This window comes from Larus michahellis, chromosome 7 (genome assembly GCF_964199755.1).
Source record: "Larus michahellis chromosome 7, bLarMic1.1, whole genome shotgun sequence".
Lineage (NCBI taxonomy): Eukaryota > Metazoa > Chordata > Aves > Charadriiformes > Laridae > Larus > Larus michahellis.
In genome coordinates this window covers 1,262,413-1,384,671 of record NC_133902.1, presented here as the reverse complement: position 1 = coordinate 1,384,671, position 122,259 = coordinate 1,262,413, and the positions used below count along the sequence as shown (strand labels likewise).

The window sequence follows — 122,259 nt, the reverse complement described above, 5'->3', positions numbered from 1 at the left end:
AATAGGTAAATATTATAATAAGTAAATTTGATATTAAGCACCCAGCCCTCCGGGTGCAGGCATCCAACGGGAATCAGGGAGCGCCGGGCTCAGCAGGGACACCCCCGCACCGGCCCTGCGCCCTCCTGCTCCCCAAAATGTCGTCCTGCTGCGCGTGCGCCCATCATTCGAGTCACCACAAACAAATATTTTAAAATAAATTATTTCCTGATGCCCCGGAGAACGGGGTGGGAGATGCCTTTGGTCGGCCCCCGCCACCCTTGGGACACCGGCCTGGGAGGTGCCACCCGGCTTTGTCACCCCGCTTTGCCAAAGCTCGTTAGGCAAGGCTCGTTAGCCTGCAGCCGCCCCGCTCTGCCCACATCCCTAATTCCCAGGGAAGCTCCCAAGCCCGGGCAACCCCCCCGAGGAACCTCAGGATGCCGTGACGGCCCCCAGCGAAGGGTTTCCCTCCCACCTTCACCTGCTGCTGGTTCCGACGGTGCCAGAGGGACATTCCCGGCCCCTCGGGGTCCAGGCACCAGTGAGCAGCTCGAGGTACCCCGGCTCCATCCTCAGCGGCCTCTGCCCACCCTCATCCCGCCCCCCAGGGGCTCCTGTCCCTCGTCCCCCTCCCCAGGGGCTCCCGTCCCTCGTGGAGGCTGGTGCCAGGGCCCTGGAGCAGCGATGGCCACGGCCACGTGTCCCGTCGGGGACAGCGGGACAGGTACAGGATGGCACCGAGCTGCTGCGGGAGAGGGACCTGGGACTGGCTTTTCAAGAGAAGGGAGAAATTCCACGTGGTTGCTTCTAATTCTCATTGTCTCTAAATGATTGTGCGGAGCTGAAAGATTGGAAGAGCCCCGGGCTGGGAGCGAGGTGCTTTATAAGACCCAACATACATAAAAAAATATAACCAGCTGGTGTAAAATGTCACCAAAACCCTTTTTTAGGGGGAAAACAGCCTTGCTGTAGTGCGCTTGGCCAAATAACCGCCCCAGCAGCAGAGCTGAGGTCGAAGGGGAGTGAAGCCGCTGGTTTTCTTACCGGGATAACACGGACCCCTGGTCTGGAGAGAGGCGGGAGCCCCGAGGCTCATCCCAGCAGCCCGAAACGCCGTTGGGACAGGGAATCTCTTCAAGCCCTGCTGCGACTACCCAAAATAACAAGTTTTCAGCAAAACTCACCCCAGGGAATAAAAAGCGCTTGGCAGCCACGGGGAGGACGTGCCGCCGGATTTGGGATGGAGTCGGGTGCAGGGGAAGGATCCGGGACCGCGTCCCAAGGGTAGTGGTGTCCCCGGAGCGCCCTGCAAACGCACGGGGGTGCAGCCCCCGATGCCAGGGGAAAAAAAGATAAATCAAATGAAGAATATCTTTTTTTTTTTTTTTGGCAGCAGTCGCAGTCACTTTGAACACCCGGGGGCCAGGCGATGCAGCCCTCCTCCACGCATACGCTGATGATGGTGTAAGTAGCAGCCGTTTAACAAACCCCCCCCCAACACCTGGCAAAATGCCAGCCTTGGGCCGGAGGGTTACCATATGCCTCCTCATTAAAAGCTTTAATTACAGGCAGGAAACGCCGGTGGCAGCCAGAGGCTTTAATTGCTTCACCTCAAGCTGGCGGCGGGTCAGCTCCCTCCCTCGCCATCAATCCCACGGTGGCTGGGGGCTCCCGTCCCTGCAGGGACCAGCAGGGCAGGCAGGAGATGCTCGTGCGACACCATCCCATTAGAATGATGGAAAAAAACCCACCCTGTTATGCCAAAAAAATTTTCTTTCACAGGGATTTTGTCTGGCTCAGACTAAGCAAGAGCATCCCCCTTCCCGAAACAGCCCTGAGGAACCTCCTCTGCCCAAAAATATAGAGCTCGATGGGCAGCGAGGGGGGAAAGTTGTCCTGCCAGGAGCGTGCGGCCGCTCTCCCCAAGGGCTTTGCTCATCACACCCCATAAAATCGGAGAGGGGTGAAAGCCCTCGGTGGGATTTACGGAGAGCTGCCCTGGTGCTGCCCCCGCTGCACCCCAGCCCCGGCATTAAAATAAATGGGGCGCAGAAAATAGGCGTTCAGATCCCGTTAGTGGCAAAACACTGATTTACTCAAGCGGAGAAACTCGGTCGGGGCTCGGTGCTGGCGGCTCCGGGCCGTGTTTGCTGGACTTCCCCGGCAATCGCTTCATCAAAGAACACAGTAAACAGGTTTTTCCTACTCGAGGAGAAGAAAAGAATAAAAAAATCTTTGAAACATTTGGCAGCAAAGGGTTCACTTTCATGTGTAAGATGACATTTCCCCCCCCGCCCCCCCCAGTTAAACCACAGGAAAGGGGAGCGGGATCAAACAGCCTCTGCTGGAGGGAAGCCTGGTGGCGGCGGCGCAGCGTGGTGGGGAGCAGCACGGATAACGATAACGGTGAAGTTCATAACGGGGATGCTCCCGGTTGGGGCTGTGTCACCTGAGGGCTGATCGCTGCCCCTTTGCTGGGGACAGGGAAAGCCCCGTCCCCCGCACAGCCCGGCACGGCTTTGGCTGCTTCCCCCGTCCGTCCGGCCCCACACCCCCCCTACCAACACCGCAGCGAGATTTTGGTGCCAGCCAGGGCTCCCAGGGCCAAACTTGGAACAACAAAATGCGATCCAGAGGTTGGTTTGGCTCCACCTTGGCTGTAAGGATGGGCTCAGGCTTTTGCTTTAAAACCACCGCCCACATGTAGCCGGACCGTGCCCAAAGTCCGGGCAGCGACTGCTCACCAGCACCCAAACCTGCAGCTCCCAAGGATGCGCTCCGGCATCTAATGTCAGACCCAGCAGAAGTGTCTTCCCATCTTTTGTTGGAAATCATTGTAGGAAAGTTAATTTCAGCCTGAAGAGGAAAAAGAATTAAAAAATAAACTAAGCAAACAAACTAGAGAAATAGTGTTGAGACCAGATTGAGCCTTTGGAGCTTGTTTCCCTGCGTGGATCCCGCCGGGCAGCGATGCCCCAAAACCAGACGCTTCGAATCCGATGCTCCCACGCCTGGGCCGCGTCTGCTCAGAACCATAGGACCGTCCGGGTTGGAAGGGACCCCCAAGGTCTTTGAGTCCAACCATCAACCCAACTGCCAAAGCCACCGCTGGACCGCGTCCCTCGGCACCACGTCTGCCCGTCTGTTAAACACCCCCGGGGATGGCGACTCCACCACTGCCCTGGGCAGCCTCTTCCAAGGCTTGACAACCCGCTCGGTGAAGAAATTTTTCCTAATATCCATCCGAAACGTCCCCACCCTGGTTCATACACCCACCAGCCACTCTGATTATTTTTGTCCCCTGTCCCCCAGCAGCGCCCCGACCCGGCACCTCCCTGCAAACCCTCTGCCGGGGCAGCCGGGCCTCCCGTACGCCGCTTCTGGGGATTTTATCACCTCTCGTTCCACTGCAGAAAGGAAATTCTCCCACTGCTTTGCCTCACTTATCCCTCCCGGGCTGTTATTACTCCTACTTACACAATTCAGAATATTATTCCCTCCTGTCACCTTAATTTCTAATAATTAGTATTTGGTGTAATGCTACAGCAGAAGTCAGCTCTTAATGAATATTATAATAAGCACTAAATTATAATTTACTGCTGAAGAAATCCATTTTGAAACGCGGACCATTTATAAGAAAATGAGGGGGAGCGCATTTTAAGCCATTTACTCAAATCGAGATCCTAAAATGACCATAAACCCTGGGGACGTTTGCTGGCCTGGGACACGTCCCCGACCATGATCGGGGCTGGATGCGCGGTGGTGGCAGTGACGTGACCCACCGCGGTGGGACGGGGACAGCACATCCCCGGGGAACAAGCAGTTACGCGACTTCAATATTTTATTTACTCCCTGACAAAAGGCCGGGGTCTTAATCCACCCCGCGTGAGTGTTTGTGCACAACACGTGTTTGAGCATCAACGAGTCCTCGATGTCCCCGTTCACGCACCCGAGCCCCCCCGGTCCCGCTTACCGAGCGGTTTTCCGTCCTTTCCTTCCCGGTTGCAGCGGGTTCGGCCCCGTTGCTATGGCACTGGGGCACATCTGGGCATGTTTTTCTGAACTTACCGCACAAATCGCTTCTCCCATGGCACGAAGCAACGCGGCACCGTCCGTCCCCGCTCAGGCTCGGCCGGTGGGGATGGAACCCAAAGCAGGGTTCGTCTCTTTGGTCACTAATGTGGTGTTGGAGCACCAGAAACAAGTCAGGAAACTCAACTAGGGGGGGAAAAAAAAAGAGGAGGAAAAAAAGTTTCAAGTCATCTTCAGCAGCTGCCTTGAGCTGGTGATGGGGGTCGTCCCCCCGCGCCCCTCGCAGTGCCAAGCCCTGGCCATTTCTGCCCTGCTTTTGGGAGAGCTGCAGCCCTCCATCCTCATCGCCACCCCGGAGGGGGTCCTTCCCGTCACGAAAACGCGGAGACTGGGCTTTTTAGGGATAAACACCCCCAGGTGAGACAAAGCTGCGTGGCTTATAACATTCAAGCAAAACCCCGCTCTGTTTTAAACGGGGCTGCACCTAGAAGACGGTGACCACTATCTCCTTCCTTACAAGGAACGGGGCCACAAAGTGCTTTTTGCTCAGTGCTTGCAAAATAAACAGCAGGTTTTTTTGTCTTGGTGTGGTTTGCTGGGAAACACTCGTCATCACCTCGGTGCGCGGTGGGCTGCTGCTGCTTCAAGCAGGACGGGAAGATGAAGCCATAATGTGCCAGCGTGGAGCACGGCCACGCCACGTTATCATCCAGCAGCTGTTGGGGGAGAGGCGAGGATGGGCTCAGACGGGACATTTTTGTGCTGGGATGAAGTTTCCCATCAGACGACAACAACCGGCTCACGACGCGACGGGGGCTCCTGCTCTCTTCGGGGCGGGAGCAACGGGAGGCCAGGGATTTCCCAAGCTACGCCCGCGCTTGGAGACTCCGCCAAAGCAGATAAAATGGCAAAGCCCACCTAGAAACAACATGGGTCATCCGGCAAAACTGAGTGTTCACTCCTCAGCGCCTCCCCTCCCGACAACACAACAGCAAACAGCCCCGCTCCACTGGAAAAACACGCCTCAGGATACAAAAACATCCAAGTTTCTCCTTTTTCCATTTCCTTCTGCTCTCTGGGCACAGCTGAGGACCTGGACCCACCTGGGAGACCTGGGCAGGTTTTGGTGTCCCCATTTCTGTCCCCCGCCTGCAAAGCCAAACGAACCGGCTCATGGGAAGGCGAAGCTGCGCCCGGTTTGTTTAACCAAAGGGAACCCGTACTGAACCCCCCCGCGATGGGCTGTTTGAGGGGACACCAGCATTCGGGGGGGACTCGGTTCCTCCCGGGCAGCCCATCGGGGTGCTCAGGAATGGGCTGTGAAGGCGTCGGGAGAACAAAGCCCAGGGCACCTTTGTGAACAGACAGGGCCCCGGAGCCAGTTCACGGCTCGTACCTCGGGTCCTTTTGCATTCGGGCTCGGAGGGCGCGAGCCATTTCTATACCCCCGAACTAAGGCGTGTGTTCAGCGTTAGCGGTTATTGGGCCCATTATGTGTCTGTTTGGGCAGAACATTAATGACAGGTGATGAGATATCACCTTCACCTTTCCCCCCCCCATTTTTTTGGTATTATAAGAAGAAGAAGAGCGTGGTGCCTCCGTGTGCCTTGCCTGGAGGAAGGTCCTCGGAGCCCCGCGGGACCAGCCCTGCCCAGCGGCACCAGACGAGCCCGGGCTTTGCTGTGGTTTCGGCAGCCGCGCAGAGCTGGCTCTAGCCCAGCCCAACCCCTCCTTTTCAAAGGAAATTGCACGTTTCTTCGGAAGCAAATGCAATTAAGGCAAGTCACCGTCACAGGTCACGTTACAGCCGGAGGCTGCGACGGCTGGTGACGTGGTGCCGCAGCACGACGGGTCCCGAGCCTCCTCGCCCAGGGCCAAGCCCGGCAGGCAAGGACAGGGAGGAGGGGAGGTGGAAGCCCCATAAGCCCCTCTCTGCTGCCGTAAAGGCACGGCGAGGGCTGGAACAGCAGAGCGCAGGCGAGAGCCAGCAGCAAGCGCCACGTCAGGAACCGCACTTACGCCACGTGTCATTTCTGTGGACTTTATTGTCATTTTCTCTTCAGTTCTAGAGTACAAAAGCATGCAAAAAAATAGCATCTCTATTCATGGTACATATTTACAGTGTAACGGCCACGTGCCGTTACAGAACTGAGTGCATATACATCATGCTTGAGTTATAGCAGAGTACATATATTTAACATCAAGTGTAACAAGAGACTTCAATAACAACAGAACAGGCCTATAAACCAGAAACAGCAGCAGAATTACGGCACAGAGGATCCAAATTATATCCCCCAAAGTTGCGATTTATTTTTGTCTTGAATTTACACTATTTTTTTTTTTTATTTTTTTTTTTTTGGGAACACTTTGACTGATGGCTTGTGGTTACTGACCGAGGGCCTGGCCATCCGCTGGCAGCGACTGCGCGCGGCCATGGCTTCCCTCCAGGGAAGGGAAGGTGCCCGGCAGTGACCAGCTCTCGAGCTCCTTTCCTTCCCTGGTCCCACGGGAGGCTGCATTCAGAGCAACAGGGTCACGGGATAATCCAGGATAATCCAGGTTGGGAGGGCCAGAAAAGAAACCCCCTTCGCTGCTTTGCTCAGCAAACACCACTGTCACTGTGCCCCGGTAAAGCGGAGAAGTTTGGTACCCAAATGAAGTTAGAGATACACAAAACCTCACCATCTGCCTGCCGATCGGCAGTATTCCTGCCGGACAGCCGGCTTTCTCACGCTCGCAGCAGGACCCCCAGCACTCAGCACGCTCCTCCTTCCTCTGGAAAAGTTTTCACATTTATCGAGATCCCTGCAGGCAAAAGGAGCCTTTCCTGCCATCCCCGTCCGACACGGGTGAGATCGCCCGTCCTGAAGAAGGACCATCTTTTATTGTAGCAGAACAACCACCTGAGCGGCCAGCTGAGCACTGAAGGCGTGGGCTCCGCGCCTGGATGTCACCCATGAAGGCATCCAAGACCGTAAATGAGCTTTTTGCCAGGCACAGCCAGGCTGCCCAGAGACACCAACCCTCGCTGCCTTTGCTGTGAGCCTCTCGCGTGAGCTGCGCCGTCAAAGGATAACTTGTGATCCCACAACAGCCGCTCACACCCCCGACCCTGCTGTTCGGGGTACGAAAGCCCAAAGCAGCAGCTACGGGACGTCGCTCGCTGCAGCCGGGGGGGATGAGGGGCTCAGCACGAGCGAGGGCAGCCGGGAGCCTTAGAGAGAGCCGGGGCCTGTGGCTGGTGGGATGAAGCTCCTGGTTTTCTTGGGCAAGATGCAAGAGGAAAAGCACCAAGAGGAGAGAGCAAACAAGCTCTCCCAGCCACACACCGCGGAAACAGAGAAGAAACCCCCTTCAGCGCTGCTGACGGCTTCAGGAGAAGGAGCTGTGCTGGAGGAACATGAAATTCCTCCCACCAGCCTCCCCCTGCGAGTCTGGCAATAAATAAGGGAATTAAAGCCCATCCTGGGAGTTGTTTCACTGGGCTGCAAGTCATTTTGTGAGGAGCAGCTATGCCGTCCCCCGGCCAGGCTCCCTTCGGCTGCGTCCGTACACGGAATCGGGTTCCCCAGGACCAACCCCGACGCTGCCTGGCCACCGGCTGCCTCCACCTTCCCCCTTTTATTCCCCGGGAATATTTTCCAGGGCAGCATTTGTCAACCCACGCTCCCTAGGACCCCCAAACAAGGCAGCTGGGGTTAGCAACGCCACGCTGCGAGGAGCTGGGGGCGTATTTAGCCTCAGCAGGTTTTGCACCATTTTCCTGGCTTTGGGAGCCCGATTCCGGCACGGAGCAGGGGAGGTGAAGCCCTGCCGAAGGGGACAGGCACGCACAGAACCGGGCACGGCGGCAGGAGCGTGCTGGGCTGGCCAGAGACCCCGTACTCATCGGGTGTCCCCCATGGCGTATGGCAGGGGATGCGCAAGGAGAAGATAGCTAGAACTGCCCCATTTTCCATCCCAGCCCCACGGCCTCTCTCTGCAGTGGGGCAGGGCAGCAGCCTGAGCTGGGGCCCAAAGCGGGCTCCAGCCCCTGGCCCTGCAAACCCACAACCCAACCGCGCCGCTCCCTCGGCACAAATCGCCAGGGACACTTTCCGCTCCGAAACGCAAAGATTTCTCTAACCTGCAAGATGCAAAAAGGGAAGCGCCATCCGGACAGGAGGTGTTGTCCCCAGACAGGACACGAACAAGATATGTGACTGCTGCCATCATGACAGACCTGACTTATCCACCCTCAAAATGATGATAAAGAAAACATGTCAGAGACATTTGTGGCACTTGATCTTTCCGAAAGCCCAGTCTTTTGCTGTGCAGCTTGTTTCTTGTCTCTCAAGGCACTGAAAAAACAATAACAAAAAAAATAATCCCAGCCCAGTCACACTTAGTGCTGCAGGAGATTTAGCTTCTCTTGGGGGCGGGGGCTCCCGGTGATGGCCACACCACGGCTGCCCACGCTCCCGTTCCTCACCCAGACCTCGCTGGGAACCACCACCCGAAGCAGAGCCCCTGCACCGGCACAGCTGGGGAAGGGCTTTGTAAGTGCCGGGGGTGGCTCTCCACGCATCCATTCGCGGGCTTTGATCCATCATTAAAGGTTGAAAACCTCATTATTTATTTGCAAGTGTGCCATTCCTAGTGACGCCTTCCCGCCCAAAGGGTTAAACACATCCCCTGCAGTACTCCTTTGTGCTGGTCAGGAGAGACCGAACCAGGATTTCTACTTAGCATCACTTAGGTATTAATTGAGCAAGACAGAGCGAAATTTACCTCCTGGAGATCAAAAAGATGTGTGATTTCCCCAGAAGAGAAGTTTCCTTCAAGGTCTCTCAATCTGAGCCCGTTCCCAAGCTGGAAAAGCCAAGCAAAGCTGACCAGAGCCCACCACGGATCAGGCGGTGGGGAAAGAGGAGCCCTCCCGGGATGCAGAGCCCCGCGAGCGCAGTTCAGAGCATCCCAGTATCTCTCTTCAGAGGATGCTGGTGCCCCAGGAATAGCACAGGCAAGCGAGGATTCGGAGAGGAAGAATACAAAGCAATAGAAAAGCATCGGAGCACAGCGACGCCAGCTCTTCTCGCTGCTCGGAGGAGCCCTGCCGTGCCAAACCCCATCCCCGCGTTCAGAGAGAGAAGCGAGACAAGTGTTTACCCATCCAGCTAAAGAGAGAGACTTTCTTGAAGGGATAAAAGGGCTGCCTTGCCAAAGATGTTCATTTTGAAATAAATACTATCTCCTTCATCTCTTCCTTTCTTCAGAGCAGAACCAGCGTTGCTCCGAGCTGCCCTAACGTGCACATAAAGACAAGCAAGGATTTCGTTTCAGCTACATGAGAAGTAGAGCATATTTTTGCAGGAGTCCTACCAAGCCTTCGCATAAATCTGAGTGTTTCTCTTGCTGTGAGTGCACCTTTTTCATTTCATTTCATGCACGTTTTCAGGCTGCTGTCTGCAACGCAACACAGATGGTTTCTGGAGGTGTAAAGGAGAGACCCACAAGGCTGGCAGATTTGCTGGGGAAACAGGGTACCCCCAAAGCTCAGCTGTGCAACGCTGGTTGCTCCCTGGACCTATGGAAACATCTCCAGAAGGTTTTCTTTCAGCAGAAAGGGCGATTTTTTCAAAGTAGATTTTGGGATAATTATAACACACACCCATTTCTCCCATTCCCTTCCAAAACTGAAGCGACACTCCAGCTATCACTAAAGGAACATGACATAGAGCTAATTTGGAAATGATCATTTGTTTGGTCGCATTAATTGAGGCTGAGAGCAGCTTCCCTGCAGCCTTGCCCCACTAGCTCCCAAGCCCTTGGGCATTACCAGAATAACCCCAACAACCGGCTGGATTAGCAAAGCATCTCTCCATCCCTGAATTACTCTTACCACATGTGAAAAATACAATAAATAACCCCACGTCTGAAGCCTTAAAGCTCTTTGAGCACCACCCAAGTATTGCTTAGAGCTCAGAAGCGCCATGGGGATAGGGATTACCAGTACTCCTTTTGCTCCCCATGGGTAAGGTGGCTTTCCGAGATGCGTCCTTGTCCCGAGACCATCCCTCTGTGCAGGCCAGGGGCTCACCTGGCACCAGAGCCGTCCTGCCCGCTGCCAGCAGCCCGGCCCTGCCGCAGCAGAGCTCCACTACGGCCAGCCCCAGGGACACCAGAGCCCATTTTTCCACAAACCAGCGGGCAGTTAGTTTGCTCCGTTTCCCTGGGGCTGCTCAGCTTGGCCCCCGGTGCGCCGCAGGACCCGGTGGCACCCCAGCGCTTTGTCCCCAGCCCAGACCTGTTTGCATCCAGAGACCGTCCCCTCCACGGGCAGAAGTTGCTCCTGGCCGGTCCCTCCTCCCGTGTTCGCAGAGCCCCCTCCGCGCTCTCAGCCTCGCCAAGTCCCCAACTCCATTTCACTCCCTTTCACCGGGGCTTCAGTCTTCATTACAAGGCAGCAGGGTCTGAGCACATGCTGGAGCACATCGGCCCACGGGATGTATGGTGGTGGGCGGCCGAAGCAGCAGCACGGGCCCTCGGAGGGTGCTGAGCACACAGCTGGTGCAGGCAGACGTGCGGAGGCGGGCAGCATTCACCACCTGGATGCGAGTGATGCAGAGCGCAGGCCCAGAGCAGTAACCTTTACAGGGTACAATCCCTTTGCCCGCTTTAAAAATTAAAAAATACATCAGCTGCAATACTACTTCCCATTTTGCCAATATTTACAGGCGAGATACGGGGCAGAGCCCAAGCTGGCAACTGCTTCTGGGCGTCACACCAAGGTGGCTGAAGACCAACATGGGAAGCGGCAGACTGGAGATGGGGAGCAGAAGGCACGGGCAGCAAAGCCCAGTCAAGGAAAACGTTGGGAACCACCAAACCAGAGTGCAGCAAACAGAACGGGAACACCAGTCGCTACCAACAATCCTCATACACATATCCCCTCGCACTACAAATTAGGGAACAAAGTCCCAAGCCCTCAAGATTAACCTAAAAAAAGACAGCAAGATGATTATGTAGGAACCAAATTTAATCGTGTCCTTTATTTAAGGACTATAAAATAAGAATCCAATCCCATTGGCTTCCCAGGGGCGTGTTCAGACCCCATAAAGCTCAAGAGAAAATATTGACACGTATTTTGACAGATTGATATCACTGGTCTTTACTCTCTGAATGCAAGAGTAAAATTCCTGATTAAACACAGTCCATATAGTCAACAGCTACTGAAATAGCTGCATTTGCCCTTTTAAGTGCAATCCCTCACCTGTTGTCAAACGGCAGAGATGAAGCTTCTAATACCGAGTTTAGAAGCAATCTATGGATAAAATAGCAGCATCAGCACATGCATAAGAATTACAGTCTTAAAATAAAATGAAAAATGAAAGCCTTAAAAAAACCTAACAGATCAAGTTTTGATCTCATTTGTGTTCTGTAGCTTTCCTTGGTCTAGAAACACTCCACCAACAACTTCCATCTTGAGGAGTTCTCCCAGTTTGGGTCATTTATCAGGAAATTAAAGTTTAAAAGCATCAGGTACGTAGTTTTAAAGGAACTAAGAAATGAGTGAGAAAGGAAATGACACTTAAATAAAATAAACCCCAAACCTGCCACTTCTTTTCACCTTTGAGAGGCAGGTCCGTGCGCACGGGACGGGCTGCAGTCCCAGCGCTTCGGGAAGAGCAGACTTGGTGCACTAAAGCCTTTCCATGTAACACCAGATCCCAGCGCTCCAGATCTCCACGACGTTCAAAGGCTCATCGCACCTCACAGAGAATATCGCGTAGTTCTATTTTACAACGCTGCCCTGACTAAAGCCATCGACGCTGGCAGGATTTACGCTGTGCGAAACTGGGGGATAAGAAGAGAAGGGAAAAAGAAAGGCAGGCATAGAGAGTGACAGCGCTCACGCCAAAAGGAAGGTCTCACCCTCATTTAACCGATTTCCATAGAAATTTTGATGCCGACTCCAATGGGAGCAGGATGTGTCCTGGTAGACAGAAGTGCTTTACCTGTGCATTAAATAAAACAGGTCCCCTCTGACAAAAGACCTGGCTCTGATGTAAATTCTGCCCCCCCCGGCCCCCGATGCTTGAAATAGAGAATGCAAAAAAGCAAGGAAAAGGTCTCCGGGGCGAACGACCCATGAGACAACGTTCGGTTTGCTGCGTTACAAATAAAACCACATTCATCGGCCAAGACACCCAACTACAAAGCCCACACGTGAAGCACAAGTGGAGAGCAAGGCACACACGGAGGAGCGCACGGACACCTCGCACGAGGAACGCAGCCGCCCACGAGGCCGAGCCAGCCCCCTGCCAGCCGCGCTGCCCCAGGACTCGCTCTTCTCTTATTGCTGCTCTGTTCCTCCTTTCTCATTTTCTGGGTTGGTCTGTTTTGGGGTTCTGGTGTTTGGGGTTTGTTTTTTTTTTTTTTTCCTTCACTTTGCGGGCCCCAGACTTGGCGATGAGGGCAGATGTGTGCTAGACAACACCACGATGGGTACAACAGCAGCGGCATGTGAGCGACCAGCCTGAGACAGCCAGGCAGCTTCAGGACGTAGCTTCGTCTTCACACACGTCGGGCAGCTCCGGGTCCCTGCCTCCTTCTCTGCTCCCTTGTTTTCTACGGGAATGGCAAGGAAATAAAGAGATTATAGGCACATAGCAATGCAACAAATGAAGCAGGGGGTGTTTCTTTCCAATGGGCGGCACAGGTCACAACAACATCAATATTAAGGGAGCATAGCAAAGAACCAGCCTGTTGTGCTGGTACCACATACACAGCTCAGCCGCAGCCCAGCCCGATGCGCTGCAGTGCTGCGCAGCTTGTGCCTGTACACTTGCTTGGTCCCCGTGCCCCGAGGACTGAGCTTTGCGCTTCCCCAGGGCCCTTCTCCCGGCTGCAGCACCACGAGGAGGTATCTGGTTCTTGGAGGAAGTCTTGCAGACCGTCAGCAGTGTTTCCAAATTATCTGGTTTCTATCTGGGGAGTTCTGGTTTGCTTTTCTTTAATCTGATTTTTTTTTTTTTTAAAAGATCAGAGTGACGGCTTGATACCATAACTGCTTCTCCAAAGCTCTGCCATAAATTTGAATGCTTCTACCAGAACCCAGTTTTCCCTACGCTGCAGCTGTCTGATTTCAGTTTCTGTGAGTTTGGTCCCCAAAAATCACTCAGCACAGGAGAGCAGCAGTCCCTAAAACACAGCCAAAGTAATTTACTTGCACTGTACGTACACCACGATAACTTCGAGCCTGTTCCCCCACTTTTAATTTTCAGTGCCTCCCTACGTAGAAGGCTTGAGCTTTGCTGTGGTGGGATGGGACAGGACATCTACCTCTGCCAGCAGGGAGCCAGCATGCGCTTGGGCGTTGGGAAAGACACTGGAAGTACACATAGGATTGTGCCAATTTTTGAAAGAAACCAGAAAAGATCAAAATCATGTTCCCTTTTCTCTCTGCTTCAGCAAAGCCCTCAATAAACCTGACCTTGAACCCGGAGCATGGACCATTTCCTTGGGGGGGGAAGCTGAGGAACAGCCCCATCTTCAGTGCCTGTCATCGCCCTCTCCAAATGATTTATCACGCCATGCAGGAGCAGAGGCTCCTCTCCCCGGCACAGCGCAGCTCCCTGGCGTGTCCCGCCGAGCCTGCTCCATGCCCTGGCTGCGCTCAATGCTCCCCGAGCAGCCTCTGCCTCTCCGAACGGGAGAGGTGCAACGCAGCGCAGGCTGACCTGCCAGCCGGGCACGGTGGTATCAGCTACACCCGGGTTACACGTACGGCAGCTGAGATCAAGGCACCAGCACTCTGCACGGGAGCCAGGGCTCGTGCTGCGAGGCCTGAGGCTGGACGTGAATCTCCATTAAATAACTCTTTTGAAGAAATAAGACTGTGTTTCTGCTACGTTTTTTAAACCCCAGGCAAGCGAAGCCTGACCTGCACAGTTACCCAAGAGACCATGTCGCTGTTAACAGCGGCGTCTGCAGGAAGCTCACAGCCATTGAGTATTTACACCGTGTTCCATGCCCAGCAAGGAGCAAACCTCACAGCACTTCCCTCCGACACACAGGCAGCACGGGACAGGGATGGAGCGGGACAACCTACAAAGAGCTGAGTGACAGCACATACACACACTCACTCCTGGGAAGTGCTTAATTCCTTCACTGAGCCCCCATTTAATACCAATAACCTGCCCTTGTCTAGTCTGGTGGCGTCCCCTTCCTCTGCTGCGGACACAGGCAAACCAGCCGTGTCCAGGCTGTGCACTTGCTCCTGAAATACATCCTGAAAGTCAAAGGGCCGTTCCTCACGAGGAAGTTCTCTATGAAAAATGTAGCAGCAGGCAGCGGCACCAGCTGCCACTGACAGCACCACGTCAGTCCCCATCCTCCTCCGCCTGCCTTCTCCTGACTGTTTTTGGAGAATCTCTGCAAGTCCTTCCTCACTGGGAGCATGGGCTCTGGCTCATCCGTTCGTCTTGGAGCAGTAAACCAGGCCAGCCAGAGTCTCCAGAGCCGTGGTGCTGCTCCCAAAGGGATTTAGAGGCGTGTGGTTATTCCCCAGCCTCTCACCCCAGACCAGATCTCCCAGGCGGGGGTGGAGGCTGTGTCCTGCCCAAGCACGAGCTCCTGGGACTTCACAGCGAGAGGTCTGTAAGCAGTTTGTCACGGTTTGCATTGAATGTTATTTTGTAATTTAACAGAATTAATTGGACCGTTTCCTAGAAGGGTCTGTGCAACTGGTCAGACAAACCACAGTTTTAATGAAGTCCTGGCTGAACTGGGGTGGTCGGTCACACAGAGGAGATGATTTTGGTCATCCCAGAGCCCTCCCAGCATGGCATCAGAGGCAGAGGCGCAGAGGAACGGTGGAGCAGCCGGACCAGAGAAGGCTCTGGCTCTATTTCCTTTGCATAACCACTAAGTATTAAACCTGAGCCCAAATTCCAAAGCCCAGCCTCAGCCTTTCCCAAATTCTGTTGTTCTTCCTCTGCAAACGTAGGGCTAAGCAGCAGTTCCTGCTAAAACCCAACTGGCTTTTTTCAACCCTTTCCCTCCCCCCAAAAAAGGCTGAAATGCCAAAGAACCACAGATAATAATTTTAAAAGTATAAACAAACATTAGTGTCACACACACAGAATTACTACAGCAAAACTGCTCCTACAGGAGGAAGGATGGAGCCAAATGCTCTCACTACCACACAAATCACGCAGGCTGAGGAGAGGACACGCATTTACACAGCGCCCAGGGGAAACACAAACACTGAATTACCTTAAAGACGGATGCAAGTACACAGATGTGTTTAAGAGGAGCCTGTCCCTGAGAGCAAAACAATGAGACAAAGGAAGAAAGTGATCATGACGATGATGGCAGCAGGCGAAGGAGCTTGTATTTCTGTACCTAACAAGCAGAGTGAAATGGAGGATGGAACAGCAGTCACGTTCACTTGCAGCTGGAAGGGCAGACGACGCCGGGCACTGGTAGCACTGGTACAAACCCACTCCAGCCCCCGCTCCTGCTGATGTGCAGCTGGGCTTTCCTGGGCCATGTCACTTGGCACCTCTGGGGGTTGTGTGTCCCATCAGGGTCATGGCATCACCACCGCGAGCAATGGGGCGTGCAGCAGCTGTGCGAGCACGGGCAGAGCCACACAAGCACGGGGCCATCAACGGAGGGTCCAGCTGAGGGTGGGTCTTTGCCAGGGGAAAATCCTGCGCCAGCCAGTGCCTGGGTCCTTAGGCGGACTGTGAGGATACCTACCTGCACCGTGGGACACGGCTCTTCCCACGAGACACACAGTTCTCTCTTTGCAGTGAAAACTGGTGTGGCTTTTGGCAGAGGCCAAGGGGGCAACTTCATTGTAAACGCCCGGCAAATTAAAACCCAGTCCGCAGGCATTCGCTTGTCAAAGATGATGCTGTAAACCCAGCTGCCCCACGGGGATCCCTGCAGCCTGATTTTGAGCAGCCCTACTGCACTGGGCCCTGGGACTTTCTCAGCACAAAGCCCCTAGAGGCTCTGCTGCTTTGGGAGAAGCTGTTTCTGCTTGGAGACCTGGGTCAGCCACTTTTTCACCTCCCTCTCCCTCGCTCGTGCCTAGCTGACATGGACAGTATGGTCCTAAGGGCAGTGACGGCTCTTTCGCTCTCTTTTTGGGAAGGCTGGGAGCAGGGCAGGCTTCCTATCTACAGGCTGATCCCCCATACAGGAGCTGACAACCGCATCTCATCGATAGTAATAGCAGCCATAATGGGAAAGTAAATTGGGTCTGTCAAAACACAGCAATTAATTTGATAGGTAGTAGTTGCAATAAATGAGAGTAATAAAACGCGGTGAAACCAGTGCTGACTCAATTAGGAGAAATCTGGAGCAGGCAGAAATAATGTAGCAAACTCTGCTAACAAACCCAGAACTTATCTGGGAACGCTAAACAGCTAGATTTAAAAATTACTCTGCAACTGGAAAAATTAGAAACGATCAGTTGCGTCTGCAGCCACGAACCTGGCCGTGGTCTGCAGGATCTGCAAGGCTCCGTGAATCCCGGCATCTTCTGGGAGCTCCTGCATGAAAGGCAGGATCCGGTGCTGCCCGGACACGGGGTGACGTGACAGCCAGCAGTGCTCGCACGGCTTCTAGGTGTGCAGACCGTTGCAAAACAAGAACTGCTAAATGGGGGAATCTTCATTTTAGTTCCCTTTATCTGGTGAATGCTCCTGCCATTTTAATAGCTGCCTTTTAAACTTTTCAATGTTACTAAATAAAGCAATAACTAATGCCCAGGAGAGGATTTGCATCTTCCTGGTCTAAGGAGTGCTAAAGAAGCCCTTTCTCCTCCCAGTACTAATTTAAGAACTATTTCAAATCACTGGTGTCTTAATGGTGTCCTCCAAAGGAACAAAGGCTGCGGCAAACACGAAAGACCTCCTGCTGTCGCAAAGACTTCTGCATGAAGCATTTCCAAGAACAGAGCCCAGCACACTGTGTACAGGTAATGCAGGCAGACAGTAAAAAAAAAAAAACAAACAAACCACACTACATGATTTATACTTTCCCCCTCTCCCAGTCCCAAAGAGTGAGCTGTTAAACTGGCTCCTTTCTCATCCTGTTTTTCAGATCCATTTTAAGGACCATCAATTAGGCATCAGAGGATTTCCTGCAAAATGTATTCTCAGTATGGGCACAGATGTAAGGTGCGTGAAGCAGCAGTGAGCGGAGCTCTGGCAATTCCACACGCAGCCTAATTAGCCAAATTGAATGTGAAACTGGAGTTTTCCAATTGCCTTTTTTTTTCCACTTATGTAGAAACACAACAAGTTATTTTCTACCTATAACTGGGAGGAGATGCAATATTACAAGAGCAATATTCCCTCTCTCTAAAGACACTCCTTCCACTGGGAAGGAGAAGCTCTGCGGTGGAGAGCTTGGGAACATGGCCAGTGGCTCGTTTTTCTCTCTGTTCCTTGTGGGCAACCACACAGCAGTGCGGCCAGAACGCGGCGATGGCTGCGGGCACTGCCTTTCTGGCAAGTCCCATTTCTGGGGTGCTCCGTCCAGCTGCGGGGGTGGAAGCGATGCCTGACATGCAGGAACTCTGCAGAGCCTTTTGCTACAACAATGTTATCTGTTCCTGCTAGGCCCTAGAAATTTATAGTCATCCAGACCCACTCAAAACTTATTTTAACTAACACAGCACTATTCATAATATTTGCACTGATGTTATATTTTATGTGTGTATTAAGGCTGGTTTTACTACAGAACAACCCGCTATGAATTAAGAACTGGATGGGCTTAGCGCCTAGCTCTGTTTGCGCCTGTGGAAATAACACTGTAATCAAGAGATAACTCACTGAGCAATGAACATTCCCATTTAGGCCCGGCTCACTTGAAATCAATGCATTAGATTCAACAAATCTATTTAAATTTAAAGCAAGTTTCAGTAGATTCAACCAGTATAGCATTTTTCAGTCTGAAATAACAACCCAGACTCCTTAAAACCACCCCATACCTGCTGTAGTGTTTAATTAAGAGACCTAGGCAATGTCTTTCTTTTAAAGAGAAGTGTTTTGAGATGGGTTCTCAAAGCTCCAGTTGTGCATGAATTAATTTAAGATAAAAGTCAACTGTTACTGTCAAGAATTGGCACTGATGGCATGAGACTGAGAAATTAAGTGCAGGGGTTTGTGCAGTGGAGAACTGGCACACTCAAAGACCATTCATGTTCTTTTTGGACATTTCTAAGTGCTTATTCAGAGGCCAGCCCAGCGTGGCCGCAGCTCCATCCCTGGCCTAACACGTTTTTGTAAACCAAGGGCACTGGACACAGCAGCACAACAGTGGAAGTTATACAGAGTTTTCAAAAATCTTTTAGTTGTGTTCGAGAGGCCTGAATGCAGACATGGGACTGAAGTGAGTAGAGACGGGGAAAGATGCTGGGTTTTTGTATAAGCTGAGAAGAATTTGACTAGCAACTTGAGAAAGGAGACAAATAAAAGTGGAGCCTTACAGCTCATCTTGAAGGCCTACAGAGATTTTAAAAAAGATTAGACATCGATAATGGGGCTAATCAGAAACTTCAAAATGAACTTGACTTATTCCTAGGAGATAATAAAGCACCTTGCTCCAGGCAGGAACCAGCCACAGCGTCTGGGTCAAGAAGTTTTCCCACCAGTTGGTTAGTTAGTGGCATGGGCTTTCAAGCATCTCAAATGAAGGCAGAAGGCAACAAGGTCCCTCTTGACAACAAGCTGAAGGTTCTAGAACAGCACACCACCTTGAAATATCAATTCAGGCAGATCTTGAAAACAAGAAATCTCGCCTTGCTCCGAATTAGCTGTCCTGGACAGCAGGAAGCTTACAATACACTTTTCTTCAAATTTAGTAAAAGTTCTCCCATCTCAGAGCAATGCAATGCAGCGGCCAGGAACGATAGCGAAGATATGGGCACGGACGTGTGTCAAATTAGCAATAACCAATTTGGAAGGCAATGAGCCAAGGGAAACAAAGGAGGACAAATCCCTTGCGCTAAGCTGGCAAAGGAGCTCTTCAGACATGTCCCTACAGCAGCACTCAGTCGTGGGCTGTGTAGCTGTTGAACTGCTGTCTAACATTATCTGGTTCTCGACTCAAAGGCTAAGCCTTTACTGAAGTCTCTGATACAGTTGGGCCCTAAAGCATCATCATCCTTAATTGAGCTGAGCCCTTAAATCCCCACACATCCGTGAGACAGGCTCCTCTATGTGCAGTGAGACTCTTAGCACCCCCTCATGGGAGTCTGCTAGGCGTGCTACTGGGATTTGGGGTGGAAAACGAGCATTTTGGGACAACGCAGCATTGTTGTGAGCCATAGCCATACAAGATCCTGTGGGGTAAGAACATGAAAATAACTGTCCCAGGTCAGGCTAACTGTTCAGCTGTTACCTACCGGAGTGATGGCCCAGAATCCTGACTCTGAAAGGGATCAGTAACAAAAATGAGGCAGAAAGAGTAAGAATCAAGTGAAGGACAGAGGAATCTTGCCCCCACCTCTGTACATCCAGACCGTTGTGTTTAAAAGTTGTTGATGAATCCAATAGTCATTAATTTATCTATTCCCGTTTTAATCCTGACATAGCCATTTAAATTCAGCCTCCGAAATATCCTGTTGCAGTGTGTTCTGCTATTTCATAACTGGCAGTGTGAAAAAATACTCAACGAAAAAGCAAAGTCAAAGCGTTCTCCACTGTCTGCCCACGTGTCTCTGCCCAGCCCTGGGCCCCAGACCACAAACCAACCACATCATCTGATTTTGAGTTTATAAAACATGCAAAACTGCTCATCTGGCACCTTTTCTGTTGTCCATACAAAGGAAAGAAGAATTAAACCCTCCAATACTTATCTAGACTACACTCTAATTAAACTTATTTTAGATCACCAATCTCTAATGAGTCTTTGATCACAGCATAGTATAAACTAACAGGTTAAAGACGAGCCCCAAGTTCAGCACCTTACATGTGTTTAGGCCAAACCCCTCTTACAGAGAGAACTGCATCTACAAAAAGAGTTTTTAGGCTGCTTTAATGCATTGTATTTTAATCCTAGAGGACCTGAGGTAGATTTTATCTTCAGTGTTTGATTTAAGAGGGAGTTCTGTCCTTAAATGCTACAGAAAAGATTTGCAAACTGCTTCCTCCATCCTCCCCACATACCTTTACTCTGCACGCACAGCAGAGCCAGGCAAGGCTGGAAATACGTACATCAGCAAGTTCCCCGGAGCAGACATGGACCTCTCCTCCCTCCTCGTCTGAGCCTCGAACGGATTTCCAAAGGAGCGTTTTCTTAGCATGGCCTTCACTAGGATCTTTGAGGAAGAAAAACAGACCAGTGAAACAGCAGGACTGACTGACTCCTTGAAGCTAGTTCAAAGGAGTCTAACAGCAGCTTCTTTAATAATTCAACAGACATTTAACAGCCTTACAGCTAGAGCACGAACTAAAGGAACCCACAGCACGCCTATCTGACTTCCAGGCAGTGACAATGCCATTCCCTCAGGCAGTGAGCTCAGATCCCTGGATGCACATCACTGTTAGCAAGAGGCGAAGCAGAAGCTGCTGACCGCTGCCTGCCACTTATGGTGGTCCAAGGCAGTGAGAAAGGGGCACCAGAGCTCTCCTGGGCCACCCTCACAGGTAGGCACTGTGCAGAAAGTGCCGCCAGCTCCTGCGGGTGCAAAGGCAACGGCCCTGCTGTCAGGGGAAAGGATGGTTTTCACTCCCCTGGCTGTCTGTTGGGGCAAGCGTCTATATTAACATCACACCACAAAGAGCTTTGAAAATGGTTCCTTGCTGTGCTCAGCACCCCTCTCGCCAGCACGAGGAAGCCCCAAAGGCATCTGCATCATAGTTACTGCCTAGAGCAGACCTCCATCTGCCTACACACAAACTGCCGAGAGTGCCCTGAACACCCGCTCATGGTCCCCCAAGGCTGGCAGGCAAGTGCCAGCTACAGACACCACTGGCACATGTCTCTACTTCTCTGGCCAGGTCACCTCCAGAGTGTGGTGTCTAATACTGGGACATTCTGAGGATCCAAACGAGGTGTCTTGCAACCTCTAGATTACTGAAACAAACCACACTTTGGATGTTTCTGGTGTTCTGGGATGTCTGACACCAGACACTCTGAGGGTGCGAGCCTGCAGCTCTTATGGGAGCAGCCAGATACGAAGAGGACTGCTCACACAGCCCGGCCCTGCAGAGCCCGGCTGCTGCAGTGCTCAGAGACACAGGGAGCTCACACTGGGTTGAAAGGCCAAGTTTCTCATGCCAGGAGCACACGTGTACCCTCTCCAAGCCTCCTTCACCAGCTGAAAGCTTCAGCAAAGCACCACGCTCTTGACCCATGCAGAGGATGCGGTTGTGGTTTATACATACCACAGCTGGCAAACTTGGAATCGTCTTCACTGAGTTCTTCACCTCCTCCTCTGTCACCTCCACCACAGTACAGTGCTCTTCCTCCAGCGGCAGGGACTCCTCGCCACCCTTCGTTAGCCACGGATGCACCTGCGTGGGGAGGCACACCGACAGCTGTAGCTCTCCCTTCTACAGCAGGGCGCTACGACATCAGCAGTGAGGGGGAAATGGGGGCACGGGACTGATGACGGGGGTAAGCTGTCAGGGCTGATCCACTTTCCATTTCGAGCCAATGCATCTTAACCCTTGGAAATCACTGCAATCTGGTGGCTGGCCAAATGGCAACCCCTAATGCCCAGTGCTGTCACACCCACTGCCACCAACCAGCATCTTGGAGGAACCCAGCATCCTCTGAATCAAGTTTGAAATGCTTTGAAAATCTGGGTTATCCAGCCTTTTCATCTTTTTCTCTAATATGTACACATTTAATCTAGGGTTACCCGTGCTCGCTGCCTGGGAGAATCAAGAGCACTTATACATCTGCACAAACAAGGGTTTCGGTGCTTAATACTCAGACCTGAATATTGAGGCCTCGTGCTACTTGAACGGCCTCCTGCCTACATAAATAGTGAAATAACACACACTGCCACCTGGACACCAGGTAAACATCTCCACACCCACACAGAGGAAAGAGGAGGCAGTTTCCCACCATCCCTCCCTGTTGCTGCTGTGGAGCGGAGCTGACGGCAGGATGGGGTGAGGGTCTCTGCTACCCACACCCAGGGCTGGACATCTTGCCTGTCAGAGAGAGCATCCTCCAGCGGTGGTGCTAGAAAGGCCTGCCTCACCCTCCAGGATGAGGGGTTTAATTGGGATGGATGCTCACTGCCTCCCACCATTCCAATGAGCTGGACGCAGGTGTCCAGAGTGTTTTCCAAGGGCTTAGCAATGCGCTGCTCTACGGCACTTCAGTTGCGTTTTCCAGAGATCATTGCTTGTGCCTACAGTAACTCTTTTCAAAGGCTGATCGCCACGTCCAGCCTTAAGTGAAGCTGGTGCACTAAACTCTACAGTCTACCTGGAAACTGCAAACATTTCAGCTAGGGAGAGGACTACCTCGACATATGTTCAGTGTTCCTTACACAAAGTGATTTGCTTGATTTATTTTGATGGCAAACAGCAATTCCAAACCCAGCTGGTCAGAGCAGTTAAGATATTTGTCCAGCCTAAGCCCCTTATATAATTTTACCCCCTCTTTGCAGCTTTTGCCATGTTTATCTTCAATGTTGACATCAAAGATTTATCAACTATAAATGATCACATACAAGAAGCAGCATGAAGCTCACCAACAGAAGAATGTTTGCAGCCACATCAGTATTTTATCTTGCAAGTAAGGAATGTGAAAGAGGAAGGAGGGGAGCGTGAAAACAGGGGAAAACAAAAAGGGAAGGAATCCAGGGAGGAGGCGGCGGTGGCCTGGAACAGCCTAGAAACGTCCTGCTATGCCAGGAGCCAAGGCTGGAGCTCTGATGGAAGCTGTGGCATCAGAACAAAGAAGCTCCTTGGGATTAATCTGCGAATACAAATACGGAGGGAGCCTGCCATCTCCTTGTCTGGATTGCATCAGCTGCACATGTCAGGCTCTCCTGTACTTCCTGGGTTGGATTCCTCTGGCCAGTGCCTTCAGTCACTCCACAGCTGCCTCTCCCAAGAAGCTGCTTGGCCATCGTCTTACTTGGGGGAACAACAGAAGAAAGCTGCCCTCTTTCTATTGCCTCTCAAGGCCCTGGGCTGAGCCCAGCATGGTGCAAGAGACACATGCTCTTTCACCTTCAAACACAAGTCCTGAAGCACACCAAGCATTTCAGTGCGCGGCCAGGGATAAGTTCCAGCACCCTGTTTTGCTCTTCTCCCCGAGGTTCTTACAGGGCTCAGGTTTCCACATGAAGTACCTGCAGGAGCTGCCAAGTGGAATCACTTAATACAGCTCCAAAGCTCTTTCCACCATCACCAGCTGTGGCCTCCTGGGCATGCAGTGAGGTGACATCACGTTTCTTCTCAAAGTTCAACCTTCCTACTGTAAGCTTTGGCGGCAAATGTGCTGGTGTTGGCCTGAGACAAACCCTGTGCCTCCCACAGGGTGCTGACGGATCTCCGTGGAAATCTTGAGAGCCTCCAGCAGGTCCGAGGCCTTGGTGAGGGGTGACAGGAGGACAGAAAGCCCGTGCAAAACCAGAATGAAGCCAAACCCTGTGAAGTGTTACACTTTACCGGTCCCAGTTGTTCTCTGTGTTAATAAGCTGCCTTGAGGCCATTGGCCACGCGCACCCCAGAGGAAGAACACGCTTCCAGCCCCTGTAACGCAGGTCCAACGCTGACAGCACAGGCTCTGCAGCCAGCAGTCCCCGTGACAATGTCTCAGTTCTCCCAGGGATTTGCCGAGGATCAGCCAGCTTTTGAGTAATTTTAATTTAAATAAGTAAACAAGAAAGCTTTTGTCAATATTCCCCAAGCAAGCAGCAGCGGCAGAGCTGTTACACACTGCAAAATGAGCACTCTCCCTTTCCGAGGCGATGTGCCAGAGAAAGTTCCCAAAACAAACACCAGGAGCAGCTCTGCCTCATTAGAAGATACCAAAGGACCAACAAAATCATTTGAGAGAAAAGACTACAATATCAATGTCCAATTTACCTTAATTTCAGGGACTGTTATCCTTGTTTCTGGATTTTTATCGAGCATGCGTAGGATCAGTTCCTTGAGCTCTTCACTTATCTGTGCTCTGAGTAAAGAAAATAGCAAGTATATGGTTAACAGGGGAATTGTAAGTGCTCTGGGCACGCATAGTCCTTACCGTGGTTACTTGGTAGACAGCCTGCTCTGCTGAGAAGGTATTTTCTCTGCAAACCTAGCTTGTGAAAGGAAGCTCTAGTTGGCTTGGCTCCTCCTCAGGCATCTCTGTCACTGCCACGGGGTTTGGCCATCCTGTTCTGCCCGCTAACACAGCTACATGCTCTCAAAAGGCAGCAGAAGGGACCAGGCAAATGGATCTCAGGACATTTTTAAAGACAACATATTACAGGGGAATTTCAGAGGACAGCTTTTGGGACAACAATACGTTATTGAGGGCAGAACTGGAGCCGGGCTCTATGATAGAAGAAAGGCACAACTTGATATGCAGAACCTTGCACCATAAGCAAACAGACGCTGGGAGAAACATCCCCATTTGACATTCAAGTTCCCAGTTAAGCTTACAGGTTGTGTTCAATTGCTTCCATGAACACTGATGGCAGCCAGTTTGGTAACTCGGTATTTCCTACCTGTATAGCTCAGCCTTGGGGTAACAAAAGGAAGGAATGAACAGACAAGACTAAGAGAGAAATGCATCTGCCTGAACCCAGAAGCCACCCTTGGTCCATTCACAAGGGTGAATTCACACCAAGCCCTTGGTCCTGCAGTCTGTCCCTCTACTCCAAAGGCTTTGATGACTTCTGTTGCTAATGATGCAGGCAGCGTCTTTAAAACACACTTGGTCTGTATGATCAAAGCGATACTGAAATAAAATGCCAGCGCGTGACAGAATAGCATTAGGCAGCTGAAAGTCTGTATCACAAATGACTATTGAGGAGCTGCGTTTCTGCACGGAGATGGGACTTGGCAGCATAAAGTGTCACTCCCCAGCAGGGCTGGATTTCAGACTGAAAACACGCATGAGGACCAGGTGCTGTGCCCACATCCTCGGCACCCCTGACAAGTAGAGGAGGGAATAAACTATCATAAACCTAACTGAAGACCACATCACGGTGAGGGATACTAGTCTGATGAAAGCAGAGCTGCCATTTAATAATTTATGAATACTTTATGTAGAGTTTGGTTATGGGATCTCAAACAACCACAAGGAAACACTGCTCGATCGGTGGGAAGGGGCAGAAGGTGGGTTTGGTTTAAAGTCTGAACACTTCCAGAGTTGCATCCAGGGTCTGTAGAACACGGGCAATATGGCCTGGACAAGGGGAAGGGCAGGATGAGTCCCTCAGACTTCCCACTTCCTAGGCTGCACTGCAGGTGACAATTTAGGTGGGAATGAGAACTGTGCTGCTCTTGTGATGAGCTCCAGGCCCAGAGCAACAGCTATGGGGAGCGACAGGGCATTTAGCAGGTCAGAATAAACAGACTCCTGCGGGAGGACCACACTGAGATGCAGGTGAGATGGTGTTTTTAAAACACTTAACATCAGATCTGCGACAAACTGGCAATGGCTTCACATTTAAAACACAAGAAATACAATATATAATCACCAAAAATTTCTGGGCACCAGACTGATTTCTATACAACATAAGATTAACGTCATAAGGAAAAGTCCTGTAAACAGAATCATAAGATTTCAGGTGGGTTATAGCCAGGTGACCGACCACATCACCCTGTCTCTGCATGTCCTTCTCTCTGTTCTGCCATGGCGCACATTGTACCCGATGGCATTTTTCATCTGAAAAGCCTGTGCTATCTGGAATTTCTCACAGTGATAGTCCTGTAACGGCTCTCGGGAAAAGGCCAAGCATCCCAGAGCTCAGCACCCATCTGGGAGGGCTGCCAGCACCATAGATCATTTTACAGGGTGCCTGCAGGTCAGAGAACATTGTCCTGGACTTCAGCTCTTCACCAGGAGGGACCACGCAGAGTTTCTGTCTCTCTTAATACATGTTTGGACAAAAACTTCTCCAGTTTGCTTTTTAGTCAAGCCAGGATCATCAGGGTGTGAGCTAACCCCATTTACCTTGTGTCAAGCCAAGGACTCATTGACATGAGTAAGAACACCAGAGCGATAAATATTTACCCCAGCATCTCTAAGGGAAGGGAAGGGACAACGACGCCGGAACAGTCAGCTCCATCTCTGTCCTAAAGGTTGTCAGGAAACAGGCAATGAGTTTCCATGGACTGTCTGCAGAGAGGAATGTGTCTTTTGTAGCCATGGTGAAATAAATTGAAACCAAAATACTCCTAACTGTAGCGAGGTGCTAATTCTGTGGGAGGTCAGGGTGGATCCAGTCCAGTGAATTCCAGCTTTATGTACGTCTCTAACCGCCTTTATCTAACAAATAGATGTAGCTTAGACAGCCATCGACACCCAGTAACACTCTGCTCCTCCTATAGCCTAACGAGGGGGGCAGCTTATTTTAGACAGGAGAGCAGGTCACCGAGAAATCCAAATAAATCATGCAGCCCAATTATCACTGAAGGAAGTGTCTGAATGAAGAAAGGGTTCTTAGCACAACCCAGTTAGCCCATTAAATGTTAATAACTTACTGCAGAGACAGATGGGAACAGTCACTCGTAAGCTGACTGCTAACCCAAATATATGATGGCTGAGAGAGGATGGGCATTTTGCCAGGACCCAAGCAAGCGGAGAGAAGACTGCCAAGGAAACATAAACAATTTTTTTTTTTTTTTGGCTGCAGCACTGTCAAGACAAAGTCCTGCCCCAACCACAGAGCAACCAGTGGGAACATGGCAGTGTGGCATGACCACAGCCTTCCTGCTCTTACTGCCTGAAGCCAGGTTAGCTGTAAAACCTCACCAAGGGCACAGGGCTGGCTCGCCAGAATTGCTCTACACCCACGACTGGGGCCTGTGTTTGCCATCTAACAAGTGGCCTGACCTTGTGGCCGCAGGTCCTTGGGAGGTGAGCTCCACACAGTCCTCGGTGTGGGCAGAGGTGGCTCCATCTGAGCTATCTGCAGTGGCTGTGCTTCATAGTCCATGGAGAGGTAATTAATACAGCCCGTGGAGCCTGGGGCATGAGTCATCCCATCTAAAGCAGATGTCTAAAATAGGACAGCCTGAGTACCCACTGCCTTCTGCAGACTCAGAAGGAAGCCTGGGGCGGCCAAGGCACAGGCCCAGCCCTTCGCTGTAGGTGTCTAAAAATTCAGTGAGCATCTCAAGAAATTCATGTAATAGATGGTGGATACATGCACGAATCACGGGCCGCCTGACAACATCCCTCCCTTCCTCTCTAATACCAGATGTGCCTTTCATTAGAGTTTTAATTTCTTCATGCTCGTTTTAAATCAAGTCATTTTATCTCTATGTTTTTATTAGAATGAGCAATTGGGTCAAGAAGGTTAGAAATTCTTTGCCTGACTACTGTGCTGGGTTTGTAAGAAAGATAAAGAGTCCAACTTCAGCTACTTCATCTGATAGCAACCAGGAGAAACTAATTAATCACCAACAAAAAGTCACTATAGGCCCGAAGACAGAGGAAATGCTGAGGAGTGGCCAATACGCGAAGGGAAAGACATGGCGGCTCGGTGGCAGAGGCCGAGGACGCATTGAGTGTAATCATCCCCTGCCAGCCTCATCTGATCAGACCACAAACACTCATCACTCAGTGCCTCAACGCTGAACTTCCCACTGCTCAAGTGGCACGTGAGTGGCCTTGCCTTGTCGCCCCACACCACCGAGTGCTCTGGTGTGGGCTAGAGGACACACCGTGACCGTGCAGCCGGCCATCCCACCTAACCCAGCCCAGCAGTCTCCACCACACAGCTCTGACTGCGGCCAACACGGGTTTCCTTCACTGACCAAAGCGGGAGGACGACCTCCCAATATCAAACGGGGAAATTAGTTTCTGTTTTTTTCATAAGTAGCCCCAGTCTGCCAGCACACAAGAAAAACCCGTATTTTCTTGGAACGTTCTGAAGGAGGCAGAGAAGTGGGGATGCACCAAGCTGTGGTTGTGTACCTCAGGACAAGCCTCCTTTCACCAGACACTTCCCCATGGAAGCGGCATGTGTTTACTTAGCCTGAGCTCTAGAAACCACATGGCTTTGGAAAACTAATACGTTGAATCATTCTGGTGGCTACCACACTAGAGAAAAACAAAACCACAACCAAACCATGCTTCCAGCATCTCCAGGGTCAAGCAGCTGGGGCAGAACTCCCTAGAACCATACTGAAACCCTTCCACTTCCAAAGATTTCGGGAGGCGTTTCCTTCAGCCCCTGTCTGCACAACACAACCGCAGGAGCAGCAGAGGCAGCTGCAATGCTTGGACAACTTCTGTACATGTGAAGGACCTCACCTGCCCTCGTCTGTCCCTCTGTGGTGACCTACCAGCATTTATGCTGCACAGTGAATAACGCTGAAAACTGAACTTTATTTTACAGTAGTTGAGTAAAGTTTACTTACTCTTCTGGGAACTCTACAGGCTTGTTCTTGATCCTGTTATGAAGACCCAGAATATATTCATCTATAAAAGGGCACTGTAAAACAAACAAAAGATTTTCCAGTTGTCAGATCCTGGCACCGCTTGGGTGTTTGTCATTCATGTAACAGAAGTTTACTCTCTGAAAAATGGAGATCCTGACCTGGCTAGCTTCTGTCACTGCTTTGAGGTCTCTGTGACAAACATTGTTTGGAGCTAGGAATTACTACTGAAATACCTGTTTTTCCATTGTGAATTCAGATATATGGATCCAACGCATATTCAAAGCATGACTTTTTACCCTGGATTCATTTACACCTAGATTCTGGCTCTTCTTATGCGGCAGGGCCGGCAGGACTGACAGGCGGTTAACCGAGCTGCGGTGAATGCTGCAGAGGGTGCAGGAGCAGCGTATTCACAGGCCCTATCACAGCTGCAGCAACACCGAAGGAGCTGGCAGACTTGTTCCAGTGGGTCACGGGCTGCTAGCGGCCCTGTCCCAGCCTCTATGGCCAGATTAAATTATGAAATATAAAATAGGTACAAAGTGTACAATATTAACTGTACAGGGACATGTGGAACAGACAAACGTATCCTTGGGCCTGGCTTTACATTCCCTGCTTTCTTTCCCTCCAGTGCTTGCCAGAGGGAAGTAATGTCACTGTGAGGTTATACCAGGACATAAAAATCAAGGTTATACCCTTTCACTTGAGGATTTGGCCCAAATAGGACATCATTATAGACACAGGTCAGAATATTTTCCATCCTGACTTCGGTCAGCAATATCACACCAGCAATGGAGGTAGTTCTGCCTCTGCCATCTCCTCCAGCCACTTCTTACCCCTGAGCTGGATGCCTTATGCCTGTGGGGTGGGATCTGCAGTGGTCCGTGCTTGGACAGGAGGTTAAAGGTAACATCCCGCACACACGGACCGCATGTACCTGCTGTACTGCTCGCCCTGGGAGAACATGGGTGGGACAAGGGGTTTCTGGCCACAGGAGAGAGAAAAGCCACGACCGGTCATGGAGCTTGCAGTGTGGCTCTGCCAAAGCGGTCTCCATCTGGCCCAGCTCAGCTCTGGCAGACGAGAGCTTTCTGTAATCTGGTTTGCTAAAGCGCTGCAGTGGCTTGGGATCAAACCTGTGCCTCTCTCCAGGCTCTGCCTGGCTTGTTTCTAAATACAGGCAATATGGACAACCCCCTGACAAACCGCTGTTGGTGCTACTGACGGTGCTCCGGGTTTGTAGCACAGACAAAAGCTCTGAGTACAGAGGCCGACTCTAAAAACCCCCCCTTCCACAGATCACAATGTCAGCCCCTTCTCACCCACAGGGTCATCTGGGAAAACAGGAGCTTGCAGAAGGTAGGTCTTTGTTTCTATATATTTGCCTTTATTTGGAAAGGAATGAGTCAAAAGCCATGCGGGCAGACACTCCCACGCAGGGCTCCAGCATCTGAAAGCCAGCTTACCTTCCCGTAAACAAAGCAGTACAGGGTAATTCCCATGGCCCACACATCAAGTGCCTGAAAAAAAGCATGTGCAGGCAGTAAATGAGATGCACCACAGATGATCTGAATGAGCTGGATTTTCCCACTGATTCACAGGACATTATTTGTATGCATTTAACATTTTCTGTTTCACTGTGCAGAGCCTCTCTGAAGTTGGGCTCCTAAAGGCGCTGGTACCATGCCTGGGGAATGAGGCCTGCGCTGGGCCAGACGTTGCGTCCTTTGTCCTTGCTGTGGAGTGCAGTGACCAAGGGGCAAGCAGCCCCTTTTCCTGACAGGAGATGACACCACTCAAGGCTGAGCCTCAAAAGTCCTCTTTCAGGCATAAAGCCCCCATTAGACCCTATCCCCATGTCTGCATCTCAGCGCTCGGCACTGCCTCTCACTTTCAGAGGATCAAGATATGACCTTGGTGCCCAGCAGCCCCCGGTGCCTCTTGATTATTTTGGAAGGGAATCAAGAATTTCCTCCTTTCCCTTTGGGCAGGAAAAGGGCTTTAACATGGCTCCTGTCTGGGCATGGATCCACTGCAAAGTCTGTCTGTCTGCTGCAGAGAACACCCAATGTGAGTTTTGCTTGGCCTGAACACAGAATCAGAGCTTTGGTTTTACTTAATAACCTCCCCAATCTCTGGGCGGGCAACACGCAAAAACATACAAGTGTGGTTCTGCCCTTTGCGCCACGCCTGGGGGTCCCAGAAGACTGTGAGCAAAGACCTACCTTTCCACTGAAACTTTTGCCAGTGTCTGAAATGGCCTCTGGTGCCATGAATGCTGGCGTCCCCGCCGTGCTGGAAAGCTGGGCATCGTTCCCTTCAAATTGATTGCTGACTCCAAAATCAGCGATTTTGACGTGTCCATCATCTCCTAAGAGCAAGTTGGAAGGCTTGATGTCCCGGTGAATGATCTTCTGGTAGTGCACTGAAGAAACCAAACAAAACCAAGAACACGATCTGCCACGGCAGCCAATGCATCCAGGGGAAACCCTTCCAGGAGGATGAAAATAAAGGCGCAAGCTCAGGCACCCCACTCAAAGCTGCTGCTGGATATGCAATATAATGTAGTAGAAGTACTGTTTCGTATAGCCATTCCTTTTCGGTGCCCCACTGGGACGTTCACCAGAGTACACCATGCAAAAATCTGTCACCAGTAATTATGCAAAGAACGGACACGAACCCAGAGCCAGCCCAACCAGCGGGACCAAGCAGAGCTGTTAGAGAAACAAATCACTCCAATCCTGCAGATTTGCTTGGCTTCAGCGGACCAGTTGATGGACTGGGCAACATGCTGTATTAAAGGTTTATGGGATCCAAATAAAAAAGCTAATTTTAAATTTGTTTATTTTGAAACTGCAGTGCCATAAAGCCATTCAAAAGGGGCAGAGCCACAGGCAGAATGAAGCAGGCCCAGAGGAGACGTTTAGGCAACTAGCAGCCAAGCGCCAAGGCCAGCCAACAGCTCAGAAATCGGTGGGTATTTCCAGCTCGAAAGATGCCCCTGACCATGGAGCAGCCGACAGCTGGTTGGTGCCAGCACCCCCAGAAAGGTGCTTCACAACGGAGCCCACAAATAGAGAAGCGACCTCAACTTGTTTTGCATCATTTCAAATCCCCACCACCGCACAAAGGTGCCAGCCACACGGCCACTCTCGCACCCAGAGCCGTAGCCAAACCCCTGCCACACAGCCTTTTGGAGTGAAGGCTGCTCCTACACGTGCGGAGCCTTCACTCCGCGAGGCTGCAGAGACTCCAGCTCTGTCCTGGCTCCACGAGGTCAATGGTGGGCACCAGCTGAATCGTTTGTACATCCAAAACGAAAGAAACCCTTGGAAAGAGCTTGGAGGCTGAGATGCACTGAAAACAACAAAATCCCTCTTGTTACAAGCTACGTGGGAAAAAAATATCGCAGCTTCAAGAAAGCCGTTTTTCTGGGTCACTGAGTAAAGCGGCAGCAGGGAGTTGTAGGAAAGTGGCTGACTTCTCAGGAACTCGGAGAACAAATTTAAAAATAAAGAACCCCCACCAACTTTCAGAATACAATATGACCCCAAAAGCAGAACTGTAGAAAAACCAAGAGGCTTTACTGACCAGGAGAGGAAATCCTCTAAGTCTTTACTGCCCCTTCCAGACCCCTTGGCCTCCCTCCTCCCCTGGGCCAAACCACCATTTTCATGTTTCCTTCTTACAAACGGAGCTTGTTTGTTTTTATACCTCCCCATGAGCGCTTTCCACATGTCCTAGGAAATACGCAACTGGGTGGGGGAAAGTGCTGCTCTAACCCTTTCCCGCTTTACAAACCTGGTCAACACATTGCCACAGGAGCAGCCTGCCCTATGGAGCATCCCAGCTTGTGTTTTAGGACCAAGGAAGAACAAACTTCACATAACTGTTCTGCTCTTTTCAAGCCAGCTTTCCAGCAGGCCGTGTTTGGGGAGGGGAAGTCACCCTCGCAGACACTTTTTCTGCGAGGACCTCTCCTTAGCTGAAAGCACTGCTGGAGGATGCTGTCCTTAGGATGTTAAATTGCTGGTGTGGAGACCCAGCAGACACAAGCTCGCTGGAGAGCACTGGCGCTTACATCCTCTCCCAGATGTGCAGCAACCGCATGGCCACGCTGTGATGTGAGCCAGTTAACGCTGTAACAGCCCGGCTAGACAGTCACGATAAACACTGAGAACCCTGCAACAGCAGTAATTATGAGAAGACATCGGCTCCGCAGCAAAGCTGGTGGCAAGCTGACATTTCATTATGGTAATATCATGAGAGCAAAAACAAGTGAGGCGGGGATGAAGTTTCCCTTCAGGAGATGAGCTGCCTTTCAGGCAGGCGTCTGGTATCACGCCTGATACCGCAGGGCTAAGATTCCCAATGCCTCAAAAAAATACAGGCCGCAAATATACGTGGGCCATACGAGTACATCCCTGGAGCCCAGCTGGTGAAAACTGAGGGAGTTACACTAGACAAGCAGGTACACTACACTTTGTTATTTCTTCTGTACAGGAAAGAAAACATAAACCCCCCAAAACCCAAAAACCAATTCCCGCATCTGATAACTATTAATCTTGTAAAACACATTCCCTGCCTTTGTGCAATCTAATAAAAGCGTAGGAAAAACACGGGCCATTTGCCAGATGCTCTGTGTTTGTTCAGTGCCCATCTCAGCCTGGTACCCAGCAGGTCTGGCCACTGCTGGCTGTTAGGCACAGAAGCGATATGAACATTAAACAAAAAAATAAGAAACACATCCTTTGCAAAAATTAAAGCCTAACACTAGGGTCAATGAACATTTGCGTGTCCCAGACCAGAACATCCACGTGCTTGACGTGAGCCTTACGGACAGTGACAGTCTCTGACCTCAACTGCTCAGAGGAGAAAATTAGCACAAGCGTCCGTGGGGCAGAGGAGCACAGGCTGAGCTATCAGAAGTGAGCCTGACACATCCCAGGGCTTTGCAGCACAGTGTCCGCCAGGCACGTCTGCAAACCTGGCCCACGATTTAAATAATAACAAACTGGGATGGGAAGGAGATGGGCACAGAGGGGAAGCGGCTGGCCGGATCAGGAGCAGTGGTGCTGAGAGCCCATACTGCGTGCTGCTGTACCACGCTGTTTGGGTGACAGTAACGGAAGTCTCGTGCCAACTGGTTTGAAAGACATGCTATCTGCAAATCCTCTGCCCTGTGCAGAGGCCATAGCCATGAGGGAAGAAGGACAGGAGACAGAAATTGTGCACTAAGCACCAGCTGGTGCAAGTGAATGAGGCTCCATCACAGCTGTAAAAGTTAAAAGAACAAGAGCTCATTTCTTGGCAGATGTGATTTGCTGTGGAGCCGCTAACCCGATGAAGGCAACCTAAAATCCCTTTTCTGCTCTAGAGAAATAAGATTCCTAAAGTCCCAGTCTGCCAGCTGATGTGGGCATCCTCCCCTGCACAGCTATCCAAAATGGGCTTCAGCCTTCAAAATGCGCAGTTTTATCCTCTTCTGCGCTGTGCCTTGCCGCTGCTACAGTTCAGTACAATGCAGGGCTGCAGAAAGAAAAGTAAAAGGTTCTCCCAAACATCATTCCCAAGTCCACTCGTAGGCAATAGAAAAAACTGGCTCGTTTCAGAGCTGCAGAGTAGGCAGGACCGCTCATCTGCAGGACATCAACACCACTAAGTGCAGAAAACCTTTCCAACCCACCAACTTCTGCTGCAAGTCCAGATCTCTGGCAGATAACGCATTGCGGGGAGAATGGCAAGAAACAATTAATTCAGCAGGGCTGGCCAAGGGCTGACTGGCCAAGCGTCACGATGTGCCTGCAGCGACACAAGCGTCACTGCCACACACTGCAAAAGGAGCCCAGGGACAGAGCTGTCTTGCAGGGAAGGTACTCGTTAAACCAGCGTGATCTGCATTTCCAGCACAATATGCCGAGGAAGAGATGGTGTTATCTGTGCAGAACTCCAGAGGGAGAGCTAAGCATCTCGGAAATAGAAGCCTACCACTAATGATACCCTCCAGACTGCTAATGACTGTACCGAAGGGACAACCACACAACCCATGGAGTCACCCAAGGGGAGCAGGTGACAGCCAGAGTCAGTTAAACACAGTCACAAATTAACCCTCTAATTTTACCAGCCTGAAGCACCTAGGAGTTAGTTCCTTCCCTCTGCAGACAGAAGAGCAGCAGGTAGGAAAGGCAGCTATTGTTAGGATTGCTATTCAGTGGCACTGGAAGCCAGGTCCCAGAAACAAAACACTCGTCCTGTACTTGGGACTAAGGACATGTTGTGACTCAGCTGCTAGCAAACAGGAGCAGGGCTCTGTCGGGGACAACAGAGAAGGAAAAGTACTTTCAACGTAAGTGAAACCCCAAACATACACTCAAAAACCACAACAAAATACCTGTATCACCACACCTAAACTTGCCCCATGAGGGTGTGGGGATTTTCTTTCAAACCAACCCGTGACCTTCCCTTAGTTCTCTCCGTGGGGAACTGGGAACCCCTAAGCTAAGTCCATGCCTTCCAGCTACTCTGTGTCCTGCTCAAAGAGACTGGCCACAATGAGGCACTGGGGATTTTGCTTCCAAATTACAGAAACAGTCACAAAGCAGGCAGATGTCAGCCCCGGCGAGACTGCCCTGAGATCCAGCCATGGGGACATGGGTGCTGGATGCACGTGGCCTTGGGAAGGACAATCCCATCAGCGCGCTCCTTCCCGGACCCATGTGCCACACACAAGGTGGACATCAACAACCAAAAAACACTGACTCCCATGCAAATGTACCTGTCTGCATCCCTCCCACGGTTAAAAAAAACACAACAAACCAAGCCAATGCTGAGCTGGCCAAAGCAGAGCGCTTCACTGAAGCTCCTTTGGCAAACTGACAGAAGGGTCCCACGAGTTGCTGTTACCCAGCAAGGGTTTTGCTCTTAAAGCAGAGGTCAGCAGCTCTCTGGAACAACTTCCCTGGGCTCCAAGATGCTCTGCACTTTCCATGCAGACAGACCAAATTCAGAGGATACATCAATACCTCTTCGTAATGAAAATGAAACAATATAAGATATTGCAGAGCCCTTAGGAGAAAGTCTGATTCTGCAGCGCTCCGTCAAATTTGGGTTTATTAGACCCATCCTTCACTTCAGTGGAAAGGTAACAGTATTTCAAGCCTATTTGCATCTGAGTGACAATCCCATGGATTTCTAGAGCATCACCTAGGCAAAGATCCCAAAGCACGTTGGAAATACTTGGTTGCTAAACCTCACGGCCACCCTATAAATACAGCAGGCAGGACAGCCAAGAGCCCACGTACATTTTCATCACAACTTGTGTGAGAAAGCCTGACCAGGCGCATCTGAAGTTGGATTTAGTCAACCTAGAGCCCCAGGGTGCTCTGAAACAAGGGAAATCACGCCTAAAAGTCTAGGCTGTCTCCTGACTTTGGGCATGGAGCGCAGGCAGCTAAGAAAAGCCTGCTGAAGGCTGATGCTATGTGGTGGAGAGATACAACCTCAGAAGAGGTTTTGGAGCACTCAGGGTGTGAGCGGCAGTTGGGAAAGGACCATCTTCCTCTGTCCTAGATTTCAGACAGAGCCCCTAGCAGGTACGCTGCACCTACTGCCTAGAGCAGCTGGGGTGAACCTGTACTCGGGTGCTCAAATTTGAGCCCATATGAAACAACTGCCCAAAATAAAAGGTCTCCTTGAAAATTTTGCTTTTCAGGGCTTTGTTTTGTTTCTCCATAATGATGTATTTTAACTCAGTTGGTATTAGCAGCAGGGACACAACAGTTCGGGTGTTGAAGTACAAAACAGAGTAAGCCAGAGCTCTCCGAGCAGTGGGGATGTGGGGTGTGCCACGCTGGGGCTGCCACTTCTCTTGCTTTCACCCCTTCCCAACAGGGGCAGAAAAAAAGCACCCGCAGCTTCATTAGAAGCTGCCCATGACCTTGCAGCTGGTCCTTAGGGCAGACCGTGTCCCAGGACGGACTCTGAAAGCCTCTCCAGTGGCACACATGGATTACTCGCATCTTTTCAACAGTTTCAGGCAGTCTGCACACACTTCTCCCATAATTTCATCAGCACCACAAACATGGTTGCTCACCCTTGGCCCTAGACAACAAGGCAGAGTGTCTTTAACACCAGGAGACTGTCACAGCCGCCTGGTGGTACTCTGCCATCCAGACGCCTCCAAACACTCCGGGTGCTGACTGCCCAGGGAACAAGCAGCTACCTTGTACTTCCAGGTCACAAGACGTGCCCGTTTAAGACACCGCCTTGGCACACACCGAACAACACCGCTATGAAAAGACAGCAGGTGATGTGGGAATGGTATTCAAAGAGAGCACAGGCGTACGTGTCTCTGAACTGGGGTCAGCGTCCCTGCAGAACCAAGCTTGCAATAGTCAGAGCCAAACTACTTCAATAACTACAAAAATGAAACTCCCGCAGAAAGCCAATACTTGAAGTACCATCGCTGCTGTTAGCACACACATTGCCCCCCATGAGGATCTCACTGCTCAGGAAGGTACAGGGCAGGGCCGAGGGCCAGGAGCACCGCGGCTGTAAACTGTGCTGTGGCTTAGAGATATGCAGCACTCATCGCACAAAGCAGGTTTCAGGCAGGGGTGCATCCTCAGTGGCTGTGGTACAGTAGCTGGGGCTGGAGAAAGGGGCAGATTTTGGGGAGGATCTCTGCGGCTGGGCCAGCTGGGTCCTGTCTGAGCACGGCACGCAGCCCTGCCTGGGCTCTCCGGAGTCTCCTGCCTCTCAGCCTCCCTGCTCCATCACCGCTCCTTAGCAAAGCGCCGCTGAGCACATCATTTCTTTCTGTTCAGTCCCTTGGCTGCCTTCGATGGGACAAGCCAGCTTTTTTCACAACATTCAACTCATTTCACAAGTGCTCCTCATTTCTAGATACCGCAGGCTATTTGGAGGATAAATAGGCTTTCCTTTTCATTCAGAAGCAAACGCCTGGGAACTGTCTGCCTAGATTAACAGCAAGTGAAGACCAAGAGGGAGCAGAGAGAGGAGCATTAGAAAGAGATTGCTCCTTGGTCCTCTTAAAAAAGGTGCTTTTTACTGTATTCCCTTCTGGAAACCCTGGAGCACCAGCAGGTTAAACACCAACTTGCTAAAAGCCCATTTAAAAATTATACATGTAAAACTTTACAATGCACTGACACATCCTGATATTTACTGAGGCTGATGCTGAATTGTACTTGATTAAAACCAGAATCCCATTCCAATTCAAGGGCAAAAGCAATCCATATGGTGCTACTGCAGAGTCTGCTTAGTATTACTCACATCACCCCTGTAGCAAAGAAGTGATTTAACGCTCTCACAAGGAAAATGCTGCACCACCAGCCAGAGCTTAGAACAGAAGGCTGCTCTTTGAGGCAAGCCTCTGTAGCCATCTGCAATGCTCCACCGATAAAGAGCTGGAGGACTTGGATGACGGAGGCTGCGCAAGGGGAACACCTTCCCTCCCATGCTCAGCTCATTGCAGGGGTTTCACGTAGCAGCTGGGCTGAGGATTCCAGCTCCAATTTTTCCCATCTCTATTCACTACTTTGCCACTCTCTTGCTGCATCCACCAAAACTCTGCCACTTGAACAAGTTGCTTAAGCCCAGGTTTTACAAAGAGGGATCCCAGCACTGCCCAGCCCTTTGGAAGAGTTCAGCTTCCACTTGTGCTTCATCTTCAGTACCCTGTTGCCCACCGTGCCCCTGGCAGAAGGGATAAAGTATGGGATACTGCTGGTAGGAAGCAGTGGGGAAAAGGGAGGCGACGTAGCCTTGCCAAAGGCTGCCCTTCTACAACTGTCCTCCAGCCCACATGAGTGTGCCACATATCACCAGTCACAGAGGACACGCAGAGCTTCCTGCCACGGCTACACACGTGCCAGTGCTCTGTGGACCATTGGGAAAGCGGGGAGCAGGGTACCTGCAGCAAGCACTGCACCGTCTGTGCCCTGGGATGCATCTAACCCCAGGCACAATCACGTAACTGCATCAAACAACGATGAAAATCAAACTGCCTGATCTTCCTTAAGAGGCTCTAACACATCTCTCCGATCTGCTCCACCAGCTAATTACTCTCACTGTTATACAAAGTCCTCATCGATCAGTATCAGCAACGCTTGCAGCTACATGAGAGGTTGGGGTTTTTTTATCATTTAACTAGAGCTCTGCAAGTGATAAAACACAAGCCAGCCTCTCCTCTCCTGATGGTGTCATTTATAGCACCCAGCACCTTGCAGCTGTAATTGCAGTCGAGAGCCCCCACCTTGGACATGCTCCATTTTGAGGGGCTCTGAACTTGCACAGGCAAGAGGCGGGAGCAGGGAAGGAGCAGGTCTCCATCCACACATGGGAGCGGAGGCACAGATGGATCAAGTAGCTCGCTGGGAGTCACAGGAGAGCATGCAGCAGCTCCATCACGGACTGGTGCCCCAACTCTGCTGGCCCACACCGACATGAGGTCTGAGGAACTTGCCTTTGCCAAGAGCCAAACCACATCAGACCCATCTACACCACTGATGCTTGAGCGCGCTTACCCTGGGCTTACGTCGCAGTAGATATTCTTCAGAATAGACAAGCCTGTGTTGACTCAGCTGTTGATTTGTTTGCTTAGATTTCCTTTTAAGATAATGGAAATTATACTCGCATATTGATGATCAAGTAGATTAAGTCTTATCTCAGAAAAGCCGGCTTTGATCTGCACATCAGGCACTTCGTTATTGCTCCAGAGCATCACAGGCATTCATACAGGTGCCCTGCAGCGAACTGTTGGTGGAAAGGTAACTTCCCAACAACTTTAGCTTCAACCCAATAGCTCACACAGATGAGAAGCATTCCTCTGAGGGGACCAGAATTGCTACCCTTAGTTTCCCTAGACACAGTTGCAGTAGGGAAATTGTGCATTTTCTACAGAGAATGCAGGAAATAACGTTTTTTCTTCCTTTCAGCCACACTGACAGCAATTATTTCAGCTTCTCATGAGCCAGATGATAAAACACTGAGCTCGCAGCTAACCAGCAGAAGGGACAGCTGCTGTGCTTCATCTGAACCGTGTAAGTCGGCAGGGTTTTCCCCTGGGTCAAGCTTGCGTGCAAGTTCTGTGCTAAGTGCCTGCTCCTGGCTAGTGTCACAGCCAGGCTACCTGCTCAGACAGACCTTTCGTTTGCTTACTCTTGTTCCTTACTTTGGCTCCTACTAAACGAAGTTACTTGTGTCCCAATTCTAAAACCAAACTGGGATACCTGCCTGGCATGTCCCTCATGTCTTTTGATGGAGTACGCTTCTCTCTCACAACCTCTCCTGCGGCTCCCACATATGTCTCCCAACACTGGAGAAGAGTTTAAGGTATCTGCTTCTTGTGTTGAACCAAACATGCTCACAATAAGGAAAACATTTCTGGCCAGCAGACAGCAGCCTGACACTGAAGAAAATCCTCCTGTTACACACTTCACCTGTTACTGGTTTCCACTGCTCATCTGCCAAAGCAAACTGGCACGGCACCAAATTCACCTTCACTCAGCAAACCCATTCGCTGTGCAGTTATTAAATATAAGTCACCACCGAGTCCATCCAGAAGGAAGCTTTATTGCCTTCAAGAAGTCAAACCTGTATTCAGGTACCACCATATCCAGGATATCAGGAGTAAACCAGCAGAATATCTATCTTCGTCCAGCAAACCTGTAAGCTTTGTTGGGGGAAGGGATACATCAACTTCTGTAGCAGGTATTTTCAGCCACATTGCTGCAGAAGACAACTGTGAAATACTGTTGTGCCCTCAATTAGTAAGGCTTGGGGGGGCTCCCGGACTGCTAGCTTTTTCTAACGGATGGTCAAAGGAGTGGAAGGACACCTGGCACAGACACGCTGCAGCCTTGAAGAGCCACCCCTGAAGTAAGATGTCAATGAGGTCTATAAACGTGGTGTGGCATGGAGAGGGCGCGACTGTTCTTACGTCACTCCTGGCATCAGCTGAAACCTGCATGATCAGACTCGACCCCAAATGGGAACTGCTCCCCACAATATGTAAGTGGGAGGTGGCAGGCAAAGATTTACACAAGTTTAAAAAGGGACTGGACAAAGGAATAGCAGAATATCGGAGGCCGTTAGACAAAGATACAACCTTTGGCTGAGGAAATACCTGAGCCACTGACGTTGGGGTGCTGGAAGACGTGCTGCGGGGTGCCCAGCCAGACACCCGCTGTGCCGGCACTGCTGGTGGGTCCCCGCTGGGAGGGACCCTGGCCTGACCTGCAGCTACCTGCTCTGTCAGGGAGCACCGTGCTCACCTCCCGGCTTTCAGGATTGTCTCCTGCCGCAGCCGCTAGCTCCTTCGGCGACTGTTAGCTATACAGTGCATCTATTTCTGCTGAGTGTCGTTGGGAAAGCAACATTTATCTTCCTAGAAGGGAGACTGAAGCTTAAATAACCCCAGATAAGCACTACTAGAGGGAAGTTACAAGCGGAAAGGGAGGTAATTGCACACACCCCCAATTCACAGAGACGCTTAAGCACATGCTTTAGTTAATGACACAAATAATCCAGCAAAACTTTTCCATCCAAAGCACTTAAGTACATTCTGAAATTACCACTCCAGTGGTACTTACAACACGCAGACAACAGCCTGCCTCCCCGATGCACGAGGGGGTGTGTGTAATGCTGTCAGTGCTGGGGAAGTCGTGCCAGCAGGAGAAGTACTTTCCTTCGTAGGGCTCATTTCACAAGGACGGGAATTAAAGTTTGCATGTGCTTAAATAACTCCTGAAGTCTAGGTTTAAGCCCAGGTTTAAGATAGGCCCATGAAAACAGAGCAGGTGAACTGTTAATATCGCCACACTTAAGCTTAAAATATTTTCCCAGCAGTTCAGGGACCAGAGGGGAGATCTACTGTGGGCAGATCTCCCTGGCTCTCACACCTTGAACCTGCCTCTGTTTCTTCATTGCTCAACGAACAAGGCTGGGACCGTGCACGTGTCAGAGCGCACTTCCCAGTATTACGTGTACAAAACCCAGAGACCCAGCCAAAAGCCGTCAATGAAGCAAGGTGGCACTGTGCCACTGCCCGCATGGGGAACCTCTCGTCGCTCTCCAGGGAATCTGTCCCGGCCTCCTGCTGTGCCAGACTTCCCATCTGGGACAGGGACTTTCTGCTCTCATCACACAGACCACTGCCTCCCTCCAAACGCTTCTCCCCGGAGCCAGGCCCCGACCCCAGGCAAGCATCATGAATGACCAGTGCAGTCCAGTCCCCACGGACACGCAGCAGCCATGGACCACATGCCATCGCCAGTAGTTTAAAAGGTGAGCCCACGCCTCCCATCAGCTTGGCTCCTGCATCCCCTTCCCATTCACCACGTACCGTCGGCGCCGAGGGCAGCACACTGGCCTGGATTAACGCCTTGCCGGCTCCCACAGGAATCCAGTTCACAGCTTCCAATGTAATAAAAGCCAAGCAGCGATGATGCATTTGCTGCTGTGAGGACTGCGAGCTTCAGGCAGCTGCATGGTTATTGAGTCTCACAAATTACATAACAATTATGTATGCTTACATTAAAATTACCTTGCAATCTCTAGATTGCCTGGCAACACTTTTCCTTCAGCGCGCACAAACGGTGCACTTTTCCCCTGTAATTACATACTAATTGCCATGCATTTGCCCAGCAGTTCTGAGAGAACACCATTTTTAACTTTCATGCGCTAATAAAATAAGTGGTTACTCAATAGCCCAAAATAAAGCATCCCATTGTTCCTGTTGTTGGGAGCGCTTGGGCATCCTATAATTTATTGCCATGTTTCACTCCCTCTGCCTAGGACTACCCACTCTTTACTTTTTTTTTTTCCCCCCCCTTTTCTTTTTGACTGTCTTCTGAACTTAAAGCTTCCTCTGAGCAGGAGCTGTTACACCAGCAGCATCCAGCACAGCAGAGCTTGGATCTCCCAGCTGAGCCATACAGGTTCTGCTATAACATGAATGCTAATGAGAATATAAAAAGCTGCAGTCTTCATCCTTCAAACTCTACTGAAAAACAGACTTGTGCTTCCCATACAACTCCACTGACTTCCCGGGGTGACCCGACTGATTCTGGCAGCACCTGGAAAGCTTCTGGACCATCACAGACTTGCAAAAGTTGCTTTCATTCCCACTCACTGGTTTTAGACAAATGAAATGAGGTGGTGTTGCATTTCAGTGCGGAGACGGACCTTGGCAAGGTCCATCACAATCAGACTTGTTCTCTGCAGGTGTTTCTTCAACAAAAGCCTTGTAGAAGTGAGGGGATTGCTCTGAGGAGCTGCTGAGCTCCCAGGGGCCACCAGAGATGGGTGAAATAAAGGCAGGTTGGCTCAAAGCACTATGGCAATATGAAACATTCCTTTTGATTTTGACACAGCTACACGTTGGTTTTCCAAAAGCACATTTGAAACAATTCCTTCTGGTTTGTGAAAGAAGCAGGTATTTATTTCCTAAGGTTGAAACAGCTGGAAAAATCTCACCTTGGACTAAGCAGGGAGGGTGACCTGGCTCTGTCTCACACGTCTGCCCCTTCACAGTTTGTGCTGCTCATTGACTGGGGATGACGATCACTTGCTCAAGCGTCCTTGTCCCTCCCTGCTGGCTGCTCTGCCTTCACGTGTGCCACAAAACCTGTGTGCTTGCACTGTCAAAGTAAGCCAGGTTTATAAAAGGTTGCCGTGCCTAAGTGACACCAAGCTAGCCTAGATCAGTCTCCAGGAACCCGGCACAGCACAGCTACCTCTGCTGTCAGGTCGGCACAGCAGTAACCTCAAGGATGCTATGGATAAGCTGCTGGATGGAAGAGGAGCCAAACCAAAGGCCACCTGCGCCAGCACCCTGTCTCCTGTGGGGCCAGCAGCTTGGGGAGAAGCATCAGGCAGAGAGATGTAACCCCGTAGCCACACTCCCTGCTTGAGGCAGCCTGATGGCCAGCTCTGCCTCGTGTCCTCACATTTCACTGTCCTTGATGTCCTTTTCTACAGACTTGTCTAATCACTGAGCCCATTTAGTTCTGGCACCTGCTATATCCTCTAGCTATGAATGTCACAGTTTAATTACATGCTACATGAAAGAGTAATTCCTTCTGGTTTAAACTTGCTACCTGATTATTTTGTTTGCTACTCCTCACCTTTTTTTTTTTTTGGGAGATAATTCATTCCCACTTTCCTGACACTTGGGATTTTATAAGCCTCTATCATATCACCCCTTCCCATGATAATTTCAAACCTTAAGAACTCTGGTCTTATCTCCATACAGAAGATGCTCCATCTCTATATAGAAGATGTTCTAGGACTTTTTTCAGGCTTTTTTCAGTTCTAGAGAGCCATTTTTAAGACAGGCTGAGCTGAGTTGCACAAAATACTCCTTGCCTGTATCTAAGAGCTCTTACAGATCCAGATAACTGTATAACGACATTTTCAGTTTTCTTCTCATTTTCATTCCCAGTAATTCCCCAAATCTTGTTAGCTTTGTTGACTGTCACTAAGTAAAGGGCTGGCATTTTCAAGAGAACTATCCAGAACAAAGTCTGAGTGAGAACAGCTAATTTAGAGCCCGTCACGATGTACATATTTTTAGTGTTGTTTCTCCCCCTCATGCATTACCCTGCAGTCAGCAACATGAATTTTTATCTGCCATTTTACCATGCTGTCACTTGCTATGATGGCATCTTCCTGCCAGTCTTTGCAGTCAGTCCTAACAATGACTATCCTGAATAATTAGATGTCATCACCAATCTCTCTTACTGTACTCTACCCTTTTTCTGGTCATTCAGGAATATATTGAACAACGCAGACCACGTGACGGATTCCTGTTTAACTGCACTAGTGACTTTTCTCCATTGTGAGACCTGTATTCCTACTTTCCTGATTGTCTGGTTATCAATCCACAAGAGGCCATCTGAAGAGATTTATGAGCTCTTTATGAGCTACTGTTACGGGATCTAATCAAAAGCTATTTGGCAATCGAAACACAGTGTAGTAACAGGACCACCTTATCTATGTGTTTGTTGTCTCCTCTGGAAAACTAAGAGATCTGTGAGGCATGAATTGCCTCTGCAAAAGCTTCCTCCTCACACTTAGCCATCCAACCACGGTCAATTCTTTAGTGCATCAATGCGCACAGAAAGCGGACAAAGATGAGATCACTGAACTTTATGGAGGGTTGTCTACTAGGAGGACAGCAGAGTCAAACAGGCAGAGACAAACACAGCTCACCAGCAGTTTGTCCGCCAACACGTCCAGCTGGTACACAAGCAGTGACTGCAGACCAGCCGACTCATGGGTACCTCCATGCTACGTGGGTGCATGGACCGCTCCTGTGCGAGGAGCAGCGCTGGGAATAAAGGCAGGGACCTTCTGCTGGAAAAGGAAGAGAAGAGACTCAGGCTAATGTGGGCGAGCAGGGATCTCAGGGGATCTCAGTTGTGCCTTCTGACTCGGTGGCAATGCTGGTAGGAGGCTCAGGAGGAGTGGGAACATGCAGTGTAATATGTTTAGACACAGCATGGGAGTAACGCCAGCTATCAGCGCCACGCCACATCAAAGCATCAGGCTCTCCGGCCCACACCCTCCTGCACGGTACGGATGCGTCCTGCACCCGTAAATGCCCAGCTCTACTGTGCTCACTACTTCCAGAGGTCTGTCTTACATAAAAGAAAGCAACCAGCAATTTTACAGGTATCCTCACATTGCAGGCACAGGTCAGAAGAGAAGCCCAGGCACGAAGCCTGCCGCACAAGGTCTGCAGATCAGCAGCGCACAAAGTGCACCACCCAAGAGCCTCCCATACCCCACTGTGGAGAGCAAGAGGTTACATGGACATGCCAGCTCTGCTCAGAGACCATGAGGGGAAACACCAGCCAGCCCTCGCCACTCCTCAGGGCCCAGGCTCACAAGATGCCAGCACACAGACCGCTCCACCTTATGTCCTCAATTCGGGACTCCTCTTCTCCCACTCTGGTCAGGTTCACACCAGCCAGGACATGTCAGCTACGATGGGGCCAGAAAAATCCCTGCTGTCATTCACAGACCTGTTGTGTCCTTGTTCTCTTCAGGGACAGGCGCTCAGCAAAGAATCTGACCTCAGCCGCACTGGGAGAAGACTTACTAAAAACCAGCGACAATAATCAAGTGAGATACAAACAGGAACCCTGCTGCTGGAGTCTCCGAATGGAGCCTGGGAACACTCTCGAGCCACCACCTCCCTGGGAGAGCACAGCAGCACGTGTCATGCCACAGCCCTGAGTGACGAGGGGTCAGAGACTGATGCTGTGGAGGGAGCTGGCAAGGGCAGAGGCCCTCCCAGTGCTGTCACCAGCTATCCCCATGGCCAGCACTTGCCCTGCTAAGCTGGACACAGCAATTTATTCCAGCTGAAGCTAACTGACTCAATCCACACAAACACCCATTTTCTGGCTCTGCTATCACCTTCAAAGATGCTCTCCAAAAAGAGACAAATAGGACACAAAAGCAAGCCACTGTTTTCCTAATGTCCTTTTCTAAGGAACACCTGCTCCTGGCATCTGTGATACTGCCCAGGTAAACCTGAGCTGAGCGGGGCCACCACCAACTGCAAACCCTGTCACATGCAGTTACAGGGGACTTCACTTGCTCGACTCATAGCCCACCAGAGTCGAGAGGCTTCTCCCCAGCTGAGCAGGAGGCCAACGCACACACTCTGCAAAGCTGCTGTCAGTGCTGGTGGTACTCACAGTACTCGATGCCCAAGACGATGTCTCGGAAGTAGAGCCGAGCCTGCTCCTCGCTGAAGGGATGGTCACTTGGTACCTCCATGACAGGCCTGTTGGGATGAGGAAGAGTAACTAAGTACTTTGCAGAATGGAGGTAACACTCCTGGCTGGAGGAGTTTCATGTTCTCCATCACCATGTCCCCAGCATTGTGGGCCAGGCTCCCAAAAGGTTCTGGGTACTGTGATGCAGGGGAGGCACAGCCATCCTTTCTGGATGTGGTGATGCCTACATTAGTGAGCTCGGCTGGAAGTGACGGGTGGCTTCGCACAGTCCCTGAGCCAACGTGAGCCATAGAGCCCTCACCAACACCAGGATTAACTGCTGATGTCTGCACAAAATAGGACAAATGCTTCATTCACTGACAGCCTTAATGGGAAAAGCATAGTGAAAGGAACAAAACTGCATCTGGCCTTTGGTTTCATGCTAAAGCTGCTCACGGACGCGAGCACCAGCAGCAGCAGGAGGTACCAGGCAGCAGTGGGACAGAGTGCCCATTGCTGTTCACTGGATGTCATGCCTGCTGGGGCTCAGTCCTGAAACAACATCAGCCAGGCTAAACCAAAGCGGAATCTATACATGAAACACTGGCTCAAAGGTTAAGTGGGAGTATTTCCAGTGCATTGTGCTAAACTGCTTCGAAAACCTATTTTGCTGTTCAGGGTTCAGCCACGACCAGAACCCAGCCATTCGGCCCTAAACAGCCAAGGTTACCTGGTCAGCTCCTCCTCCCCTTCCCTTTGTATGCCACCACTGCTGGGAGATGCACAGTATCCTCCAAAAGCCCCTCCTCTGCCTGTCCTGTGAAAGCTGAGGGCAAAGCGGCTGCAAGAGCTAGCCAGCGTCTTCTGTTCCCAGTGGACGAATGGCAGGAGCTAAGGACTTCACTGCACTGGGGGTTAATCCTGCTTGTGCTCGGCCGCTTGACCTTGCATTTGGACATACACCCACTGACTTGAGCTGGATTTAAGGCAGTGCTCCTGACGCACTGTCCTTGCAAGCCAAGCCCAATGGCCGAGAACAGCCCATTGCCAACACCAGGCTCTGCACCTCTTCCCCTCAGCCCCCAGCAGCAAATCCTTCTTGCAGCATCTCTCTTCTTCCTCACTGCCATTTGATCGACGACCTTCATCTCCAATTTGCATTTTTCTGCCACTGCCTTCCCTCCCTCTTCATGCACATTTTTCTGCTGCTGAAGCCAGGGAGAAATAATGTGAGCGGCAGGACTGGCAGAGCCACTAATGGAGTCTAATTGCCTTCTGCTAGAGGCAGACAGGCTGCGCTCGGCCGAGCTGCACGTTCCCTGGACACAGCTGATTACAGGAGCTTTTTTTTTCCCTCCCCCTCTCCTACAGGATAGTCATCAGCCTGGTCACCAGGGAGACTGGGGAGCCTCTCACCAGCAACCTGCTGGAGCTGGCAGCCTGCAAGAGACTTGTTCATGGGGCCAGAGAGAAAAAAAATAAGCCCTTTGGGAATCTCCTCCACCCTGGGCACAGCTCTCCTGACCTCGCTGTGACTCTGCAGAGCTCCAGAATCAGCACAGGTGTAGCAAAAAGCAGTGAGGAGACTCCCACCACTTTATCACTTCTGCTATGGAAAAATGTGCCAACAAAACAGGCTCCCACAATACGTTAGTGCTAGGAGCAAAATAGGGCAGCGGGTGGCAGCTAAGTGTCGATGCAGCCACACACCCCTTGTGCCAGAGGAAGCCACAATGCGGCTGTTACCCCAGCAGAGTATTCCTATTCAAAATCTTTTCTTCTAGGCACCTGATGGGGAATTGGCATCAGATTTGTTTTCCAGACCAAAGCCTGACACCAGACATGTCCTCCCAGCCCATTGCTATTCACCACATCATTCCAGGCTGTAACAGCGCAAAGGCAACTACAGTTGGGTTTTGCCTCCCCTGTGCTTGCCTGCAGACAGCGGTTTGACCCGCTGCACATATCAGACCTCCACTTCACCTAGGAAGCTAGTGATGGACACCAAAAATCGCAACACAAGGGATCCCAGGAGGGCTACTTACCCTTTTCTCAGGAGGTCAAACACTGCAAGAAAAGGAAATTAACACATGAATGAATCAGAAGAGGGGGCAGGGCTTATTTGTTTTTTAGCACCTACAAAAACACATCCCTTCCCATACCTGCAAAATCAATTTACCTCCACTCTCTTCTCTTCCCTCACCCACGACAAGGGCACCAGAGGATGCAAAATGAAAACACTCATCTCTTCAGCAGAGACAAATATCCCCACCTCCCGCCAGCTCCACACAGGGAGACAGCAGGCAATAACTTATCAACCACATTTCTGCTGCTCCCGGTGTCAGCCCTCGCTGATTTGAGCCCCATTTTATTCAGTACCTTCGGGGAGGGTGTTTGGTGTGATATTTCTGCTAAATTGCTGATACCGAATGAGGTGCTGTAAGAAGATGTTGCTCCATTTGTGCTGTGTCAATCAGCAGCGCAGCTACATGGCTGTCCAAAAGGTCAGTGCTCCCCGGCAGGAGCCACTGGAAAGGATTGGTTGGGGCGTGTTGAGGTTTGTGGAGCACATGAGGTTTTTGTGTCTGATTAGGGGGTTAAATGGAGGTTTGCCCCAGCATGGGTTAGTGGCAATGTGTTTTTCTGATCCTGCCTTTGACCTGTTCTGCAAACAGAAGGATCTGCCTTTATCCAGTAGGAGAGCTCGTTCCTCATGAATTACTATGGCACTTCTTGCACCTCGCAAGAAATCTGTGGGGATTGCCCTCCCCAAAGCACCAGGCAGCCCTGCTTACAGCTGCGATGTTAGACCAGCTGGAGGTACAAAGCCAGCCCACATCAGCTCGTCTTGCTCTCCAGGTTGAAGAAGCTGCAGCTTGTGGCAGCATTTCATTATTCAACCATCTTGTGCTATTGCAGGTTGCTCCAATTTCCGTCAGCACCCTCCATCCCCTGCTTTCTTCCCAATGAGCGCATGGCAGAGCACGCTCACAGCAGCACTTAGTGGCAGCAGTAATTAGCAAAGACCAAACTCCACTTTCTCTAGTTTTGCTTTGCTATGGGGGGGACTTTCAGGAAGAAGAACGGTGCAGTTATCGTTGCTGGGTCAGCAGCAGGTGGGAGGAAACCTACTCTGAGGGTTTCAATCCTGAGCAGTGCTGAGCACCTACAGCTTCCCCCTGCTGTCGAGGGGACTGCAGAGGCAGGAACTTGATTTTGCCTGCATGGCTCGATCAGAACCGCTCAGCGATCAGAACCGCTCAGCGATCAGAACCGCTCAGCGATCAGAACCGCTCGCCAGCTATTGCTGCCATTTCTGGTTGTGTTATCTTGCTCCACAGGCCGAACTTGCTTTTGGTTTGGATTTTTTTGTTTTCTTTCCTTTTCAGCAGCTTTGTCTCCTTCCTCATGCATTTATTTTCATTCCACAAAAGAAATCTTGCTACTTCATCCCTCCCCTTCTCTCCATCCCCAGGAGTTCAGGCCTTTGAACAGTGGCCTCAGTTGCCCTCCCCACCACACGTGCATCTGCCTTGGCTGCCGCTTCGCGATGCTCCCAGAGTGCCACTGGGGCTTCAGCCGAAAGGGAAAAGTGGCCTTTCAAAGTCAAATAGCTTCATTTGCTAGGCAGAGCCCCCTTTCACCGGCAGCTTCAAAAGCATCCCATAATTATTTCATGAGAGGCAGCCTTTGAGCCTGTCTCATCAGGAAACGTCAAGGGGAAGCAGAGATCTAATAGGGTCAGACGTCACCCTTCTCTGGCCCGTCTCAGAGGGCACCTCAGTGCCTCCCAGGCCTGTCCCTCCAGGCTTTGCCTAAATGGGGGTTAGGCTGTGGCTGGCACTTCCAAGGCTTGGGGGAGAGGAAGACAAAAATGGGTGGAAATTTACCCTCTGCATAAACAGTCATCTCTGGCCGCCCATCCGAGCACCCCATGGCAGGGTCTGGGCTCAGAGGCCAAAGGCAGGAGCCCTGCTGTCCGTGGAGGTCCTGAGGCTCAGCAGGGTGGCCACTGTGTCTGCAGGGGTCACCCTGAGACAAGACTGCTTTCGAGTCACTACCACTATCCACAGCCTACAGGAGAAGTCTGGAAAGACCAACCTCATACCAGGAAGACAAGAAACCATCCTGCCCCCTTCCCTTCTCTCCTGTCTCTAGGACTGGAACTGACATATACATAGGGGAGGGCAGAGCTGCTGTCACATCTTCCTAGTGTCCCCATGGCAAGGGGATGTGCACAGCTGTACACCAAGCTGCCTAGCCCTACTACAAGGGGTCCCTTCCATTCCAGCTGCCTTTACAGGCATTTAACTTTTCAGAAAAAAATAAGTCTGCTGAAGTTGGTACAAGTTTCCTCCTGGTATTGACCCCAAGCCCTGGTACATGTTACTCGAATCACCAGGTCTAAGCCCAGGCGTTCTGTTAGCATATAGTGACTCACATACCCATGTACAAGTTGTCCTCTGCAGGATCATCAAGGACCTGTAATTGATAACAGAGAGGTAAGGGGAAAAGGGAAAAGAGAAGCAGCAGGAAAAACAAAAACATATTTTTGAAAATAACATTTTACTGTTCCCTGTACACTGTGCTGAGCTGTAGAGCACTGAGAACGATTTAGGCTAATATTTGGAGATTCCTGCAGACAGAGGGGCTTTGAAAGACACAGATTTTCCTGTTTCCAGAAAAATCTGGGCTCCTGCCTGTATTTGGAGAAAGAGCCTACCAATAAAGGTACTGCTTGTCCTAATCTGGCCTCAGACAATATTGAAAATGGCACCAGAGCCTTGCACTTGTGCACCTTCCCAGGCTTGTCTACACACAGGTTTCACTGGTCAAAGCTTGCTGCCGTTCCTACCAGCACAGCCAGCTGTCTTCCCTTGGGCACCAGCCCAAAGCCCAGGATAAGTACGTCAGTTTGTCATACATAATTGGCATGATCTTGCTTGGAATCACCAGCCTACATTTCTGAACAACTATTTTAAACCAATTTTGACTGAAGTAGGAACAGCTGAAGAAAGATCCTTTTACTGCAATACAAGCCGGACTTGCTTCAGTATAGCTTAGGGTGGAGAAGCAGCTCACCTCTATCAGCTTAACGATGTTGACATGGTCCAGTTTCTTTAAGATGGCTATTTCCTGATAGACTCTGTCCAGTGGTGCCATGGGTTTTGGCTGCTCTCCGGAGGATGTTTTCGACCCTCTGGGAGGAGGCCGACCTGCAATTGTGATAACATGGTCAGGAAAAACTCATTTTTCAGCAGCACCCAGCACGCAGGAGTCAGAAGCCACTGGCCCCCTCTGCAGGATTCCTCCAGCTATTCTGGAAGATCTCATCCCAAAGCATTACAGTCTCCATCTGAAACTGATATTTCCAAGCCCCGTTCAGACCAGCTCCTGCTGGATTCCCAGCCTGGTCTGTTTGCCAGGTCCCATGGCCCTGCCACTAGAGCCAGGTGCTATCCGAGGGGGTAGAAGAGCCCCTGGGAGATAGGGGTCTACCCTGCCTAACTTCCAGCACTTAATTAGGCTTCATAGGTGGTGAACAGGGAAGAGTTAGCACTTCAAAGAGACTCAGAAAATCAAAGCCAGGAACCTAATTACCAAGCGCATTGAACTTCCCAGTGGTTGTGCCTGCCCTTTCACTACCAACTGCATTTTAACCAGCCCCAAACTGCTTGGGCAGCTTTCAAATGAGGCCAAGTTCTGCAGTCCTCGCAGACAACGTTCCTACAGAGAGGACAACACGTAACCATGTGAGATACTCACGTGGAAACCCATACTGCTTCAAGAGCTTCTTTTTGGAGAGGACTTTCATAGCCTGAAGGAAGAAGAAAAAGCAGTGTTAAAATTTAACAAGAGCCAAAGTGCTCGTTGCTGTGACCTGGGAATATGCTGGGCATCAGGGACTGGCTCAGCTCTGTTCCTCAACCTAGAGAAGTAGTCTCCTGGTTAAAGGTGACCACAACAGATACACACACGCTGACCCAGGCATTCCTAAAGGCACTGCTAACCATGTTTCATTCATCTTTTTTCCTCACGAAAAAATAAATGGTTTTGGTTTACCTTAAATTGGACAAAGAAAAAGGAGCCCAATTTCTGTATTCGGCAGGAGCTTGAGGGAAGAGGTGGGTTCCTCTAGCTGACCTTTATGTACCTGCTGTTTTAGATGATGCTGTGGCCATGCCGCAAGTCAGAGCCACTTTGAGGATGCTCCACCTTATGTTTTGCTTTGCCAGAGGGTCTAGGAAGCAAAAGAGCTGGAGTGTCACAGCCACACAGCCAACACCCTTGCAACCTACACCACAGACCTGAAACAGGGAGAGGACACAGCCCTTCCGCCAGCTCTGCGCTGCCTGGGGATGCCTTTTCTATTCCCAGAGACTATTTTTGCCCTGTAAACCTCTTCCATGCTGCCGGACCAATACTGAGCACCTACAGTGTGATCCAGCATCATGTCCAAGACCAAGATACTTCATGGGCATCCCTCCCTGCACCACCAGAAATGGTGAAGCCAGCGCTGTGCCAGAGCATGCCAAAGGCACAGGGAGGAAGTGGGCTTTTGACAACAGTTTCCCTCCCTTCTCGTACCCAATTTATGCTGGCACTGTTGCTAACCCAGGCAGCTGAAGCGTGGGAGGGGGTCAGGGTAATTTTTCCTGCCATCCAATTGGCATTAGCATAGTAGCAAAAGGCAATCCAAATTTAATAAACAGTCTCTGCGCCTCCATCTGCTCTGTGCGTTAATAACCTTTTGGAGGGCCATTCAAACAGCCCTGAGTGGCCCAGCAGATAAATATTTCATGGGAAAACAGCTCATGGTACAGTTTGCTTAGGAAAACAGTCTATGCCCCCAAGGGCTGGGACGGTCACTCGCTCCTTCCCCTAGAATGGGTAGTTACTACTATTAATTAAGCATCCAAATCTGTAGTTCACACTGGAGTGACTCCTGTGAAATATAATTAACCAAGGACTCCCACAGGACACAGTCAAATGCCAAGGAATTTTGCATTAATACCATGAAGGCAGGCTCTCTGCATGCTACCTGTTTTTAACGTGTACCCAGGAACAGGTCACCAAAACCATTTCGGCAAGCTCCTTCCTGAGCTGTTTTTCCTGGCAGCGATGCCACCGCACGCCCCAGCATCCCTACCTCCCGTCAGTGCTCCCGCTGCAGCCAGGTTCACAGCGTGCTGAAAGGATTGTTATTTTTGGTACTGATCCAGTGAAATCCAAATCCTCTGGATTTGCACCCGTGTAATTGAGAAGGGACACTGTAGTTCTCAATCCTGCCTGACAGCTCCTGAGCCAACTGTTGGAAATGACAGTGTTGAGAGACAGACTCAGAAGTGCTTATCTTTTACTTAGCACAGTGCTGTGTCCAATACAGACAGCCAAATGATTCACGGTCTGCTGACAGTGGATCCAAGATGTGCACAACCACCTCCAAGGATGGCCAGGACAAAGCCTACGCTCCTCACTTATATCTCTCCATACTGAAAATTTTTAGGAAAAAAAAAACCAAAAGGAACTGATACACCTATTTCTGTTTCAACCATCACCATCCTGGGAGGAGAAGGCTCCCCTTGCTCCAGTCCCACCTTGAGTCCTCCCTGCCTTCTGGCAAGGAACTCTAGAAAAAGAAGAAATAGAAAATGCAATTTGCTGCTGAAAGCTCCCAAGCTGCATCAACACTTGGGGAACGCATCCTGAGGAACTGAACCGTTGCCATCAGCCGTGCCCACATCAGGCTAGTCCTTCCCAGGGCAGGGTCTGGGCTTGGGCTGGAGGGAGCAGGAAGGTACAGAGAGGAGCAATAGCAAAGACAAGAATTGCTCTCGGGGACAAAACGAGAGGGAGCAAGAGCTACTGCTGTCACCCAAACTCCTTGAAGGATGCTACGAGGGGCAATGGGGAGATGAGTGGGGGTTACTGTACTGTAGGTGAGCTGACTGTAAGTCACCTCTGCTGCTGTGGAAGAAGCACCAGGACATGCTTATACCAACTGCAAAGCACCGGTATCTGCTGCTACACAAGCAGGGCTGGATCAGAAGAGAGGACCTGTCCCACCGCGCTTTCCAATGCAAACAGGGGACAAAGAGCAAACTTCATCATGGAACAGGCCAATGCCGCTTAATTATCACAAGAGCACACAGTGGTGAAGCCTCACTCTAATTACAAGGCGAACTGGCAGGACAAGGCTTCCTTGCCGAGTTGTAGCCGAGCATAACAGGAGCAACACAGGGATGCTTCAGCAAACCTCTCCTTCCGGGCTCACATGCATGAGAGCGCCAAAGACACTTGTACTCGCAGGCAGAGCTAATTACCCAGATAATGCCTTTCTGATAAAGCACCAGCTCAGAGCCAAGCCAGGGGATTTTCCCTTTGCACTGGCAAGCATTGCTTCAGGTTCCTCAGGAGAAGAGGGAGCCTAGAGGAGACTCCCTCCACACATGCCCTTGCACCCACCTTCCTTCTGACTATTCCCACGTGGACACAAGTTATGACATTTTCCTTTGAGAGGCAGCAGGAACTGTGTGCTTTCCTTTGATGTACATTTATTATTTAAGTTTACTGCTCTTTTCTAGGAACCTTGCAGCTGGAAACCACAGGGAAGCTGCTTCGTGAGGACACCTGAGGGAAAGGAGATCCTAGGTTTACAGAGAGGAGGAGGGATGCCTGGAACACAGCAGCTTTCACAACAGCCAGGCCTCCAGCCCACATCCTGCTGCTGGTAATGACAACGGCAAATTGGCCGTTATTTGGGGGAGGGAAGGGTGATAAAATGGATTGAGCCAAGGGACCTTACACCACTTTGTAATGTTCTCAGCACTTGGGATGCCATTTCACTTGGTAACAATAAAATGCATTTTGTTGGTAACAACAAAATGCATGACTCACATTGCAAGGAACCCAAACCCATGCAAGGGCAGATGACCTGTGCACAGTCCCTACCTGCAGCTCCCAGGGGAGTGGGGATGTTGCTCAAGGTCACTACTAACCACCTAAATGCTCTGCTAGTGTGTGACAGCACCCTGCAGGAGCGCTGAGCAGACCAGAGAGCATCTCCAGCCCTTCCTCACCTGTCCTGTCTGACAGTGATATCCCTCGAGTGGCTAAGAGGGAAGCTCTGCTGGGAGAGAAGCACTACACACAAAGGAAATCCTAAACCAGACAGGTTTAGCTGCCATGCCCCTAAAATCCTGCTCCTGCATTTGTCACATTTTGTCCCAGACACCATTTGTCACATCAGCAGCAGAATAACATTGGTGGGTTGTGCCCCGTCCATGCTGTGACACCACAGCAATGACACCTTCCCGGAGCGGCCACGCTTGCCTGCCTCCAGACATCTCCCGGAGGCTCCTGCTCTTACCCTGGGTGACCCAACTCCTCACAGCCCTGCTGCTGAACAGCACAGGGTGTTAAAGTAAACCAGAGATCATTTCCCTGGTCCTCACTGCACCAGAGAGCAGCTGGCAGAGGTTCAGGAGCTGTTATGTGAGCAAGAGGATGAGAAACACAGGAGCCATGCCTTCCCTTCCCGCCTGGATGGCGACCAAAGTGGATTCTCCAGGGGCTAGAAAGTTCAAGGCTTGCTGCTGGCCACCTTCTCCTCAGCAGCAGCACTTTGTTTAGCTGTCGCTTTTCATAAACTTGGAAGGAATTTCTCCCCATTATTGACAATTGGTAGAAAACAGCCCTTCATGCAAAGGTTGTTAGGTACAAACAGAGGCAGAGAGCTCAATCACACAAATCTTGTTTCTTAGGAAACAAGATTAAAAAAGAAAAAAATAAATAGAAACTCACTGACAGCCTACAATGCTATCGCTTTTGTCCAGAAGTAGCATAACAAATGTCCATCATAACCACTTTTCCTTGCAAGCTGATTTAGAGATTGAAAATCGGAAGGAGACATGACCTGAGGCATCACAGAATCAAATTCCATCAGCACAACGACTCCAAACTAGATCTCTGCCTGCACACATTCGACTTCGCTTTTTATTTGCTGCTCTTTCATAGAACTTGGCTTTTCTTCCTTTTTTCCACCCCCTAGTCACTGTCAAAGCGTCTCCTGCAAACTAAGACACTGAAACCTTTCCAGCTGTAAGGGGTTCCTCGGCAGAGCCCTGCAAATGCTGCTCTAACAGCTTCACATGCCCCAACAGCAGCAGGGACCGAGCACATGACAGGGACCTCTTCGCATGCCCATCGGGTCTCCTCCTTGGAGGGAGCACTGGCTCACACACTTGGTGCTCAAAGTTCAATTTCCTCGGTCTAATACATTCCCTGCATCTAAGTCAGCACACTTTCACAGCCCTCCGCAGCACTGTGGTTGTTCACGGCAATGAAGGATAAAGCTCTTGGAAGCACTTGCTCATCTTTAATGGAAGGAAAGAAAACCCACAAAGTAAATACAACCCATCTACATTTTTCCCAAGTGTGGTGATCAGCTTTGTTTTCTTGAGAGTTTTTCCTAATTCTAGGCCAGGTCTAAAACTCATTAAAGCAACAGAAATTTTTCCTTTTGCTTTGACAGGAGCTAGATGGAGTTTCTGGTACCTATAAACTCTGCCTTTATGAAGAGAGCTAGCAAAGGCCCTACGCCCCAGTAAGAATCAGGAGTCATAATCCAAACTATACTCCAAAATAAAAAAAAAAAAATCTGCTTTCTTTAAAGTTTTGCTCCTTTTTATTGCAGCACACTATCTTAAAGAAAATAAAGCGGGCAGCAGCACCCTGGCCTCACGCTAAAACACTGCACGTGAATGGGTTATTAGGGGCTGCTCAGCAAAGGCCAACCAAGGGCTGATTTCCTCCAATTATCTGTTATTGCTTTTTACTACTGAGACAAAAACAACTCTCCAGAGCTAAATTTGGAGCAAAATAAACACACAGAAAAGGCCCTCCCCAACTGTCAGAACATCAATTGCTTCTACTAGCTACTGGTAACAGGCAGTTACATTAGGTAGCCCCCCGGGGGGTGGGGGTACATTGCTGCAATGCAGCCTCGGACAGGAGTGATGAGCAGAGCAGCCTGCAAGTTATCTCAGCACCGAGAGGGCATGTGGGTCAGACACACGTGGGGAGCTAAGCAACCATTAGCTAGTTATGCAATGTGCTATTTCTCTGAAGCTTTAAAGAGTCTGCCAGCTCCTGGGCTGTTTTAACGTCCTGGAAAAAGTGGAGGTGTCTCCATCACAGCTTGTCCCCCTGGAAAACACAGGCACAGGCACCTGGAAGGATTAGGGGTGACAGTCTGTCTGCACGTGGGGAAAGGGGAAAGCTCCCACTGCCCCAGCCAAAAGGGTAGCAAGCATATGAAACGTAGATTTTAGCATCACAGCCTTACGGCAGCAGTGCAGCCATCTGCCCCCTCTTCTCCCATGTGCTGCCATCCGCTGCAGTGAAACACAGGCAGACACTGCCGATGCCCTCGCTCTGCTCCCATCTCTCCACCCATGGCAGCGCCCCACACACCTTCCAGGATCACCTCCACAGCCCCAGGGTCCCAGCTGAGATCTTGTTCAGACCCTGCCTCAACCGCTGCAACCGAAGGACTGGGGCGAACGTGTGTCCCTGCAACGCTGGCAGTAAGGGGGTCTGCGTACCCTGTCCCTCTTTGGGCAGCGAGGCTGAAACTTCCCAGGCATGACGTGGCAGTAGCTTTAAAGTGTTTGCTTAGATTAGAAAAAGAAATGGAGATTAAGTAGGGATTAACTAAGACACACCAGGCTAACCTGGACACAGGCTTTCACTTTTGTCTTTGATTTGACCAGCTAAATCTACATCCGCAGCGTTAACCTACATCTGAACCGTGGACAAGAATGCAGCAGGCAACGCGAGCCTAAAGCCACCTCTCCCTGCCGAGTTGTGACAAACACCCTGCAGCACATCGGGATTCCCAGAAAGAAAGGGCAGCACCAAAATGTAAAGATTACCATTTTCAAAGCAAAAATATTTTCAGCTGGCAACAAGTGTTCCCACTCGGTGTCCCCGGTCCCAGCACTGCCTGCGCCGGTGGGACAGATGGATCAGGGAAGCCACGGCTGGTACCATTGCTCTTTGCAGAACAAACCCACCCTGCTGCAGGGCAGGGGAGGGAAGACTCGGAGGGCAGCAGAGGAAGGGAGCCATCGGAAACAGCAGCCGCTCCAGTGCCGTGGGTGAGTCAGCTTGGAAAGGACAGGAGATGGAAAGAATTGTGGTTCCTTGGCTTGGCCAGCTCCAGGGCACCTTGTCCAGATTTTTGCCTCATCTCTTCCATCCTTCCTTTCAAGACATTTCTCCTGCAGTTTCATGCCTGCTGGAAGCGCAGAAGGGCTAACAAACACTAACAGGCATGCAACTCCATCCGACTCCTCCAACCTGGTATGTCACTTGTAAACCCAAGAGTCAGGGAGGAAGGGCTGGCTGGGGAGCAGTGGGGAATGATCACGCTTTGTATCTCCACAGCACATACTCCTTTGTACAAAGGCCAGCAGCTCTGTGCACTGGGACAGGGAGCAGCAAACGAGTCTGCCCGGGTGCTCTCATGGGCCCGTTTTCCCCCTTGTGAGGCCACTCCATCGCAGCAGCGAAAGCAGGACCCCTCTCACCAAACACAGTACGGAGCAGCAGCTGAAGGGCAGGGCCAGACCCAGCAGGGCTGTGTTGAGGGCAACGGGGTTTGGGTTCAAGAGCACTGCAACCACCCAGCTCTGCTCAGCAGACACCTGCCCTGGGATCCACCATCAACTGCCAAAAGCTGTTTCTACAAGCCTCCAGGCACAGCCGCACACAACACGGCAGTTTTCCTTTTGCCAACTGTCCAGCTCCTGCTCTCAGCCTGAACAGAACATGCCACAGGGCAAGCCCAGGGACACAAGCACATCTGCACTTCACAGGAACCCCAGCTGGGATGGTTGGGATTCACCTGCCTCTGGAAAGGGGAGCGACAGGGAAGGAGCCTTCAGCACAAGCAGCCTTTTTGAATCTGAAAGCCTCCAACTCTGCCTTCAGCTCAGCAAAGGGTTTAAAAGCCAAGGTTTGCCTTCTGCCCCGCACCCTACACCTCACAGCCTGAGAGCAAGGTCCTGTCCGGTGTCCGGGGAGGCACCCTGCAAGGGGGTGACATGCAGGGGAGCCAGGCACTGCCCAGCTGGACCACGCTGTTCAGCATCTTTCTGATCAACACCCCCATTTCCTTACAAAACACGCCTCTTCAAGGCCGATCTTCCAATGCACAGCAGGCGCTGAATACCACCACCCACATGCCTCTAATTTCAGGTGACCTGCTTCATAGCTAGAAAATGTCAAGACAAATCAGCAATGCACTTCTGCAGCCTGCCTCCGAGATCCCCGCCTGTTATATACAGCGGCCCACCCGATTTCCCTCCCGTTCTGCACCGCATGCAAGCGGACACGCAGCCAGCAGCGCCATCCCCAGCGGGGAGGTTCAATTCCTTGCATGTTACCCGAATCAGAAATGCATATGCTAAAAGCAGCAAGGCAGAGGGGACCCAGCTCCCGGGGGGTAACGGGGAATGGGGAGCAGCAGCAGCGAGGAGCGGAGGAGGACACTTACATAATACTTGTCATCGTTCTCGTTGTAGGCCAGTTTCACAACACCGTAGGAACCCTAAAAATAAACACAAATTGCACAGTCAGTTCAGCAGCTTCACCTTGTCTCCTTGCTGCTCAAGGCTGGTAGACCATGGCCTTACACAGGGGGAAAAAACCACCTTCAAGACCCCAGGCCGTGTCAAGCCCTGAGCAAAGTCTGCAGGGAATGTGACCCCGCAGCAAGGTCGTACGTGGTGGCAGCTCTGTTGGAGCCACGGGGTATTTGAGGATTAACAGCATTTGGAGGAGCTGAGCATTAGCCCATCACCTCCTGCCCTGAGCCAAAGCCACTGTGTCTGTCTTAACTCAAACGCGTGTGGAGAGCAGAGAGAATAACTTTCAAGCAGATTTTTTTTTTGTGCAAGTTTGGAAGTTCTGCACCAACTCCTTTCCTGTACTTCTGTGCAAGACAATTTTCAGCACAAAACCACTCCATCTCTTGATAGCAAATGGACTTCAGCGAGGACGAGCTGCCTCCTCTCCTCCAACCACCTCTTGCCCACGCAGATGCGGGCCTGGTTCACTGCTGTATCCACAGCTCCAGTGACAGCCTGAAGCCAAACTCCATCCAAATCACTATTTTTTCAGTTCTGTGTCAACACTATACATTTATGTAAGTGACACATGACACCGTGGCTAGGTATCATCCCTGACACATGCCTGTTGAATAAGTGAGTGGGATGAACCCTACAGCCTTCAAAACATTTCTCTTGACTTCACTGAGAGCTGGAATGAGGGTCCTGGTCTCAGAGGAGGCCAAGCCACCATCTGGCTGATCCAGAAGCAAAGTAGGCCCAGCAGACCCTCTACCAACCTCAGGGTGCCTATGTGCTCACTGTGACCTGCAGGCAAGGAGGCATCAGGGGCAAATCCACTAGAGAGAAGGCCTCGCACTCTCCTTAAATCATACTGAAGCCAATGGCAAAAGCTGTAAGTTGGTCTGAAGCTGTGTGTGAGTTTCAGATGATGATATTTGCTGTGTCACCAGCAGTGGTATCTCCAGCCTGACACCCTGGCTGCAAGCAGCCCACTGCGCAGATGGTGATGGTGCCTCCTCCCATAGCCCCGGGCCTCTCACTTTGGAGAGGAGTTTGGTCTAATAAAACTTTTGGTGAAGGTCTCCGCAGCTCAGGGTGCAGTCCCTTCTGACTGCAGTGTTCCAACTGCAAAGGTAGATACAACTTCCAGACAGCACCGTCACTCATGGACCCATCTGCAATGGTGGCAGACATCCAAATGTGCAGGTGTCTGAACGGCTCACCAGCCCAGACCTTTAAATAACTTCGGAGGAATCTCTTCTGAATCATTCTCCAGCTTTTAAACATGGACTAGAATTAAATTAGCATCTCATCCATGGACATAAAAACTTAAACTAGTCCTGATGGGGACCAAACACCTGCCCTGATTTTTTTTTTGTTTTGTTTTCTTTCCTTGTTGGACTGTATTAATGCATCAAAGGCTCTTAGTGTTACTTTTGGCAAGCAAACGCCTTGGAAGGGAGCCAGCTTAACCACCTTCAGAGGGAAGGAAAATAAATTTAGATCTCAGAGGAAGCAGCTCCACTTTGACCTTGAACAGAACTTGCTTAAAGTAAGAAGGCAACAAACAAAAAACCCAAACCAAACACAAGCTGCGATGAGTCTCAGGATGGCACAGTTTTTCCACTCGTACTTGTGTGTGTGCACAAGCTCCAGCGGCAAACATGAGCTCCAGTAACGTACCTTGCCTATTTCACTCTGCAGCTTGTACTGGTTTAACTGCACACAGTCCTGCAGATCAAAAGGAGAACATAATTAGAGTACTGGTAAAAGGAAATGACCGAGTTTGAATAAGCATCAAGTAGAGGCAGAGTGCTGAATAATGAAAGATTAAATCTCATTTAAACCAGTATACATTACGGTATAAGCACTGAACTTTTTTGGCAGCCCAAGACAAAGCAATTATGGGCTGAATTCTGACTCTGGCTGTGCTGGCGTAACACCAGAGGCCCCTCCACCCCAATTCTCCAATATTGCTCCAGGTTCACCCTGGTGAGCCCGACAGCAGCCCCCGGCCTCTTTACATTAACCATCTACCTTGGGCTGTGTCCAATACCAAGCAGGAAGACACCCATCCCCAGCTCCTGGGGCTCTCAGGGGCTGGCAGCTCCCAGCACCCAGGGACCCACGCCAGCCCCAGGGCTGCAGTGTGAGCCCGTACCCTTCCCAACATGAGCCCGGCAAAGACAGGGACCCTCTGCAGATGGTGCACGAAGGCTGGGGCTGCACCCAGGGGAGGTCTCACCCAGATCACGGCCTGCTCTTCGAGGAGAAGACACGGAGCCAAGCTCTTTTGCAATGCAACACAAATAATACGGATTCCCTTCAGCCACTATAGTATTTGCCAAAATAAATCACCCCTAAGCAGGCCTGATCTCCGTTCGCAAGCTATCCAGCACTGAAACCCCAAGGGGTGGAAGGGTGGTGGATGCAGACCCCCAGCAAGCTGTGACAAGGGTGTAATGATGGGGTGCTGAGCTACTCGACAGACTGGGAGCCACACAGGGAGTGATGGTGGCCCCAGGTGTCAACTAGTGGAAGCTGAGGTAGAACAGAGGAACCGTGCAGTCATCTGATGCTAACTCCACCACTTCCTTTAGTATTGTACTACCTAATGAAAAAGTCTTTCACAGTGGCAGCAAAACCTCCACAGCTGTATTTCATTTGGAGCTGACCTCTCCCACCATCATTAATTACAAGAACATCCCAGACACTGCAGAAGCCCCAGGGACTAGAGACCACAAGCCAGGGTAAGCGCCACACGCTGCCTGCACCGAGCTCTCCCTGCAGCTGCCCAGGGGACCTCCCCGGCTTGGCCACCACAACAGGGTCTGCAGGAGGACAGCACACACCTTGCTGCAGGGCAGAGCTCCTGGCAGAGGGTCAGAGTGCTCTTGCAGGGACATCTGCAGCGCCAGCCCTGGGGAGGGTGGGCTACAGTGGCTTTTGCCTTGGTCCTGACTTCACACACAGCGCTTCACTGCATTGCAGGGGAGGGGAGAGCCCCAAACCCGGTGGGGTGAGGGAAGGAGGCAAGTTTCCAACTGCAGTACGTGGTGTGGGCTGAGCCTTAGGTGGGACACACTTCCCCAGACAGCATTTTGGAACACAGTATTTCTCCCTGAGATTGCAAAGCACTAAAGCAGGCTGGGGGGGGGAAAATCACTTCCAGGCTCTGCAGCGGGCACCTCTTTGGCAACAAAGCTGATATAAAATATGCAGACAGGTAGAATAGCTTTCCCATAAACCTCAAAATAGCCCTGCAATCTACAGAAGCAGTGCCAGGAAAGCAAAGCCGTGCCAGAAGCCTTCGGTCCATTTGTAACAACAGGGGGTGTTGCAGCCCCGGCCCCGCGCAGCATCCCCACTGAAAGCAACGCTCCTCTGCCTCTCAGGGTGCATTAGAGCACACGTGTGGTAGATAGGTTTGTCTTTTCTCCATCACCAACCAGAAAACACTCCTAATGCAAGCAATCATCACAGCAAAGGAGAATAAAGGAATGGGGAACTGATGAGTTTTAAAGCTTGCAAGCAGTGGCTTGTCAGGAATACAAGGGATGATTTAAATCTTGATCTTGTTTCTAGTGAAGGAAGATTTTTCCACCACCCTGACTAGGAGGAAGAGCCAACTGTGAGTAATGGGGCCACAGAGGTACATTAACTCTGCTGCTAGCAAAGCACTTGTCTTTCCAAAAGCAAAAACCAATTAATCAGAACTAGGTGCAACAAGAGAAGAGAGACAATGACCCAGCAAAAGCCAAGATGTAAAGCATAAAACCACTGAAACATTCAGCAAAGACAAATCCTATTTAATTTTGCTCCCCTCCCCAAAGAGGGCAGCACACAGGAACCCAGAGTATGGGCACATGGAGGACAAATTCCTCTGAAAACCCTGTGTCAGTAGATTCACCTCCCAGCCCAAGGCTGTGCTTTGCATTGCAGTGATTTCCACAAATTCAGCAGCAACGCTTCTCTGTTGATGTCCCCTGCCCTGGGTTTCCCCCGTGCTCAACTTCGCACCCCTCACCTTGCCCTGTGCAGAACTACAGCGCTGCAGAGATGGGGAAAACGCTCACCAGAGCGGCTGAGACAGGCAGGAAAAGTGACCACCTCTCTGCGAAAGCCTCCAGCCACCTTAGTACTGCCTGCTCTTCACACCAGCGAGCTTGCGGTGACCAGGTCCCCTTCACAGGCCTCCTCCCCAGGTAGGGATTACTTGCACAAGTACAGCCCTTTACATGCAGACGTACACGTGCACTCAGTATCTTGTTTCAAGCCAAGGTGGCTTCTCTAAAGCACAGAGTCTGCAGCTTATCCTTGCAAACACACTGTGCAGGAATCCATTTTTCCCCCTCCCTCCTGAAGAAGCAGATGTGGGATGTAGTCCATCCAGCCAGGCAAACTCCCTTACAGAGTGCTAATATTCAGTGCAACCAAGGAGGGACTACGGCTGCTCCCTGTGTCCAAGGCACCAGTTCCTTTGACCCTCTTACCTCTGGCTAGAAATTACCACTGTTTTCCCCACACCAGACCAATCACCTGAAGCATCTCTCTGGTCTTTTACTGCTGCTAAATGGAGCTCGTGAGTGATGCCAGGACACCTGCCTTTGGGGATTTTGTTTTGGAAAGGAATGGATAAATACTGGGATGGGAACATCCCAAGAGGGTCCGAAGGACGGGTGATGCCAGGGCCTGGCTGCCCCGGACAGGACTGGGGCTCCAGGGCTGTGGCACAGCCTCCGAGAGTTTACGCTCGCCACCACTGCACCCGCACCCAACCCACACCTCCCTCACCCTCCGCTCCGATAACTACCGGTGAGCAGCACTGTCATCTTAGCTTCTGCGCTGCTTCAAGCACTTGAGCTCAACACAGCAAAAATCAAACCAGATTATAGGTGCTTTCTACCTTTTTTTTTTTTCTCTCCTTACAGAAAGGCCATAATTCACAGCTCAAGTGACTGCTGCCACGTGTCTGCAGACTGGCAGGGCTGTTACTATATTATTATTTGGTTCTCCTGCAGGAAGTGGGATAATTGTACTATTTCTTTATCAGAGAGAAACACCTATCTCTGGGCCAAGTGTTTCTTAAAGATAACATTGTACAATCCTCTTGATTTCATCACGCCAATGTATTTGCAACTGCTGATAAAAATGAACAGACCAAGAACCTTAATGAAATCCTTTAATGAAAAGCTGTCAGCAAATTAGACTCCTGGGTCCATCCAAGCGTGCAATAATTGTTCTGCCTTAAAAAACAAGATGTCCCATTTGCTAACATGTCAGAGGTATTGCTCAAGAGGGGAGGTGGGAGGTGAATCGATGCCACAGAAAACAAAAATTGATCAAAAAAAATCATAAAGGACAGTGAAGTCTATAGAGTCCAAGCCCAATCCCACGAATGCACTGCTGCCACTGCTGTGACAGAAACCCCGAGAAATGGAGAATGGAGCCTTTGCTGTCTGGGGGGACACCAGGATAGGAAGGAAGAGCCAGAGCTGGTTTCCAAAGAAAGATATTTCTGAAAACACACTGTCTACATACATACATATATAATGCAGAATTTTGTCCCCTAAAAGAAGCCAGATTCACTAATCTGAAAATAAATATGTTTCAGCAAGTCAGAGATACACTTTAAAGAGAAGCATGGGAAAGAAAATTGGGAACTAAAAGCCAGTAGTGAAGACAGCGCTGGTTTAAACTCAACCGGCTGGAAGAGGAAGTGAAAACAGACAAAATGAAAATTAAAGCCAGAAAAGGGGTATTAGGGGCAGCAATGAATACAAGTCAGAAAGCTGTCCAGGGACAGGGCACCACAACAGGCCACTTGCAGGAGCACTGGCCGCAGCTGGGCAGAAAGCACAACATCAAGGCTCAGCACCGTGGTCTGGGGTCACCCACACGAGACCCTAAAATTGGATGCAGGAGCTCAGGCACCTGCCAGGTCCCTGGGGTTTCATTTGAGAAGTGGCTAGAAGCATAAAAGGGGGCTGGGACCAGTGGGACAAAGGCAGCCACGTTCCAGCCCCACTGCAACTGCAGCTTTGGGTGTTCTTCTCTTAACCCTGCCCTTAGACAAGTTGGAAATGTAACTTTTAAATAGAGGTTAATTAATTCAAGGAAGAGAAATTAGCAATGCCTTTGGGGGATTCTTTGAAGAAATGTTTTCCACATATCTTTGATCTTTTCAAGAGAGATCTAGTTTGAGCACGACGGTAAGACCTCTAGAAGAAATAAGTTTGGGTGACTCACGGGGCTGGAGGGGGAAGCTCTGCAGCCCGTGCTGTGTAGAAGCTTGGTCCCTGCCACTGCCCTGGTCCCACCTGGCTTTACCTTTGCACACAGCAAGGAAATCGTGACCTTGTAAAGAAAACAAAGCAGCTCCAAGAGACCGAAGGACCATGAGACCTGGATCAGCCCAACACTGAAGCACTGCCTCTCACCGCTCTCGACACCAGTTGCTTCAAAGTAGTTGGCCAAACAAGCAGGAGGTCTATGATAAAGATGTGGAAAGCCCAGGAAAGAAATGACAAATAAGTGCTTTATTTTCCATGACTCTCAGATAAGCCATGGACATTAAGCACAGGAAAATTCCCTTTGTCAGCTCATCCTCCTCCCTGCATGCTTGGGCCAGCAGCAGAACTGAGGAAGGAGAATGCACTGGGCCGACCCATCCTTTCCACTCCTGCTAAAGCATGCACAGCCCCAGCCCACCACCATGATGCACGGGGTCACCCAGGCAGCAGGGAGCTGTAACGACCTCCCACTGATCCCAGAGGGTGGAGGGACCACATGGGCACTGGGACTGGAAGAAATGGGATGCCAGGGAGTGGGTGGAACGTGTGAGAGAAAAAAGACAATTCAGCCAGAAGAGACTGGAAGAAGAGAAAGTACAAAGCAATTAACTGTGCTGGCAGGTCTGGGGAAGAAGCCTAGGAAAAAAAAAAAGACATCTTTTATTCTTCTTCTAGCCACTCTTCAAGTGAGACTTTTCCTGTCTACCTAAAAAGGTTGGTGTGGGATGGCAGAATAAAGAAAGAAAAACAGCATTGCTTTTTCAAATGCCACTTTCCAGCAAGCAGGACCTCTACCCTTTCACAGCTAGAAGTCCTGCCATTTTAGGTGGGACAAACTCTGTCAAACACAGTGACAAGACGCCCACATTCAGAGCGCCTTGCCCTGGTTCATACAAGCACTGGAGCATCATCCACGCAGCAAAGCAGAAGCTGCTTTTTAGCAGCCCTGTGGAAAAGCCTTTCCTCTCACCATGCTGCCAGCACTAAGCAGGAGACAGGAACACCACATCAACAGAGGCCATGTGGGCCAGCAACATAAACTCTGGGGCCCGTGCCTTAGTTCTGCAGAGTTATGTACCCTTAATAGCTTCAGCTTTATCACTTCTGTGCCATCACTAAAGGCAAAGCCTTTCCCTTCTTACTGCAAAGCACTGATGGGGAGCAAAGGCAGCAGAAATCCCACCAGCACAGTGGGCACTCCTACCAGAGAAGGCAGCACTGGAAGGACCTTCCAGGCTATGGTCCATGAACAATCAAAGAAAGGAGGGGAACAAGCAGGGACTTTTGAAAGTTATAGATCTGGTTAATTAAGTACACAGTAACACCGTCAGCAGAGCAGAACGGGCTACTTCTCTTGCAGAGTTAATACTGCAGATCCAGACTTGTCAGCAGTGGCTGCAAGACATCAGCAGCTGCCAACTCTTCATCCCAATTAGCTAATTGGTGGCTCTGCTTGGTTGCTCAGGAGCTGCCTCTGTGTAAGACAACAAGCCCTGGCTCTGCTGCAGCCCTGCTAGCCCAGAAGCCGTTGTCTTCCTAAATAACAAACCCAAGAAAGCTCACTCAGAAGACAGGCGTTTGGGGTACCAGACCTGAGGACGGGATAGCACAACTCCCTGCCTACTCACAGCACTCCATGAAGCCTCCCACAGCGTCACAGGCTCAGCTTCGGCTCTTGGCCATCCGATCCCTCAATACAAGCTTTCCTCCCAGCCTGTGAACAAGTATGAAATCAGCATTAAAAATCTCAGCAGCATCTCTAACTGAGCACATGGTTCTTCCATAATTCAGCAGAAAACAACAGAAAATTCACCTCTGCCACATCCAGTCTCCTCATATAGCACATCTCTCTATTATTTCTCCAGATCAGTCAAGGATACAGGACTGCTGACAGCAAGGCAGCGAGATGCCGCTCCTGTTATCACTGAGGAGGGAAAGCAGATTCAGTCCTAGATGACTATCGGCATAACTCAGGAAATTGATATGCAGCTGTGCCATCCATCTCGGCTCCTGATAGACGGCGTCTGCACATGTGATAAAGCCCAAATGCTCGTGAACTTCATCTTAATTTTTGCACAGACTAACTCAAATCAGGCAGTGGCTGCGAGCCAGAGCAATGGATGTCCTGCCACCCAAAAGGCAGTGACTGATGATGCTGGACACCCAATCCAAGGAGCAAATCCAAAAGGGCTTTAAGCAGGAGAGAGACATGGACTCTAGTAGGAATGTGCAGCTTGCCCAGGACAAGATGTGTCAGAGTTATTTGCAGGGAGATGGGGCAGTGCCGTGACCAATGAGCTGGATCTTGTCAGAGTGACCTACCAACCTCCCTGCTTACTGAGGGTCTGCGTATCAAAATGTTCAACCAAAAAATACAACAGCAGCTAGGTTATTTTATCCCCCATAGGGCCAAAAACCCCATCAGGGAGTCCCCTGTAACTCTTGGAAATCCTGGCCCTACCTCCTGGCTCTGCTTAGTCTTTCCTGCCCACATGCAAGGCTCTGCTAATTGCTTACAGCAAACACACCAAGCAAATACATGTAACAACATCAAATCTGCTCTCCATTTCTCTTCCAAGTTCCCTGCGTATCTCAGTTAGCTGTGTAGCTCATATTTGGACAGCCTGTGTCTCTCACAGCCTTGACTACAGCAACCCTGCAACAACCGCTTAGCAGCAACTGGCAGGTCATACACAGGACGCTGGAGTCTGGCTGCACGCTCGTCTTGCTGTCACACACCTGACACTTCTCATTCATTAGTCAGCGGTCAGCCTCAAACTTTATTCTATAAGAAATTGTGCATCTTCCTAGTCCTTCTGCTATTCCATACAGGATAGAGATACTGTCCCTATAAGCTGGAAAGACGAAGCACGGTTCTCAAGAGCACCGCTGCGATGGCAAGCGCCCACCTCTGAACAGACAGCTCTTGCCTGGGCTCCCTCCCCCCTCTTACCTCAGCGATTCCCCATGAATATGAATTATTTCCAACGCGCAGGGCTTTGTTAAGCGTCTGGGCTGCACTGGAGCAAGGCTGTCAATAGTTATATTGAAGTGACCATTAAAACATAGCCCTGCATAATGGACTGCTGCGGGAGCAGTGAGATGAAGGGCTCTGCATCTGCATTTCAAACTACACGCATTTCCTACCGCAAGGCAGTAGCTATTGCTCCCCAAGTTGCAGATGCCGTGGAAGAGGACAGTATTTTGAATTTGCTTGCAGATGGGAATGTGCCAGTCACACTCGACTGCAGTTACTTTGAAGCAGATTTCGGACAAGCCCCACTCCTGGCACAGTCAAAGTACTGCAGGATGGCAGAGCTGGCACACAAGTCACGTCCGCTTCCAAGAACTGGCTCCTCTCCCTCCCCGTCTCCCTTATTAAAGCATTCATCTGCTGGCAAAGAAGCTGCAAGCTCTGCAGTGCACCTTCTGCAGATATCTTCTGCCGGCCGAGGACACTATGACCCATCTCACAGCTAATGTGACCTGCAAAACTTCCCAGAGGACAATGGCTGGCTTGCTCACACACAGCACCCATCCTGTCAGGTTCCCACTTTTCAGGAGGGAAACACTAAGCCACACAGATGTGAAGCTCCAGGTCACTTGGACCCACACCGGCAAAAGTCTAAACTCCAGTGATTTGGGTCCCTTATGACAAAGGGTGGGACCACAGTGGGATTTAAACATTATGTCTAGGAGTACCACAGTGCCCAAGAGCACACGCTGGCACACTGATGCTGGCAGAGCCACGTTCAGCAACATGCTCCCCATTGACTGGGTGAGGAAGAGTCAGATGGGCTCCTGAGCCCCCAACTGCTGTCTGTCCCACTTCAGTGTCAGGACACAGCAGCAGAGGTGAATTCTCTGGGTAAGCATCACAGAGAGCCTGAAAATGCCCACAGAAAGGGCCTGTCCCTCACCAGAACAAGGCTCATGGTCACAAGATGAACCAGAGGCTTCTTCTGGGCTCGTCTCCCACAGTAACAGGGCAGGAGACACAGCCCTCCCTGCAGGAAAAGGCCAGCAGGTCCACACCACCACCACTCCTCTCTCCAGCATTCCACCTCCTCTCTGGTGAGAGAGACTGTGGAGTTGTGGCACCCACAGACACCTCCCAGCCCTCCCTCTGCCCTGCCCCGTTCCCTAAGAGCAGAAACCCTAAGAGCAGAAACACAAGGCAAGCATGACTGGGAAAAAAAAAACCTAGTCCAGAGAAAAGTGGCAGGACATGGAAACCTTGCTTTTGCTCCACAAATAGCAGATAAAAGTCTCAGGAAGAAGCATAGTCTGGGCTTGGGGGACAGCTGAGGTGTGACTGGGCTTTTTCCCCAAACCAACTGGCAGCCCCACAGACAATGCTCCCTCTCCAGTACTCCAGACAGCCCATTCCCTACTTAAAATTCTTCCCCAGCCAGCAGGATTTTACAAAACATTTTGTCTTCGAGCAATACCCATTTACACCACCTCCATCATGCTTGGCTTTCAGAGAAAGCCCAGCTGAACCCCCAGTTCGATCTGCATGCCCCTTCTCACAGGCACTGCCGCAGGCTCAGCATCTTCAGTGCGACACCAGGCAGCGTGGTCCGAGCAGCCCCTCTCTCCGCTCCCTGTGACAGCGCGTCACAGCACGCATGCTGGTGGGAAAGTAGTGTCGTAACAGGAACCTGCAGATGGCTTCCTCCTTGTCCTTCCCTGGGACAGCAGAAAGGGACAGGTTTCCCCACCCAGCACAACACAGGGAATTGTAACCAGCAGCCGCTTCCGTCAGTACACTTGACCACTAACAGCATGTTACACCTCTGAGGTAGGTCTGTGCCGAGGTCCGGTACCGAGAGAGCAGCCACAAGATAGACAAGCAAGAACAACCACAACCACCCTGATACACTCCTCTGAAGGAGAGAGGGGTCACAGCCCCCAGTCACTGCTGTTACAAACCCGTATAAATGCTCTAAAGACAAAGGAAAATCCTGACGGGGTAGGAAACACCAGTGCATTTAAGCTCTTTATAAAATTAAATCATGCCTTCAATAATGGCAAAATACAATAGGAGATACATAATCTCCAGAAGCTTAAATCCATAAAATACCATCAGCAGAGCTCCTGTGACTGAAACTCCTGAAGGGCACGTACAGCAGGGACACGAGAGCAAAGCCATTTGGTCACAGCCCTTTCTCTGAACAGCTTCACAGGCCTTCTGCGTGCTACCACTACACCACAGGGGTCCCAGCCCCATAACAGGACTATCCCTGGCGGGGGAGGGCTGAAGGAGCCAATTTCAGGATTGGGCTACAGCCAGCAGAGGTCTGGGGGGATGGATGCAAAGGTGTTCAGCCATTCCAAGCTAATGAAATCTCTGGTTTCAGAGATATTCCCCTCCCCCCCTTAGAAAAAACAGTGCTTTCAGATCTACTGCTCCCAAAGACTGAAGGCTCCCATTACCAGTTAAGACAGCCTTACCTTGACACCACAATTACAGGGGAGGACATGCCTACCTCAGAATCCGATATGGAGACCCGGTTAGACTCTATTGTTGGTCTCCTCATTATACGTGGTGATGGCCCTGTGGCATAAGGGCCATAACCTGGAGTGTTGCTAGAAGCCAAATAACCTCCTGATGATCTTTCCTGAAGAGACAACTTCCTACTTGATAGGACAGGTCTAGTGAGAGGTCTCTTGGGAACGTGCCTGCAGTGAGCATCTTCTGGCCGTTGGGAAGGCAGGAGTTCATTCATTCTCATGCCACTGTTGACTCCATTTCTTTGGATGTCTTTTATGTTATCAGAAAAGACTGTGTCATTTTCTTCAGTGTTGCCTTCACCGTTTTGGTCACTTCTGTCTGGGCCAACAGCCACGTCTATGGCTGCTACCCGCTCTGCCAGTTCAGTCTGTGTGTCTTTGCAGCACATGTCTATGCCTCCATCCATGGCATTTGTTGGAGAGTCCCCCATTGCTGTGTCCAGCTGGTATGGTCTCTGGTGGCACTGTGGAGAGCTGCGATGCTAACACTCACAGACAGCATGTGGCATGAAGGAACATCGTCATGAAATACCTAAAAGGAAACACAAACAGAAGTGAACTGAATGTTCACTCAACACAAATATAACCAAGACACCCATCTCTGGCTTCTTCCACCGTAAAAGCAAGTGAAGGCAGAACACTGACAGGCTGTAAACAAGTTGCAAACACTCAGAAGGAAAGGCAAACCCAGGCATTGAGCTAGCTATGAAAGCAATGAAGATTATCTGATGTGCAACAAGCGACACAACTGAAGAGAACTTCTCCTTCTGTAGATAGGCTGACAGTCAACCAGAGCTTACAATAAAGGGAGAAGTACAGTTTCTTAACAAGTCACGGGTCAAACTTTCAGCCTCTTGGATTCTTACTTATAGCATACAACAGCTTCTGGTATGTATCCAAACCCAACGTGCGTAACAGCAAATCCACAGCCATTTAGGGCTCCACAGTAGTCTCTGTTGCCCTGTAAGGCCCTAGAGAGTGTCAAATAATGGCCTGGAAGCCTTGGCTAGTGACTTTCACACACTCTATTTGCAACATAGTCAACAGCAAAGGCAGAATTTAAAAGCAAGACTGGTTCCAGGGTCACCCCCAGCCCCCCACAGTTGCAGCCTGTGTGCAACCACGCATTAACCTTGCTGCCCACCATGTATAAAAGCTATATTGAGTTGCAAATCAACAACGCTTAATGATTACCACCAGCATGTGGGAATCAGCTTTTCCTTTGGAAAAGACCTACAGAACACAAAAATGCAATACAAAGCTAGAACTGCTGAATAAAATTGCTGTTTCCTGGATGCTAATTTCAGTCTCAATTTAAAACAGATTTCAGTCTTCCCAGTGCAGCCCAGAGCAGGAAATGATCCTCTGCAGCACATGGCTGTCATCTCTTAATCACCTCTGAAGATGTGGTGCTGCAGGATGCATCATCTCATCCCTCTGCCCAGATTCTGGGGACAGTGGGGGACAACTTAGTTTTAATCACAGCATCCTGGACTGCATCCAGTAAGTTTCAGTGTAGGTTTAACTCTGAACTATTGCAACCTTTGGTTCCCTACATGCAAAGCAGGTTCTGTAAAAATCCCTGCAAGCCAGGGATCCACTTGCGTCACCCTCTTTCCACACTGGTTTCATTTAATTTCTACGACAAAGGGTGGGGGTGAACCCCATTCAGCATCTGTCTGGGAACACACACAACGCCCTCCTTTAGGAGCACAGAGCAATGCTTGAGCCTGGCTCAAAGCTGCCCAATGACACCCAGTTAAACCCAGTATAGCTGAACTCTGCTGCAGAGATGGCCTCCTGAGTCCCCTGCAGAAGCACAGCAGCCAAGCTCAAGCAGCCTTTTATATCAATAAGGGTAAGCTAGAGAAAGATCTGGACGGGAAGCTTCACCTGAGGTCGCACGCCAGTCCCAGGGTATACATGCTGGGCACAGAGTGTCACAGAAAGGAAACATCCAGATCCACCAGGATCCTCCCCGCTGCCCACTGTTCATCTCCTTCCCCTCCTTCTCCACCCAGGTATAATCTTCCCCCCTTCTCCTGCCTTTTCTGCAGGCTTGTTTGAAACAGATTGACAGAAGTGTCACTCACTCAAAACAGTAATGAAATGGTGAGATCAGCTTTAAAAGCTTCTATTAAAACTATATTTAAACCCTTCAATCCCAAAGCACAAATCCCTTGCGGAGCCAGGCTGCAGGCACGGGGGGGTGGCTTGCAGCAGGAAGGGAAGGGGTGCAGGGTTTGGTAGAGCGCACACCGCACATGGTCCCACAAACCCCCAGGCGAAGCAGCATGAGCCTCCCTGCTCTGCTAGACCTCCCTACTCCCCCAGCCCCAAGCTTCAAGGTAGAAAGCCAGCTGCAGCCCTGCGCGGGCTCAGCAATGAGCCTGTCCGATACGGAGTCGTGGGAAGGCCACAGAGGGCTGGCTGGCTGCAAAATGCTCATGCGAGGTTTGCGCTTGAGAAGTTTGAGCTGACCTAGGAGCATGGGGTCAGGGCAACCGCAAGCCTGCGGCCACCCTGCTATCTCTGAAAGGGCTTTCCTTGCACTCCAGAGCCTGCGGAGCAGCACAATTCCCAACAGGACACTCGCAAGGACTCCTCATGGGATGCCTGTACATTTGGCTTTGGGTGAAGGTCAGCACCTCGGCCCCGGGAAGCACAGATCTGCCTCCAGCCCTGCCTGCAGGCCAGCAGCTTCCCAGGGCTCTCTGCACGGCCGGGAAAGCACCAGTTCACATCTCGGCCATCAGCAGCCACCCTCTGCACCACTGGGGCTGGGCTGGGGCTCTCCAGTCTGCATGTTCCCTTCCATCACAGAAACCGTTTTAAATGAAGGAAAGGAGGGAATAAGAATGCTTTCACCATTTAAGCCAGCTTGCACAAGGGATGGGAGGAAATCTCCGATTCCACCCTGCGTTAAAAGCCTGGCTTTGCTCTTCTGCCTACAGAGAAACAAACACAAGGCCTTTCCTCGCAGCAGCTTTAGCTTCTGGACAGTCACCGTTCACCTCACTCCTAGGGAGCATCAAGAGAAAAATCAACCTGCGACTGAAGACTGCAGCTCCCCCACCTTCTTCCCTCCACCTGCCACAAGGTTTTCCCCACATGCAGAACGGAGGGGAAGAAAGCATCTGCCCGTGTCACTGTGCAGCTGGCTGCGAAAACCCACAAATCACCCACCTGGATCGAACACTTGGGTGTCTCTCACACATCCCCACTGCTCAGCCAACGGGAAAAAAAAAGCCAGAAGCAGTAGGAACAGCAGTCAGGTCCCAGCAAACAGCAATGGTCATGTTAGCCACCTGCACAGCTCTTCACTGCCCAGACCAGGCACCCAGGGGGGTGTCTCGCCCTCAAAAGCGGCAGCACGCTTGCACAGCTCTAACCCGCAGCTCAGGCTGCAAAATACGTCTTCGGCTAATTGACAACTTAAATAGATAGACTTAAGATAAACACCATAAATCAGTTCATCCAATCAAAACAAACAGACCCATACAGCATCACAACAAATACTGTGCTGCTAGAAGTATCCTAAAAAATCCAGCAAGACTTAAAATAATTGTCCATCTGTAGAGCTGGGGTTTGTTTCAGGTTCTGCTGTTTTGAAGGATTCCTTTTTACTGATAAATCTTCCAAAAATTATATTGGAAAGCAATGCTTTCTGAATAAGCAAATCAGTTATGCACAGACCAGTCTTATTGTGCATAAAACTCAGTACAAAAGGCAATTATTTACTTCTGCGAGGCAAAAATCAATGGTGGATTTGCCATTTGTCAGGCTGTAACACAACTGCATCTTCTCGTGATGGGAAACCCCAGTGAAAGAGAGACACCACCACTACCTTCTACAAGCTCCTGCGCAGCTTTGGGCCCAAAGCTCTTCACTCCATCACCAGCCTGATCCCCCCAACACGAAACACCTGCTGTAGATCAGAGGATCATGCTGCAGATATGAACTAAAGCTGCAAGCAAGCTTATATGAGCAAAATTAATTTACTTACACATACCTTATTTACCATTTTCCCCTGTAGCTATTCCTCCGCTGTAGGCAGACCGCCACTTCAACAGTGTTTTCCACAATACATTTATCAAATGGCTGCACATGTTTCCTAGACAGGCACTGAGCAGAGCAGGGTACAAAATACCCTTTTGAAAAGAATATGATTCTGGAGAAAAATCTCTCTGTATTCTACGTGGGAGTGGGAGATGAGCAAACACAATAAGTTTTGCTGCTCAATAAAAGTATTTCAAAGCATCATTTGAAAAATAAAAAACTGCAAATCTAGTTTACTGCTTGGTCCTTCCATTTGGGTAACTAGAAACATTACGATGAGGAAGGACAGGGAGGCTAAAAGGCCCTGGGTCTCAGTAAATCCAGCTTCATTTCCTAATTTTGCTACAGGCTACCCAGAAGAGTGACTTTACAGCTTCATCTGTCACAGTTCCCAGGTTAAGAGGAATGATGCTGCCCTCAGGCCACCTCGTCACACTTCCCCTTTCTGTAGGGAATAAGAATAATTTCTGCAGTAAAATAAGTCACAGTGAATAATAACTATGAGCATTTGCATGGAAAGCATTCAGGCAGCAGTTGGAGGCTCCTTCAAACGCCCATGGATGGGGTCCTCTGTGCCAGCATGGGGACCAGCAAGGATGTCACACTGAAACCCTGCTTGAAGGGCACATCCATTAGGTGCCTCTTGACCACACAATACCCACAGGCACTCTCACAGAGGTCCCAAAGATCACAGAAGGCTTTAGTCTGCCGCTTTAATAGACACTAGCAGGGGCAGGAATCAGGCCGAGTTTTCTAAGTGTTGCGGGCAGCCATGTACCAGGCCAGGCTGCCTGCAGAGGGGGTGTCACCTCCATCACCAGCATCCTTCAGCTCAGGTCAGACCCCCCACCAGGAGCTGAGTCCTGCCTTGGGGCGGAGCTGGGCTGCACATCCAGCCCTATCTTGTGTTTCCTTCAGATGTTCCCCCAGAGCAGCACAGCCAGGGTGAAGAATCTGCTGACTGCTGTCAACCGGCATCAGAAACTCCCTTTAAGGAGAGAAACAGCAAGTCCTCAGCTGGGCTGCCAAGTCCTGAACAGCTCCTCGAATGACATTTTTGAAATATTAGGTCAGCAAGTCCCTTCCAGAGCCCAAGCTGTCTCCCCACACCAAGCAATACAGCCTAGGACTGTTTCCATCCTGGATTCTCTCCTGTGCTCCCTGTTCTGCAGCCAGGTCTGCAGGACTTCCCCGGGTACTCAGCGTTAGTCTGCTACTCTGACATGAAGGGGGTATTTCCACACCCCCACCCTGACCCCATCAACTTTTTAAATACAGGGGAGGCACTTGCCTGAAGTCCAGCCAGCTCACTCCAACACCTTCAGTCTGCAGGAGATAAAGGGGACTTACGTCCACAGCCATGCACCAGAGCAACTTCTGAGCTGCCACAAGCCCTGCAAAGCACAAAGTGGTTTGAAACACATGGCTCTTCGGATCTAAGGAGCCAACCACTTATGGGTCTCATTGCAGTGGCGGGAGACCAGCCAGAGGGTTCATTTTTTCTGCAGCAATTCAATTCAGAGCATGTTGGCCTTCATTTCAGCTCTGCTCACCCCTGGCACACCACGCAGGACGCCTGAAGATGAGGTTCCCTCCTGCCTGTCTCCACTCACACTGCTGCCACGAGGAATCAGGCCTCAGAGAAGCACACGAGCTTCTTGGCATCTGTAAAAGCCACCTTCAGACATACACTGGCTAAAAGGCAGCCCAAACCCAGCTAAGAACAACGAGAAGCTGCAGCCCTGTGAAGCCAAAAAGAAAGCAAATCTCTGCAGCCCTTGCAGAGATAATCGAGACAGATGTACACCAGACCAGCCATTTGGACTGCGTTATCACTGGGAAGAGGGTAATCGCTTTTGGTAACAATTCCCTACCAGAAGAAGAGACATTAACACAACCCAAATAATAAACAAGAATATACTGTTTGTGCTTTATGCATACACACCATACGTTTGCTTTATCCTGCAGCTTACAAGGCTCTTGTTTCAGAGCACAGACAATCATGTCTTGCTGAGAAATCACTCGATCCTGCTATAATCATCCTGCTCTTTTTCCCCTCTTCTCTCCACAGTTCTTGGCGGTGAGCCTGGCTGTTGTGCCACAGCTGAAAATTAGATCATAAAAGCAAGGCGCTTTGATTACTTCTGTGAAGCTCCTAGCACAGCTTTAAAAGTAACCGCTGAATGACAAAGAACAGTATTTTTGCAATTCAAGCACTGTGTGAGAAATCTGAAAAGCAGGGTCAGGCCCCTGCTCCTGCCAGACTTCTTGAATGAGAACAAACACATCCAAGACCACGGTCTGGAAAACGCACTATTTCTACCTCCTCCTCCGTATATGCCTTACCAAGGCAGGGTGTTTCCCAAAGGGATTTCGGGGCTAGTTCAGCCCCTGAGCTACAGACAACGGGCACCCCAAGGACCCATCACCCCATGCCCATCCTGCTCTCCATCTCTTCCCCATGAGGGACCCCAGCTGCAGGCAGGATCCGGGGCTTGGGTCCAATGCAGGACTGATGCTTTCATGTCCCTGGGTGTAAGGTGGGGATGCAGATGTGAAACAGAAGGGCTGAGCTCAGCAGCAAGCTCCTGATATTATCATGTAAAAAATAGAAGTTATACACCTTCACACCATGAAGGCCATGTAACTAACTTTAAGAGCAATTAACAGCATGTCTTAAATATGTTTTGAAACTAGCCAGGATGCTGAACTAAAGTCTCCAGTCCACAGCACAAGAGAGAACCACCACCTTGTGCACAGAGTACTGAGCTCAGGAAGTTTTGCAAAAGATTTCCCAACTGCATTATATTTCATCCCTCCATGTTCTAATTATATGATTAAATAAATTTGCATAATCAGATGCAATTACACTAATTGCATATATAAGCAATAATCAACCAAAAATTACTCTGAAGAAAAAGTTTCTACTTAAGGAAATTCCCGTAACAAGAAAACATTGAGGAGTGCCAGATCTAAGTGAGAGCGATATTAACATTAAACACTCCAGATAATGCCAGCGAAACCGGAGCCCTGCCAGAACAGTATGTGACTGGGGGCAGCTACGTCTGCACATTTTAACCATGGCTTCGGTGGGGACACCGCCAATGAATCAAAGAAGAGTTGTGCTCCTTTGTACTCAAGCCCTAGCTACAAACTACATTCATACAGGATTTTCCTGGCATGTTTTAGAGGAGAGGTTCAGTCAGACTTGTGGACATCAGACCCTGATGCTGGACTATATTTGCTTCTGCTTTAACCTTTTAAAGCTGTTTATCAGTGTATGAACATTGGAGGTGGTTTTATTTTGCCAGTTACAGCTGGGAAAGCACTCGGCCCACACACCCCACAGGTTTTGCTTGCAACGATGCTACGTGCTTCCATTCCCCGCCTGCAACATCCCAGTAGAGACCATAACCCAGCACATCCCAACACCCAACTCCACACGTCCACACCATCCCTGCAGACAATCTGAGCTCAGATTATAGCAAATCCCACTTGCCCTTGCAACCAGGGACACAAAAGCCTTGTGGGAGAAGGACCCTGGCCACTGCGCCAGCCTGATGTCAGCCCCTGACACCACAGCAATGAAGGAGGAGAGGATGGAGGAGGCTGGCATGGGCAGAGAGCACAGAGACTGGTCATGCTGCATGGCCATGCAGAGGATGTCCCACTATGTCCCCAGCCATACTAGGTGGTTTGCCCAACCTCCAAGTGACCCTGGGGACAGCAATATGAAGGAATTAGGCTTGTTAATATCCACATAACATCTGGACAACATCTGAATCACTCAAACAGCCTGATGTCAGGAGAGTGAAAACGCAGGAGACCCCTGTTTCCAAAGCTGCTCCTGGGCATGTTCCCATCAGGCACTTGGCCAACACTGACCTGGACCTCAGAGCCTACACAACCCAACCTCCTCTTCCAAAACCCATCAAGAGGGCAGGAAATACCCCAAAACGCAACTTCCACAGGGAAAGCTGAACCCCATAATCCAGTGGAAAAGCAGGCTTCTGACCACCAGCTATGAGAGTAGAGGCTGTTACAGCTTGAGGTTCACAGATGGGCATGAGCAACATCAACTCACACAGAGAGGTTCCTTGTAGGGTCACTGCAGAACTTGTGCAGCGGAGAGAGCAGACGCCTAGGGCTGAACTTGAGCAGGGAGGAGGAAGAGGAGGAAGAAGTGTCCCAGTTGCCATCACTTGCTAAGCTGAGAGTCAGCGTGATTCCCAGGAGAGGGGGCAGCAGTGGCAGGGAGCACAGCTTGCTGGTGGTGGCATTTAAACAGCCGGTGAGGGGGTGCTTCAAAAAAATAACTGAAAATGTCAGGTTACATGAAGTTTGAAAGGCTTAGATTACTTGTAAAATATTAACAAGCAAGGCAGTAGCCAGACCCCACTGATTCATGAGCAAAATAACTACCTCAGAATTAGGGAGTCTTTAATATTTACAGTCTTCATTGCAATGACGACTCTTCAAATGTCTGTACCATGGGGCGGTAAATGGCAGGTTAAAGAAAAACCAATTTTGAGTTGTTCTAAGGGAAAGGGATTCGTCTCAGATGAGCTATCTTCTGCTGCAATTTGTAGTGATACCTCAAAATTGCCACAGAAGATACAGTAGTGAACACACCAAAATGAAGAATTCAAGAGGAGCTGAATGGATATTAGTCTGTAAGGGCAAGGTCTAACCCTCCACAATGGCCAAATCCCCTCCGCTCTCATGGGAGCAGGGCTGAGCACTCAAATCAAACCTGTCTCTAACTGCTGCGATTGCCGCAGTGCCTGGGGCTGACTGTGCTGTGAGATAGGACACACCACAGCAAAGTGGGCTCAGGGCACTACCGAGCAGCTTACAGAAGGCATCTCTTGTGGCATGGAGAGAAAGAGAAGGGAACAGAAGAGAAATAGAACCAAAGACACAATGCACAGCGGTGAGCACATGCACCAGTTTGCACGAACAGACACAGCACACTGCATCTGCCCTCTGGTTTTAGTGCAAAGTCGGGAAGCCCAGCCTGCAAAGGCTCCAAGAAAGCAGGGGAGCCTGCCAACCAAGCAAGCCAGCACTCACGCACCAGGCTGTGACCTGAAGAACAGAAAACAAGGGTGAGAAACAGCTGATCTTCTGCGATTGCTCCCTCGTGGCGCTACAGGCTCCCTCCTCTACCAGAGCACGACGAGAAGCCTGCAGTAGGTGCTTGCACGTATTAAACCATAGACCAGAAGCAACGAGGACCACACATCACATATGGCTGTGCCCACCTTCCACTGACCTCAAGGAACAGCCTGCCTTCTCTCTTTGCAAGGCAATTTTGCTTGAGGATGGCAGCCTCCCAAGCTGTTCAAAAAAGAGAAACAAATAATTTTTTTTCTCCGTTTTAAATGGAGTTTCATGTATTTCAGTTTGCACCTATTGCCTCTTGTCTGTTCCTTGGGCACCACTGAGATGAGTCTGACTCCATCTTCTTTACAGTCTTCCCCCCATCAGGCACTTACAGACATGGAGAAGACCTGCTCCATCCTTCCTCCAGCCCCATTCTATACCCGCTGCCAACGTCCACCACACATGCAGGAACCTCACACCTCTGAGGGCTCCTCCTCTGCCCAACTGAATTCAAGAGCTTCAGAGAGGAGGAGCAGAGAGGAAAACATGCCACCTTCCTCTTGCCAGCACAAGTTTACAGAAGTCTTGTGAAAAAGAGGTTAGGTGGCATTGCTTTCAGCATCCTGCATCAAACCTACAGAGGTTACAAGTGAACTGAGGGGTTTCCCAACCATGAATGCTGCCAGCTCAACCCAGGGCCCGTAACTGTTCTTCTACACAAATTCCCTAGTTTCTGGGATATATTCTGCAGCAAGGCCCCATGAGACTGAACAGCGTCCTGCTTCTTCAGCAGAGCCCACGATACAGAGTAGTAAATAAGTAAATTGAGGGAAGAAGCAAGCCGAATTTGTGCAGACAGGCTGCTTCTTCAACAGCAGTGTCTCAGCCCACAGCTGCACATCGGCACGCAGCACACAGCCTGTACACTTCCACGCTGTTTCTTTCCTCCTCCCCAGTTTATTTCTTTCATCAGTGTATTTCTCAGGCCTGCCTGCTTCCACCTCTGCACCCATCAGCTCCTTCCATACCAACTGCCACGGTTAACCCTGCTTTGAGGTGCTCACAGATGCTTGGATTTCCTGTTGCTGCACAGTGTGTAAGAATTCAGTGGCAGAAAAGCAAATTGCTGCAGAACAATACTGGTATAGTTTCAGAGCAGCAAAGTGGGATCTGGGAAAGCACATGTATAGATCATCAACACAGCAAAGCAACTCAGCATCAAGATACCTTTTCTAGCCTCAGATCTCAGCACAGAGCAGCACTGAAGTCAGTGTTGTTTAAAAAGCATCCACAACAAACTGAACAAGCCACCAGGCAGAACAAGTTCACATTTATACATGTCGGTGTTAGAGGCTTATCTTCCTTCCAGATAAGGAAAAAGCTTTCAGCTGCCTTTGAGAGATCTGGAGGTATTTCAGGGGATATATCGAGTTGCTTAGTTCTGTAAGCCAGCTGCAGTGAAAAGTCTTTCCGGCATTTAAAAAACATTAATTTCCAGCTGTTACAGGATTGCCAATCTACAATAAAAACATACAGCACAGAACACAGCAAGCTTTTTTCTTCCTAGAGTTTCAAATATGGCTGAGATTTCTATTCAAGGTGATTTAACAAACCGCAAAGAGTTTTAACCAGGAAAACAATCCCAGCGCCCATCTGTAAGTGTCCATGGGCAGAAGGTTTTCATCAGCTCTGCAAATCTGTATATCCCAAGGTAAGAGGCAAAGCAGAGAGTAACTACACAGGGCAAGACAAAAAAAAAAGCAGTGAATGCCATAAGAAAAGACAAATGGACTTCAAATTCAGAGCTCAAAGTATTTGCTTGCATTTCCACATGGATAACTCCCATCTTCTGATAATCCTCATATCCTTAGAAACCCCAGGACTCGAAGACATGGCCTCAGCTGACCTGCACAAAATCAAAGACAGCAGCAGAGAGCCTCTCTGTACGGAGGGAACAGGCTCCAGGGGATGAGCATAGATCCTGCAGGAGTCAGAACCAGGTAAACCGCCCCTACAATTACCCTTGGCCGTGCACACATCACCCACGCTGCTTAGAAATTTAAAGGTTAGCAGGCTTCCCAATTCCTTTGAAGCCTTAAGCTTTAGCTCTTTAAGCCAAAATGCACTTTCAAAGCACCAAGGTCAGTGACTGGAGATTATCCCGAGAGTCACTAGGCAAAGGCTGCTCGGGGAGAAAGCTGTTCTTTTGAGTCACTGCAATGCTCTTCCAGACATTTAGGCTGATGATAATCTCAGCATTTGTTAGAGCATGAAAAAGGCTCTACAGCACCAAAGAACCAACAGAAGTTTCCAGGTGCAGATTTACTTGGAAAAACAAGCGTGACAATGCCACCCTGGGGCACCCTAGTTGCACCCCAGGGATTCTGGCTGTGCACGGTGAGCCTGGGGCTCACCTGGGTCTGGGTGCCACGCTGCCCTGGGACACCGACGCAGTTCCCCCATTGTCCGTGGCTCAGGACAAGTACTGTGTGTCATACTCAACCAGCCAGACACTTTCTGAAGCATGAGAAATGATGCAAACCTATCCAACAGCTCCATCGCTTCTGCAGCGCTGCAACAAGAAGAGCAGAAAAATGCCCAGCAGATGCAGGAGGAGAACGGGAGCGATTCCACTGGGAAGGAGATGTCCCATGCTGAGGGAGGAGCAGTTTTTGACAGTAACACAGGATTTAGCCTTGCTTCACATGCCCCAGCCCTGTCCCCAGCCCCAGAGAGACACACTGAGCTACAGGAGGAGCTCCCCAGACGAAGACAGAAGAGACACAGCTGGTGTTGATGGCAGCAAGCGTGGGACCAACCTCCAGAGGATTTTTAGGCTCCTGCCCTGGGCTCCACTGCAGATGATGCCACTTTCAAGTAAAACTTGAATGTCGCAGTCTTCCTCCAAAATTTTCAAGGCAAGGGAAAGGCAAATACAGTCTAAGTGGAAAGCAGGGAAGGAAATACTATCTATGCTATTTAATAGCAAGCAGAGACATGCGGAAAAATGGGATGTGGTTTAACAAATGTAGTTTGAGCACTGCTCACACAGCCTGGCCTGCCCCCTGCCCAGCAGAAGAATGCAGAAGAGAAAATCTGAAGCCGATTGACTTGGGCACCTGTAGCAATACATGTTCCCGTCAGCCATCCCATGTCCCACGAGACACCCCTGCAGTACAGGTCAGGATGTCACTGGCAGATAAATTACACTGCTCTGGCTACTCAGATATCCTTCCCTAGTTGCCAGGGGAAAAGAAATCAAAGAACAAAACTGGTAACAACGTGAAAAAAAAAAAAAGGCAAAGCGTGTGTGTAAAAGCCTTGCTGGCTCCCAGCCAGGGTGCTCAGCACCTTCCAGGATCATCTCAGAACAATTAGTCTGTATGCAGCTGCCGAGTTTCCCGACACACTGCTTCTCTCTGTGATGGCGATGTCGGCTCTACTCCAGCAAAACACTTAAGCACAGGCTTGAACTTTAACTATGGTCTCAGAACATCAGAAGGGACAACATTCACGTGCCGAAGTGTGAACAACACTGAAAATCTCAGCCTCAAAAATGTGGAAATACTCATGCGAGTGTCTGGGTGAATGTGTTTCACATATGTCTAAACAAGAGAGCTGCCCAGTTAGGCTGGAGCTGTTCCAGGGCTCCTTTCCCAGGAGGGGAGGAGGACATAAGCATTTTCTTCCACATCTGCATTTACAGCTCTTTCTTAGGATAGCAGGCTCACATCAAGGAAGCATTGGAAATAACTGCCATTACAGCCATCCCCTTAGGTGGGGTCCAACTCTACCCAGCTTTCTTCCTTCCACCTGCACAGGCTGCAACACACAGCTACCTCAAGCTCTGCATAGGGAGCAAGAAGTGCGCCCCACAGCACCACTGCCCTGGGACCAGCACTCCATGGGCCCCCAGGGCACCACACACACCACAGAGGCAGGCTGGGCTCAGTCTGGACAAAGTTTGCAGTAACCTGCACGCAAGGCACGGGGAACGAGGACTCAAACCAGCTATGGGGTTGCAGAGGGCTGTGGGAAGGTCTCACCCAGTCATGCAGATCAGCTACGCTCTGATCAAGTCTTCAAAAAAAATCAGTGCTCCCACCACAGGCTGAAGATGCTCCAGCATCACACACGGACACAGCTCCTGCTCAGTTCCTCTCGCATTGTCTCTCTCCAGCCCTAAACCACTGTGGCTGTTTGCTTTGCGGCCACTCGAGCCCATAAGAGGTGCATGGCAGGGCAAGGAGCACAAGTCTCCCGTGCTTTCCGAATTGCTTGATGTCTGGGAGGCACGCACACATGCGCTCATTTGGAAAGGGATGCCAGACACACTCGGTATCATCAACCAAAAGTACAAATAAACCCACAGAGGTGACAGCACGTGAACTAACCTCATCTGTGAGGTCTTCTGTACAGTAACAACACCAAATCACTAACATTTGCCTTTATTATGATATTATTACCATGTATTACTATAATTCCTTTGCCTTTGAGGCTTAAAAACAATCTTGTAAGTTATTTACATTTTAAAACAGAAAACAAAGAGACTTCTTCTGCAACTAAAAGAGGCAAACGAAACTGGAAAACTCCTTGAGGAAGCGATAAATTCCTCTTTACTTGAATTCTCTGAAAGGGACTGCTGGTAAAATCCTCCATGCTTGTGACCCAGGAGATCTAGCATAAATAGAGACCTTAAAACCTACAAGCCTGTGAATTATTCTCTACTACCTGACAAAGGATGCTCGTAAGAAAACTATTTTTGGCTTTCCTTTCACCAGTTCTGTTTAACAATAAAACGCTATTCCTCAGCTTCCTGTTTTTGAAATTGTAGCTTAATGCATTTCAATGGGAAATTCTCCTTTCCATAGTATCTGTCACCTGCCATGACCTACCCGTGTTTTACAGATGGTGTCTATTCATCAAGGGTCAAGAGAACACTTATAGAGAGGAGTTAGGAAGAGACACTCAGGGTCGCCCAGGCAGCTCCACGATGCTCAGTAAGAGAATCCCAAATTTCGGATTCCCAATCTCTGATTCATTTGCTTTTGTACTCTCCCCATAACTGAACACACCATTGTAAGAGTAGATCTAATGCCAGCATCATTTTTTATAACTCTACATCATCATTCCTGACACAAACCAAAACACCTGCACCAAAGTCACAGATCACTGAGGTTGGAAGAGACCTTGAAGATCATCAAGTCCAACCATAAATGTAATACTGCCAAGACCAGCACTAAACCATGTACAGGCCTGTTACTGACAGTCAGTGCATCCCCATTTGAAGCCCTGGTAAGCGTTTACCCACACGCAGCTTAGCAAAGCCTATGCCTAAGCCAGCAGCAACGCCCCGTGTTGCTCCCTGCACGACTCTCCCACATGGGCCGCTGCCTGCCACACGAGTCAAGTGAGCAACGAGGTCACACCATGCCACTCTGAGCTCACCTGTTTCATCAGAAACCTGGTTAGATCAGGAATAGCCTGCATTACATTTGTTGCAGGATGACTGCGATTAGAAAGAAAAAGGGAAAAACAAACCTGTTTGGTTTTTTATACAAAGTTTACAGTGGATTAAACTAATTTTTCCTTGTTCCCCCAGATTCTCAGATATTCTATTCACTTGCTTAAACACATGCACGTTTCTGAACAATCAGGTTTAAGTCATCTTCTTCAGTATTTTGGTAACGGAAAAATATAGTTACATATAAATAAAAGTTGAGAACAGTGGGGTTTTATTTGCACAGTGATCTTGAGAGTGTTTCAGGGGCCAGCTTCCATCTAAGGATGCTTTCACATACTGCAAGTGACACAGGAATTTGGGAATAGGTTCAGACTTGCAGCTACCCACAGCGTGGACTCACTAGAGTAATCTAAGAACAAAGCTTGAAAAGTCTGATCTCAAAGCATGAGATCACTCTGCCTGACCAGGAAGCAAACAGCAAAATTAAAGCCTCACAGCGCTGCAGAATTCAGGCTAAGCTCCTGGGATGCACCTTACTGCCAGATAGAGCTGTTTCCTCTTCTGTCCGATAAACCAGCCCATCGTGTTCTTTCCAAAGGCCTTGATTTGACTGTATTATCATCCCTCCCACAATCAATTTTTTTTAGATACTTTTAAAAAAAATTATCAAAGGGGGAGGTGGAAATTTTAAGCTCACTGCTACCCATGCCATTCTGGAAGCACCCAAAAAGAGAAACACTTATTCTAAAAGTGACTAAGACATGAGTCATCTGATGAGTAAGCACATTGGCTCTAGAAGACTCATTCAATCCATGATCAAATCCAAATCATTTAATTACTTAAATCACTCTTCCATTTTATATGCTAATGCAGCAGCACTCCAAGGTCAGGAAGGGGCTCCCATTTGTAATTGCTGCTGATCTTGTCATGCTGAGATAGACAGAGCACTGCTAGGAAACCCTGTGCTGGAACAGCAGAGGAAAGCCACGTTTAGAGTTTGCATTTTAAAAGTGTTCTGAAAGTCAACTTTGGAGATGCCTCCAACCTCAGTAACACTTGGGCTAAGCATGCACAGGCTGCTGGCACCAGCCGCTCGTGCGGCTCCGCACCCCTGCGAATGCAGACAGCAGCCCTGCTCCTGGCAGCAGGGACGGGCAGAGCCCAGCTCCCGGAGCCAGCGGGGCTCAGCGCAGGCAGGTGCCAGGACTGCAGCCAAGCTCTTTCAACATCCTTCTGTTACTCTCGCAATAGCTCTTATACGAAGCTGCAAAACCATTAAGTTAAACCACTTATGGTACTTAAATATCTCTCCATTCTGGAGGAATACGAGCACCTCGCAAAACAAATGCGCTCATCTTCTGTAGGACGCATTCACAGGCAGGGAAAAAGAGCACCAGGGAGCAGATGTAATTGCCGTAAATACTTCTGAACAGACCCCAACAGGTACCCTGACACCTTTGAAACGCTCACTTAAGATCCAGCAGCAGGTCAATGGCAGATTGTCCCTCTGTTCTCTTCCTAAAATCCAGGCAGGACATCAGTCTGGTCTCTCCCTTTGCAGCGCTGTGCTCCATGAGGGCAGGCACAAGCAAAGCAGCTGTAACACACCCAGCGAACAGCCTGGGCCCCCCCCCGGAATGATTAGTCTGTCCAATCTGTTTTACAGTCCAGTGAACAGCCTTTCCGTGAGGCTGCTGCTTTCTCCATGTTCAATTAGTGCAGCACAAAACGATACACTCGTAATTGGAATAGCATCACAGAACTAGTTTAAGTTGTTTCACACCTTGCCGCTGGCATCACACTACGACCAATGTCTTGCTACTGCGTTTCTACAGTTTTTAGGTTTTCTGAATCTTTCAACAGACTTGCAGGACAACGCAGGCAGGGTTTTTACCTAACTGGCCAGCCCTGTGCGCATCTGCCTTTACAGAAACAAATATAAAGGAATAGAGATTTTTCAACAGGGAGTGAATTTACAATTCGCCTGTGCTGGACTAAAGGTGTTAACAGCCACCAACACCCACCTGCTTAAATCCACAGAGCTGAGGCTGCTCTTCCTTCATTATTGCTTTTGGCACAGAGGAAAACTTTGCACCCCTTTGCACTAAATCCAGTGACCACAACTCAACCTCTCACAACCTGAGGTCAGGCAACGGGACTTAATCTCATAAAGAGAGTCAGCAACTCAACGGCTGCTGTGCCAGAGTGTGGCAGTGATCTTCCTCGGCTGAAACATTAGACTGTGTCTGCCCGTGCCTCCTGGACATCTTTCTACAGCCTCCCTTGCCTCAAAGAACTTCAACCTCACCACCAAAATAATCTAGCAACATGGAAAATGACCCACCTTGGGTAGCAGAAGGGAAGAGAGCCCAGACAACAGGCTGGTCTGAGGTTGGAAAGGCTTACACCCAAAGAAATAGCCTCGAAAAAAAATGGATAACTCAGTCAAAATTACCATGAAGCAGAAGCAGCAGCTGCCAGCATTGATGACGAAGGATGAAAAGGCTGAAAAATCTCCAAAGACTCACAACCGCTGCCTGCGGATGCAGGTACAAGATTAGCAAAGGCTAAGCCAGTTTTCAGCATGATTACAGTAAACACCGCTCATGCTGCAGGTGGGTCGACACACACCTCCGAAGGGTTCGGATGGAGGTCCTGCTCCAGCCGTCAGCTCAGCTGTGACCACAGCCCAGCTGCTGCCAGGATGGCACATGCATTTACGCACGCCTTCAGACACACGTGCACACAAATTTAAGCAAACAGCTCAGATCCCACCAGCACATCATCATCCCTTGCTCTCCATGGCAATCGTATCAGATACACGAATAAAGTCTCCAGGAAGGAGGAAAGCCCGACAGTTTTGAAGAAGTATGCACAGCAGCTCCACCTCAAATCCACTTCCCGCTGCTGCAGACACATCCCCTTTACTACATTAAAGGCATCCTTCAAAATAAGTGGTAATTACTAGCTCTCCTGCTACAGTTATAACGTCACAAGATCCATCTCCTCCCTGCTGGGATAACCGCTTCGTGTGTCTGTCTCCATCCAAACCACTCTCCTAAGCACCGATGAGGCAGCAAGACTCCACTGGCCACCTCCAGCTTTCCTGGCCATCACACAAGGCACTCGCTGCCTGCTGGAGGATTACAGACCAGCACATCGCCGCAGCACTTTGAACTTACACCTCCGGCAGTGGTGAAAAGCAAACCCAAAGACAGACGCAGCCTCTCAGTGGACAAGTAACCGCAACCTTGGGGAAAGAGAGAGGCAGGCAGAAAGGAGCTTACTCTTCTCCTTAATCCCTTTCTCTAGGAGTCTGCTGCAGAGACATAAGGACAGTCTCACCCCTGGAAAAACTCCCTCAGCTGTTTGCATCTGACCTGTGGGCAAGGCACATCGGACCCTGGGGTAACTGGCAACACACTGATGCAGCTCTTTCCTGGTAGCTGAATTTGGAGGGGACTACGGGGAGCAAAGAAGCAGAAGGAAAATGCCCAGAATAAAACACTTTAGAGAACCACCCATTACAGGCCCCTGGTTTCAGGCTAAGGGTTTCATCCTGCTCCAACTGGAAATCACTGGTGAGATTTCATTCACCCTCTGCTCTGTGACAGCACAAATCCCAGAGACGTTAGAACTGCACATGGATTTCTCATCCCCCTGGGAAGACTTCTTCCTACCCTGCTGTAAGCATGTTAGTATTCAGCAACGATGGATCCAGCAAGGATGGAGTTGTGTGCAGCCACCACCGTGCTGTCCCTCTGCCGGCACTGGATCTGCTCCACAAAGGACTGACGACTGCGGCCAAGTCAAGTTCATCACCACTCTGTTTTTGAACAACCAGACCTCTCTCAAGTCATTAACTCATCTAAACATTTCACATCTGTTTAAGGGAGCTCCATTTTTACAAGCATTCATACATGAAGAGCAATCACTGAGTGCATTCAGGAAGAGGTGAAATCAAGAGAGGAAGAAGCTTTTGCTATAAATAGTGGAACATTTCTCCAAGCGCACGTTGCATAGCCTGGTTCCTCCAGCTCTATGCCACATTGTTTTTTGTGCCACACAGCCTTTAAATCCTGTTACCTTCAACATCTGGAACTTCACTTTAAATATCTTGCTTCCCCTGCTGTATTTTTCGGAAAGTCAAAGCCAGCCAGAGGATTTGCGGCCTGCCCAGGGGAGACGCTAGTCTGAATGGCTAAAAATTTGTACTCTTTCCCCTGCTTCTCCACCCTTCTCTCCTCCCCTTGCTGATAAGTTTTTGGGTCGGGGTCTGTCACTGACTGTCTTTGTACAGCACCAACGCAGCAGGACCCTGCCTTGCCATCCCCACGGTATGAACCACAAACAATAGAAACACAAAATTCTGCTTGTACAGGGTCTGGTCCAAAGCTCATTGTAAAGATGTGTCTCTCTCTCTTCAATGGCATGTGGACCAGAGCCATAATACCAGCATGAGCAGAAAAGAGCTATTTGCAAAGCTAACTATTTGGGGAATACAATCATGCAAAAACATGATCTTCCAGCAGAATGTCTTCACACTTTCCAGCAGACCAAAAGAAGTGTATGCACACGTATACGTATGTTTTTATCAAGCGTTTTTGGCATAGGAAGCATTCTGATGCCATGGTGACGGGTGCTCTTGCAAACCCTTAACATAAGAGACAGATAAACCTGAAGCCAATTAGGAAAGCAATACTGCTGTGCTTACGCGATCCGCAGCTACTATGAAAGGGACAAAAAATTTAATTCTCATGAAAAAGATCAAAACAAAACCCCAGATCCATTGTTAAACAGATTAATCAGACTTTTGGAAAGCTCATCAGGGATTGGGTTCAATCTCTGCTGTTGTTATTAGCATAAGCCCCATACAGCAGTAACAAAAGACTTGTCTAAGTCCCACGCTCTCAGTTTACTTTGCAATGAGACTCTGCTCAGGCTCACAGCACTTAACATACACACTCTTAATTAAGGGGACAGGGCCAAGAGGAAGAAATTCACTGAAATTTATACTATAGCAAAACAAAACTCTTAACAGCCCTTTTTATAAGGGTAGGACTACCAGTCCCTCCTCTCCTGAGCAAGGCTGGTATGGGAGAGAAAGGAGCCCTGGTGCCAGCATCACTTCCCCTGACCCAGCAGGGACTGGGCACGATGCTGTGCAGGGACCTGCGCTGCTGCAGGACAGGCACCGAACCCACATACGCCAAGAGCTAGTCCTTCTCCAGGGAGACAACAGATATCAGAGGAGAGCTGGGGATGCCCATATGCAAGGTCAGTAGAACCACATCGCATGGGCGGGAGCGAGCCCGGAGCCGACAGGGCATGGCTCACAGCATGGGCTGTGCCTGGCCCACCAGCAGCACGCCACAGATGGCCTTAGAGCAGGAAGGCTCCTGTTCACCAGCACAGAGAAGGTATAGCCAAGGAAAATAAGCCAAAGCACAACCCCAAAGTGGTTCCCTGCAAATACGGGGACTGGACAGGGCCCCTCACGTGCTGCCGGCTCCCAGAAAAGGCTGCAGGGAGGCGTTGTGGGAAGTGGGTTAATGGCATCCAAAGAGAGAAGTTTCCACGGGAGTGCCGACAGGTAGACGGAGTGCAGGAATGACAGCCTGCTGAGAAACAACATCCTGCACCCCTCATTAAGCGTCAATCACACCTTCCCAAAAAATCCCCAAATTAGAATTAAATACGATGCTGCCACCCCTGCACCAAAAATTATTCATTCCATAAAAAGCATTTTCCTACTGCTCTCTTCCATTCCTCTCCAGGCCCCCTCACTCCTCTCCCGCAGGAGTCATTTGATTAAGGAACTTTTACGATTGCAGCGTTCTGTAAACTGTTTTTGCAGAAGGGTTAATGAGCATATCCCCGTGGTGATGGGCAATGCTGGAGGAAAGGGCCCACCTCCAGTTACACCAGCAATAGCCAGGGGAAGGGGATTCTTCCCATTGCAACTGAGCATCGCCTCTACTTTGCTAAAGGCAGAGGGAGTCCCACCACACCTTCCACTGTGACTTTATCATATTATTCTTTCAGATGTGTAGATTAGATCTAAATAACTACCTTAACACATGCCTAATTTGCTTAGGTCTTGTTAAAGCTAAGGAAATGCTTAAGAACATGTATTGCTTAGGGAAGAACTGCTGGGTGGGATCGGTGCTTTGCTCACCCAGTGCTTTGGGTGGGCTTCATATGAATTAAAGAGGTTTTCCAGTCACAGCTCAGGAACCGAGATGGTGGTACGTGGTCTTACACAGAGAAACAGCAGGTCAGGGAGGAGGTGGAGCCAGCAGGTTGCTGCACAGTATGTCCTGCAAGCCCATGGGTTCAGAACGAGTTGCACAGCTGGGAGAGGTAAGAGTCACCTCCTTTTTTCAGGCAATTACTCTGCACTCCTCTGTCCCATCCAGAGGAGGCTCACTGTAGAAGCACTGAGCCCAAGTACCTGCTGGCAGCCTGGTGCTTGGGAACCAAGTTTTATTCCTGACTGTCATCACACAGACACATTAACCCTGCCTTGCTGCTTCTCCCCAAAAGGGGGCCAACAACTCCTCATCCTGATGCTGGGAAGACTGAGCCATCACCAAGTGTCTCACTGGTCCTGTCTGCTTGCAGATCTCACTCACTTGTACCAGTGCTTGCACCAAGTGCCACGCTGCCATCTTCCACTGCTCAAGCTCACAACTTTCATAAATCAACTGTGGCATTTTCATCTCCTGCAATGCTTAACTGGGACAGACGCCAGCATATACATTGCTGGAGCATTGCTTGGTGAAGAGTATACAGAGCCATAACACCAACCAAAAGGTTTCGAGTGGTAATTAATCAGCTACAATAATAAATAATACATATACTTTCAAGTGTTTGCTCATTTCCTGAATGTCTGCCATAAATATCTAACCAGTAAAGCATGCTTTGAACAGTGACACTTGTATTTTTCCCCTTCTGAGCTAACTCTGTGCTATTTACTTAAAATAGAAAATTCAGTAGGAGAAAGACAGGCTGAAAGGTAACAGGATTTTGGAAGTATTTTGAGCACTCAAACCTGCTCTCAACAACAAATACTTAATACAAGTGTTTAATCTTTTTTTCAATCTTACCTTATTTTATAGACACATTTTATACACCTGTTTTAATCCTTTCTGCCAGCCAGGCTGCTGGTCAACAGCCTCCATCAGCGCGGATCACATCACTCCTGCCAGGGCAGAGCTTGGGCATGCAGCCTCATGGAAACCAGCACCAAGATAAAAGCCTGGCCTCGAAAATACAGCCCAAAGCAGCCGTCACTGAAATACCTTTTAATGTAGATGGTTTCAAGAGCCTGAACTAAAAATTCCAAGTGCGTGTTAAAAAAATATATCAGTGAAAATCTCCCCCCAAAAGGGAAAATGGAGTTGTCAAAACAGCTGGAATGCTTTCCACAGCTTTTGGCATTTGCTAAAGAAGGGGCTGGAAAAGGTCAATGTCATTTGGCTCTTTGCAAGGCTTAAGTGAGCTTCAGCCCTTTAGGTGGGGGCCGGCCAGTCTGACGGGGGTTAATTTACAATGCTGAGCCCTGGCGCCCAGCGAGACACCCCAGCGTAGGGAAGCTCCTCAGGTGACACCGGTCTCATGCTAGCCTCTGCACCACATTGAGTCTCTTCTCTACCGCAGCAAGGGGACACTCAGCCGCAATCATCCATGACATCAGGGCTGAACAGGCTTTTAAGCTACATATTTAGAAGGAAGGTGCAAAAAACCTACCTTAATATTCCAATGGGTACCTAATCCCTTAAACTCTCCTGGAGAGGTGCTTTTCATTTCCAAAGAAAAGTGAGTTAATGTTCTTGCCAGCGCTGTTAATCAGAGCAGCAAAGCCTCTTTTCATCACGCAGGGCCCAGGTGACTGTTTCCAAGGGATTAGCTGTTACCACATTTAGTTCAGTAAAGGGTTTATCTCAGCCATGTTCACAAAGGCCGACTATGAAGACATTTGCCCTGCCGAATTCCCACAGGCTGACACCTCAAGCAGCCGTGGGGCTCAGAGTGCACCCAGGGAAGGCATGAAATGGTAATTGCTAGGAATAGGGAGTTTTTCACCTGTCTCCAGCACAAGAAGCCAGGGCAAGAGACAGCTCTTTTTGAGGGATCTGGCCACCACCAGCTGCCAGTGGACTGGGCTCTCCAGACAGGAGAAAGGTGAGGGAGCCGGGGGCAGGAGAGGGAAGATTTTCAAAGGCCACCCTGGGCAGGCACCGAGTCTTTTGGCAATCTGCTAATGGTCACTGCGGCTGCCATCAGGGACATCTGGTTGCCAAACCCATGAAACACATATTCCAGGGAGCCTCTGAAAATTGCATGGGGTGAAACCATTGGAGTTTTGCCACCAACTTTAATCTAGAGTTCAGCCAGACTCTGCTAAACGCTGCAAGCCTGAGCGGTGCTAAAGGAGGTCTGCAGCCACCCTGAAGGTTTCAAAGGAGACAGCCAGTTAGGCATCCAGGCTCTTCTCAAACCAGTGCAAGCTTCCAGCTGATAAAAAACAATCATGTTTTAAAAATTTAGATTTTGTGTACTGCTGTTCCCTCCTGCACTGATCAAGCATTTTGATTCCTAACTCACTGCCAGCTCCATCCTCTTGAGCAACAGCTCAGGTCTTCATCAGTGCCAAGGACAAACACTGAAGCTTTGGGACTGCTTCTGAAACTCTTCAGCAGACCAGAGGGAAATTCATATTTTCCCCTCTTGCTCATCGAGAAAGCAGGCTTGGGTGGGACTGGAAAGACTTATAAAGCCCTGGGCACCCAAGGATAAGAAATTCCACTCTGATGCTGCCTCCCCTGCTGCCCCCAGCCTTGCAGGGGGCTCTGCTGGCATCTCGCACCAGCTGGCTGAGTGCTCACTGCCTGCATCGTGCCAACACGGCTGCCTGTGGCCCTGGAGAGAGCTTTTATAATAGGAGTGTCAAGTGGCTGAACAAAGAAGTATCAGGAAAGAGGGCTAGAAGGAGAATGCCTGAAGATACCAGCGAGCGGGACATCACTGGGCATTTAGAAGAATGACAAAGGCAGTTTTTGCAAATGGAAGGGGGAAATAAAGGAGAAATAAGACTGAAGATTGAAAACAATTTCCTAGTGTTTGGCATGCTCTAAAATTAGTGCCGTAATGGATCTCATCAGCCAGCATTTATTTTCCATTCTAAAGACAAGAATTCAAATAAGCAAGCTGCAACCAGAGAAGCCCTTGCTTAGCTGAACAGCCAGCCTCTAATACAGGCAGCAACGCAAACCCAGCTATTCCATTCCTGATGTCTCTTGCTCGGGATTTTTGTGAGTGACAACTCAAGTTGGAGACTCGTTTTGCTTGACGATGTTACAACCCCACCAGACAGAGCGCCTGGAGCAGGGAGAGCTAGGCTGCCCATGGCAGAGCTGCTCCAGAGGTTTCCTGCGTTCACACAAGACAACTGAGGGAATCCCAAAAGCAGCAAGTTACAAACCACGCTTTGGGAAACCCCTGCGGCTAATCATCCTGATGGATCTCACTCCTTCTGTCCCCAAGGAGCAAGCCCTGCTCACCTGACTCATGCCTGGGCAGGGAGACACCAGTGGCTCCACTGTCTTGCTGTGACCACATAGGGCCAGCTCTCGCCTGGCTGGCTCTAACCCACTCCATCCCCAAAGCCCCTCACATGGATCACCAGACCCCAGGCGGATGAGCTGGTACACATCAGCATCCCACCTGCCGCTGTGCTGATCCGCACACCTTGAAGACTTGGCACACACAAAGGTTACGTGGCTTTTAATTGAAAAAGCAAGAAGCAAATCACTACAGGCTTTATCTTGCAACTCTCATAGTTATACTCCCTCTTTCAGCACATACCAGGTAAAGGTGCCTAACACACCACAAGGCTGCAGAGCGCCAGGGACACGCAGCACTGCCTGGGTGGCTCTGGAAAGGCTACCGAGCTCAGCTGGGAGCCGCAATGGGAGCACTGATGTGACACAAAGTTTCAGAACAAGTCCCTGTTGGCAGATGAGAACTGGCAGCATCACTCTGTTATGAGGTGTCAGAGATATTTCAGGCAGCCAGATATTCCCATGCAGAAACCCAGAAAAAGTCACCTCCTCACTCCCCCAGCTGCCTCTCTTTGCATTATTGCTAACGTGGATGTGACTCACTAGAGTTGGGTTTAATATAAACTCCTGAAACAGATTGTTTGGCTGTTATGTAAATCCAGTAAATGTTAAAATACTAGAATAAATCAGTCAAGCAGTTACTGTAGCCAGTTCTCCAGAGACATAAAAGAGAATTTTATTTTATTTTTTAAAGGGAGAGGTGGCAAGAGATGGGGGGGAAATAATAAAATAAATCACAACAGCCTTTCAGCAGAGGGAGAGCTGTGCCAGTGGATTATTGCTCTGCACAAGTGAAGTTATGCAGCATCACCTGCACAAAACACAAGCTCCGTGTCAGCAGGGGTGCCTCCTTACCATGCCGCATGAAACAACGGTGCAACCTTAGGGAAGGTCAGTGTGATAGTACTGATGCTGAGGTCAGGACTTCAGGCATACCACACTTTGAAATAAAACAAACCCAAAACCGGGCATGAGGGTGCTACTTCCCATCCTGACACTGGGAGGGAGGTTCTGCTTTAGGAGCTGCCCCTCTCCCGCGGAGCAGAGGGCATCTGCCACCCAGAGAAAAGCCTCCTGCTCACAGTGACGTCAGCAAGCAGGCACAGGAGCAGATTTTAAGATTTGCAAACACAAGTGTTTTTACCAGAAACCTGACTCCACTATTTTAAACAGTCTACAGGCCAAAGAATTAGTCAGAAAAATTATCTGGCAAATAATCTGCAACAATAAGCAAACCCAGAGCATACCACCATCTGCTCACAGATACCTCCTAGGACAGAAATAAGGAATCTTCAAATTAAAGTCTTCACTTTGTATTTAATTATTGATAACCAAGACATCATATTCAAAGTGCTCCTATACCTACATTAGCAACAGAAAAGGAAGCAGGTAGAAATTAGGACCCCAAATCTTAATTGTAATATAAAGCATCTTAGTTGAGCTGCCACTTGAATGGCCACGTGGCTCAACCCAAGCACCTGCTCAGCTTCGGAAGCTGCCCCAAGTGTCACATTCCCCATCACACTAAAGAGCAGCCGGAGCCTGTGGGTATGAGAGCCTCTCCAGGATTAGCACATCATTGGGCACATCTGGGCATGCACATCTGGGCAGCAGACAGTGACCCACCTGGCCTGTGCACTGGCAGAGCACAAGTTCCACCTCTAACTGCCCCAGAGATGAGACTGTAGAGCAACATAGTCAGAGCATTGAAATGAAGCGGAAGAGATATCTGAGCTCTGTTTAATTAAATATAGTCTGGGAAAGTCTCTGCTTTTGTTAAACACTGCCTCAAAAGAACAGAGCTGAGTAATCCACCAATGGGGAAAAACATACTCTTTAGCTACAAGGTGTTATTATTACAGGCTTAATATCAAAATGGCTTGTTCAGCTTATAATATTAGACTGAAGCAAATGCTCCCAGCCTTGGCAAGACTCAGAGGTACTACAGATCTACATTACACACCTACATGTGTGCTCAAGGTTCATATGGAGAGGAGTCTCCTGTCTGGAGAGGCAAGGCATTGATTTACACCAGGTTTCCATGGCACGGCAAAAACTGGTTAAACAGATTATAGAGGAGCATGCATGTTGCAATGGGCACCAACAGGGACAGAAGCCAGCATGGCAGCATTGACTGGGGCCAGCAGCATTACAGATGGGTGGCTGCAGGAACTCCAGGCATGGCTGACAAGCACAGGCCACCAGGGAACTGTTCCTTAAGTGTCCCGAATACTGAGGGCACCTTGACCAGCACCATATATTCAATACTGAACTTACACCCTGCTTAACCTTGGGCTACTGCCTCCTTGCTTTCCCCTTCTGCAAAAGAGGTGATCACACATAAACACTTAGGTAAAAGGCGTTGGAGCAGTGGGTTAAGCAGTATCACTGCTCCTGAGTCTGCCCTTGGGGAATCCAACCCACAACAAGCAGCCGCTGATTGCCCCATGCCATTGCAGCATCACTGCCACCAGCACCCGCTCGCCTCCCTGCAGGTGCGGCTGGCCCCAGGCTGACTCCCATCTCAGACACCCAAGACATTGCAAATAATAATTGTAACAATCTGAGACTTCCAAGAAACCATGACATTTAAGGGTCTTTTTGAGCATTCAGTGAAGAAGAATCTCTCGCTTCTCAAGTTGAAAAACAAACCCTTTCTATGTCTTTTATTTGCTAATTAAATGCATTCATTGTATTCAGATCTCATTTTTTGTGCATAATGTTTTGCCCATCTGTTTGATTAAAAAAAGAACCCAACCACCCAGCTTCATTAAGCTAATTAGATGCATTCAGCCATTGGTTAATATTCTGAAGTACTTTACAATTATTCTCCCCAGTTATTAAATCTCCTCTGAGGATTTTATTTTCTGTGCTACACTCTTTATTAGCCAGCACCCAAGCCAAACTGCATTTGCCCACTCCTTACCCACATGCAAACATCCCACCAACTCCTGCAGTGCTTCGTGCCTGGATCTGATACTGTTCAGTTCACCCTGACCTCAAAACACAGCATCTTCCTCCCTCTGCAATAGGGGCTCAACACTGCCTGCCCAGTGACTGCTGGAGGACGATGAAATGTTGAAAAGAGCACAACAAATTGTGTTTCCTGGGGAGCCGTGTCCAGCTGAAGACTGTAGGGGTTTCTCTGTTCCATATTTACTCCCCATATGGACTTTTTAAAGGGAAGAATGGTCTTGGAAAGGCTTGGGACCACAGTCCAAGATGGACCATCCTAGAGGATGAAAACTAACACCTACTGAACCAGTGTAGCTCCAGCATGGCTGTGTGGCATCACGCAAGTTAGCCTTGCTGGTAGTCCTGTGCAGGTTTCTAACATGTCCTCTTAGGCTTCAGGTTTCTGTAGTAAGCTGTGGTCAGGCAAGCTGCCTGCATCCTGGACCTCCAGCACGCCAGTCTCCCCAAGCTCTCTGCTCCATTGCAGAGAGCATGGAGCAGCCCTGAGAGTCAGTCTCCCAGCATCGCTGCCCCACTGCTCCTCCAAAATGACCCAAGCTTTGACCGGTACTCCCCCCCAGCAGCCCAGCCCCTCAGAAAGAGTCACAGGACAAGGATCCAGCAGGACCAAGCATTGTATGCAGTCAAAGGGAAAGAATGGCACTAGAAGGACGGCAGGAAAGAGACTGAAGATGAGAGAAGCAGCACTAAGTCACCATGTCCTGGGGAAAAGCAGAACTAATGACTGGAGCCCCTCACCATAACATCTTCCACCTCTACCCAGCCATCCCTTTCCATGAAAACTTGTAGCAATACAACTTTGAAGCCTTAACACTGTGAGACACTTGAGTCCAGGAAGACAAAGACTCCAGAAGCTGATGGGTGGCAGGGTGGGAGACAGGACCAACAGAGATACACAGCAGATGTCTGGCTTATCTTTTACACAGGGTCTGGTTTCAGAAGGAAATCAGGTTTAAAAAAAAAAATAATGGAATACACTTTTTTCCCCCCCAGCAAGCTTTGATTTACATGGTTCTAGTCCCACCCCCTGGCCCCAGCTGACACCAAGACCTCCCATCTTGAGAAGGATCTGCAAGAGATAATGATGAAACTCTGCACTCACGTGCATTATGACTGCTCTTCCTTCCTGAACCAGCACGAAGTTTGAGATGTAGCTCAAGAGCTTCTAGAAAACAAGTCAGCAGATCATTTACAGGAAAAGCCAGATATCCACCTTGCCCTCATTTCCATTTCCAACGAGAGCCAGTAGTGGATGCTTGGGGGGTGCTGGTGCAGAAATTAAGAGCTTAAAAATAGTAATGATAATAAGGAAAAATTTAGAGTTTTGTCCTCCTGACAGCACCTCCCAGCTCCAAGCAGTCACTCGGGAGCCCTGAGAGCGCATCTCTGAATTTGTCTACCACCATTTTGAAGCTATTTATTTTTTCAGCCTCCACAACACTATAGGGAATTGAGCTCTGCAATGTGACAGCACTGCACCAAAAGCACTACTTGCGTCATACTGCCAGCCACACAGGGAAATTCAGGTATCCCCCAACACCCATCTCAGATGGTATTAGAGAGGATAAGCCACACACACACGCATTCACTGCCCCATGGTAGACGCTGACACAGGGTCAGCACAAAGCCAACACAAGCATTTGGTACAGTGTAACAGAACAATAAGGAGGGTAAGTGAAGAAACTGTCCTCTTCTATTTGCTTCTGTAATCCCAGCCCAACCTCTATTATTTGGATTTAGAGAAAACAGACAGTATTCATTCTCTTGCTATAAAAGGTGGTTGCACTTGCAAGAAATCACTTGGTGGTAATTTAACTGAAGGAGGAAGAAATTTAGAGGTTGATGCAGCTGTGATTCGACATGGGCTGACCCAGGGCCTGAGGAGAACCTTAACGATATTTCCTTCAGGCCAGCCTGTTCTCTTTGGTTCACACTGTAATTAGCTTTCCCTTTTTGACATCCAGGCAGAGAGCCTAGACCAGCACTTGAAAATTCGGCCAGGTTATTATAACTTTTCAATAGCCCAGCAACTGCACCAATTAATAGAGCGCTCACTGCCCCACTGTGCTTAATGCTGCAAGGCGCACTGGAAGGCAAGCTTTGGCTCAAAGAGTTTATAATCAAAGCAGGCATCAAACTGAGAGCTTAAGAAGTTATCCCCAAAAGGCCAGTGCATTTAAGTAGGTGCTGAACTCCCTTGAAAGTCTAGCCCCAACTGGCACCTGCACAAACAAGCCTACATGTCTGTTTAGGGAGTAGCAGCAAGGAAAACCCTACCAAGTGACACAGGGCTATCATTTGAGGTGTGATTTTTCAAAACCACATGATGAACAGGGTGACCCAGGCAATCTGTGCCAAAGCTGATATCAGCAGTAGCAGCCCCACAGCATTATGTGAACTATGGATTTCCATCCTCCAGTGAAACCACCAACCCTCACCCAAGAAATCCCTTCAATGGTTTCTTCTTGGAATTGGCCAACGTACCAGCCAACCCAGAGGACAGGAGAAAGATGCTACTGCCTGGGAGAGACTTGCAGCAGCATACAAATGCACGGCAGAAGGGAAACCTACCCTTCAATCTGCTCCCCTCACTCCCAAGCTTCCTTTTTGTTTCCCTTAAGATGATGTCTGCAGCTAAATGAACACATTACAGCAGAAATTTTGTTCTTAATTTGCCCCTTGGGTGTTTCGCTGACCCTACTGAGAGCTATATTTAAATGTGCAATTTCCTGACTAGGCTCATTTGCAGTCCCTTCCCCCCTGGCTGCCTGTACAAGTCTGGCCCAGAATCCAATTAGCTACTACCACCCTTTAAATCAAAGGAATTAAAAAACTCAAACAAGAAAAATAAAATTAAGAATTTTAATTACATCATTCTTATTATATGTCTAAATACTTACAATTCCCATGCTCTCTGGGAGGTAGGCATGAAAGGCTAGAAAAGCGACAAGTTCCCAAGCAGACAGAATTGTAGCCAGAACAAACGGTTTGACAGGAAAGAGACTGTGCCCACCCTAGTCAGAGTGTGTTTGGTTTAATGCACTGCAGAGCCGGATGCAGGACCTGCCTGGCACCAGGGGAAGGAGCAGCTGCTCCCCAGTATCCCAGAGGTATGGCAAGCCCAACAGCTTCCAGCTTCATGCACGAAGGAGCAGCTGCAGCACATCTGGTTTTAATGTGAGGAACCTCTTTTCATCAAGACCACCACCCCCCCCACACACATCATGGTTGCAGTTTTCAGAGGAGTCCAAAGCGAAGAGACCCAAAGCCCACAGGCACTTTAGGCATCCCTTCTACTAGGATCACAGCTTGTGGCAGTTCCTGTATGGAGAATGGGACAGGGACAAAGAGCAGCAAGACTGTGCTTTACATTTGGTCAGAGACAGCCATCTCCCACAAACAAGCCCAAAAGCACTTGGCTCTGTTTCTAAATAAGCAAGCCAGCAACTAGAGATCTGGTTTGCTTCTGGGATTTGGTAGTGTCACACTTACTTCTTTACCAGTTTCAGCTGGCCACATGACAGCCACTACACTCCCAACAGCCCCAGCTTTGCACAGCAACAAGGCAAGGAGGATGCAGATTCTCAAGGCCATATAGCCCAGGTCTTTACTATGGCATAGGGGTATTTCACTCCTTTCCCTGTTATATGCTTTAAGGCTCCAGCTTTTGCAGGTCAGGTTCCCAGCTGAGTGTTGCTGTGGCTGTTCAGACTTAAAACAGTGACCTCGGAGCATCTTCAGAGTCCCATTTGGGTAGGCTCCTCCACACCCCCTCCTGCTCAGCAGACTGTGCTCCAGCTCTTGGCTTCCTGCCTGCCTCCAGAAGCTGCTCAGCTGATCCCCACGAAGCCTTTGGTGAATCTCTACAGGACTGTTCAGCCAGAGGATAGGCTATGCAGGGCAGGCAGAGCCAGGCCCTGTGAGGTTGGAAGCCATCAGGAGATTAGACATGCCATGTACCTCAGAGCTGGCTGACTGAGCACCTCAGTCTGGACATCAGACTTCCCACTGTCAGCACTGCTCAGCTTGGGAGACACCAGGGCTGCAGAAGGGTTCAGAAGAGGTCAAGGACTCTGGAATAGCCAAACTGCTGCTGGAAGTGATGGTGCTTCTCAATGTCAGCAGTAAAGAGGCTGGGATGACTTTGCTACAATACATTAACTGTCCAGGCACAAGCAAGCTGCCTTCAGCTGCTGGCAGGAGCTCAGTCCATCCTGAACAGTGCAGTTACCTGTACCTGCTCCTGAAAAAAAACACAGGGGCTTTGCTTTGCTCAGGCCTCCCACCCCTCAGGAACCAGACCTGCCACCAAATCAGGGGACTGCAGAAATCCCACAGGGGAACCAAAAAATTCTTTTATGAGAGTGTTAGGCAGCTCAGCCTCCTGAGGAGTGGAGTAGGAAAGGGCTTAGTATGAGTCACAGGCTTCTTGTCAAGGAAGTAAAACAAGAACTGCAGAGGCACTGAGTGATCCACAGGTCATGCAGTGGAACAGACAGCTTCAAGGAGACTCAATTCAGTACACCTGCATGGTGGGACAGGGGTTCTCTACAGGAGGAAGCACTGCCAAAATAAATATATTAAAGCACAATGATGAAATAGCTTTCTTCATTGACTCCCCAGTCCCACACTCTTCGTTTAGTGAGAAACAGATACACATGGACAGAGTTGTCAGACACTTTTGCAGAAAGCCGTCAGGTAGGAAGAGCAAATTCCCCAGGAGATGAACAACTCTGAGCCATCTTCCTCTTATTTTGCATGCAGCTACCCTGACAACTTGCAAAGACACTGTGCAGAGCTCCCTAACATGCTAGAAGCCAGTTTGATGGTGAAGTGTCAGCACATTTCTAGGTTAATAAAAGCTGGGGCATGGGAAGAGAGAGTGACGGAAGGAGACTGATTATCTTAGACAAAGACTGGAATGATTTTACAGCAGGAGAATGTTTCAGGACAAGAAAATATTTATTCATACCTAAAGAACATGGAATATTAAAGACTCTGGAAGGTTTCCCTTCCTCCACAAGATCTTAGTGGAATGCGACTTTCAGCACTTTGCAATAACCACAACACACTCTCAATGAACCCAGGTGGTTTTTTATCAAGCTCACAGCAAAATCTCAAAAATACCTTGGCATTGCATCCATGCCATTAGCAGGAGGCTGGTGCACCCACTGCAAGTAGCAAGCAAGGGTGAGCAGCAAGGGCCAGGGAACTCTCTGGGAATGAGGGGAGGGGGCTTCCCCAGGGAGCTGGGCAGGCACTGAACCAAAGGCAGCCCAGCAAGACTACTCTGGAGTCAAATCAGAGACACCACTTCAGCGAACAAAAAGCCCTCCTGCCTGGCACTCCCAGAACATCTGCAGTCCTTTGACTTGGAGGCTGGAGGCTTATGATCCATTGCTGTGGCATTTCAGACACAATTATCACCTGTGCCAGATACTGTACAGGGAAGACACTGGTCCCTGCTGTGAAGTTTTTGTTCGTAACACGAGAAACAATAAGGCAAGCAGACAGATGTTTGGAATAACATGGGAAGAGCCTTACTGGTTTTGCTCATTCATTTGTTTGGTGGCTGGGAGCATGTGCCACAGAAGAACTGATGCCCACAGGTGGGGCATAATCTTATATTGCCCTTTTGCATCTGTGATAATCATTCTGGCTGCCAGACAGATACAGTGACATTTTGGGTGGAGCACAGCCACTTTTTGGCTCCTTGGAAACAGCAAACTCTGAAAACTAACAAAAAATCCATCCTGCAGTCTGACTTCCATCAATGTATCTGGCATTAAGGAATGGACTCCCAGCAATTGCTGTGAGCTACTGTTGCTTCAAGGCAAGTTACAAGCACTGCTCACAGCAATACTGTATGAGAGGGGAAAATGCAGAATCCTGATCAGAGTATGGAGACCTGCTGGAAGAGATGCCTGATCTCTTAACACATAAGTGCACAGGAGTAGTGTTGCCTGAGTTGCCAGTTGAGCACACTGAAGTTCATGACCACTACTACAAGACAAAGATGGGCAAAGCCTACATCGCACCCTCGAATGGACTCGACTGACCTGACAGCACTGTAGAGGAAGCTAAAAGCCCTCTCAAGTTTGCATAAAACCCTTCCTTCTGCCTCTTTCCTCAGATGTTCACACTTTCTCAGCCTTTCCTCTGCCAGTGCTGTGCACATTAGAGAAGCTGAGCCAGAGGACCTTGTTCTCACTATTCCAACAAATTACACCCTGCACACACAGTAACCCTGTAAACCAGCCCTAAGGCAGAGGCACACGTTTCTGTTCCCCCTGCACTCAGCAAGGGTTGGCCTGACAAGCTGCACTCAGACATCTTCCACTTCTCCAGCCTCGTCTCTCAGCCTGGGGATAAGGTGCTGACACAGCAAGGAAAAAAAAGAAATATCATCTCAGGTCTGTTTTACACTGTGTCACAGAGCTGGGAGCCTCAGATATCATTAACCTTTGCCAGTCAAGCTACCTGACAGCTATAGAAGGGCCCATATGGACTTCAACATCAAAGCATCTCATCAGCAAGATGTCAGTGGACGAATCTTCTGTCCTCATACTGCCACTTGAGACAGGCACACCATTAGCACAAGCAGACACATTTGTTGGTTCCAGCACAAATAACATCACAGAACAGCACTACTCAGACAGCATTACCAGAAGCAGCTGTTAGGAAGTGCCAAAATTAAGACTTGACTTGTCTAGGTGGTTGGTTTATGCCTGTGGACTGTAATAACTTTTGTGTCACACGAACACTGCACCAGGTCCTGCTGCCTTTCAAGTATCTTGATTTCTTTGTCATAGGGCTACTGCCTTCTATATCACCAATATCCAAACCCAGTTCTCTCTCCTTCCCTCCCAGTTTTTCCACACTGATCTGTAACCATTCATAAAAGACAGGGAGAAAAGCTCTGAAGAAGCAGAAAACACTTTTCCAAGGCAGCACGTGACTGCCTTGAGGGACAAATCCATCCTTTTCTTTCATGTTACCATCAATCACTTTTCACATGTTGCAGCAAGGAAGCCTCCTTCCCCAATGGAGCTGTGATTCATCCTCAGATCACATCCATCCCAGGCTCCTAATAAGGAGGCAGCTCACACATCTTCCAGCTTCTTTTCCACAAACAGGCAAGGCCCCATGCACTGGGGTTGTATGAGGGGAAGGGAGGGTCTGGCAGCAGACACCCAGCATGAAGTAACAGCTACAGATCCTCCTCTAGCAGGGGTCCCTTTGAGCATCCCAATTTCTCTCTGAGAGCCCACATCAGAGCAGCAGATCAGACTAAGACCACCAGCTGCATCGTGCACGTGAGGAGGTCTGGAGGCAGGAGAAAAGCTCCAGGGATGCCTGCATGTTGCCAGTACCATGGTGAGGAAGCACAAAGGCAGGAGCTAGTTGAGAGTACTTTGACAGAGCTGGATGCAGCAGCAGAACAGCATGGGAGCTGGTAATTAGAGCCAGCCTCAGGTAAGTAGGCATGCATGCAGTACTCTGCAGAGCTGTGCTGGCACAGTTCTTCTCCTGCTGCTGCCTGATTCCTTCAGCTTTGTGTAGTGTAGATGTGACAGCCTGCAACTGTGGGTTTCATGAGGCTGTGCCCATGCTACTTGTATGTAAAAAAATCCTATTCTCACTAGCTCTTTTGTGGTTATAGAACTCACTTCTATACTATAGGATAGGAACCTGAACTACTGCCTAGAGTGGGAAGGGGGGAAGAAGAGAGACACCCATGCTAAAGTCTCACATGACTACAAGGGATCAACAGCAAAATAGCCTTTGAGTTAGTATGTATGCCATGCAAAAGCAGGGCAAAATGAAGACAAACTACAGGGTGGCTAGTCCAAGCTTTGCTGCATTCACAAGACTGCAAGATAAAATTGTGAATAATCTCTGCAACACAGGGACAGCTGAGAAATGCAAGTCACCAGGAGGAGGACAGCCACATCTGACTGCAGAGCACTGCTCCAATACAGTCAAACTGCCAAACGTAGGCACTGAAGTCCAGGTCACTAGAGTATGATGATCTCACACCTCTCAGTAGAGTTGATTCGCACCTTCATCACAGTCAAAAAATCCAACACTAACACATCCTCAGAAGGTGTTATTCTGCCTGGGCTTCCACAGCACATTTTTATTTCTCCCTTTCCCACCCCAGCTGAGCCCCTCATGTCTGCTCATAGTTTAGCACCCATGCTAAGCACTCAATGTTTGGGTCTATCTATGAATTGGAGCTCCAGGTTACCAAGGAAATCTGTAGCAGAATAAACAACTGAACGAGTCTTCCATGTGTTAATTTAACATCCGACATACCCTATCATCCTTCTCCAGTTCAAAGCCTTGTGGGTCTGTAGGACTTGCTCCTACTTAGCATGCTTAGAGTTCAACAGACATAGCAGAAATCCGTGTAAAGCGAGAACATCAGGGGCAAGAATTTTTTCCTCTAAAGTTGAAGAAAATGTTATCTGCACAGCTGTGCAGAGTCAGGAGTCTTGCCCTGCACAGCTTCCCCATGAGAACATCCTAACAGCCATCCAAAATGTGTCATTAATGCTTTCTCCTCACAAGGTCACACAATTATGGAACCACTTGGCTGAGAAAAGCAATCAGCACACCCCAGAAACATTTGTGGGTTATTGCACAGGAACTGCAGGTTTTGAGGAGCTGCTCTCTTCCTCCCACCTTGGCACACAGCTCTGTCTCATTTCTGCAGCAGAGACTCCCATCAAAACCCCAGGCCCCGCTGCCAGCTGAAAATGATGGGACATGGTCCTTCTCACTTACATTGGCATGAGCAAGTGGAAACTACTGGAGACAGAGACTGCAGAAGGTACCAAAAAAGGCAAGGCAATGAGTTTGTCTCCACCAACCTAAGAAGAGCAGTTGTCACTCAGCAGCAGTATCAGCAGAAAGTAAGGCTAGGCTTCCATGGCCTTCCTGCTTGTCTAAGACATGCACACGGCTGCTCTACAGAGAGTACAGCGTGGGAATAGGAGAAAGCGGGAGGATGCCTATATCTCAGAAAGACACATACTCAAGTGCTGCTCCAGCAGACAGTGGCACTTTACAGCCACACTGTTTACAGTCACACCAGAGTAATTAGAGCAGTCACTGTTAACTAGTTAACAACTCCACCATAAATTCTCTGAACAATACTGAAGAATTAATCACAACATTTCATAGCCTTCCGCAAATGCAGCCACCAATCTGCAGAAACACTGAAACCACCCCAGAGACAAACAGGCTAAATTAATCCCACATGGCTTCTGGAAAAAGAACTACAACTATTTCAGAGGTACTCACCCTAAAATAATGCCTGCCCGGGGCAGCAACCCAAAAGAAACAAGCCCTCAGCAAACCACACCTTTATCCACAAGGCATGACTCAGCACATGAGCTGGGTGCCATCAAGAAATAAAATAAAAGGGTTGATTTTCATCCAGGTTGACTCCCTAAACCAGCAGGTTTCTGGGACAAGAAGCTCCCAGCTGCCATGGGACAGCCCTCCCTTTCAGCTGCAAGCCTCAGCCCACTGAGAAGCTGTGTTCTCAAAAGGTTTTGACCTTTCAGGAGAACTTCCCCATCCAGGGACACCAGTACATGAAAGCAATAAAAAAAAAATTCTCCAATGTCATGTACTTGACATTTATGACAAATATTTATGCTTCTCCCTCTGTTTCTGTCCATATCACTTATGCCAAAAATAAAACTGAAGACTGCAATGGAACAGGAAAATGTTTCTGAAGAACTTAACCCAGTAGGAAAAGTGACAAACACATCCAGACTGCAAATTCTTAAGCAAGTTAGAACTGTAAGTTACACAGTGCTTGACTGCACCCCATCATTAATGATGAATTCATAAAATGACCGTATTTGTATAGGGTACAGGGAAAAAATATACTGGAAAGCAACACAGTAGCTGGAAACTAGGAAAACAGGAAAGGTTGAGTCAGATTTCCAGATGGATTTTTTTGATAGCCCTGATGTTTTATTTGGTGGTGGTGTGTGTGTGAGGGGAAGATGCTACACTTGCTAATTCACAGCAACCCTTGAAGTAAGGCACAAGCCTTTCCTAGGAACCCATGAGAGATCTCCCTGCTCCAACATATCTCTGGCTTCATCCCTTCTCCCTTGCACCTGTCACCAGGCGCCACTTCTCAGCCAGGCCCAGACCAAGGGCCCCCATCAATAGGGCAGCCAGCTCTGGACCTGAGGCACACTGCACTTGCTGGTACAGGCCTGACAGTGCCACCCAGGGCCTGAGCAGCACCATTTATTGACAATTCTGCAGCATCGTCCAGAAGAATCTCATCATCCTGGTCTGGTGCAGAAGTCCCTAGCTAAGCATGTGTTTCTGTGATGAAGGACTATCCTTAAAGGCACCACCTGTGGCTAACTGTACAAGCCCGAGAAACAGCTGAGTTTCTGAAGAGCTGGAAACATGCATGTATACTTACACCTCACCCACCACCACAAATCAGCAGCCACCTTCCCACACACCCATGAAGTCACTGCAGCTTCTTCCCACCATTATCTCTCAGATTAGTATCCTACCCCGGCTTATCAGTTATCAGGATTGCTTCTCTTTTAGGAGGTTTCAGACATTTTTCTCCAACCATGCTAAACTTAACCACTGTCTTAATTAAAAGAACATGCGTGACTATATGGCATTATTTGATATCATTCATGTCTCCACTGTACCCAATTCTTTATCTATCATAAACATCACTAACTAACCTTCAGATCTGTCATGAGGACTGCATTATGTCAACAATTGTTCTGTACACTTCAATCATCCCCACCGCTTTTACAGCCAGCTACCCACATTCATTTCTTCAACCACATATTTTCTGATGTGTTACCTCCCTATACATTAGATGCTTCCTTCTCAAAGCCAGTGACATCCTGGACCAAACAAAAAATAAAGGACTGAAGATCAGAGGAGAAGAGGCATTTGAAACCACAAGGAGAAAGATGTAAGAGGAAGAATTTTGATAAGGGTTACTATATAGCTAGTTTTCCCCAGATGCATCTGCTTTCCTAGCTTTCAAGGCACAAGCCAGTAACATTTTATCTCATACCAACTCTATAGTTGGCTTTGACCCTGGCAGTTCAGGCCTCACTTTTGGCCTCCTCACTGGCCCTCAGCAAAGGGGCAGGCTCAGCTTCCCCGCCATCACCAACTGCCAAACTTCAGCAGCAGTCACAGGACTGAGTAGCGGCATCTGCCAGAAGCTGTGCAGGAAGAAGCCTCTCCCTGCCCCAAGTTAGAGCAGGGTCAAAACCCACCCAGAAGAAATGTTTGCCCGCCCTCAGGTGTCAGGAGAGCTCCTACTACAGCCCAGTGCTGCCCAAAGTTGGGCTCTGCTGATGGCCTCACACAAACCATTTTCTCTCCCACTTTTTGCCTGCTTATGCTGCCTAACAGTGCATGCTCAGCATCCATACAGAGCCCTGGAGCCAAGTGTGATCTCCCACATAAGCAGAGCCTGCCTCCCCCTACACCCAGTGTTTGTCAGTGCTTTGAGCTGCTGAACAGGCTCATCCACACTCCACCTGCACTTTTAGGGCAGTAATGGGTATGCTCACTCCAGGCATCTTCCCAAGGCAGAGTAATTGCACATATTGATTTCAGATGTTATCAAACAAACTGCCTTTCACAACTCCAGCACACACAAAATCATCACACTGAGCTCCCCACCAACACACATCCCTTTCTCTCCACTAGCTTGGCATGCCCTGATTTGCACCAGATCTATCCTTTCTGTCCCCTCAGCCTGGAAGATAGGTCCTCTGGAGACCCAGATCACCCTGCTAATAGTCCACAGAAGCCATCCAGCACCCTCAGCCTTTTCCTGAAGCCTCTTAGAAAAGAAGTTTCTCCTTCCCCTGCTCCAGGGTAGCAATGACCCTATAAAGGCTCTTCTAAGGTCAGCACTGACACTTCACAGAAGACTTGGCTTTCAGATAGGACTGTTCTTTCCACAGCTCGAGAGGCTGGCACGAACGACTGGGTTAATACACCCTTCATTAACTTCAGGGAACAAATGCCATCAAGAAGAGATGCTGTACTCTGGCAAGCAGACCCTTGGCTGAAGTACAGAGTGACACATTCAGCATAGTGCCACCTCTTCAAACCCAGCCAAGGCATAAACCACATAAGCTCTTGTTGTGACCGCTACCTAAACAGTGCTTTTTCCTCTAGCAAAGAGAACACTGCTGTGCTGTCCTTCCAAATATCTCCTCTGCCACAGGCTGATGAGATTCCCACTGTGGCCACCCTAGAAAAGCCCATAAGGGAAGAGAAATCCCACAACCCCCTCCCAGCAAAAGCAAGCTGGGCCTTGAAAGTCTGGTTAGTGCAAGGACAATTAATTGTATCAGGCAGAGACATTTAGAGAGCTTAATGAACACCCTAATTAAGGGGCATAGGGCAGCAGCACAGGCTCTGAAGCCCATGGCAGACGTAAAGCACCAACAGGCTGTGTAAAGCCATGGGGGCACCTCACCACTCCCTGGGGCAACGCTGGGACAGAGGAGGTCCCCTTGCAGCTCAGGTTGGATGAGCAGCTCTGCCCACTGTCTCTGACCCAGGAGTTGTCCTGGGAGCAGATCCACCCACACATACCCCACTCCAAGCATGCCAGCTCCAACCCATAAGACATATCCCAAAAGCAAGGAGAAGAAATAAGCTGGAGACAGTTCCAGATTGAAGGCACTTCATGACAGTGAACACAGCTTGCCTCAAAAAAGAAAACTATCAGGACCCAGTGGCCCAGCACCTACTGTGACTTTTTAAAACCCAGCCTTCGTACCATATCGAACAATAACATGCCTGAACTCCTCGCTGGAATGATAAGAGGCTGGTGCTTACGCTCCTGGTTGCTAAGATCTGGCCTTCTCCAGGCAAAAGCCAAGGGGGCAAGCCCAGGAAAGCAATTTTTTGCTACGCCTGGAGATTAATCCTATTCATACCACGCACCACAGCCCAAGCATGGGGTGCAGCACAGCGAGCTGTGCCATGCACGGGGACATGTTGGAGCATGGCCCCAGCACGCTGGCTTTGGTTTTTCTCTTCAAGCAACTGAGATAACGGCTCGCCGCTTGCCTTATCCTGTTTCAAAAGCAACACTTCAAAGCCATCCCATGTCAAACACCAGAACAAATTGAAGCTGCCAGAGATGCCTCACAGGGAGAAAATTAACACATTAGGGGAAGTGTCACTGTAAGTTTAACTTGGGAATCACAGACTACTGTAAATAGAAAAGCAACAGTTTCCGATTAAACAAAGCCTTTTCGATTAAGTTACAACAGAATGGTAATCTGTTACAACTACAAGAGAATGGTAATTTTAGCTTCATCAGAGCAGCTGAAGAAAGCGATATCCCTGCAGGATCAGCAGTCTTCCATGTTCACAACATACAGGCCTTTGAAAGCTGCGGTTTATTCTCCCTCAGAGCCAAGGTAAGCAGCGAGAGGAAGATAAGCTCCTCTTCACGTCAGCCTGGCTGCAAGGTGTGTGCTCCGAGACACTGCCAGGGCAGGACAGCTCAGACCAAAGCACTGACCCCAGAGAAAATCCAAACTCTGAGGAGCTCGGGCAGATCCCCAACGGCAGCAAGGAGGATTAGGAAGCAGTAACAAACACGGAGCTCACCACACTTCTTACCTTGCCCCTCTCTCCCTCGAGAAACGGGAGAGAGATGACTAGTGTGATGGGTAAACCGCTCAAAATCCCTATTTTCAGAAGGATTTTTTTTCACTATTTATTTTTAGGCTTGGTAAAAGGAACAGCTCTGGAGCTGCGGCCGCCCGGTGCATCCCCAGCCCCGCTGCGGCGGCAGAGCGCGGCTCCCGCAGCCCGGGAAATGAGGCAGCTGCCCGAGCACGCCGGCCTGGAAGAGCCCTGACCCGGTGTACACCTCCGGAGCCGGGATCCCACCCGCCATGGCCCCTCCACAGCCAACGGGACGCTGCTCGCGGAACAACCCGCCCTCCGCGCTGCACCTGCCCCAGACCCGGGAGGAGCCGCCACCGCCCCGGGCACGGCTGAAGGCGGGCGACCCGGCCTAGGCGGTCCCTCAGCCAGGACGACCGGTCCCTCACGCCGCCCCGGAGCCCCGCGGCCGAGGGGACGGAGCGGAGCCGAACCGCGCCGCTGACGGGGCGCGCGCTTCCCCCCGCCGCCGCCTCGCGCTCACCTGCGCCCGCCGCCGCCCGGCTCCACAACGTGCCTCTGTTTGCAGCGCCCGGCCAAACTCCCCGGCTCGCGCCCTATCAGCGCGCGCCGCCCCCGCGCCGCCGCCCGCCCGCCCGCTCCCATTGGCCGCCGGCGGCCGCGCCTCCCCCGCGGGGGCGCGCGCGCGGGGCCGCGCCTCCCCCCCGCCCCTCCCGTGTCCGCGAGGGTGAGGCGGCGGCGGGGCCCCGCCGGGGGCGGTCCAGAAGGTTTGGGGGAAAAACGCCCCTTTTCGGGGGCGTTCATTGAGGGCTATTAGTCGTTTAGCGTAAATAAGTAAGTTTTAATTAGAGTGGATTACTGGGGGTTGTAATACGGTGTGATTTGTGCTGTTTGCCCAGCTTTACTTAGCGTGAGGGGCTAGATTTGCCGAAGCCTTTAGGCCGCAATGGAGTTATTTTTCTTCGTGAATTTCCTAGCGGCTGGTACAGTGCTGTTTAGTTTTTTAGTATATCACACTGATGTTTTTTGTAGTGTTTTTCCCAAATCTGGACTCTTGGGTTTTCCACGGTCTACCAGCGAGCGCAGGTGCACAAGGAGTGTAGAGCAAAAGATACGGAGGCTCCAACCCTTGGCTGAAATTGCAGATCAACACGATAAGAGCCTGCCTGCCTGGACACAGGAAAAAAGAATGCGTTTAGATGTTAGAAGACCCCTGACAAAAATTCACCGTTGGACTCAAAGACATGTGGCCAGCGTGTGAGGGGCGGGTGTGTGGATCGCAGCGGTATCGTTGCCCAGGGATTTCTTTGTTCAGGGTCCCTCTCTCGGGAGGCACCCAGCCTGGGCTCCTCTTGCTGATGTACCTTTCAATTAAATGAATTATTTTATAAAATCCAACACCTGAGACTCTTGCTGTAGCAAACTGAGGGTCGAGCCTGAAGAAGGAGGAAGCGCACCTGGGAGGCTATGTGTGTGCAACACCATGACTGGTGTGTGAATGCTCGGGCTTCTCCTTTAACAGCGTGTGGCCGTGCAGTGTCCACAGGCCAAAAAAAAATGGGGATTTTTGCCAATATAACCAGGCAAAGTGGTGCTTCCAGGGAGCAGAGGGTCTGCTGGGCTATTCCAGGCTGAGGGATGGGGTGTGAGGGACACAGTGCAGGGACAGACACCCTGATGGTGCAGGAACAGGCTGCTCCCTGGGTGATGGGCAGTCAGGCTGTGGATGCAGGGGGTTTTCCCCGTGCCCATGTTCTCCCCTGGCACCAAGGAGGTGGTGGTGAGAGCACACCTCCCAGGGCAGGGAGCCTTGTGCATTAAAGGTGCATTAAAAAGCATGGCCAGCAAGTCGAGGGAGGTCATCCTCCCACTCTGCTCTGCCCTGGTGAGGCCACATCTGGAGTACTGTGTCCAGTTCTGGGCCCCCCAGTTCAAGAAGGACAGGGAACTGCTGAGGTGAGTCCAGCGGAGGGTTACAAGGGTGATCAAGGGACTGGAGCACCTCTCTTGTGCAGAAAGGCTGAGAGCCCTGGGGCTGTTTAGCCTGGAGAAGACAAGACTGAGAGGGGATCTCATCAATGCTTATCTAAGGGGCGGGCATCAAGAGGATGGGGCCAGACTCTTTTCAGTGGTGCCCGGTGATGGGACAAGGGGCAATGTGCACAAGCTGGAACACAGGAAATTCTGTCTCAACATGAGGAAAAACTTCTTTACTTTCAGGGTGTCAGAGCCCTGGAACAGGCTGCCCAGAGAGGCTGTGGAGTCTCCTTCTCTGGCGATACTCAAAACCCACCTGGACACATTCCTGTCCAGCCTGCTCTGGGTGACCCTGCTCTGGCAGGGGGATTGGATGAGGTGATCTCCAAAAGTCCCTCCCAACCCCCACCATTCTGTGATTCTAAGATTAATAAGACAACATTGATCATATGCACAAGCATTTTCTGAACTCGTACCGCAGTGGGGAGAAACGCTGCTGCACATCAACTAATTCCACTGCCATCACTCAAGGAATTCCTACAAGGAAATGCCCTCAGTGGTTCATGACTCTTGTTTTGGCTTTTATTTTTTTCCCCGCTGTCTTTTACCTACTTGGCTCACGGTTGACCGTGCCCCTGGGTCGGGGGGTTCCCACTGCAGCCCCGCACCCAGCTGTGAAGGGTGTTTCCTGTGGGATTTGTGAGGATGTTGGCTTTGTGACAAGTGGTCTGCTGTGACCCCGCTCGCGGTCAGGGTCCCCACTGGGGGATCTTGGCTTTAGCTGGAGAGCAAGAGTTGGATTAAATCCACATCCTGACTCAACCCACTGCTGACTGCTGCTCCCTCCCGCTGTGACAACAAGCGGATAGAAATGGCTGTGCCTACTTCCAGTGGGTCTGAAATAATCCTCTGCTTTGGAAACAAATTAATTTCTTACCACGGGTTTCATATCTCAAAACAACTCAACATATTACTGCAGCTTGTGGTTTACTACCAACTTTGTTTCCCATACCAAAAAACCTTGCTCAAGAGCGGTATCAAAGTGTAATTAAGAGGCACCAATCATTAAAACAGCAAAGTCATCTTGTAAGCCTTGCGAATACCATGAACTTCTTCACTTAGTCATTCTGTGGGTATATGTCTTATAGTCAGACATACTCAACTGTAATTTACCGTGTGAATCTAAGTCTTAATGTTTCCTGCAGAAATGTGCTTTGTCACCCTGCTTGGTCATACGCAGCTGAGCAGCTCCCTAAGGATGAACAGGTTTATCCAGGGCTAAGGCTCTTTGACTTTCACCTAAAATATTTGTCAGTTCTGTTTTCCAATTTTCAGTCAAAAATATTTTGAACTGAAATGTTTTGAATATTGCTTGAAACATTTGAGACCTCACTTGCCTACTGTTAATCTTTAAATTGGCTAATCAAATAATGGATCCAATTATATGGCCACAACATGCTCTGTCTCCCCTTATTTATTTTGCAAGGAAGAAAACAAAAAAAAAAAGCTGTTTTTTAATTTAACTAGCAAGCTAAAAATCCAGCACTTGCGTGGTTCTAAACTTGACTATTAAAGAATTGTTACATTCAGCAAAATGATCCCTGTTAGAAAGCTAGAAAGGATTGTTCTTTCAGCTCATCAGAGAGAGAATCCAGCGGAGAAGATCCTTCATGAACAGGCAACACCGGGGCAGAGAAGGTGAACAGCGGAGTGAGGTGAACCAGCGGGAGGGTGGCAGAGAGCCTGCCGTGTCTTAGAGTGACCAGCAAATGTGTTTTCTAGTTTGTACTATTGGCAATTTGTCAGTTAGTCCCTTTCAACCTATTTTATTCATAGTTCTGACAGCGTTTCCGTGGTTTCAGGTCTTTCAATACTATTTGGTCCAGTTTTGCACTTCAGGTATACACAATTCCTTCCTGCAGCAGCCAGAGGGAAAAAAAAACAAAAACAAAAACAAAAATATGTGATGCACTGAGGGCCCATGGTTTCTGAAGGAGGACGGTTGGGAGAGCATTTCTCCACCCTTGGATTAGCCACCAGCGGTTGGAAATTCCTTTTCCATGCAGAAAGCCTTTCTGACAGAAACAAGAAGGCAAGAAGATGCTAGGGTTTGTTTTTTTTTCCAACAGCAAAGCCTGGAACAAAAGGTTTCCAGCATCTCACACTGCCCAGGTTTTCTGGGACCTCTCCCTTCCAGCCCATGTTCAATCTCTGCTCAAGGCAATCGAGCTTTATTTGGGTAAAATGCAGGGGATTTAGGAGCTGGGATTTGGCTGGTGTCTATCTAGCAGCTCCCTGGTGCCTTGCAACAGGACAGCAGAGAGCCTCATCACCTCGAGTTCATGCTTCCACAGCTCTTGCCTTCTTCTGGCAGCTCTGGATATTACCTAACGATCACTAATTAGATATCATCTCAAGACTGCTCACCTGCAGTCACCAAATAGATATCTCAAGGCAGCCGCCAGCCTGAGCTCCTGGGCTGTCTTGTTTGTTGGCCACGGTGGACTCAGGAAAGGTAAGACGTGCCCATGAGGAGAAGTGAAGCCTCCTCCCATCCCTGGCCAGTGAAAGCCCCAGCAACCGCCTTCTCGGCTGCCCAGGTGCAAGCGCCCAGGACCCAGGAATGTGGCTGTGCCTGTGGAGAGACTGTGCTCCTGCGTCTCCGGGGCGCAAGAGACTCTCTGAAAGACCACTGCACATACAAGATATAACATTGACCTGTTTGACAGGGGCTTTCGGTTCAGTCGAGCATATAGGGACATTTGCTCATAGGGACGGTTACTCATGTAGGGACGACTCAGCTTGTCCTGAGCAATGAGTAAAACTTTCAGCCTCCTGTTCCTCTTGCCATAACTACTGCTGAGAAGTGTTTGCAAGGGTTTCGGGAGTCATTCGGGCTGATTCACATTTGGCTTTGAGATGCCTACAAGCTGCTGACTGTGTGGGAAGTTTTGAGGATTGTCCCCTAAAGACCTGTCTCCTTTAGCAACAGGCAGTTTAAGTCACTGGTGGCATTTGAAGCACAGCTTTAGCACCATCGTCAGGGTCTGAGACTATAACCTCTGGCAAAGAGTGATAGCACTTGACCTAATGAAATTACCTGGTTAACTGGTCTCAGTCACTAGCTATTTCTTCCAGAAAACAAAACAAACAAAAAATTTGTGTGCCTCAGTTTCCCTTTTTGTAACACACAGATGACTATACTGCAAAGCAGCAACGACCAGTGCAGAGAGTCCCAAATAATGTCTCTCTGATGCTTAGATTACATTAAAATAATGCTATAACAATGTTAAAATAAGACTGGTATTTCTGTTCGGTAACGATTGGGGTTAGTTGTTTGGTAACGATGTCCTGATGTGTTTTCTGGGTGCGAGGACCGGCGAGGGTGTTTATTTAACCTGTCCTTGAGTTACAGTCATGAGAGGGAGCCTTTACATTTCCCCAGGCGTTTCACAAGTATGTTTCGATAAAAAAAAAAAAGAGCTGAAGCCATCATTTCTTTTAGGAACAGCTTTGGCCAAATCTCTCTGTGGTGCCATAAAGCTGCGCAGGATCCGTGCTTGGTACCAGGAGGCAGAGCTCTGCTATCGGGAACGATCCTGATTCACCCCTGCAAGAGAGCCCCGGGGGCTGACTGCGCCGTTGCTGTGTTCAGAATCCATTTGGACACTTCTGACTTTTGCGCTTTCTAAAATAAGGCAATAAAGCCATTAGAAATAGGTAAAGGGAAGAGAGAGCGCTTCACCAAAGAAAGCAAAAGAAAACAGCGTGGTGTAATTAATACAGCGCTGGCAGGAGCGAAAATGAGCTGTAACCACTGTGCTGTCACCGGGAGCGTGGCTGCAGGCTGAGGCTGTGACGGCAGAGAGGGTCCTTTTGCCGCCCAGCACAATCTGGCCCAAGAATGCACATCCTTGGGCCAGAAGGAAATAAAATCCTAATTTAGAGCTGGGAGGACATAAAGGTCCTTGTCACCCTTCGTCATGTGTCAGCCAGAGGATTTATCCAACTGAAAACATGCTCCCACATCAAAAGAGGAAGGGAATTAGTGTAACCAGAAAGGCAGGTGCTTTTTTAGGGAAAAATACAAGAACATCCGAAGTGGAGGACTGGGTTAAAAATAAAAGGGAGTCCGCTGTGCCAGAGAAAGAATGAGTGGGCTTAGAGATAGGAGAGATCGCACAGGGAAGGAGCTATCTCTTTCTTTAGCGTTATTCATTTTTAATTTACATCGTTACAGTGTGTGGAAGCACCAGGTGGAAATCAGGGCCTCATTGTGCTGGGAATTGTGCACAAACATAATGATTAAAAGTTGCCAGCTCTGCAGAGGTTGAAATATCATTCCTCATCTCCGCAGCATCACTAACCAGCATAATAATTGCCAAATAAGTTTTTCTGCAATTGCTCTTCCGGAATATCTGTGCCACTTGGTTTCTTGCAGAGTAGCCATGCCTGAAGGGATGAAAAAGATATATTTGCACCAGGTCCAACCTGGTAACCTTCACAGATAATAATAACTGGTCAGAGGCAGAATCTGCTCACCACATTTGCAGACACGTTCAGAAATTATTTGCTGGTGTCTCGGTTTCCCTTTCTGTAAAATGGGAATAGGAACACTGCGCTCCCAGCTCGCCATCTTCATCTAACACCCATGATCAGCGCAGGAGTCCTCTGTTAGACCCTCAGAGCGCTCTGCTGACAGCATCGCACACAAGGGTTTGTTAGGGCTGGGTGTAATGATTAGGGATTAACTGAAGAGTATATCTTCTTGTGGTTTTTTTTCTGGCTGAAAGGACTGGAGGCAGTGTTTGATTTGCTGAAGGTTCCTTTCCTTCAGTAAATTCCTAGTAAAATACTATTAATTAAATAACTGTGTAAAAACCAAAACACAATTAAACAAGGAGTTTTCAAAAACGCAAACAACCCAACCCTCAATTGCCAAAGCATAAATAGGAAGCAACACAGCAAACTGTCATCGAAAGGGTCTTCGCACGATGACCAAATCCCTTTGGGTTTCGTGACGCCTTGGCTCACTGCTCAGAGGTCAGAGAGCAGCAGGATCCACTGGCCGCATTTTTACAGCTACAGATACAGTCGCTTTCTGGCCACGACAGATGCCAAGCGCAGGGAATCCTTCCCAGGTCCCAAGAGCCAGGCCAGGTCAAACTGAGAGGAGGACGGTCCTGCTGGTCGCCCACACCTCCCCACTGAAAGACCTCCATGGAACATGCTCAGCAGCAACACCAGGACACTGCAAGGTGCAGCGTTTCTCAGGGCAAATCTTAAACCTGTCATTATTTTCATTTTTCAGCACTTCAGACGTGCAGACTTTTAGCTGTTGTGTACTATCCTGCATTCAGTAATATTGCATGAACTTTTCGCAAACTGGAAGGCAGCGGGAGAAGGGGTGCAAGGAAGGGGCTGCAAGAGAGCAGCTGTGCCAACGAAGGCTCCCCCATCGGGCTGAGCCCGTCCTCCGTGCTCTCCCACCCCTGAGCACCAGCTCCAGCCCTTCTGGCAAAAGGAGGGACCGAAACCATTGCCATCGGCCTTTTCATGCCCCAGAGGGGACCGGTATATGTGAAAATCAGACACTTGCTCAGTTTTCTCCAGAACGCTATCGCTCTGCATGGCACCCACCTGAATGCCACCGGCCCCCCTGGCTTGGGGGAGGAGCTTGTTTTGTCAAAAGAATTAAAAGTACAATATCTCGTTCTGCTGGTTTCAGGAATGTTTGGTGAATGAAAAGCAAAGAAAAGGATCCCCAAAGAGTGTGCATTTAAAAAAAAAAACAAAAAAACCAAAAAACCCCAAAAAACCCAAACAAGCAAGGAGATGAAAATAAACCCTCCCATGATTTTAAAAGCAGTCTTGGGACTTTTAGGGATCCCAGCACAGAGGTTTCGAATAGCAGCCGCAGGGGATCATCTACAAGTAGCATTTTTCCTAATTTCCTATTCTGCCTTTTAATACTTCCTAGGAAAGAATAGGGGCTTTGCATGACAAGCAGCTTGAAAGATTAAACCGTCAGGAACAACCTCCTGCTCCACCCGCAGCCTCACGCCGGTTATTTTGAGTTGTGACTGGAGATTGACCCGCTGTCAGCGGGTGCGAAAGGTTACCTGGACGCTCGCCTTCGCTGCCTCTGATCCTTGGGAAGGGAATTTTCCCCAGGCGTGCCTGTGTGAAATGGTCTTCCAGTCCCCTCTGCTGGTTGGAGCCGGGGGAGAGCTGCGGCACGGCGGGGCTTCCCTCGCCGGGGGAGAGCACGGGCTGCCTGGGGATGCCACCAGCCCCACCAGCCCCTCCAGAGACCAGGGAGCTTTCCCTCACCCTCATCTTCAGTGTAAGCACCCGGCACCTCTCTCGCACAGGCCAGCGCTGGGTCAGGGCACTCCCAAGCATAAATCCAGGCTGGGCAGAGAATGGATTGAGACCAGCCCTGAGGAGAAGGACCTGGGGCTTTTGTTTGATGAGAAGCTCAACATGAGCCAGCAATGTGCGCTTGCAGCCCAGAAAGTCGACTGCATCCCTCCCCCAGCAGGGCGAGGGGGATACTCTGCCCCTCTGCTCCGCTCTGGGAGACCCCCCTGCAGCGCTGCCTCCAGCCCTGGGGCACCAACAGCAGGACACGGAGCTGTCGGAGCGGGGCCAGAGGAGGCCCCGGAGCTGCTGGGAGGGCTGGAGCCCCTCTGCTGTGGGGACAGGCTGAGAGAGCTGGGGGGGTTCAGCCTGGAGAAGAGAAGGCTCCGGGGAGACCTTCCAGCCCCTTCCAGTCCCTAAAGGAAGGTGAGCCCTTGGCCCAGGTTGCCCAGAGAAGCTGTGGCTGCCCCATCCCTGGAGGGGTTCAAGGCCAGGTTGGACGGGGCTTGGAGCAACCTGGGCTGGTGGGAGGTGTCCCTGCCCAGGGCAGGGGGTGGCACTGGGTGGCCTTGAAGGTCCCTTCCAACCAAACCGCTCTATGATCATGAGAAAGGGTGAAAAAGCTACCAAATGGATAATCTCAAACCCGCCCCCGCTGCCTGTGAAAGCTGAGGCATCCTTCTCCCCACAGGGAGAGCAAATAATCTCCCCACAGGGAGATTGGCTTGAAATGTTTGTTGAGTTTATGACCAAGTATCACCTGCAACTGCCTGTGGCATGTCCCTCTGCGTCCCTACGAGCCCAGCGCGGTCTGTCCCTCCTGCAGGCTGCTGGCTCATGCCCCCCACCGCCCTCAGCGCCATGACAGCCACAGCCAGAGCGATCCCTGTAGCATCTTTACCGACTTCCCCACAGCAGCCGGGATCCAGCTTGGGAGCGACCAAGGCAAAATTACCTCCAGGGGTTGCAAAACGACATTGAGGGAGAGACTGTGCCAAAAGTCCATGCTAATGCATCCCGGAGAACTGCACGGAGCCAGCAGCACAGGGCAGGGGCTGCTCGCAGTAACGCGGGGCTTGGGCGCCGTTCGTGAATTCCAACCGCACGTGCCGAGTTGTGCAAATCTTCTATCAGAGAGGGGAGGTTTAGTTCCTGGGCGCAAAGAGCTGGTTTGTCAGGCTGCTGCTGAGAAGGTTGATTCTGGCCGGCTACT

General features: G+C 49.8%; 1 protein-coding gene across 8 annotated transcripts; it reads right to left on the bottom strand.

Moving 5' to 3' along the window:
• Positions 1-11,012: 11,012 nt before the first annotated feature.
• Positions 11,013-113,362, bottom strand: CAMKK1 (calcium/calmodulin dependent protein kinase kinase 1). 8 transcript variants are annotated; one of them, XM_074593493.1, is made up of 18 exons: positions 113,230-113,362; positions 81,127-81,191; positions 79,936-80,153; positions 71,768-72,324; positions 61,666-61,713; positions 59,907-59,960; positions 52,112-52,163; positions 51,428-51,561; positions 50,791-50,827; positions 48,391-48,412; positions 46,325-46,413; positions 30,818-31,017; positions 30,059-30,112; positions 28,572-28,645; positions 24,078-24,165; positions 21,408-21,536; positions 20,235-20,338; positions 11,013-12,624 (listed from the first exon to the last, which is right to left on the bottom strand). In XM_074593493.1, exons 4-18 carry the CDS (start codon positions 72,221-72,223, stop codon positions 12,552-12,554), a joined length of 1,614 nt encoding a protein of 537 aa, XP_074449594.1. In that variant the 5' UTR covers positions 72,224-72,324; positions 79,936-80,153; positions 81,127-81,191; positions 113,230-113,362; the 3' UTR covers positions 11,013-12,551. The 8 variants fall into 8 exon arrangements, with proteins under 8 accessions (XP_074449594.1, XP_074449595.1, XP_074449596.1 ...); XM_074593494.1 differs by lacking the exon at positions 79,936-80,153; XM_074593495.1 differs by lacking the exons at positions 79,936-80,153; positions 81,127-81,191 and adding an exon at positions 77,143-77,245 and having other exon boundaries at positions 113,230-113,331.
• Positions 113,363-122,259: the final 8,897 nt, after the last annotated feature.

Excerpts from the sequence above, each read along its gene's own strand:
- CAMKK1 (XM_074593493.1), bottom strand. The coding sequence starts at position 72,223 with ATGGGGGACTCTCCAACAAATGCCATGGATGGAGGCATAGACATGTGC. Across the intron at positions 52,164-59,906 it reads AGAACGATGACAAGTATTAT|GCTATGAAAGTCCTCTCCAA; the intron begins GTAAGTGTCCTC and ends TTCTTCCTTCAG. Across the intron at positions 48,413-50,790 it reads AGAGGACAACTTGTACATGG|TGTTTGACCTCCTGAGAAAA; the intron begins GTATGTGAGTCA and ends CTTTTCTTGCAG.